Source organism: Meriones unguiculatus, chromosome 4 (assembly GCF_030254825.1).
Source record: "Meriones unguiculatus strain TT.TT164.6M chromosome 4, Bangor_MerUng_6.1, whole genome shotgun sequence".
Classification (NCBI taxonomy): Eukaryota; Metazoa; Chordata; class Mammalia; order Rodentia; family Muridae; genus Meriones; species Meriones unguiculatus.
Genome location: NC_083352.1, coordinates 31,002,849 through 31,147,027, shown reverse-complemented (window position 1 = coordinate 31,147,027; position 144,179 = coordinate 31,002,849). Strand labels below are relative to the sequence as shown.

General features: G+C 37.4%; 1 protein-coding gene and 1 long non-coding RNA gene across 5 annotated transcripts; one reads left to right on the top strand and one right to left on the bottom strand.

Annotated features, from left to right (window-relative positions):
• Positions 1 to 68,678: 68,678 nt before the first annotated feature.
• LOC132653491 (uncharacterized) lies at positions 68,679 to 76,868 on the bottom strand. Its single transcript, XR_009591220.1, has 4 exons — positions 76,844 to 76,868; positions 76,546 to 76,761; positions 73,299 to 73,433; positions 68,679 to 68,779 (listed from the first exon to the last, which is right to left on the bottom strand). It is a non-coding gene; the product is annotated as an uncharacterized LOC132653491 (long non-coding RNA).
• Positions 76,869 to 77,057: 189 nt separating this feature from the next.
• Positions 77,058 to 141,080, top strand: Msr1 (macrophage scavenger receptor 1). Of its 4 annotated transcripts, none has more exons than XM_021646993.2 (10): positions 77,058 to 77,214; positions 88,626 to 88,731; positions 90,402 to 90,515; positions 99,073 to 99,482; positions 104,065 to 104,251; positions 108,979 to 109,059; positions 113,226 to 113,315; positions 115,910 to 115,963; positions 132,555 to 132,743; positions 140,816 to 141,080. In XM_021646993.2, the coding sequence occupies exons 1-10, from the start codon at positions 77,116 to 77,118 to the stop codon at positions 140,947 to 140,949; spliced, it is 1,464 nt and encodes a 487-aa protein (XP_021502668.1). In that variant the 5' UTR covers positions 77,058 to 77,115; the 3' UTR covers positions 140,950 to 141,080. The 4 variants fall into 4 exon arrangements, with proteins under 4 accessions (XP_021502668.1, XP_021502671.1, XP_021502669.1 ...); XM_021646994.2 differs by having other exon boundaries at positions 77,100 to 77,214; positions 88,563 to 88,731; XM_021646995.2 differs by having other exon boundaries at positions 77,123 to 77,214; positions 88,598 to 88,731.
• Positions 141,081 to 144,179: the final 3,099 nt, after the last annotated feature.

Here is a 144,179-nt window from a genome sequence, read left to right as displayed (position 1 = left end):
TTAACTCAAGCTAGAGTCATCTGGGCTTAGAGAACCTCAATTGAGGAAATGCTCTCACAGGACTGGACTATCAGTAAGGTTGTAGGGCCTCCTACTTAATAAGGGTTTGATGCTATTGGAGGGTCCAGCCCATTGTGGGTGGTGTCACTCCTGGACTGGTGGTCTTGAGATATATACATGTATGTGTGTGTGTGTGTGTGTGTGTGTGTGTGTGAAAGCAGGCTGAGCAAGCCATAAAGGATACTGAGCAGTACACCTCCATGATCTCTGCATTAGCTCATGCCTCCAGATTCTTGTTCTGACTGCTGTACATGATGAACAGTGATAAGGACTAATATCTGAAATAAGTCCTTTCCTACCCAAGTTGCTTTAGGTCGTGATGTTTTAACAAAGCAAAAGAAACCCTATTTAAGACACTAATCAACTTGTATTACTGGTGCCACGACCACACATGCCTTAACAATACACTAAGGACTAATAGAAACTGATTCTTAAAATGACCACTGAAAATCAATATTTATAGGTGACTGTTTTCTGTCCCATCTTCTTCTGCAAGCTTCCAAACAAATTCTGGTTTGTCAGAACTAACATTTGACAGAATACTATGGTATCATCTTATAATTCACAAAAACTACATAATCTATGCAGAACGTGATGAGGTTATTGAACTTTATTTTGTATTCAAGTCAGGTTTGAAGGAGGCAAGAATGTGGAACAGTTTATACAATGCACTCATTTGGGAAACTTTAACTTAAATTTGCCATTAATTCCATTGATTTTATGTTCAATGATATACACACTCATTTTATTCTTTTGCATTTTTTTTTCCTTTTTAAGGCAATAAAATAAAGAAGCAGCATTTCAAAGATTATCTAAGAGTTAAAACAAGTATTTACAGGCCTCTGTAGAGATTTTTAAATCATCCATCCTCTTTTTAATTTTCCAAAGTTTTAAAGACTTTAGTTTTCCAATACACATCACATCTTGTTAAAAGAAACAGTTTAACACAAATACTATACCTCCTTCTCTAAGGAATGATAAAAAAGGAAATTCAGGTTAAGTGTATCTGAGAGTAAAATAAACAATTCAATCTCTCTCAGCAAAGGAAGGCAGTAGAAAAAAGAATACATTTTACACTTACTTGGAACACCATGTTAACAAAATGTTGAATATTCTTTAAATAAATATAATGTTAAAATTTCCACCCATGATAGAGCAATAGAGTATGAGCCATGGAGATTCTTTCTTTAGTATCTTTTCATTATTAAGCTGTACTGGGACACCTTTCTATATGTGCATTCGTATTTTCATTTTTCATAAATTCTTTTAACTCAACACACATTTCTGTGACTCTATCAGTGAGGCATAATTTAGAAAATTAACATTTTCCTCTAAAAACTTTCCAGCTCTATTGGCTATTCACCAGAAATAGATGTGAAAATATAAAACATCTTGGTTGCATTACTTAAAAAAAAAAAGAATGGAAATTACCTGGAAACACCTTCTTTGATGGCTAGTTTTCACAGTGCTAGAAGTTGATATACAGCATACTAAGGATGAAGAAAAAATTCATCAATGGTATTATCCAGATATTAACTCTATGAACTATAACACCAGTATCCTATACTGTACAAGATACTGTGTCCACATGTGTAACAGTGGCATGACTATCACATTAGTAACCAACCATGCTCTTTATCTGAGGCTCTTTCCACAGGGGAAGCCCATCCCTGGTACTGTAAACTTTCTCGAAAATTCATAGCAATAGGTCATAGGCCCTTAGAAAAACATTATTCTGTTGTTTAGTTGATGTGACATAGCATGAAACTGTCATATACGCGTGTGTGTGCATGCGTGATGTGTGTGTTCATATGATAAAAGGCAAGGATAAAGACTATGAAATATACTCTGTACAAATCACAGACATTGCAATTACAAACTTCCAATTTACAAACAACTCACTGTGTCTGTAATTGGCCATATCAACAGACAGGCAATTGAAGAAGAGCTCAGTGGTATCTGTCCCAGCTGGGATGTTTTGTGCAGATAGATTTGTGAAAAGGCAGAGTCATAGCTTTCAGCCCTATATCCACTGGGGACCCACCAGATTACCATAGATAAGACCAAATCCAATACTTACAGATATGGCCCTGGTTAAAATAAAGGAGTTGCACAAGAACACCAAAATTCCTGATTTTGACAATGTGAGACATAGCCAGAAAAGGATTTGGTATGGACAGGAGGGAGATAGGGGACAGTATGGGAAAAGATCAACCATGATAAATTATTTATGTTTATGAAATTATCAAGGAACTAAGTTAATTAAAATGTGATACATACACAATGTACATTTTAGCCATTAAGAATAAATTAATGCATCTGAAGATAATCATATCATTATGCAAATTATTAAGCAAATCAAGCAAGTATTAGAAAGGCTGATTTGTAATGTCTAGATTTTAAGTATCTACATAAAATAGGGAAATAATGACAGTGAATAAAAGAAATAGGAAGAATGTGAGAGAATGTACTCAACATACAACACATACTTATATAAAAATAACCTTAAACAATTAAGTGCATGTGGATATATAAGAATATTGTGATGCTAAACAAGCCTGGAAGTGCAATTCCAGGATCTGTGACGCCTTTACCTTGAGTGAGTGACAATCAGGTACATGCAAATTAAAACTATGTTGTTGTTTTTTTAAATTAAGTTAGTTGTTTTTCTTAAACTCATTAACATCACATCTTTACACACACCAAATAGAAAATTATATATATTTTTTACAAAAGTAAAAAAAAAAAAAAAAAAACCTGAAGGGTCAGAAGAGTAAATTTGTACCATTTTCCAAATGTGAAGATAAAATGATGATATCAGTGTTTATACACTGTAGAGAAATATTTGTACATTTCATAAGAAGACACATAAAATAATCATGGTAGATGCTTCTGAATGATGATATGAAATAATTCAAATGCTTGCTAAGAAGAGGATTGTAAGTAGACGGGAGCTAAATTTAGAGAATGAATAATAATTACCATAGTAGATTGAGTGAGTTAATGTGGTCATGGTTGCAATAGCTGTAATCTCAGCTTGTGAGGTACAGATAGAAAGATAGAGACTTTGAGATCAGGCTAAGAGCCATGAGTCATTACTTAAAAAAAAAAAAAAAGGAGAAGGGAAAAAGGGAAAGGAGGAATGAAGTATAGTTATATATAGTAATTGTAATCATTCATAGAAAGACAGTGTTAATATATTAAAATTCCCACAGAAGTCACAGAATAGCGTTTATTTGGATATTTTGAATAAGCTCAATGAAATAAATGACATAAAAATTAAGCTAAAATAATTATTGTACAATTATTGCTAAAGCAACTAAATTACTAACATGGCTTTGTCCCATCAAGACAAAAGAGAGGTTAATTCTACTCTTCAAAGTGAATAGTGGCCATGCATGTTTATTAAATCTGAACCTTACATGCTCTCCACATAAATGAAAAATATTAGCCTTACCCGGGAACCCACTTGGATACTGAGCTGCCATGAACTACGTCCGAGCAGGGGTTCTAGGTTATCTCCATACATGGTCCTTGGTTAAAGAATCAGTCTCAGAAAAGACACCTGTGCCCAGATATATTTGGTCCTTGTGGAGCTTCTGACCTCTCCAGGTCTTAGTAAGGGGAACAGGGACTGTCTTTGACATGAACTCAGTGGCTGGCTCTTTGACCTCCCCAATGGGAGGAACATCCTAGCTAGGCCACAAAGGAGGACATTACAGCCAGTCTTGATGAGACCTGATAAGGAAAGGTCAGATGGAAGGGGAGGAGGACCTCCCCTATCAGTGGATTTAGAGAGGGGCAGGGAGGAGATGAGGGAGGGAGGGTGGAATTGAGAGGGATTGAGGGAGCGGGTTACAGTTGGGATACAAAGTAAATAAACTGTAACTAATATAAAAAATAAAAATAAATTAGCCTTTCTCACATGCTGAGAGGTTCAGAGAACACTGAAGCCTGGTTGGCAACACATAGGCACTGGTAGGTAAGAGTGAGTTCCGTGATATGCTGCTCTCCAGACACAATACAGCTGCTGCTTACATGAACTCACAGCAGAAGTGATTACCTCTCCAAGAGCTGCACAAAATCAAGCCAGCCAACCAGGGGACACCATTCCTGGCTGAGAAACTATTCTTAGTTGATGGTTGATGGCAGAGGGAAGATCACTTTTCCTTGGCTAGGATGTGGCCACTGGTAGGTTACACAGATCCCAGTGGAGGGCGCCAAATCCTTGTGCATTTGAGGAACAATAATTTGACTATAGGTTCCAAATTTGAAGAGTAGAGAACAGAAAAGAAGAGAACAAAAGAGAAGATTGAGTTGCAAAGGAGATGTGAGAATTGAGCATGGATATGATAAAGATTTATTATATACATGCATGACATTTTCAAAGAATAAAACACAAACTATATTTAAAAATCACCTTCAGCTGGAGAGATGGCTCAGCAATTAAGAATATTTACTGCACAAGACTAAGGACTGGATTTTAGATTCTAGCAACTACATAAAATGATTATCATTTTCTCAAGCATGCCTGTGTTCCTAGCACTGGGTTAAAGAAACAGAAACAGGAAGTTTACTGAAACTCAAAGAAACCAGACTAGGAAAAAAGGAAACAAGACAAAACAAAGAACAAACAAACAAACAAAAAACCCTAGCTTTACATAGAATAAAGACCTTAACTCTCTCTCAGAGGAGAAGGAACAGTGTGAGAGATGAGGACACCCACTCCAGTTTGCTTTCTTTTGCTAAGGTAAAATACTGACCATAGCCAACTTGGATCAATGAAGGTTTTATTTGCCCTTCAAATGTCAATTATACTCCTTTATATGGGGGAAATCAAGGCAGAAACTCAAGGTAGAAAACTGAATGAATTCACCTCAATGGCTTATTAAATGGCTATTACATTAGCTTTCTTACACAACCCAGGACCACCTGGTAAGTGTGGGTAACATCTTCAGAGGCATAGGCTCTTCCATGTCAATCATTAATAATAATAATAATACCCCCAGAGGATCCCACAAGCCAATCTAATGGAAGCAGTTCCTCGGTTGACATGCCCTCTTCCCAGGTGAACTAGTTTGTATGAGGTTGACAAAGCCAGAAAACCTCATATGTGCTTCTGGACTCTGCACATGTGTATGGAAACACACACACAGCACATACAGACACTACAAACACATAAAAATACTAATTTGTGACTATCTGTTATTTCATACAATAGAAACAATCCTTTAGAAATCTGCCAAGTGTCATTAATAATAATGGATTTAATTCACGAATGGGTCAGTTTAATATAGCATGTAATCTCCATTTCACATAGCTCCTCGTTCTCACATTTGCTATTCTTTCAAGATTATTTTTATTTTGGGTGTATGTGTGTGTGCCTGCATGTATGTTTGTGTAACTGGACTTCAGGCCACCACGCAGATAAGAAGAAACAAACCCATGCCCTCTGCAAGAGCAGCTAGTGCTCTAAATCCTAGTTATCACTCTAGTTCCTTTTATATATTTATAAGAGTTGTGGCTTTATATTAATCCATTCAAATGCCTTATTCCTGCTTCTTCATTACACAGTCTACCTTACAAATTGTGAAGTGTGCTCGTCAAACATTCTTGTGTAACAAATGTCTAGCTAGCACCGCACTGATTATAATGACTATCATTGTTCTCCCGTGTACATAAATGAAGGAGTGAAAACACTGTGTAATACATTCATCTTATAATTTCTCACAGTTTGTGGTTCTGTGCAGAGTTTTTGGGCTCAGATGTTATAATATTTGATGCATTTTGTGTATTTCATCATTATAACCACACTGTACTTCAAGTGTGTAGTTTATATAAATCCTGCTGAGTAAAGCACCATATTATCCAGCCACACACTCATGTTCAGCAGTTCTCTGAGGAATAATCAGCTTGCTTTAAGCCTGTGATTCTGTAGCTAACCATACATACGGTGACTCTGCACTTATGAAAATAATTTTACCACAGAAGAAATTTAAACCTAAACAGTTGAATTAAGGTGGAAGTTTATTTAGCACAATGGGGAAAATAATCAATGAAACTTCAAAGAAAAATCACTTAAAGTAGGAAGACTTCTTTTAAATGGTTAGACATCTCAACACTATGGTCATCTGAAGGAGACTACCACAGTAACCTACTTTCTCCTGTTTTTGTCCTAAGCGCTGCAACCTTCCCTCACCTCTACCCACATCTCCTGTTCAGCCCACAGACCATCCTTTCCTAACTTCCCTGTCCCCACTCATCACTGTATACAAGCTCCCAACAGTAGCAGGCACTCTATACTCCACCACAGGCCACACCTACCAGAAAACCAGGTAGGGGGCCAATAGGCCTTCTTTCTCTTTGCTCCCCAGGACAAATCCCCTACAACATACCAGCTGCAGCTTTTTCTCAATTCTGCCCACATCTCCAGTGGATTCCACAGACCATCCTGTTGAGACCTTAATTCAACATCTTGTTGCTTTGTCCCTTACCCAACTCCAGCAGGCACCTCTGCCAACCCAAAAGCCACTTCTCCCAGAGCCACAAGTAGGCTAAAAGCAGACCTACACCTCTTCTACTGGTCCTGAGTTCAAATCCCCCAGTCTTATTCCCAGCTCTGTATCTGGAAACTTGCCATGGTCTCTCCTTTCTGACCCTACCTCCAAGGTATTATAAAATGTCCTCCAACCTTCCTTCCTCTAACTCATCCCAGTTACTCAGGCTCCAACAAAATTGGGAATTCCCTGCTGAACTGGCTGTGTCCGGAAAAACAGTCAACAAGCAGCCATCACACTCTCCAAAAATCCGGAGAGGAAACCAATGAACAAAACACCCATCCATCAAAGACAAGTCCAGAAATCAGCATCTAGGCCACTAATCATCTCAAAACCAGATGCTAAGATACCAGTGTAAAAACCCAATCAACAACAGCTAGGGAAATATATCCCCACTACTGCCCTTTTACCCCACCACAGCAGTCTCTGAATATTCCAACAAAGGTGAAGCAAAAATAAAAGACATTGAAAGATCCTGTACAAATATGACAGATATTGTTAAAGAGAAAATGAATGAATCCTTACTAGAGGAATCCAGGAAAATACAAATAAACAGTGTAAGGAAATAAATAAATCTGTTCAAAACTTGAAAATGGAAATAGAATTAAAAAAAACAATCTGAGGGAATTCTGGAAATGAAAAATTTAGGAATTTGAACAGGAACTGCAGACATAGCTTTACCAACAGAATATGAATGGTGGAAGAGAAAAACTCGGGCACTGAAGTCATGATTGAAAAAATAGATATATCAGTCAAATAAAAAATCAAATCTAAAAAAAAATCCTGAAACAATCATCCTGGAAATATGGAACACTATGAAAAGACCAAGCATAACAATAATAGGCATAGAAGAAGGAGAGGAACCCAATTAAAAGCCCCCAATTTTTTTTTTTTTACAAAGTAAACTTTCCTAACCTAAAGAAGGAGTTGCTTATAAAAGCATAAGAAGCATACAAAGCACAAAACAGATTGGAGCAGAAGAAAGTTTCCTTAGCAAATAATAATTAAAACATTCAATTTACAGAAAAAAATAATTTTAAACGTTACAAGGAAAAGAGACCAATTAACATATAAAGCCAGACCTAGTAAACTTACATCTAAACTCAGTGGAGACTCTAAGAGCCAGAAGAGCCTGGACAGAGATGCTGTGGACCTTAGGAGACCACAGATGCCTTCCCAGACTGTAATACTCAGCAAAACTTCCAATCATAGTAGATGGAAAAATAAGACATTCCACGATGAAGTCAAATTTTACCATTATCTATTTACAAATTCTCATCACCTATAAAAACAGAAGGTGATATAAAGAAACACCAACCTGAGTAGTAGAAATATGTGAAAACATAGAATAATAATCTCACACCAGCAAATCAAAAGAAAATAAGCACACACCATCACCACTACCACCACCACCACGACTGCCACCACCAACAACAACAAATAACAGTAACCAACAATCACTGTTCATTCATTTTTCAACATCAATGGTCTCAGTCTATAATAAAAACAACAGACTAACAAAATGGATGTGAAACACACCTCAACATCAAGGATAGATATTACCTCAGGGTAAAGAATTGGAAAGTGATATTCCAAGTAAATGGACCTAAAAATCAAGCTGGTGTAGCAATTTTAGTATATAACAAAATAACATCAAACCAAAAATAATCAGAAGAGATAGGGAAGGACACTGCATACTAATAAAGGAAAAAATCCACCACTATGACATTTCAATTCTTAACATCTGTGCCCTAGACACAAGGACACCTAAGCTTATAAAGGAAACACTACTGAAATTTAAATTATATATTGACTTTCACACACTGACAGTGGGAGATTTCAATATCTGACTCTCACCAATAGACAGGCTATCCAGAAAAAAAAATGTAGAGAAATCCTGGAGATAGCGAGGTTATAAATCAAATGTGCCTAACAGATATTTACAGAACATTTTATCTAAAGACAAATGAATACCTTCTACTCTGAACCTCCTGGTATTTTCTCCAAAACTGACCACTTACTCTGACACAGAACAAACCTCAGCAAATACAAGAATATTCAAGTAACTCACTGCATCTTTTAAGACCACCACAGATTAAAGCTTCATAGCAACAACAACAGAAAAAAAAAAGAAAAGAAAAGAAAAGAAAAGAAAAGAAAAGAAAAGAAAAGAAAAGAAAAGAAAAGAAAAGAAAAGAAAGCTTACAAACTCACAGACACTGAAAAAGTGTCTACTGGGTCGAGACAGAAATAAAGAAATTAAAGACTGAAGACGTTTCAGAATTGAATAAAAGCCAATATACAATATATCTAACTCAAGTGCCACAGCAGAAGCAATGCTAAAGGGAAAGTTCATAGTGTGAAATGTCTGCCTTTTTTTGGCTGTATCTTTTTATTATTTTTTTCCTCTTTTTAATTTTTTATTAATTACACTTTATTCACTGTGTATGCCCTCTGTGGTTCCCTCCCTCCTCCCATCCCAATCCCTCCCTTCCTCCACCCTCTTCATGCATGCCCTCCCCAAGTCCACTGATAGGGGAGGTCTTCTTTTCCTTCCTTCTGACCCTAGTCAATTAGGTCTCATCAGGAGTGGCTGCATTGTCTTCTTCTGTGGCCTGGTAATGCTGCTTCCCCCTCAGTGGGAGGTAATTAAAGAGTAGGCCAACCAGTTCATGTCAGAGACAGTCCCTGTTCCTATTACAATGGAACCCACTTGGATACTGAACTGTCATGGGCTACATCTGTGCAGGGGTCTTAGGTTATCTCCATGCATGGTCCTTGGGTGGAGTATCAGTGTCAGGAAAGATCCCTGTGCTCAGATTTTTTGGTTCTGTTGCTCTCCTTGTGGAGTTCCTGTCTTCTCCATATCTTACTGTTTCCCACTTCTTTCCTAAGAGTCCCTGCACTCTGCCCAAAGGTTGCCCATAATTCTCAGCATCTGCTTTGACAGTCTGCAGGGCAGAGCCTTTCTGTGTCCTCTTTGAGGTCCTCTGTGTCAGGCTCCTGACTTCTTCCCTCTTTTCTCCTTTTTCTGATATCAATCCTCTTTGCCTTTCTGGATGGGGATTGAGCATTTTAGCAAGAGACCTCCCTCTTGATAAGTTTCTTTAGGTGTACAGATTTTGGTAGGTTTATCCTATATTATATGCCTATATGAGTGAGTACATACCGTGTGTCTTTCTGCTTCTGGGATACCTCACTCAGGATGATCTTTTCCAGATCCCACCATTTACCTGCAAATTTCATGATTTCGTTTTTTTTTTTTTTTCATTGCTGAGTAATATTTTTTATAATGGATGAGATCGAATAACTTAGGAGCCTCAACAGCATACCTGAAAGCTTTAACACAAAAGAAGTAATCACACCCCTCCTCTTTGCATCTACAGATTGTAGCTTGGTTATCATTTACTTAACAGCTAATATCCCCCTAAAAGTGAATGCATACTATATGGATCCCTCTGTGTCTCTGTTATCTCACTTAGGAATGATTTTCTTTTTTTTTATCCAGTTGCATCCATTGTTCTGAAAATTTCATTACGTCACTTTTTTTTTCACAGCTGAGCAATACTCCAGTGGGTAAATGTGTGTGTGGAGGAGCACAGGGAACTCCCTGGGAGGGGAAAATAGATTTTAATATGCAGATTGGGGGCGGGTGGAGATGAGAGTGGAGATGGGAATAAGGTGGGGCAATAAGGCAGAGGAAAAGAGTGAAGGGAGGGACTGCTGGAATTGGAGTGCATTTTTCAAGGGAGGGGCTGATGTGTGAACCCTGTAGATACTTCCTGGAATCTACAAAGGTGACCCCAGGAATGGAGAAATCAGAGTCTCTACTGGCCATCTCTCCTAGCAGCCAGATGAGGCTTCCACTGTTAGGATACATTCCATAGAATTGTTGGTCGGAAGGTCCCAAGAAAATGCCCAAAGAACTCAAGCTATTTCTGAGATAAAGGCTGCTGTCTACAAACTGAAAGCTGTGCCCTATTGCTGAAAACAACACCCACACATCTCATTGAACATGCAGAAGTCAAACTGGTGCCTATACGGATCCCTCACACCTACATTCTCAGCTCCTTTGTGTGGGAAGGTACTTTGTAGATTAGGTAAAGAGACATGTGGGCAATAACAATTGACCTACGACCTGTCCTGCCTGTAAATTATGCTAGGGAAATGGTGGCACAGGACTTTTTGGAGTAGTCAACCAATATCAGATAACCTAAGGCCTACTCCGGGAGAAGGAACCCACATCCAACATTGTTTGAGTAAGGAAAACTCAGAGACTAGACAGCCCAGAGATCTAGGAAAACAAACAAACACACAAACAAACAAGCACACTAGTCTTAAAAAAAAAAAGAAAGAAAAAGAAAAAGAAAACGCAATAGAATGATTCCTAATGGTATTTGGCTATACCTAGTCAAATGGCTTATCCAGTCATCCTCAGAGAGACTACCTCCGAGACCAAATGGGAAACCTATGCAGAAACCCACAGCCAGACATTATGCCAAAAGAAAGAGAGAGTCTAAAGTGGAGGTTTCATCAAATCTCTCCCCACAGAGCCCAAGGACTCCAGCTGAAGAGCAGTTGCAAAGAGTGTAAGAGCTAGGTTCTCTTTGCAAACATTGTAGCTATTAGTTTAGTATTTTTATAGGATTCCTGATAGTTAGAACAACTGAGTCTCTGATTCTTGTGCCTACCATTGGGACTTTTTCTCTTCATCTTATTAAAGTTTATTTTGGCATGTTTGTTTTTATATCTTATAAACCAGTTATTTTCTAATGAGAGGTAGAAAGGGAGTGAATCTGGAGGATAGGGGAGGTGGGAAGTACTGGGTATAGTAGGGGGATGGGAAACTATAATAAGGATTTATTGTCTACAAAATAAATCTATCTTCAATAAAAGAAAAAAAGAATCAGAAAGAAGACTACCTTAAGGATAATACCAGTTTAGTGCAAACTTAGATAGAGAATACTTTACAAGGCTTACTTTACAAATGAAGTGTTACAAGTAATTAATGACTACAGAGAGCGAGAACTGGTCTTCAAGGAAGTGACTCTCTGACAGTAGTCAAGCCTTACACTCACATACCTGATACAAGCAACAGTAAATACACTTACTAAGTTACACACACACACACGCACACACACGGGGGAGGAAGTGAGAGAGAAGCCATAATAATTAAATAAAGAAGTCATTCTTTTGAAAAGGAGTCACGACATATGAGAAGCATGGGGAGATGTAGAAGAGGCTATGCATGGAGATAACCTAAGACCCCTGCACAGATGTTGCCATGGCAGTTCAGTATCCAAGTATGTTCCATTGTAATAGGAACAGGGACTGTCTCTGACATGAACTGATTGGCCTGCTCTTTAATTACCTCCCCCTGAGGGGGAAGCAGCATTACCAGGCCACAGAAGAAGACAATGCAGCCACTCCTGATGAGACCTAATTGACTAGGATCAGAAGGAAGGAAAAGAAGACCTCCCCTAGTAACTGATAAAAAAATATAAAAAATAAAAAATAAAAAAAAGAAAAAAAAAAAGAAGACCTCCCCTATCAGTGGACTTGGGGAGGGGCATGCATTGAGAGGATGGAGGAAGGGAGGGATTGGGAAGGAAGGAGGGAGGGAACCACAGGGGGGATATAAAGTGAATAAAGTGTAATTAATAAAGAATTAAAAAAATGTGCTTACAATCAATACTCATGCATGATGTCCTCAAAAGTTAAACTAAAATTAAAGTATATATCAGTACTATATTAGGTTTAATTCTAAAATAAAATAAGTATTTATCTATAAATAGTAAAATGGAAAAAATAAGTGAGAAATTAACAGCCATCCTCAGATCTTGAAGGATAGCAGTTTGCACAGAGAGAAGAGAAAGTTCTGTTATTATTAGATTGACAAATTCAAGGAATTGTGACATGTAGGCCTGACTAGAGCAGACTTGAGAGCAAGGTCTGAGTAAGGAAGGAACAAAAGGACTAGGCCATATAAGTTTATACGCATAATTACACGTAGATGTGCATTTCAGTTGCAACTGGGATGCTAGCATAGTTTCATTCTGAAATGTTCATCGAAGATCCATATATTAAAAATCTCCTCAAGAGCCCACAGCACCACTGGAAAATAATGAAACCCTTAAGACCTGACAGCCAGGAGAATGAAGTTATTGGAGGGATACCAGGACAAAGTGTTTCCTTCCTGCCTCTATGTTTCCCAACCACAAAGAGGAGATGCATTGCTCCACCTTGTATTCCCAAAATATACCCAGTGCAGGCACCTAAGCAATAAATTCAATTGACTAGGTATTGATGACTCTCAAACCACTAGTCAAAAGAAAGAAATTTTCTTTCTTTAAGTAGACTACATCTGTGAGGAAAGTTGACTAACATTGATACCGTTGAAGAATTTAAATAGGGAAATGTGTGCAGAAGACAATGGTGGGCTACGCAGGAGGAAAATACTATATTAATACAGCTTAAGGAAACAAATCAATGACAATTGCAACCCTTGTTTTGTGTCAGTTTTCTATCATTTTGCATGTTGCTCCCAAAATTGTTTTGTTATTGTTGTTATTGGATAATCAATTCTTTAGTGTTGTTTGTATTTATGTATTGGCAAAACATTCTAAAATATTTCTTGAAACACTGCATATCAAACATTTTCCTTTGATTGGATTCTGAAAAGGAGAGTGATTTTCATGAGAACGATTTAGGCATCTCTTCACCTGGAGCTAAAACCTGGAGCATTCTTTTTTTTTTTTTTTTAATTCCACACCAGTGTTAGGCGTATGTGAGTTATATTATTTCACATTAAGATGAGACTTATGAGACCATTCCCAGCCTGCTGCAAGAAATTATCCAAATGGATGATAAATCATCTTTTTATTATCCCCATAGTTGCTACTGAACTGTTTAGATAGGAACAAAGTATCTGACTCTTTTATTAGGTTGGACAAAAGTGGAAAAAAAATAAAATGCCCAGAAAATGTGTCACACAGGAACAATAATGTGGTGATAAAAGTGACTTGGGTTTTGTTATTCAATTTTGATGTTTGGCATTGTTGCTTAGAAAGCATGCAAGAGGGTCTTATGTAGTAGACAATAAATTATTCAAAGCTGTTGTGTTGTAGGAGTTAAGTATTGAAGTTTCTCTCTCTCCTTCTAAACTCTGTAATAAGGGCCTCTGTTAGAGTATTAAAACAAATGGAATTTGAGAAGAAAAAGCACAGCCTAAAGCAGCTTACAATAACCAGAGCAGTGAAACACAATGCAAATATAGGTACTAAAATTTAGAGCATTTAAAAATCCCGGAAACTCCGTCCAAATGAACATTTCCAGGAGCCAGGCTCTTATTTGCTCTGGCAATTTTAGATGTTGTGTTATTGTTCCGTTTACATATTTGTTGTAGCTACAGTAACATAACTTTTCTTCTTAGTGTTGAATATTTTATTACTGTTGTTGAGGAGAGTCTAAAATATTAAACTTGCTGATGTAGGGCCTAAGACAAAAGTTGTATGGAAATAAATAGGAAACTCTACTGTTTGCTCCATAATGCTTGGATTTTACTTGGATAGAATATTCTAGTTCCATTTCAACCCACCACCAGCACTGTGTTTTCCTCTGGGAGATGGCATTTATATCTTTCATTTAGCTTCCCTGTTGGCTTTATTGTAGTATAGATTAATGATGTTCATTTGGGAGAAGTCACTTGAGATGGGAATTATATTTCATAAAGAGCATTCCAGTTTGGTCATTTGTTCCATTTATTTTATAAAACACAAGCTCAACAAGCCAGACATGGCGGGAAACATCTTTCATTCCAGAACTCAGGAGACTAAGGGAGGAATAAGCAGTCTTCCAGGTCATTTTATCCTTCATAGGAATACCCTTTCCCTATCCCTAATTCACTAACACAATTCCCCACAAGTAAAAATTCAGTCTGTTTTAGAAATGCCATTTCAAGTCAAACAGGGTGGTTCACTTCTCTTCTCTCAGCCCTAGGAAAGCAGAGGCAGGTGAATTTCTGTGAGTTCCAAGCCAGAAATATGCATTGAGAGTATCTGCCTCTGTTTTAGTCTCTGTTTTTTTTTTTTTTTTTGGTCTCTGTCTCTTTCTCTCTGTCTCTCTGTCTCTCTCTCACACACAAATGATTTCACAGGCCACTTATATTCTAACTTCCTTCACCAAGCACAATCAATACAAAGTTCTGTCATGATCATTATTGTTTATATTTATTTTATTATTATTTTTTATGATTGTGCTAAGTGCCCTGATTTTTTTTGTTGTTGTTGTTGTTTTGTTTTGTTTTTTTTGAGACATCTGTGCCTTTGAAGCCCAAGGCAAAATAATTCTGTTGCCTGCAATTGACACACACATTAGGAAAGCAACACAAGATGCCGGGAGCTTGAGGTCTGTGCTGGTGGTGATGTTAACAGCTGGGGAATCTGATATTATTCTGTCACAAGAATAAAGCACTGTGCCTCAGAAATCTGTGAGTGCTCATGATGTTAAGCACAGGATGGAGATTCATCAGCTTCCATAAAACACCTCGACATTGTCAGATATTACTGCGGTTACTTTTCAAAATACCCAGATCTATTTCTCTGGGTCTTCTAATCACAAATAAAGTTTGACAAATATCCATCATCCAGCCTACCTTCAATCCAAGGTCCTGAGATAAGATCAGGTGGCATCATTCTTTTCGGTCCATGGCAAAACATGGACTGTGTGGAGTTCTATCACCCTTGGCTCCCCTTCAGTCAATAGATATTTTCTTCAGCAAGATATCCATTAGCCAAAGGGGCAGAAGCAGCAAAGGACAGAGCTGGGTCCTGAACTTTTCCCAAACTCTGATGATGTCGAAGGGCTGAGGGTTTTCATTCCTTAAAGACACACTTAGTATAAACCATCCATCTGAGTATCTACCCAAAATGCCCTCATCTAAGAAATAGGGGAGGTGTGATGATCTTATGATGGCTGATCATACCTTACAGGACATAATCAGAGATGGACTGCAAGAAAGACAAGGTGTAACCATTCTTTTTTTTTTTTTCAATGATAACTAGTCACAGGACAAAGCCTTATTTTTCTTACCTAATTCCTTATCCTTTGGTTTTCAGAAATGTTCTGCTCTCCCATTCTCTTAGTTCATTGGACGTACAACTTTCTCAGAGGATTTAATTAAAAAGGAAATGGGGGGGGGAAGAGAGGAGAAAAAGAAGGATTGCAAATAATAGAAATGGGAGTGGAGAGGGGAAAAAGAACACCCCAAAAGAGAATATAATGCTTTGTTGCATATAAATGCTGGTGAACCTTCTGAAGACTGAGGCACCAGAAGCTGGGCCTAGCCATGTCTGCAGAAGCCATTGCTCCAGCTACCTACTGGGACTGGGTTTTATTTACCTTTTCATAGTCACACAAAAAGCAGAGGCTGACTGGTTATCAAGTCAATGCTAATGATGTGGAACATGTTTTCTATGTTCATCATCACTACTGGAGAAATTTTATTATCCCCAGGGTCATATCCACTGTAAACGTATAATTTCAGAGAAGTATCAGAGTCAATTAAAATTTCACATGCTGTTATCTCTGGCTCCTAGCCCTTGTAAGTTAGTGGTGTGAATTGGTTCTATTTTCCCCCACACTCATTTTCCTTTTTATACCTTATCATTATGAACATAAATTCTCTTTGTTCAAATTGCCATCCTATAGCTCCAAAGAAATTCTTTTACTTACACAGGCCAGAGAGATATACAAGGCATATATGTTTTAAAAATGCTGTTTGTTTATAAACAAAAAAAAAAAAAAACCTCTCTAGCCCCTTAACACAGACAACTTGCAACCCAGGACCCCGTTTAGCATGCTGAGCACTACTTTATCCAAGTCTTGAACATGTGGCTCGATCTATGCTCTGTCATCGATACCATTTCCCCATACTTGTTCATGCTTCTAACATGCTGTTTTGAAGTCACAAACCAACATTTAAACTTTTTCCATGTTTAAATCCAGGCTCTTGGATTTGGATCTCTTCCTGGCTTGTGGTCCTTTGAAAGCTCTGTAGAAAGCATTTTTGCAGCTTCTTATTTTGAGATACCTGTTTTCACTGCTTTGGGTATACTACCTCACTCCTCCCCAAAGCTGATGCCACTGGCTATTCTTCCCAGGCTGACTGGGCCTCAATTCCAAAAACACCATCTTGCAGACATGGTATGTTTTGACATGAATTGTTCTCCCTGTATATCTTTGCTCCCCCACATTACTTGGTACTGTGTCTTATGTTCTGCACAAACTGTCAATGTGACAGTTTCTTCCTCATTTTTAAATGACTTTATGTAGTCACTGTCTCTGATTCCTAATTCTAGACAACAAAATCTGTGACAAAGATTGCATTTACTTGCTATTAAATAAATGTTGAGGTAAGGTTAAAACATTGTGATAAGATTAAGGCTAATTTTTGTAAAGATAATATTTCTGAAAAAATTACGGTATAGTTAAATGATTTCAACTCTAATTTTCCATTTATTTTATCTGAGCTTGAATTCCTTTTCTGCCATTTTCCCAGTAGTTTCAATTTTTTTTCATGTTTTTGTTCTTTTGGCTTGTGATTTAAACAATTAGTTATTAATTGAAGGTACATATACATATGTAAATTATTTTTTAAATGTTCTCTGCAACTCAATATAATTTTTAAAATATCATTACCTAAAAATTCAGTGCAATTCGCTGGCTGACCATCCTTCATATACATGAGATGTTTCTGTTATGGTTTATTAAGGAGATATATCCTGAGGAGAGGCAGTGAAAATATTCAAAGGCATATAATGTTCTATGATTGTAAGAGCTAAAATAGTTGCACTGCTTTCCTCAGGAGGATGCTCCATTTTGGATCATTGCCTTTGGTTACGTTCCTTTTTTCTTTATGTTTCTAATCATCACCTTAAGGAATGCTGTGCTTTTTCTAAAAGCAGTTTTTTTCCCTTTTGTAATGAACTTGCTATGAATAACCCATGTTTTCCTACTTAATGAAGCATAAGAATTCATTTTTGAAGAGTGGTCTTTGTATTTTGGCCAATTAAAATAAATGCTTCTTGACAATCTCTTTTAACAAACTATGCTATCTTGATGAATCAGCTCCAAAAATGTTTTATTGTTATGCATCTCAATATTAAGACTCCAAGCAGAAAGGGAGATTCTCACTCATTTACACCAAGGAATGTATGTGTTTCTTAGCCTGGGATAGGATGAGCCACTTCACTGAAGAATCCACCCAAGTTTGTTAGCAATAGGAAAGGAATTTTTTATCAATAGAAAATGGAGGTATTATTGTCCAATCCCCATCCGGAAAGGCAAAGAGGATGGACATCAGAAGAAGAAGAAAACAGGAAACAACCTAGGAACCTACCACAGAGGGCCTCTGAAAGCCTCTGCCCTTCAGACTATCAAAGCAGATGCTGAGCCTGATGGGCAACTGTTGGGCAGAGTGAATGGAATTTTAGGTAAGAACTGGGAAATAGTAAGAGCTGGAGAGGACAGGGTCTTCACAAGGAGAGCAACAGAACCAGAAAATTTGAACACAGGGAACTTCCCAGAGACTCATACTCCAACCAAGGACTATTCATGGAGATAACCCAGAACCCCTGCACAGATGTAGCCCAGGGCAGTTCAGAGTCCAATTGGGTTACATAGTAATGTGAAGAGGGACTGCCTCTGACATAATCTAATTGGCCTGCTCTTTGATCACCTCCCTCTGGGGGGGAGCAGCCTTACCAGGCCATAGTAGAGGACAATGCAGCCACTTTTGATGTGAACTGACAGACTAAGATCAGAAAGGAGAGGAGAACCTCCCCTATTAGTGGACTTGGGGAGTGGCATGCAAGCAGAGGGAGGAGGGAGGGTGGGATTGGGAGGGGAGGAGGGAGGGTGGGATTGGGAGGATGCAGAATGAATAAAGTGTAATTGATGAAAAATTAAAAAAAAGAAAATGGAGGTATTATTGTGAAAAGAGGAAGTGTAAATAAATGAATAAAATGCTTTGCAAATATTTAATTTCTGTTTTTCCATTTCTTTCCAATATGGGATTATTTTTCTTCAACTATCATCATCATCATTATGAGAAAATCCTGAATTCCAGTCTAACCTCACACTCCTTAAGTAGCCAAAGATGACTTTGAATTCCTAATATGTGTGCCTCAATCTTCAAGTGCTAGGACTGCAGTCTTTCATCCCGTACCTAGGATATATAATGCTGAGGATCAAACCCAGGACCTGTGCATGCTAAGAAAACTCTATCAACTGAGCCACTTCCCTAGAATTTTATTCCAACTTTGAACTCACAGTGACTTTGTCATGGATTTAAAATATAAAATGTCATATCTTTAAAAATCAAAATTTTGACAGTCTTTTACTATGAAAATAATTTATGCCTGAGAAGTGAAAATTTTTAACTGTATGCATTTCTTAATATTGGCTATATTAATTTTCTGTACCACTGCAACCAGAAGCTGGGCATGGCTTAAATATCTACCTTTTGGTTCTTTCTTAGAAATATGCAACAAGTGATTCTTTAAAACATTCAAAAGAACATATTAAATGTAATTATATCTAGTGAGGTGTTTGGGTGTAGAATACTAGGTCTTTTATTAATGGGTCACAGGTAAGTTTGGACTAGTTCAGACAAACATAAAATCCTCAAAAGTTAAAGAAAATCAGTGCTTGCTTAAAAGTCAATAGACCAATGACATTAGATTCTGTTACCTTAACTAACATCCTGAAGAAAATAGGATGTGTAAGGTGACATAGTTCCTGTTTGAGGTATTGTGGTTTTTAATTTATTATTCATCTTTTATAGATAGGACCAAATGCAACCAATGATAGACCAAATAAAAGCAGCATAATTAAGCACAGAATGAGCCATTTTCATTACAATATCATTCACAACTGGGCCAGTGAGAAAAATATAGAGAAGCCAGAAGAAGTTTTACTGTTTTTCGCTCTTACTGCAAGTAGAAATGTGGTCGTTCCTATTCTTTCTGTTCAAAACAGATCCAGTTGCCATTTTTCTTTGTTTCCATGCCTTTACTACTCTTTATTAGATGATACTGATTAATTATAGTACAATTGAGTCTTCTTGATTCATTGATTCCATTTTTATTTATTCTTGCTTCTTTCTTTTTCTTTATTATTATTATTTATTACATTTATTCACTTTTTATCCGGCTGTAGGCCCCTCCCTCATCTCCTTCCAGTCCCTCCTTCCCTCACAACAAGGACATTTCTTCAACCATGTTCATAACAGGTTTATTCATAATAGTCAGAATCTGGAAACAACCTAGATGTCTCTCAACTGAAGAATAGATACAGAAAGAGAGATACATTTACAAAATGGACTATTACACAACAATTTAAAATGAGGGAATCATGAAAAGAGGCAAATTAATTGAACTAGAAAAGATTATCCTCACTGAGGTAACACTGAAGCAGAAAGACACAAATGATATATACTCACTTATAAGTGGATATTAGCCATATAATGTAGGATAAACATAATAAAATCTATAGTCCTAAAGAAGCTAAACAACAAGGAGGACCATAGAAAAGATAATTAATCCTCATTCAGAAGGATAAACAGGGTAGACATCAGAAGTAGAAGATGGGGAACAAGACAGGAGCCTTCCACAGGGGGCCTCTGAAAGACTCTACCTAGCAGAGTATCAAAGCAGATGCTGAGACTCATAGACAAACTTTGGGCTGAGTGCAGGGAACCTGTTCTTGCTTCTTATAATTTCTCTTTTCTCAAGTCTCGTTTTTCACTCCCACATTGATGAGACATGTATTTACAGTTTATTTGGACATGTATATCTTGGTTTTTTTTTTTAAAGACACATCAAGATCTGACATGTGAACATGTAAAAGAGAGTCAGCCACAATATTGAATGTCCATTAGGATGAGGCATATCTTCACTGAAGTGGCCACTCTCTGGAGATACAAGAGTCCATGGCACAGCTGAATATGCACCTATAAATTCCATCCTCTATCAATGCCCATTCCTCAGATCATCCCAAATTATTTTGTCCTTTATCTCAACTTCTAGATCACTTCAGAAATTTACTGTCTTTACCTCTACTCACGTGTAACCTTACATTGCTGCTCATTAGGCCAGTAGTCCTGAGTCTCTGGCTGGGTAATCAGCTGATCGTTCCCCAAATCAGCAATGCGATGTGGTTATGTACATGTCTGGATCACACAGGTACACATGGCAAATTCTCCATCTTTATTTAGTTGCCATTATTCTTCCTCTTTCTGTGTCCCCTTGTCTCACACAGTAGTGACATATGTTTGCTTAGATTCATTCTCATCTTGGCTCTAGAATGAGAAAAGCACTATTAGGACAATTTGGTTTTTCTATCACTTTTAAATGCCCCTCAAGGAATTTCTGAAAATGTGGGCCTGAAGCAACTGACATTAACAAGAATATAGACGAGGTTCTGATCAGCTGAGACTTGAATTTAATATCTCAAATGCATTTCTCTGTGACTTTGCCAGCTGTTTGATACACAGGAAGGGAACTTTAATCTTTCATCGCATTTCACAAACAGGATGTGAATGCAAAGGAAGCTTATAAAAGTTCCCACAGCAGTTCAGAATCAGGAGATTTGCGAGATGTTTCTGGAGCCAAGTTTCCTGTTCTGCGAGCTGAGCTGTTGTCTATGAAGTGCATCTAGGACTATTGGGATTTACAATCGGGCAAAGGAAGATTGGCTCTGATAGAGCCTGCTGTACAATATCTTTGTCGTGAGTGCAAGAAAAAAAAAGTTCTGGGAGCCATCTCTCCAGGTCGGAAATAGGATGAAATAAACACACATTTCCTGTGGTAGCAAAACATATTGAATTTACTAGTGCTTGCTTTCTTTCCTGATTTTTATTACCCCAAAAGGTATGTATAAATGCTTGTTATACTCATGAAGTGTGTTAATACCAGCTTGAACAGAAGGCATGTCAAGGGACCATAGCCACAACTCACTAAATGCCTTCTGTACACATCTGCCAATTCCAGTATCACAGGACAAGAAAGATACTTCCACAATTTCCAAACCATTTTATAATTTCCTTTAGGCAGTTCCTCTTACTCTATTCTATAAGATCTTTCTACTTTTAAAAGTCTTTTATGCTCTATTTTGTCTTCTAATGTTTAATTTTTATTTGCATATTTCCATTATTTTATCATTTTTAATTTATAATTTTTATAAATTATTCATTGTATATACTGATTGTAGCCCCCTCCCTTATCTCCTCACAATCCCACCCTCCCTACATCTTCCCGCCCTATGCCCTCCCCTAGTCCACTGAAAGAGGGAGTCATCCTCTCTTGCCATCTGATCCTACCTTATCATGTCTCTTCAGGACTACTTGGATCCTCTTCTTCTGTGGCCTGACAAGGAAACATCACCACAGGGAAACAATCAAAGAGCAGACAACTGAGTTCATGTCAGAAACAGCCCTTGCTCCCCTTACTAGAGGACCCAAATGGAGACTGAATGTCTATGGGCTACATCTGAGTAGGGGGTTCTAGGTCCTCTTCATTCATGGTCCTTGGTTGGTGCATCAGTCTCTGCAGGACCCACTAGCCTCAGAGTTTTTGTCTTCTTAGGTCTCCTTGTGGAGCTACTATCTCCTCCAGGTCCTTCTATCCCCCACTTCGTCCATAAAAAAAATCCCTGCACTCTGTCCAAATTTTGGATATGAGTCTCAGGATTTGCTCAAACCTTGTTGGGAGAAGCCTTTCAGAAGATCTCTACTGTAGGCTCCAGTCCTATTCCCTCTTTTCCACCACTTCTGGTGTCTATTCTATTTGCTGTTCTGAACAATATTTAAGCATATTCCCTAGGGTCCCCTTTGTTGTTTAGTTTCATTAGGTCTGTAGATTTTAATATGATTATCCTTTCTCTTTTTGCTACATTTTTTCAGTTTAATTTAATTAACTAATCTATTTATTTATTTATTTATATTTATTCACTTTGTATCCCCTCTGCAGCCCTCTCCTTCATCTCCTCCCAGTCCCACCTACCCTTCCTTTTCTCCCCATATGCCCTTTCCTCAGTCCCCTGCTAAGGGAGGACATCATCCCCTCCTATCTGACTCTAGCTTACCAGGTCTCATCAAGGCTGACTGCATCATTTTTCACTGTGGCATGGCAAGGCTACATTCCCCAGGGGGAGATGATCAAAGAGCAGGCCACTTAGTTCATGTCAGAGACAGCCCTGTACTTCTTACTAGGGAACCCACTTGGAAACTGAGCAGCCAATGGGCTTTCTTTGAGCAGGAGGTCTAAGTCTTCTCCATGCGTGGTCCTTGGTTGAAGTATCTGTCTCTGCAGTACTCCCTTGGCCTGGGTATTTTGGCTCTGTTGTTCTGTTTGTGGAGTTCCTGTCCTCTCCAGGCCTTTCCATCTCCCTCTTCTTCCATAAGGGTTCCAGCACTCTGCCCAAAGTTTGGCTATGTGTCTCAGTATCTCCTTTGATTCCCTGGTGGATAGAGTCTTTCAAGGGTCCTCTGTGGAAGGCTCCTGTTCTGTTCCTTGTTTTTCCTACTTCTGATGTCTATCCTGCTTTCCCTGCTGTTTAGCTTCTTTAGGACTATAGACTTTAATATGTTTATCCTATATTATATGGCTAATATCCACTAATAAGTGAGTATATTCCATATATGTCTTTCTGCTTCTGGGTTACTTCACTATGGATAATCATTTCTAGTTCTCACTAATTACCTGCAGATTTCATGATTTTCTTGTTTTTAATTGCTGAATAGTGTTCCATTGTGTAAATGTACCACAATTTCTGTATCCATTTCTTAGTTGAGGGCCATCTAGGTTGTTTCCATATTCTAGCTATTATAAATAAAGCTGCCATGAACACAGTTGAGCAAATGTCCTTGTTGTATGGTTGAGCATCTTTTGGATACATGCCCAGGAGTGGTATAGCTGAATCTTGCAGTGCACTAGTCTTAACATTGTGAGAAAGTGCCAGATCCTGCTTTATTTTCAATCATACTTTTGCCTTAACCAACAATTAATTTACACTTTTAGACATTGTCTTTTGTAGATTTTTGCAGTCATTTTATCTTTTCTTTGTAATTTTCCTTTAAGAATTAAAATCACATATACTTTTAGACCTAGGTACCTTTTATGTATGATATCTTGGCCTCAGGACTCCAAGCTCATTGTCTCAGTGAAAAGGGTGTAATTTCTCTAATATGGGTGTTGCTCTCTTTAGCAGTTAAGGTTATTTTATATATATATATATAAAATATATATATATAAAATAACCATATATATATATATATATATATATATATATATATATATATATACAGCTACCATTTGCGATGGCCATGATTGTGAAGACTCATGTATCTTTCCTGTCTCACTTTTAATAATATCTTTCATGTGTGATTTTTTTCTTTGCATTCTCACTTTACAACTGGCTAAGAGGAAAGAGGAACAACAAAGTTTGGAGACAGATATTTGGCTCAGTAGTATAGAGAATATGTGCTCTTGAAGAAGTCAGCACATACCTGTTAGCTCACAACCATCTGAAACTTCATCCCCAGGGGTCCAAAACTACCATCTGACTTCCGCAGGCATCAGGCATGCACATGACTCAATACAGGTTAACATAAATTCTCATTATCCTAAGTAAATAAAAGAAAACCAAGTGTGAATGCTACAGCCTAAATGGTATGATCTCTTGGAATTTTTCTCCACAAGAAAATTAGTCTAATAATTATGAGTTTAGCAGCATTCAAACTTGTCAGAATTTATGGAGTTTATTTGCAAAATATAACACGAATGGCTTATCATTCACTGCATGTTCCTGTCTGGAACCTCATGGGCTTGGCCTCCACTTCTGTCATTTCTGTCTTTGTGCATGGTATTCTGACCTGCTACAATGCCCATTAATCTGTTTGAGACATCCTATGGGCATCGAGGCTGCAGTTCCAAACTGTTCCACAACCTTGTTGCAACTGAGTCCCAGATTCCTATGAACTACATGGTCAGGTTACAACCGCAAGCTTAGTAACAATTTTCTGCATTAATTGCTTTTTCCATTACCGTAGCAGAATATTTGGCACAGACAAGATTAAGGTAGATGTCCGTTTTAGTTCACAATTTAATAATAAGTAATGCAAGGCGGTTGTAGCAACCCAGAAAGCAGTGAGAGTCAGTGGCAGAGCTTACTCACATTTTGTTAGACAGAATTAGAAACAGAAGTTTTATTTACCTTAACTTTTCTTATGAATAGAAAAAAACATCAGTGAAAATGTAAATTTGTATTTCATTTGTATTGTGATCAAAACCTTGCAATGTGTGTTGTATCAGGAATCAGCTTAGGGATAAAATTCCAAATTTTCAGTTCAGGGGGTTGACAATGATATAATTTTTCTTCGGTATGACAAAATTAACCTGCGACCTCTAACGGATCAAATCAGGAGTTCAGTTTAACTACTTCAAAGAGGTCAGTGGTCTACAATTTTGCAAAGCAACCCACTTGTTAAATTATGTTCAGATAATTAAAGCGAGAGGAAAAAAAAGAAAATTGTTTAGCCTTCAGGTTAAGAAGACTGTGAATTGTTCATTAGCCACATTAAGGCAAACATAACATTGAAAAAAAATTGAATATGAGAGTGAAAAATCAATTTAAATTATTGAGTATTATGAGGTATAATTTTACATGAATGACTGTGAAAAAAACACATGGCATTAAAGTGATTCTGTTTTTGTGATAACAGCTAAAAAAGCATTGTAGCCTTTTCTAGATCCTACCATTTGCCTGCAAATTTCATGATTACCTTGTTTTTAATTGCTGAGTAGTATTCCATTGTGTAAATGTGCCACAATTTCTGTATCCATTCCTCAGTTGAGGGGCATCTGGATTGTTTCCAGGTTCTGGCTATTACAAACAAAGCTGCTACAAACATAGCTGTGCAAATGTCCTTGTTGTGTACTTGAGCGTATTTTGGATATATTCCCAGGAGCGTTATAGCTGGATCTTGAGGAAGCACTATTCCTAATTGTCTGAGAAAGCACCAGATTGATTTCCAAAGTGTTTGTATAAGTTTATATTCCCAACAGCAATGAAGGAGGGTTCTCCTTTCTCCACATCCTCTCCAGCATGTGTTGTCACTTGATTTTTTTTATCTTAGCCATTCTGATGGGTACAACATGAAATATCGTGTTCATTTTGGTTTGCATTTCCCTGATGACTAAGGACGCTGAGCATTTCTTTAAAAAGTGTTTCTCTGCCATTCAATATTCCTCTATTGAGAATTCTCTGTTGAGCGAGGTATCCCAGAAGCAGAAAGATACACATGGTATATACTCACTTGTAAGTGCATATTAGACTTATAATATAGGATAAACATACTAAAATCTGTACAACTAAAGAAGTTAAGCCAGAAGGAGGACCCTGGGTAAGATGATCAAACCTCATTCGGAAAGGCAAATTGGACTGACATTGGAAGAGAGAGAAAACAGGAAACAGGACGGGAGCCTACCACAGAGGGCCTCTGAAAGACTCTACCCAGCAGGGTATCAAAGCAGACGCTGAGGCTCATAGCCAAACTTTGGGCAGAGTAGAGGGAATATTGTCAAAGATGTGGGAGATAGAAAGACCTGGAGGGGACAGGTGCTCCACAAGGGGAGCAACAGAACCAAGAAATGCTGAGCCCAGTGGTCTTTTCTGAGACTTTTTCTCCAACCAAGGACCATGCATGGAGATAACCTAGTACCCCTGCTCAGATGTAACACATGGCAGCTCATTATCCAAGTGGGTTCCATAGTAAGGGGAACATGGACTGTCTCTGACATCAACTAAATTCTTGGCTCTTTGATCACCTCCCCCTGATGGGGGAACAGCCTTACTAGGTCACAAAGGAGACAATGCAGCCAGTCATGATGAGACCTGATAGGCTAGAAAGGGGAGGAAGACCTTCCCTATCAGTGGACTTGGAGAGGAGTGTAGGAGGAGATGATGGAGGAGGGGTGGGATTGGAAGGGAATGAAGAAGGGGGTTACAACTGGGTACAAAGTGAATGAACTATAATTAATATAAAAACTAAAATAAAGAAATACATTGGAACCATAATAAGTGAGATAATTTTATAACACAATTAAAAGACGAATATGATAGATTACATAGGAGGACACATAAGAAAATTAGCTATTTAATTTGTGACCCAACTCATATAAAATATAAGCTCATATATTTAAAGCTCGGTTATACAAAAACAAAGACATGTAAAATGGTCATAGGTTAATTAGTCATCATGAAAGTCTCATACACCACAGAATGGTTAAAATGAAAATAAAAATAAAATTTCAGATTTGTAGTAAGGAACATCTGTATGTGAATTAGTAGAAAAACCTTTGAAAGACATTACCTGCTAAGTTTGAACAAATCATATTCCCTATTACCCACAAATTCTTTACCCATAACGTTTGTTCTATTTGCCTAAAATGTGAACATTGGTAGATAATTTATATAATAGGAATATGCCAAACAAAACACCAGGAATATTCATTAGCTATGTATTTTAAGACCAAACACAAGCAGTTTAACATCAATTAAAAATATAATGACTAAACAAATTTACTACATTCATTGGAATTGTAATGAGAGAGCTGCAAGAGAAGGCCTACATTCTAAGACATGATATTGTGTGAAAGAAACGCAGTCCAATGTAAATTGTATGATTCTATTAATAATATATGATAATTATATCTTACAAAAAATGGCCTCAGAAGTCAAAGTTCTAAAATTATGTTCAGTCTGATAACTGCTAAATTTCTTATATAAAACTTAGATATTGATAATAAACAAATTCAAAAATTCTTCTTTAGATGCTGCATATATTCAAGTGATTAATGAACATTTTTGTAGAGATTTTAATTATACCATGACTGTATCATCAGTAAACTTCAGCATAAGACCACGTAAAACATCTATAGCTGAAATGAACAATACAAACCATTAACCTTAAATTCTGTGACCCAGCTGATTTCTTACTTTATTTTCTACATGGGCCTGTAAAAATGCTGAACCCAAGGTTCTGAATGTTTCAGAATAAATGAACATCAATGTACAACATGGGTAGAGGTCAGGTTTACATCAGCCCTCTAGATTCTTGTATGAACATTTTTTTGTCCCGTTTTCTGTTGGAAATACTAAGGATAAATGTAGTAGTCTCAACATTTATTCAGACTCAAGGGTCTTATTGATTATAACATAATTTATATTGCAGACACTGGTATGTGGCATGGGAGGAAGAGCATAGAATGGAAATTGAAGGCCTTGCATTTTGAACTTGAACCTGAAAACAACTTTCTTTATAAATGAAGAGTTAGAAATCTTTTCTTGGTTGTGGCCAAGCAAAAAAGGGCTACCACGCACAGGCATCAGGGCATGCTGATACTTAAAAGCGATTTTTGCTAGATGTAGTTATGAAACAAAATATTTTAAAAATAAGTAATTTTCTAAAGCTTTCTCTGATGATTTTATATATAAAAAATTAAGTGTCTAAGGACTGGAGAGATGGGTTGAAGTTAAAAATCTCTTGCTGGTCTTGAAGAGAACCCAAGCACCCACATCATTGCCTATAATTCTAGCTCTATGGCATCCAGCGTCCTCTTCTGGCCTCAGAAGACATGACATACCCATGCATATATGCACATGCAGACTCCACACATATACATGTAATTAAAAATAATATAGTCTTTAATTATTTATTTTAAAAAGATTTATTTATTAACTATGTATACAGTGTTCTGTCTGCATGTAAGCCTGCACAGCAGAAGAGGGAGGCAGATATCATTAAAGATGTTTGTTAGCACCCTGTGGCTGCTGGGAGTTGAACTCACAACCTTTGGCAGAGCAGCCAGTGCTCTTGACCTCTGAGCCATTGTATTTTTATTTTATACATATAGTTTCTTGCATGCATATGTATGTATGTATTTATGTATGTGTGTGTGTGTGTACCATGTGTCTGCCTAAACTGAAATTTTAAAATTAATTAGTTAATTAATACCATAAATAAATATCTGGTCCTTACTACCTACAAATGGTAGAAATAACAAGATTGGCATCAGAAGTACCTGAAGGGCTCTATCTACTACAGATGCTTGTACATCCGCTTGGTGGAGACTTATTTACAAATATACAAATATGGAATCAGCCCATCTTTCCACAGATGAATAGATCAAGGAATGTACTATGTACGCACTTTGGAGCTGTACTTAATTTTAAGGACAAAGAAGAACAAAACCATGATATTTTAAAGAAAATGGGTACAATTTGAGAAAAATAAATACCATATATTGTCTGTCATTTTGCATATTCTATATTTTATGTATAAATAAAATCATGTATGTATGCAAGACACACATGAAGTGGAAGTGGGAATTTCTGGGATAGTGAATAGAAATAATAAATGGAAGAAGATATTCTGAAGTGAGAGCAGGAGGGTATGTTATCTAGAAAAGATCATTCTGAGTGAAATATCCCAGAAGGAGAAAGACAAACATGGGATATACTCACTTATATAGACCTATCAGATATGATAAACATAATGAAATCTATACACCTAAAAAAGATAATCAATTGAGCGGACATGGGGTAAGATGATCAATCCTCATTTAGAAAGACAGATGGGATGTGCATTGAATGTATGACAGGAGTCTACTGAGAGCATCTGAAAGACTCTAACTAGCAGTGTTTTCAAAGCAAAGACTCATGACCAAACCTTTGGCAGAGTACAGGGAATCATAAGAAAGAAGGGGAGTTAGTCTGATGGGGAAAGATAGGAGCTCCACAAGGACCAAATATATCTGGGCACAGGGTCTTTTCTGAGACTGACATTCAACCAAGGACCATGTATGGATATAACCTAGAACCTCCACTCAGATGTAGCCTGTGGTAGCTCAGTAACCAATTGGTTTCCCAAAGTGAGGGGAACAAGGACTATTTCTAACAGGAACTCAATGACTGGCTCTTTGGTCTCCCCACCCCCGAAGGGAGGAGCAGTCCTGTTAGGCCACAGAGGAGGGCTTTGCAGCCAGTCCTGAAGATACCTGATAAAACAGGATCAGATGAATGGGGAGGAGGTCCCCCCTATCAGTGGACTTGGAAAGGGGCACGGTGGAGATGAGGGAGGGAGGGAGGGACTGGGAGGGAATGAGGGATCGGGACACGGCTGGGATACAGAGTTAATAAAATGTAACTGATAAAAAAAATAATAATAAAATAAAATTAAAAAAAGAAAAAAAGTACAGTATACAATTAGATGAAAACATCTTTAGGAAACTATACAATTACATAAAAGCATCATTAGGAAACTCATCATTAAGTACAATGTATACAGAACAATAAAAATTGTATTCAAATAAATGAGTGATCCAGAAGTACCTATATGTGCATATAGAAAACCCAACATTTATAAGCATTAGCATATGATTAGTAGTTTTTAAAAATTTTAAATTTTCTTTTAATAGGTCACTATATTTAAATTTTTCTTAAAATGATACCCAACAAAATTATTTTATTTTCTTCTATTCAGTAATATAGTATAAAAACTTTCATTGTATATTATAAGCTCTGTGCACATTTTCTGGTAAGTGAAGAGTTCAAACAAATTTAAGGAATAAAATCTTGGAAGAAATATGGAAATTTTACATAGTTCAAATAACTCAGACTGGGTGCCCTTTCATTTGCTTTAATTTTAAATTGACACATTGATGTGCTAAATAGCATTCCTGTACAGTTTCGACAATATTAAGCCAAATAAGAAACAAAAAGCCAGTCCTGATGGGACCTGATAAGCTAGGGTCAGAAAAAGGGGAGGAGGACCTCCCATATCAGTGGACTTAGAGAGTGGCAGGAAGGAGATGAAGGAGGGAAGATGGGATTGGGAAGGAATAAGGGAGGGGGCTACAACTGGGATACAAAGTAAATAAAGTGTAATTAATATAAAAAAATAAAAATTTAATTAAAAAAAAGAAACACAAAAAGTGACCAATTGTTTTACTGTAGAAGCATCTTCTAATTTGTTTTGAACTTAGAGGTATACATTTATACAAATCTATGTGTGTATATTTCTCAACATGATAAAGGAATGATTATAATTTTATGCAAACTGTGGCTTGAGTCATGACCCCATCTCTGAAAAGGGAAAGAAAGAATGTTCCAAATTGAAGAAAACCTCTTCACACAATGAATTCCAGGATAAGGAGAACTGCAGAGTGACCCCCTGTTTCCTCAAAATTACAAAACAAATCTAAGACCTTCACCGTAACTCTTCTTCACAATATAATTATTTTTACCAAAGTGTTTTTATTCCTATCTTGTAGTATCCATATATGATTTATTAGATTTAATACTAAATTTTATCTATCTGTGAATATTAAACATGTGGTTTTATTAATTATTTCTATAGGATATTGTTTTCATGTTCCCATGTTGAGGCTCTTGCATTGGCATGTCCAATTAAAAGTAGAGCCTATGAACCTCACACAACAAATAAAATAGAAATAACTAGAAGAAAAACAAATTCTGTGTTTTCTAATTTCCTTCCATCTGGCCAATCATTCAAGAGAAAGAGAAGTCAATTTACCTCCCAGCTGTATGGTGACTGTCTAAGATTGAGTATAATTATTTGTTCATTTATTTATCCAGTCTTTCAAACATTTGTCATTGGCACTTGCTCTGGAGCATGCCTTAAATAAAGGTGAACAATTAGCACATGAATGAGCAAAACATCTTTCTCTGCCTATGAAGGGCAAGTATGTGTGTGAAACCTAAGTTTTTCTCTGCTCCACAGGTGAAGGCCTAGTTAAAACATGCCAGAAAATGGCTTGCAGGGGATTTGAAATGGTGATTTTAGGGTGCAATGAATGGGAAATTCTTTTGTAAATGGCTTGTTATCATTTTTTTCTATTTTGTTTATTAAATATTTTTATTTTAATTTTTACACTTTATTCACTATGTATCCCCCTGTAGACCCCTCTCTTCTCCCCTCCCAATACCACCCTCCCTTCCCCTTCTCCACGCATGCCCCTCCCCAAGTCCCCTGAGAAGAGAGGTCTTCCTCTCCTTCCTTCTGATCCTAGTCTATCAGGTCTCATCAGGAGTGGCTGCATTGTCTTCATCTGTGGCCTGTTAAGGCTGCTCCCCCCTCAAGGGGAGGTGATCAAACAGCAGGCCAATCAGTTCATATCAGAGACAGTCCCTTTTCCCATTACTATGGAACCCAATTGAACACTGAATTGATTGAGCTACATCTGTGCAAGGGTTCTAGGTTATCTCCATGATGAACCTTGGTTGGAATATCAGTCTCAGAAAAGACCCCTGTGCCCAGATTTTTTGTTTTTGTTGCTCTCCTTGTGGAGTTCCTGTCCTCTCCAGGTCTTACTATTTCCAACTTTCACCAGAACAAAATGACTGCCTACAGATTGGGAAAGGATCTTCACCAACCTTATATCTGACAGAGGGCTGATATCCAGTATAAATAAAGAACTCAAGAAGTTAAACAGCAACAAATCAAGTAATCCAATTAAAAATTGGAGTACAGAGCTAAACAGAAAATTCTTAATAAAGGAATATCGAATGGCTGAAAAACACTTAAAGAAATGTTCAGTGTCCTTAGTCATCAGGGAAATGCAAATCAAAACGACCCTGAGATTTCATCTTACACCCATCAGAATGGCCAAGATCAAAAACTCAAGTGAGAACACATGCTGGAGAGGTTATGGAGAAAGGGGTACCATTCTTCACTGCTGGTGGGAATATAAACTTGTACAAACATTCTGGAAATCAATCTGGTGTTTTCTTAGACAATTAGTTATAGTGCTTCCTCAAGATCCAGCTATACCACTCCTGGGAATATATCCAAAAGATTCTCAAGTACACAATAAGGACATTTGTTATCATTCTTAATCAATCTCTAGTTTCAAATGTCTTCGAGTTACACGTCCAGATTACAAATCTGTCACTGAAGAAAGTCATGTCAGGAGCTCAAAGTTCTTCTATCTAGAAACTTGAAGGCAAGAATAATGGAGAAACCCTGCTTGCTTGATGTTTGAACAAACTCAGGCTTGTTCATTGGTTCATGCTCTTCTAATGTCCTTAATCTGCCTAGGATCATCTGCCTAGAGTGGTGGCACACATCCACCAAGATCAGTTAACAGTCATGACACTCCCTCACAGCTGTTCCCACAGTCCAGTTGCTTTCTAAGCTATTCCTGAGGCTTTTCCTCTTGACTCGGGCTCTTTTGGTTCCACTCGTTTCTTTTCTCATGAACATTTCTCTAACACATTTTTTAAAAATTGTCTTAGTTTCTGCTTCTTTTTTTTAAAGTATTTTTATGAGTATGTCTGTGCGTTACCTTGAATATATGTGCCATGCTTGTGAGGGTGAAATCAGAAGCTAAAAAAAGAAAAAAAAAAAAAAAAAAAACAAAAACAAAAAGAAAAAAAAGAAAAAAACTTGAATCCCCTGAATCTTGAATATTAGGAAATTTCAAGGTCTTCAGTGTGTGTGTAGGAAACCATGTTGAGCTTCTCTGCAAGAGTAAGAGATGCTCTTAACTGTTGCTCTGTCTCTCTCGTCTTTCAATGTGTTCTTTCTAAGGACATGGACTAACACAAAATAAATTATTATAAATATATAGTGACATATGTGTATATATTTACATAAACATTTATACAATGTTACATAGGTACATTTATATTCATATATATGCATAATCTGAGAGAAATCTAATGTGGGACTTAAAAGTCCATATGGCTCTGCTATCATAAATAGGTTGAATTTGATAAGCAGTAGTGAGTGATGTTCACAGACACAGTGGGTAAGAGAAACAGGCCTCTCTACTATATGACCCGAAGGCTGAGAAGTTACCTCTCCTGTCTGTCTGTCTGTCTGTCTGTTGTACTTTGTGGGGATGATCAAGTACAGGTGATAGAGAAGAGAAATGATGCTCATCAGACAACAGCTAGGCTCATTCTGGCTATACACATGGAACATTTTCCACTGCCTTACAGAACTCATGACTATAATCAATGGAACTAATTTTAGACTTAACAAATCTTGTTGATTTAGAAGCAAGCACAAGATTTCTAACCAAAAGGAAAAATGGAAAAAGGAGACGAATTGTGTTTTTTATCAATGGTAGTATTGATGTTAAAGTTACAAATCATGTGGGAAAAATCAGCACCAAGGAACAAACAAAATCAGCAGTGAGTCATTCTATTCAAAATGGGAAATGTTTAAGCTGTACTACCTAATAAATTTAAAATTAATATGTTCAAATTTCTCTTATAAGGGAATAGTAACCAAGTAAAAGTAAAAGAAAAACAGACTTGATCCACCATGACCAAGTAGGCTTCATCCCAGGTATGCAAGAGTGGTTCAATATATGGAAATCATCAATTTCATCCACCATATAAACAAACTGAAGAAGAAAAACCACATGATCATCACCTTAGATGCCAAAAAAGCATTTGACAGAATCCAACACCCATTCATGTTTAAAGTCTTGGAGAGATCAGGGATACACGGCATATACCTAAACATAGTAAAGGCAATATACAGTAAGCCTATAGCCAACATCAAACTGGAGAGAAACTTAACTCAATCTCACTGAAGTCAGGGACAATGCAAGGCTGCCCATTGTCTCCAAATCTCCTCAACATAGTACTTGAAGTCCTAGCTACAGCAATAAGACAACTAAAGGAGATCTAGTGAATACATATTGGAAAGGAAAAAGTCAAAATATCACTATTCATAGATGATATAATAGTATACATGAATGACCACAAATTTTACTAGAAAACACCTTCAGCTGATAGACACCTTCAGCAAAGTGGCTGGATACAAAATTAACTCCAAAAAATGAGTAGCCTTCCTGTATACAAAAGCCAAAGGGCTGAGAAAGAAATTAGGGAAACAACACCCTTCACAATGATACAAATGACATAAAGTACCTTGGTGGAACCCTAACCAAGCAAGTCAAAGACTTGTATGAAAAAAATTTCAAGTCTCTGAAGAAAGAATTAGAAGAAGATATCAGAAGATTGAAAGATCTCCCATGCTCATGGCTTGGCAGGATTAACATAGTAAAAATGGCCATTTTACCAAAAGCAATCTAAAAATTCAATGCAATTCCCATCAAATTACCAACACAATTCTTTACAGACCTGGAAAGAAAAATTCTCAACTTCATATGAAGAAACAAAAAACCCAGAATTTCCAAAACAATCCTGTACAACAACGGATCATCTGGAGGTATCTCCATCCCCGATCTCAAGGTATACTACAGAGAAATAGTAATAAAAACTGCATGTTATTGGCATAGAAACAGAAAGGAAGATCAATGGAACCAAATAGAAAACCCAGAAACAAATCCACACATCTATGAATACTTGATTTTTCATAAAGAAATCAAAACCATTCAATGGAAAAAAGACAGCATTTTCAACAAATGGTGCTGGTCCAACTGGTACTGTATAGGCAGAAAAATGAAAATAGATCAATATTTATCACCCTGCACAAAACTAAAGTCCAAGTGGATCAAAGACCTGAATATAAAACCAGACATACTAAACCACTTAGAAGAAAAAGTGAGGAAGACCCTAGAAGTCATTGGCACAGGAGACTACTTCCTGAACAGAACACCAACAGCACAGGCTTTAAGAGCAACAATCAACAAATGGGACTTCATGAAACTGAAAAGCTTCTGTAAAGAAAAAGACACTCTCATCAAAACAAAATGACAGCCTACAGACTGGGAAAGGATCTTCACCAACCCTACCTCTGACAGTGGGCTAATATCCAGTATATATATATCAAAGAACTCAAGAACTTAAAAAGCAACAAATCAAGTAATCCAATTAAAAAATGGGGCATGGAGTTAAACAGAGAACTCTCTGTAGAGGACTGTAGAATAGCAGAAAAACACTTAAAGAAATGCTCAATATTCTTAGCCATCAGAAAGATGCAAATCAAAATGACCCTGAGATTTCATCTGACACCCATCAGAATGGCTAAGATCAAAAACTCAAGAGACAACACATGCTGGAGAGGATGTGGAGAAAGGGGAACCCTCCTCCATTGCTGGTGGGAAAGCAAACTTATACAACTACTTTGGAAATCAATCTGGTGCTTTCTCAGACAAATCAGAATAGTGATTCTTTGAGGTCCAGCTCTACCACTCCTAGGCATATATCCTATATCCAAAAGATGCTCAAGTACACAACAAGGACATTTGCTCAACCATATTTATAGCAGCTTTATTCGTAATAGCCAGAACCTGGAAACAACCCAGATGTCCCTTTACGGAGGAAGGGATACAGAAATTGTGTTGCTTTTACACAATGGAATACTACTCAGCAATTAAAAATGAGATGAGGGAGGGAGGGTTTGGGAGGGAATGAGGGAATGGGATAGAGCTGGGATACAGAGTTAATAAAATGTAAATTAAAATAATAATAATAATAATAATAATAATAATAAAGAAATTTGCAGGCAAATGGTGGGACCTAAAAATAATCATCTTGAGTGAGATATCTCAAAATCAGAAAGACACACATGGTATATAATCATTTATATAGACCTATAAGATAAGATAAATATACTGAAATCTATACACCTAAAGAAGATAAACAAGAAAGAGGACTATGGGTAAGATGACCAATCCTTACTTAGAAAGACAAATGGGATGGATATTGGAAGTAGGAGAAAACAAGTAACAGGACTGGAGCCTACCACAGAGGGCCTCTGAAAGACTCTATCTAGCAGTGTATCAAAGTAGATATTAAGACTCATAACCAAACCTTTGGCAGAGTGCAGGGAATCATATGAAAGAAGGGAGAGTTAGTATGACCTGGAGACTACAGGAGCGCCACAAGGACCAAATATATCAGGGCACAGGGGACTTTCATGAGACTGTTTCTCCAATCAAGGACCATGTATGGATATAACCTAGAACCCCTGCTTGGATATAGCCCATGGTAGCTCAGTGTCCAAATGGGTTCTCTAATAAGGGGAGCAGGGACTATTTCTGACAAGAACTTAAGAGCAAGGTCTTTGACATCCCCCCCACCCACAGAGGGAGGAGCAGCTTTGCTAGGCCACAGAAGAGGACATTGCAACCAGTCCTAAAGAGACTTGATGAGTTAGTTTCAGATGGAATTGGAGGATGTCCTCCCTTATTAGTGGACTTGGAAAAGATGAGGGAAGGAGGGTGGAATTGGGAGGGAATGAGGGAGGGTGCTAAGGCTGGGATACAAAGTAAGTAACCTGTGATTAATATAAAAAACTAAATTTAAAAAAGAAAATTAAATATAATTAGGCATTATCAATTTTATAATTATTTAAGAAGATAGGTAATATAAAGAAATAGACTGTTATGTACAGGAGAGAATTAGTAGCCCAAATATAAACCCTAAATAATTCCAGTAATAGAAAATAGTATATGAAGAATTAACTTTAGATTCAACTAGAAAAAAAATATATAATTCCTGCTAGAATTAAGGTACAATTACTGAAGGATAAATAAAAACCGACAGCCATGTATTAACCATAGTCTAAAAATCATCAAGAAAAGAAAAGACTATAAAACGTTATAAAAGACAGATAAGTTTGGTTTTAGTTGTATTTGATATTATCAGAATTGTCTAGTATTAGCAATACTCAAAGCTAGAACATACTAATTAAAATTCCCTATGTATACTGAGTTAAAAATGACAAGAATCTTAGCTTATCCCACTAAACAAAACTGAAGTGTAGAATGTCTGGTTTTCACAAAGAAAATGTAAATATAGAGGTAAGGAGTAAAATACAAGGTACAAATGTGAAGAACAATACTATGTGAAAAATAAATCATATGGAAATATGGATAATATGGATAAAATTCACTAAATATATTTATTTAATTTACATTTTTACAGTAGAGTTTGATTTCAGATTTTACATGAACATTACAAAAATATAATGCTAAATAGGTAAATAATGTCAAAATTTTTTTTCTTTTATTAGAGTATATTAATGAAACTAACTTTTGAACATTTTCTAGAAAAATTAAGTCTTATGTTAATTTAAATATTAATGGCTACAAGTACAATAAAAACACATCATAAATATTTCAGATTAAGAAAGGATAGTAAAATAAACTAAGAAAAATTGTTCAGATTTCCTTTTGTTCCTTCACCAATTTCTGTAACCAAATCCTTTACTTCTCATCACTTGAGAACCCCAAACATGCAGAGATTGGCAGTGTGTAGGTTGATGTCCTCCCACATTTATACATCAAAATCTGAAAATCACATCAACATAACATGATTAGCACCTGGAGTCTTTGGAAAGGTGATTTGGTTATGGACTTTGAAAGCCTGAAGGCATTCATTGGCCCTGTCTACCATATTAAGACCCATGTAGAAACTACCATCTTTTATGAAGAGAGACCAACTAGATTTTTGGAGCCTTGGTCCAGTACTTCCCATACTTCAAAAAAAAAAAAAAAAAAAAAAAAAACCTGTGCATTATATTTGAATTATTTATAGATTGCCACCTAAGATAGTATAAGCTTCATTTATAGCAGTTTGGCTGTACTAAGGATAATGTTGCAAAGGCATAAGCCATCCTGCCGTTCGTATTTACACTTAGATCCACATTTCACAAAGCAGCCATGAGGGCTGTCAACACGGTTCACTAGACTAAGAAGCTTGCTTTGGAGACTCACAACCTAAGTTCGAACCCAGAGGACCACGTAGTAGCCCTCTAACCCTTCCAGATGAACACCATGATGTGTGTCTGTGTGTGCATACATACACACAAATAAATTAAAGTAAAATAAAGTAATTGTAGCAAAGAAAAGAAATGCCAAATTGATAATATGTGAATTCAGAGTCTGCTTTGAAGTTTCATAGAAAAATAAAACTTTTTTTTTTTAAAGGAAGAACTACAGGTGTGAATGATCCTCAAATAAAATAAGAGAAACCTGGAAAACATTAATCCCTGAACAGAATACCATGAAGCTTGACAATTCTATGATATAAAGGGTTGGCTGGGGACAAAGTGAGGCCAGAAGCCAGGAGATTAACTTCCAGCTCTTGACTCTTAATCCATGTGTACACATCTGCAAAACCGTGAGCAAATGCTAGAGCGGTGCCATGTGAAACTGTCAATATTGATAGTACGTACAGATAAAGGCTGAGACTCACAGCCAAACATTGGGAGATGCTTAGAGAGTCTTGCGGAGAAGTGCGAGGAAAGAGAAAAGGACCCGGAAGTGACAGGAGCTCCTCACGAAGAACAACAGGGCCAACTAACCAGGATCCAGAGGCTTTCAAAGTGAAGACCAGTTGGGCTGTGTCCAAGAATTCTGATTGTGGCCTTCTTTGAGAGCTGCTCTGTTCAGCATACGTTTCACTAAGTGCATCATTAAATCCGAGTCACTTTGATTTAATCATAATTTGTCTGGTATGAATACGATGTGCTGTCTTCTAGTTTCTCCAGTGTGCTCACATCATAACTTGTTCACTGATAACATCTTGCCGACAGAGTCCAATCAATCAGGAAACTGTGTTTAATTAGAGCTATCTGTCTACCAGTCTCTTAGATGACTTAAAAGGAAATTGTCTACAAACATTTTCACTCAAGTAGGAGTAGATTGTCACTGTTATAAGGCCACTGCTGCTGTGATTTTACAAAATGTCCAGGCTCCCAGTAGGATTTGTGGAAAATGCTCACTGTCTTATGGAACCCTCTGGGTATAGAAGTGGGGGACTTGAAACCAAACAGGCGTTATAAAATGATGACAAAGAAGCATATTAAATGCAGGATATTGAAATTATCCCATTAACTTTTAAATGTTCTGTACTAATTTTAAAAATATTTTACAGTCATGTCCAGAAAAAAGTAGTATTTTAAAATCTAGCATAATTTAGAATATTAGAAACATGGTTGCAATGATTTACTTCCTTCTAACTTCAGGCATGCCTTTTCTCGGGTGTAGAGAGGAAGCATGGAGTTTTCTTCAACAACTCACTCTAGTCCATTCTGTTTACCTTAAACATTTAATTCTTTAGCTTTCAAGTGATACAATAGTCTCCAGAGTTTCCTTGAAGTGAAATCATTTATAGTTTCAATTCCTCTAAAATTATTTTTATCACAACTATGATAATGCTCATAAATTTCCCTTTGTTCTGTTTCTGTTGCTGTATATAAACGTCCCCAGACAGTAGCTTGTTTCAGTGTCCCCAATTTAATTATCCCTTGTGCAACTTTGTATTCAATTGAAATTCACTTCTAGGACACTAACTTTTTGCTTCTTCACTTAACTTCCATTTTTCTGAACATTCCTTCTTTTTATATCCATTTCTCTTAAAACTGTCATGGGAAGTTTCAAAGAACAACAATAGCAACAACAAAGGGAAAAAAACACAAGATATCCATTTTTCTCTACACATGAAATTAGAGAATGTTCAATGAGCCATTAGTTAAACACTGAACACCCACCACTGAGTCAGCAAGAGGGATTATACATATAATCCCAACTGACAGAAGGTGAGGTAGAAGGACCACAAGGTAAGATTCATTTAAACTGTAAAAATCTTGTCTCAAAACAAAAACAAAACAAAGCCAACCAAGTGAAAGAGGTTGCAGTGACCACTCACATCTGATGTTCACTGTAGCAATTTATGAACCAAAGAACTGGGGAAGTCGAACATTTTCAAGGTAATCGCAATGGATGGTAACTAAGGAAGCAATAGCATTTAGTAATTTTGATTAAAATAATTCATGTGGACAATTGTCTATATAAGAACACTGATAGATAAGTAATTTTCTCTATTTGTTCCCCTCACTCACAGTGGCTGTATTAAAAACGAGGAAAGTGAAAATGTCAAAAAGTATAGGTATTTTTCATAACGTGATCATGATGAAATCATGACATAGAAACTATAAAGAATGTGAAGATCTAAAAGCAGACATAAATTTCATGAAAAAAACTCTTTCCAATTGAAGGAAGAAATAAATAGGAAATAGAGAAATTCAATAAGAAGGGAAGAGAAGCCAGTTTTGAATCAGTCAGATTGGAGAGTAGTATTGAGCCAAAACCAGCCATCCAGAGTTTAGAAAGAACTGGAAATGGTGAGTTTATTCAACAGTAAGTCTCAGAGGCTGAAAACACTTTAGGTCTAGGTTAGCAGAAAGAGGCTGCAAGCTGAAACCTTCAAGATCTGGGGTTGCAGAAGGTTAGATTGTTCAGAGGCTAGAAGCTTCCAGGCCTAGGCCTAGAGACTGTTAAAAATGTGAGGGCTCTAAAGGCCTGAATGATCATGGCTGCATCACACTGTTGTGAGACTCTAATCTTGCATATATACCACAGGCAAACCAAGGAGACCAACACCAGAAGGCCTGCTAACACTCCCATGCCCGCCCATTCCTTCAGATGATTCATGGCTGCAGCAATCCATGTTGATAATCCTGTGGCTAGTCCTGCGTCCACTCCGGTAGAATTTACTGTGACAATGGCCACTCTCAGCTGCTCCATCGTAGTATCGAATTCTCCAGTCCAATTACCTAAAATATAGCTCGACAATTGTTTAGACAGATTTGCAGCGCAGGAAAAATTCTCATGTTGTATGCTAGTGACACAAAGTCCAGCATACTTTCATTGACAGCCAGGTTGAGCGATTTGCCATAGGGTATCAATTTGCTCCTGCAAGAGGTCAATCCTCTGATTGAACACCATCAAGCTTCCTTTTAGTTGAGCATTAATTCCTTTATGTACAACTAAGGCATGAGCTACATTGGCTAAATAATTATTCAGGGTCTGAGCAGTCTGCCCAGTATGACTCATGGCTAATGCCCTGGTGGTAGCTCCAACAGCCGTCAATGAGATGGTAGTAACAATGGTGGCTGTAGTTCCAAGATCCCTTTTCTGTCTGAAGAGAGTCATAGCGTGAGGGGCATCAATGGGCATAGGCATCCAGTGAGGCATGCGAGTAACCAGGGCATACCTAACTTTACTAGCATTGGGGTTTAAAAAAAAGCGAGTATCATTACCACAATTACTTGGCTCTATCTGGCTAATAATGAATAAAAATGGGGGATATAGACAAACAGGTGTGGGCTTATAGGAAATATTATGAGAAGCCTTAACCCCTCGTTGGAACATCCTGCGTCAGTTCTAGAACTAGCAGTGGTGGTGTCCGAGGTCACAGCCATTGAAGCAAGACATTCTCCCCAAGCATGGTTGGATACCATAAAAAGCTAAAATGATACGCTCAGGATGCGAGGCTAAGCACTGCACTCAGGGTCAGCCGCTTTGGACCCAGAGAAGAGCATTTCTGATTGCATGCGGGTTGATGCCCCAGGTCCCGCCTCTGAGAAAAAGGTATCGGACGGGTCCGATGCTCTTTGGGTGGATGACACCTAAATGAACATCTGTACAAAGTCCCAATTTATTTCTAATATCAGAGATCAGACCTCTACTCTTGCCTGATGCGTCTAAAACAAAAAGGGGGAACTGTAGAGAGCTGCAGAATGCTATGCCTTAAAGATGGAGCTGGTTTCCGCCTTCCACCTTCCCGATGGTGAGTGCTCTCTGTCAGGAACAACTCCACATTTGGCTAAGGCCGAGGATCTGGCTTGCTTCCATGTATGTGGACCTATCTGCATTGCCCCCGTGGCATGCCTGGGTTGGCTACCCAGAGGCTATTTAAGCTGTGGGCTGGCTTTCCCCGGGGTCCGAGGATTGTTCAATGTTCCTGAATAAACTGCATTGAAAAAAAAAAAAAATGTGAGGGCTCAGCTCATGCCATGTCTTCGTAAATCTTGGGAATGGCTCTCATCTCATCCTTTCTTCTGAGGAAATAAAAGGAATATTTACATTTTTATCTTTTTATTTTATTATTAACCCTTAGAATCTTATTTGTTTACTAATAAAAGGCAGCGAGAAGGTGAATTCATATAGACCTGAGGTGGAGAAAGACTGAGAGAGAGGAGGGGGAACTTTAACCAATATATATATATATATATTCTCATATATATATACATATGTATATATGCATATTTATATATGTATATATACATATATATGTATATGAGAAAAATTTATTTTCAATAAAAGAAAAATATATAACAGATTCTGTCTTTGAAGTCTTTAGGATGTTATGAGTTTTTTTTTTCCTTTATCATTGGCAATATGTATCAGATACAGCTTTTTATTTTATGTTATTTCCTCCATAGTTTTTCTGCCTTTAATACCACTGCTTTCAGGGCCAGAATTTTAGGGGAGAGTTTGCTTTTGTCTAACGTACCTGAAGCCTAGAATTAAGTCCCCAGTTTGAAGGACCTTTACAAATTATTGGTTGTTGTTTCTCTACCTTTGCATAAAACACAAACTATTTTTTTAATTTTTTTCGGCTGCTTCTTTTGACTCATAAGTTAGGAAAAGGTGCTCACATTTAAGGATTTTAATCATTTATCCTAAGATTTGCTTGATTATATTATGATCGTGAAAAAATGACTTTAATAATTTCAGACTTATTGAAACTATTTTATGGATTCAAGTATAATCAGTCTTTATATTTTATTTGCATACTTTAAAAATGTTGTTTATATTTGTTGCTCTTCCTGTAGTCCTCTCTCCCTCCCCTCTGCACCTCTGTCTCTGTCTCCCTGCCTGTCTGTCCATCTGTCTGTCTGACTTTCTTTCTCTCTGAGTGTGTGTGTTTTTGTGTGTTTGTCACTGTGTGTGCATAAAGGCATAGTGTGTATTTGGGAGTGTGTGTTATGTCATGTACCTGGAGGGCAGAGAGCAATGGTCAGGCTTACATGACAAGTGCTTTATGTGCTAAGTCATCTTGCTGGCCCCTGTATGCTTTTTTTTCAAAGTTCAAAGTAGAATTATTAACTGTATTTAAATGAATAAATATTTGAAAATGCAAGAGATTAGATAACAGATTTATTTTTTATGACTTTTCAATTTTTTCTAACTTTTAAATTTATTTATTACCATTTATTCACTTTGTATCGCAGCTGTAGCCCCCTCCATCTCCTGCTACCCCCCACCCTCTCTCTTTCTTCTCCCCCTGTGCCCTTTCCCTAGTACTGTGATAGGGGTGGACCTTCTCTACTTCTATCTGATCCTAGCCTATCAGTTCCCATCATGGCTGGCTGCATCATTTTCTTCTGTCCCCTGGAAAGGCTGCACCATCCCCCAGGGGGAGGTGATCCAAGGGCTGGCCACTGAGTTCATGTCAGAGACAGCCCCTGCCCACTTGGAAGCTGAACACAGGGTCTAGGTTCTCTCCATACATGGCCTTTGTTTGGAGTATCGGTCTCTGCAGGGCCCCCTGGTCCCAGGTATTTTGTCTCTGTTGGTCTCCGTTGGATAGTTCCTGTCCCTTCCAGGTCTTTCTATCTCCCTTTTCTTCCATAAGGTTTCCTGTGTCCCTCAGCTGAAGAAGGGAAACAGAAATTGTGGTACATTTAAACAATGTAATACTATTCAGCAATTAAAAACAAGAAAATCATGAAACTTGCAGGCAAATGGTGGGAAATAGAAAAGATCATCCTGAGTGTGAAAGATCACCCAGAAGCAGAAAGACACATATAGTATATACTCACTTATTAGTGGATATTAGCCATATAACATAGAATAAACATACTAAAATCTATAGTCCTAAAGAAGCTAAACAAAGAGGACCCTACGGAAGAGGCTGAAACCTCATTTAGAAAGGCAAACAAGGTAGACATTGGAAGTAGAAGGAACAGGACAGGAGCCTTCCACAGGGGACTCTGAAATACTATACCCATTAGGGTATGGAAGGAGATACTGAGAATCATAACCAAACTTTGGGCATTTCGCTTTAAACATGTTATGTGTTTTTTATTTTTTAATATTAATTATAGTTTATTAACTTTGTATCTCAGCTGTATCCTGCTCCCTCATTCCCACAGAGGTTAAGAACACTGGCTGTTTTCCAAAGGACCTGAGTTCAATTCCCAGCAACCACATGGTGGCTCACAACCATCCAACGAGAGTGAGATCTGGTGCCCTCTTCTGGTGTGCAGGCACACATACAGGCAGAATACTGTATAAGTAATAAATAAATAATAATAAATAATAAGTAATAAACATCTTTAAAAAAGAAGGTCTGGAGAGGTGGCTCAGAGGTTAAGAGCGCTGGGTATGTGTTTTCTATAATGTGATGAGAAGCCATCTATTATCTCTTCCTGACTATCTGAAGCAAGTTGACTATTCAGCTACTTTATCTCCAACTGTCCTACATAATATGTATTATTTTACATAGATTAAATGAAGTATAGATTTTGGTCTCTTCAAGTTCATTCTCCTTAAAATTTTGATATTTGTGTAACTATTTTCTCTCTCATTTTTTTACTTCCTTTTTTTATTGTTTGTTATTATTAGTTACATTTTATTAACTCTGTATCCCAGCTGTATCCCACTCCCTTATTCCCTCCCAATGCCACCCTCACCCTCACTCAGCTTCTTCCTGCCCCTTTCCAAGTCCACAGATTTTTATTTTTATTAATTACAGTTTATTCACTTTGTATCCCCCCGTACCTCCCTCCTCCACTCCCAGTCCCACTATTTCTCCCTCTTTTCCAGCCACTGATAAGGGAAGTCCTCCCTTCCCTCTGATCCTCATCCATCAGGCCTAATCTAGAGTGGCCTCATTGTCTTCTTCTGTGGCCTGGTATGGCTGCTTCCCCCTCAGGGGGAGGTGATCAAAGAGCAGGCCAATCACTTCATGTCAGAGACAGTCCCTGTCCCCATTACTATGGAACCCACTTGGACACTGAACTGCCATAGGCTACATCTGTGCAGGGGTTTCAGGCCATCTCCATGAGTGGTCCTTGGCTGGAGTATCAGTCTTAGAAAAGACCCCTGTGCCCAGACATTTTGGATCTGTTGCTCTGCTTGTGGAGTTCCTGTCCTCTCCAGGTCTTACTCTTTCCCACTTCTTTCATAAGATTCCCTGCACTCTGCCCAAAGTTTGGCTATGAGTCTCAGCATCTGCCTTGATACCCTGTAGGGTAGAGTCTTTCAGAGGTCCACTGTAGTAAGCTCCTGTCCTGTTCCCTGTTTTCTCCCTCCTCCAATGTCCATCCTCTTTCTCAATGGGGATTGAGCATCTTAGCCCGAGTCCTTCTCCATTAGCTTCCTTAGGTGTACAGATTTTGGTATGTTTATCTTATATTATATGTCTAATAACCATTTATGAATGATTATATAACCTATGTGTCTTTCTGTTTCTGGGATACCTCACTCAGGACGATCCCTTCCAGTTCCCACCATTTACCTGAAAATTTCATGATTTCCTTGTTTTTTATCGGTGAGTAATATTCATTGTGTAGATGTACCACAATTTCTGTATCCATTCCTCAACTGAGGGGCATCTGGGTTGTTTCCAGCTTCTGGCTATTACAAATAAAGCTGCTACAAACATGGTTGAGCAGATGTCCTTGTTGTATACTTGAGCATCTTTTGGTTATATAACTAGGAATGGTATAGCTCAATCTTGAGGAAGCACTATTCCAAATTGTCTGAGAAAGGGACAGACTGATTTCCAAAGTGGTTGTACAAGTTTACATTCCCACCATCAGTGGAGGAGGGTTCCCCTTTCTCCACATCCTCTCCAGCAGGTATTGTCACTTGATTATTAATCTTAGCCATCCTGATTTATTTTTTTTCTCATTATTTCAGGGAGATGCTTTCTCAGTTGCAACAACAACAAAAAAGTAATGGCAAATTGCTCTTTAAAACACATGTCTTTTGCTGTTGAGTGGCATACTCAGTGGGTGGTAACTTGGCTAATCTCTGATAGAGCAGTCAAGCTACTTCCCATTTCTTTTTATATCGAATCCTTCATTTATAAAAACAACTTCTGAATTCCACAAACTTAACTGCAGGAAATGATCTGTACTCAACAAAACTTCGCCATACTGTAGTGAACTGTACTCTGGCACTTTTCTGTACTGTCTCCATGAACTCTCTTCTTCTATCTCAGCTGTTCTTAAGTACCTTCTAATTACTGTTTGTTCTCTTGAGAATTGGGTGTATCCTATCTCTGACTGATTCTGTCAAGTCTTTCTCTGATTCATCATTTTGTCTGATCCTCAATTAGACAGAGGAATTAAAAGCATATTTTAATGGTATGTATGCATCCCAGCCAGATCACACAGACTAAGGTTTTTGGATGTGAGCTCTTGCCAGAGCAGCCATGTTGCTGAATTAAAATTCTTCTATGTAGAACAAAAACTAAAACATCAGAATAGAACAAAACAAACAAATAGAAGTAAACAAACCCAAGCAAAGGTACAGATATAGTATCAGGAACCCAATCATTTGTATAGTTAGGAATCCCATGGTAACACTAAACTGAAAACAATATTATATGCACAAAAGACCTATAGAGTAAAATGAAAGAAAAAAATATGTACTTAGCAATCACATAAAGATGTTACTATTACTCTGGTACAAGACCCTAGGTAGGCTTAGATTAGATTCCAAGTTTACTTAGAGATCTCAAAAGTAATAATATACATTGTTGTTACTCGCTCTCTTTCTCTGGAACATACATATATTATGTATTATATATGTATATATACATATATATATATAATATGTGTGTGTATGTGTGTGTGCATGTGTGTGCGTGTGCGTGTGCGTGTATGTGTGTGTGGGGTGTATGAATAAATATACCAGTAGTACATACACTCTTCCAATTTACATAAAAAGAGAAAAAAGCACACTAGGATATCTACATTACTCTGATATAAAAACCTTGATAGGCTTGGACTAGATCCTGGGTTTATCTCAGAACTCTCAAATGTAAAAATGCATTGTCATTATTCTCTGAAATAAATTTAATGAATTATATTATTTATTATTATTATTATTACTATTATTATTATTAATTATTTTAAATTATGTGGATGTGGGTTATGTGCATGAGAGTACAAGTGCCTGTGGATACTACAGGTTGTCCAGGAACTAGAGTGAAAGTCAATTGTGAGCTGCCTGATGTGGGTGGTGGGAACTGAGCTCAGGCACTCTGTAAGAGCAGTACTGCTCATAATCTGTGGAACCATCTCAAGCCCCAAGCTTCCAAATTTTAATACTAAGACTTTTAAAAAAGGATTCAACACATGCTTTAAAAAGCTGTAACCCAAGAGTGATCTTTATTTTATCTTTAATACATATTTTGAATTTAAAACTAACTCAGATAACTATTGCACTATTATCTAAGTTTTTAATTTATGTCTCTTTTCCTTATCAGTACAAACTGATTACATTATTCCCAAGGTTCTCACTGATAAGTGCAGGGTGAATGCAGAAGTTTCATGTGTGTAAGTGAATAGTAAAATAACCCTGATAGTGTTACTTTGACAAAGCCTGGTGTTTCAGGAGTTTCTCTCATTAGTTTGGATGGCTCCTTCATATCAACCTCACAGCAATGTCATCTAAACTTTTTCCACAGCTTACCGGCAAATTACTGCATCTTCTGAACTTTTGAGATATTTCATGTCATAAAACAGATATGAAAATTTACTGTGCTATTTTTGAACTCTTCAGCTTCCTCTCCATCTTTGGGTTCTATGACTAGAAAAGGCATAAAGATAAATTGTTCATCAGAGATGAAAATTCTAGGGTGTATGAATTTGCGGGTTTCTATGCTTTATTTAGAAAAGATAAGAGGAACTCAAGTGGTGGTGGCTCATGCCTTTGGGAGCAGTTGGGAGGTAGAGGCAGGTAGTTCTCTGTGAGTTTGAGGCCAGCTTTGTCCACAGACTGAGTTCCAGGACAGCCAGGAATATAGAGAGAAACCTTGCCTCAAGAAGCCAAAAAAAGTATAAGAGGATAATAAATAACATATATATTAGGTAAAACACATTAATCAATAATTGCTCAAGAATATAAAATGAAGTTGTGTAATTTTAAGAAAATGATACCAAGTACTATCATGGCTATGTGCAAACATATAAAAGAGAATTAATATAAAATACATAAATTTATCCTTCTTGAATAACTTTCTAATTCAGGGGGAAAGAAAATAAGCATTGAATAATGGACAGTAGGGATATGGAGATATGACTGCTATTCAAGGAGAAAATTAGAGACTTTCATTACACTAGCAAAGGCTTAAGGTGAAATTGTAAAGAAGTTAGAAAAATATTAGTTCACTAATTTTGCAATTCTGATATATGATGCAAAAAGACAAATGAAAGTAATGTATAGTTTATTGACTTAGTAGAAAATGAATTCATTCCTTAAATCCTGAAGCTTCTCATCCCCATCCCCTTGAAGCCTGCAGCTGGATTCTCTTCTCAATCATATCTACCTTCCCAGCCCCACAAAGCTAACTATTACTATGACTAATAGTATTCTGTGATTAATAATCATAATTTTGCTACAAATATACTTCCCTACATAAGAATTCACTGTTGCCTGTTTTACACATTGATTAAAATCAGATAATATAATATATAGAGTGATTTTTTTTACTTCAAAATTGTACCTGGAAGATCAGGTTATTACTTCTGTAATTTACCACGTTCATATAATGTTTAAATGGAAACACTTGGTATCATTGTCTGAACAGCAATACGTTCTAAAAATCCCAGCTTATATCTAGACCCATTTACCTTTCTAGTAAATTAAATGAGAAATTATGTCCTGAACTAAATATGTGTCTGGGAGCCATGGATGGTGTCAGTCAGGGGTTTAAAAAAATTAAAAACTAATACCATGTTTAAAGCAATCCGAGCTGTACAAAAATATCTTGTTTCTAAAAGAGACAAAAAAAAATTAGGCTCTCCAGAGTTACCTTTATGATTCAGTCTGCCTGCAGGAGCCCCTCTGTCCATCTCAATTCTACCCCCTAGTGACTTTGTTCTTAAGGCTGACCCAGGGTCCCACTATCTTTTCCTGGTGACCCACTTCAGGATAACCTTCCAGCTCATATCCATTACTTTATGATTCCCCTCCTACCTGGAGAACAAATTTCTACCAGACACCTAACACCAGCACATCTGGCTGTCACCAATGAATGCTTCAGCCAACACATTGGCTAGGAACCAGAGTGGGCAACAGAGACTAAAATAACAGAGCACTCATCCAACAAAGAAAAGACAAGTTATCAAAACCAGGAAACACATCAAATATCCTAACTCCAGATGCTTAGATCCCAGTGCAAATTCAATACAAACAATCAATGAAAGGAACAGCTAACTATTTGAGAAATCCAACAAGACTAACAAACCTTTGGCTATATTATATAAAACAGGTAGAGAAGATCCAAATTAATAAAATCAGAGATGGAAAGAGAGACATGTCAACAGGCTCTATGGAAATTCAAAGCCTTATAAAACCTAAAAGAAATGGATGAGCTTTTTGACATATATGACCCACCAAAGTTAAATCTAGATCACATAAGCAGTTTAAACAGACTAATAACTCATGGTGAAATAGAATTAAAAACTAAAAATCTTCCAAACAAAAGAGTGTTTTGTTTTGTTTTGTTTTTTTTCCATGTGGGAGGTTTATTAAGGGAAGGGGAGAAGGGAAGACAAAAGGGAAGGGGGAAGGGAAAAAGAAGGGGGAAAAGGAAGGAGTCACAAAGACCATCTCTGTGCAAGGCAGGAGAGAAAGAGGGAGAGAGGAGGAGCTTCGAATTCTCTTATAAGGTGACACAAAGCATGCACAGGTGGTTCCGGGTGGTCCATAGGTGGCTTCACAGATGCCTGATATCTGGTTTGTCAGGTCCCTTGGGGCTGGCTGTAGAGATGCCTGCTTGCAGAGCCCAACAGTTGTAACAAAATTTTTAATGTCCTGGAACAGTTTTTAAATTCTTAAAATACAATGTTAGAAGCAGCTGGTAAATAAGGAAGCAAACCACAGAGAGTGGCTATGGCTGCTGGCACTTGTCCTCTGAGTCCAACAATGAGAAGAGGTTATCCCACCACTTACCACTTCAACACTCCCTCATTTTCTATCCTAAGATGGTTATGTGGAACTGGCCATTTCCTAGGGGACATCACAGTCCCACAAGCATGGAGATAACCTTTAACTGTGAGTACACACGTATTCCAAATGGCTGTCCTGTCCCATCTGAGATTATTCTGCTCGCTCAAAGCTGACTTTGAAATCTCTTCTGTGCTCTAGTAATCCTCTGCAGTTTCTTTGAGAAAGTCTCCTGGGAGGAGTGACAGAAAGTATACACTATCAGAAATTTTAATCAAACAAAAAAGTTTATGACCAGTTGGATTCAGAGAAAAATGCTACCAGACCTTCAAAGAAGAACTAGGAACAGGAGAGGCCATTGCCTAACTCATTTTACAAAGTGACTATTACTCTAACACCAAACCACAGAAAGACCCAACAAAAGGTTGTTATATACCAGTACATCTCACAAATATAAATAATAAATATTAAATAAAATATTTGCAAACAAAATTAAAGGAGATCTCAAAAAGAATACCTACCATAATCAAGTGGCTCTACCCCAGAGATGGAGGGATAGTTAATAGTTCATATATGTAAATAAGTGAAATAATCTACCACGTGAATAGACTAAAAGATAAAAGCCACATGATCATCTCAGTGGAAGCAGAAGAAGCATTTGATAAAATTCACCATGCCTTCATGATAAACATCCTGGTGAGACTCGGGATAAAAGGGACATGCCTCCATACAATAAAGTAACTTACAGCAAGCGAGTCCACACCTATTAAACATAGTAATTTAAGGCTTAACTAGAACAATCAGACATCTGTAGGAGATCAAGGAGACACAATTAGAAAAAGAAGAAATAAAAGTATCTTCATTTGCAGACAATATTCTTTTAAATGTAAAAGATCATAAAGATTTTACTTGGAAATTTCAGCTCATGAATACTTTCAGCAAAGTCACAGGACACAAAATTTACACTATATAATACAGACACATCAGTGTATAAATATACATATGTGGGTTTAATTAATTTTTCTCATTTAGGCTGATGGCACTCCCTGTAAGAGCCAAAGACCACCTAACAAAATCTCCTATACTAGGCATGAGAAACCCTCTATTGAATTATTGGCCAGGGCTGTCTAAGAGACTCCCAAAACAAACAACCTATTGCTTTTGCTCTTGGTTACCACCAGAAGTGGAAGGTAAGTTTCTTTTGGTGAAGAAGATATGAGCCTCTTGAGAAATAGAGCCCAGAGGCCCCTGAGCTGGAAGAGACATTAATTCCCTGTCCCTGAGAACTAACTTATATTATACTGGAAGGGACTATGTGCGCTTCCAAAGGAGAAGAAACCGACAGCCCCTTGTAGTTATGACACCTGTGAACCACATCAGTACCAGCACAGCAAAATAACCCCATGGATTCAGTAGCATTTGTGATAACTACCTGCTCTCTAATTGGCCTTAAGTCCTGTCTGCCTAGAGGGATACTGTGGGTATTCCTGGAAATGTAACTTTCTGGTGCTACTGAAATCAAGGTTATTGGAATATCTGCAACCACCATTGTACTAAAGTAGCATAATTATTAACAACAATCTATAAATAATTTTTAATATGCCCACAGATTAGTGCAATATTCATCTCTCATCAAAGAAACTTCTCTTTGTAACAGATGGCAACTATTACAGAAAACTACACACAATCAAAATGTGGAGTTGTGAAACCAATCTCAATGGATAAATCTACAAAAATACTCTTGCACCAGAGGCTCAGGCAACATTAGGGAAGAGGGGGTGAAATGACTGTTAAGCGCTGGAGCATTGGAGACTTTGTTATGAGACTGTGTCTTCTAGTAACTTCAAACAGAAGGTTTTGCAGTTCACGTACTGTCTATTATAAATACCTAAACTGATGTAGTGAAAGTAGCTATGGCAACATGCTAAAGATGTGGATGTATTTAAATAAAACTTTGTTAATGAAAACTAATCTAAATAAAAACTGATCTAAATAATCCAGATAACATAAATTAGGACTTTGTTGAATGTGTGAAGAAGGACAGGATGGTGTATACATGAGAACACAGATAAAGGCAAGAAGACAGCTTTGAGGGTCGCTCTTCAGGAGCTGTTCATGTTGGCTTTTGAAAGACAATCTCTATCTCAGTTTGCTGGTTGTCTATACAAGCTGGACAAAGATCCTGTTGCGTTACAAACATGCACCACTAGGCCCACATTTTTAAATGAGTGATGAAGATTGAACTGTCTGAGTAGCACTAAGTAATTAAATATTTTAAAAAGTTTTTTCACTTAAATGTTGAGAAACATTAAAATTATTTATTTTTTTACTTTTTCAAATTTAAATTTTATTAATTACACTTTATTCACTTTGTATCCCCCCATAGGTCCCGCCCTCCTCCCCCTCTCAGTCCCACTCTCCCCTCCCCCTTCTTCACCTATACCCCTCCCCAAGTCCACTGATAGGGGAGGTCCTCCTCTCTTTCCTTCTGATCTTAGTCTATCAGATAACATCAGGAGTGGCTGCATTGTCATCTTCTATGACCTGGGAAGGCTGCTCCCCCCTCAAGGGGAGGTGATCAAAGATCAGGCCAATCAGATAATGTCAGAGGCAGTCCCTCTTCCCATTACTATGTAACCCACTTGGACACTAAACTGCCATGGGTTACATCTGTGGTTCTAGGTTATCTCCACGCCTGGTACTTGGTAGGAGTATGAGTCTCTGGGAAGACCAATGTGTTAAAATTTTCTGGTTCTGTTGCTCTCCTTGTGGAGTTCCTGTCCACTCCAGATCTTACTATTTCCCACTTCTTACATAAGATTCCATGCACACTGCCCAACAATTGTCCATAAGTCTCAGCATCTGCCTTGATAGCCTGCAGGGCAGAGCCTTTCAGAGGCCCTCTGTGGCAGGTTCTCAGGTTGTTTCTAGTTTTCTTCTTCTTCTGATGTCCATCCTCTTTGCATTTCGGGATGGGGATTGAGCATTTTATTCAGGGTCTTCTCTCTCAATTAGTTTCTTTTGAAGTACAGATTTTAGTAGGTTTATCCTATGTGATAGATCTTTATGAGTGAGTATATACGGTGCGTGTCTTTCTGCTTCTGGGACAGCTCACTAAGGATGATCCTTTCCAGGTCCCACCATTTATCTGCAAATGTCATGATTTCCTTACTTTTCACTGCAGAGTAATACTCCATTGTGTTGATGTTTCTGCATCCATTCTTCAGTTGAGGGGCATCTGGGCTGTTTCCAGCTTCTGGCTATTACAAGCTGCTACAAATATGGTTGAGCAAATGTCCTTATTGTGTAACTTGGATATATGCCTAGGACTGGTATGGTTGGATCTTGAGGAAGCACTATTCCTAGTTGTCTGAGAAAGCACCAGATTGATTTCCAGAGTGGTTGAACAAGTTTGCATTCCCACCAGCAGTGGAGGAGGGTTTCCCCTTTCTCCACAACCTCTCCAGGATGTGTTGTCACTTGAGTTTTTCATCTTGGCCATTCAGATGGGTGTAAGGTGAAATCTCAGTGTCATTTTGATTTGCATTTCCCTAATGTCTAATGACATTGAGAATTTCTTTAAGTGTTTCTCTGTCATTTGACTGTCCCTATCCAGAATTCTCTGTTTCGTACTGTACCCCATTTTTTTAATTGGATTACTTGGTTTGTTGCTTTTCAGCTCCGTTAGTTCTTTATATATATTGGATATTTGCCCTCTTTGAGATAGAGGGTTGGTGAAATTCTTTCTCCTTCTGTAGGCATTTGTTTTGTTTTGATGGCAGTGTCCTTTGCTTTACAGAAGCTTTTCAGTTTCATGAGGTCCCATTTATTGATTGTTGCTCTTAGAGCCTGTGCTGTTGGTGTTCTGTTCAGGAAGTTTTCTACTGTACCAATGAGTTCTAGGGTATTCCCCACTTCTTCTAACAGATTTAATGTGTCTGGTTTTATGCTGAAGTCTTTGATCCACTTGGACTTTAGTTTTGTGCAGGGTGATAAGTACGGATCTATTTGCATTTTTCTACATGTAGACTTCCAGCTAGACCAGTACCATTTGTTGAAGATGCTATCTTTTTTCCATTGTATGGTTTTGGCATCTTTGTCAAAGATCAGGTGTCCCTAACTGTGTGGGATTTTTTTCCTGGGTCTTCTGTTTGGTTCCATTGATGCAACATTCTGTTTCTATGCCAGTACCATGCAGTTTTTATAACTGTTGCTCTATAGTACAGCTTTAGATCAGGGATGGAGATACCTCCAGAAAAATCTTTTATCATAGAGGATTGTTTTAGCAATTCTGGGTTCCTTGTTATTCCATATGAAGTTGAGAATTTTTCTTTCCAGGTCTGTAAAGAATTGTTTTGGTAATTTGATGGGAATTGCATTGAATCTGTAGATTGTGTTTGGCAAGATGGCCATTTTTACTCTGTTAAACCTGCCAAGCCATGAGCATGAGGATCTTTCCATCTTCTGATATCTGTTCTAATTCTTTCTTCTGAGACTGGAAATTTTTTCATAAAAGTCTTTGACTTGCTTGGTTAGGGTTACACCAAGGTACTTTATGTCATTTGTAGCTATTGTGAAGGGTGTTGTTTTCCTAATTTCTTTCTTGGCCCTTTTGTCTTTTGTATATAGGAGTGCTACTGATTTTTTTTTTTTTTAGTTAATTTTGTATCCAGCCACTTTGCTGAACATCTTTATCAGCTATAGGAGTTCCCTGGTAGAGTTTTTGGGGTCAATCATGTATACTATCATATCATCTGAAAATAGTGATAATTTGACTTCTTCCTTTCCAATCTGTATCCCCTTGATCTCCTTCAACTGTCTAATTGTTCTAGCAAGGACTTCCAGAACTATATTTAAGAGATATGGAGAGAGTGGGCAGCCTTGTCTTGTCCCTGATGTCAGTGGGATTTCTTTAAGTTTCTCTCCATTTAGTTTGATGTTGGCTATAGACTTGCTGTATATTGCCTTTACTATGTTTAGATATGTGCCTTGTATCCCTGATCTCTCCAAGACTTTAAACATGAAAGGATGTTGGATTTTGTCAAATGCTTTTTCAGCATCTAGGGAGATTATCATGTTTTTTTTTTCTTTCAGTTTGTTAATATGGTGGATCACATTGATGGATTTCTGTATATTGAACCACCGCTGCATACCTGGGATGAAGCCTACTTGGTTATAGTGGATGATATCTTTGATGTGTTCTTGTATTCGGTTTGCGAGTATTTTGTTGAGTATTTTTGAATCAATGTTCATGAGGGAGATTGGCCTCAAATTCTCTTTCTTTGTTGGGTCTTTGTGAGGTTTAGGTACCAAGGTGACCTTGGCTTCATAGAATGAGTTTGGTAGTGTTCCTTCAGTTTCTATTTTGTGGAATAATATGAAGAAAACTGGAGTTAGCTCTTCTTTTAAGGTCTGGTAGAATTCTGCACTGAAACATCTGGTCCTGGGCTTTTTTTTTTTTTTTTTTGGATGGGAGATTTCAATAACTGCTTCTATTTTCTTGGGGGATATAGGACTATTTAATTGATTTACCTGGTTCTGATTCAGCTTTGGTAAGTCAAATCGATCAAGAAAATTGTCCATTTCATTTAGATTTTCAAATTTTGTGGCATATAGACTTTGGAAGTAAGTCCTAATGATTGTTTGGATTTTCTCAGTGTCTGTAGTTATGTCCCCCTTTTCATTTCTGATTTTGTTGATTTGGGTGGTGTCTCTCTGCCTTTTAGTTAGCTTGGCTAAGGGTTTGTCTATCTTGTTGATTTTCTCTTGAAAATCAATGAAAATCAATGAAACCAGCTCTTGGTTTCATTGATTCTTTGAATTGTTTTATTTGTTTCTAATTGATTGATTTCAGCCCTGAGTTCGATTATTTCCAGCCATCTACTCCTTTTTGGTGTGTCTGCTTCTTCTTTTTCTGCCGGGAGTCAAAGCTATCTACTGAAGCCAAAGTCAAAGCTATCTAGTGGAACCAAAGCTATCTACTGAAGCCTAAGTCAATTAGTGAGTCAAAGCTATCTAGGGGAGACAAAAGGTGTTTACTAGGCCAAAGCCAAATAGTGAGCAAAGGTCATTTAGTGGAGACCTAAAGCTATTTAATGAAAGTTATCTAGGACCCTAACTCATGGGTGAGAGACTATGAGGACATCCGTTTGTTAGAGCATCCTTGAGAAAACATCCCTGTGGTATCTTGCAGGTACCCTATTTAACACATGAAAGCACTCTTCCTGTCTCCTGCAGCAGCTAATTACCTTCCCCCCTTTCCTGCCTTCTTGGGTAAAACTTTCTAATAAACAAAGCTTTGATCAGACAAAGACTTGGCTTCCTTCCTTGTGCTTCTCATCCCTTTTCCCCATTCCTTTCACTCTCCTCCCTTAGGAATCCACCTTGAAGCCCCGCTGGTTGGGGCATTTTTCTAGGGTTTTTAAGTGAGCCATTAAGTTGCTTGAATGAGCTGTCTCAAATTTCTTCTTGAAGGCACTTAGTGCTATGAACTTTCCTCTTAGCACTGCTTTCATTGTGTCCCACAAGTTTGGGTATGTTGTGTCTTCGTTTTCATTGAGTTCTGGGAAGACTTTAATTCCTTTCTTTATTTCTTCCCTGACCCAGCTGTCATTTAGTAGCAAGTTGTTCATTTTCCATGTGTGTATAGGCTTTTTGCTATTTCTGTTGTTGTTGAGGTCCAGCTTTATTCCATGGTGATCAAACAGGATACAAGGGATTATTTCACTCATCTTGTATCTGTTGAGGCTTGCTTTGTGACCAACTATATGGTCTATTTTGGAAAAGGTTCCATGAGGTGCTGAGAAGAAGGTAAATTCTTTTGTGTTTGGGTGTAATTTTCTGTAAATGTCTGTTAGGTCCTTTTGATTCATGACCTCTGTTAGAGTTATTGTTTCTTTGTTTAATTTCTGTTTTGTTGATCTGTACTTTGTTGAGAGTAGGGTGTTGAAGTCTCCCACTATTAATGTGTGGGGATCTATATGTGCTTTAAATTTTATCAATGTTTCTTTCACAAATGTGGGTGCCCTTGTATTTGGGGCATAGATGTTCAGGATTGTGATGTCTTCCTGGTGGAATTTTCCTTTGATGAGTATGAATTGTCCTTCCCCATCTCTTTTGATTAATTTTGGTTAAAAGTCTATTTTATCAGATATTAGAATGGCTACTCCTGCTTGCTTCTTGGGTCCATTTGCTTGGAAAGCAGTCTTCCAACCCTTTATCCTCAGGTAATGTCTATCTTTGTGACTTAGGTGTGTTTTTTGTATGCAGCAGATTGCTGGGTTTTGTTCATGCATCCAGTCTGTTAGTCTGTGTCTTTTTATTGGAGAATTTTTATTGGAGTCCATTGTTGAGAGAGATTAATGACCAGTGGCTGTTAGATCCTTTGAATTTGATGTAGGCTGTGGTCATATGTTTGTGTGCTTGGTTGCTTTTTGTTTTACTGTAGTCAGGCTAATTATTTCCTATGCTTAATTGAAAGTAGCTAGTTTTTTTGGGTTGTATTTTCCCTTCCAGTGTCTTCTGTAATGCTGGATTTGTTTGTAGGTATTGTTGAAATTTGTTTTTGTCATTGAATATCTTGTTTTCTTCTTCTATGAGGACTGAGAGATTTGCTGGGTATAGTAGCCTGGGCTGACATCTGTGTTTTCTTAGGGTCTGCATGATATCTGTCCAGGCCCTTCTGGCTTTCATACTCTCTGTTGAAAAGTCAGGTGTGATTCTAATGGGTTTGCCATTATATGTTACTTGGCCTTTTTCCCTTGCAGCTTTTAGTATTTCTTTCTTTGTTTTGTATACTTACTATTTTGATTATTACGTGGCGGGAAATTTTCTTTTCTGGTCTAATTTATTGGGTGTTCTGTATGCCTCTTGTATTCTTACTGGCTTCTTTAAGTTGGGGAAATTTTCTTCAATTATTTTGTTGAAAATATTTTATGGGTCTTGGAGCAGGGCATCTTCTTTTTCCTCTATTCCTATTATTCTTAGGTTCTGTCTTTTTATGTTGTCTTGAATTTCTTGGTCGGTCTGTGTCAGGAATTTTTTAGATTTAACATTTTCTTTGACAGATACATCTATTTCTTCTATTGTATCTTCCACACCTGAGATTTTTTCTTTCATCTTTTGTAGATACTAACTTCTGTAGTTCCTATTTTTTTCCCTAAGTTCTTTCTCTCCACAATTTCCTCCATTTGTGTTTTCTTTAATTTTTCCAATTCTGTCTTCAGATCTTGAGCTGTTTTGTTGATTTCCTTCACCTGTCTGACTATATTTTCCTGTTTTTCCTTCAATTCCTTCAGCTGTTTGTTTGAACAATCCTCTATTTCTTTTATTTCTTTCAGTGATTTAAGTATTTCCTCTGTAAATGCCACAAACTGCTTGGCTGCAACTTCCTGTATTTCTTTGCAGATAGCCATAACGTCTTTGTTTTTATCTTCCTCTATTTCTTTATGGATGGCCTTAATCTGTTTGAGTTTATCTTCCTCTAGGTCTTTATGTATTTTATTTGTTTCCTCTGTTATCCTCTTCATGAGTATAGATATTAGGTCATCTTCTTGAATTTCAATTATGCTGGGGTGTCCAGGGCTTCTTGCCCCTGGATAATTGGGTTCTGGAAATGCCATATTGCTCTGTCTTTTGTTGCTTGAGCTTTTACGCTGGCCTCTACCCATTGGGCTATCTTAGGTGATTGGAGTTAGTTTCTGGTTGTTCCTGGAATCCTGTGGTGGAAGAATCCCCTTGGCAGGAAGATGGTTTTTCCTGAAGGAAGCCTTCTCAGCTTTGTGGGTATAGTCACTGGATGGCCAGTGTTTTTCAGGAATTGCCACTGCTCACTTCAGGCATAGAGACCTGAGTGGTAATTGTGGTCCTTGTTAGTTGAGAGGGCTCTCCTCTCACCCGGAGAAGTCCTGAAGGCAGCTGCCCTGCTTCTGGGTTTCTTGCTGTAAATTTATTGATCTGCTGCTGTAATCTGTGTGTCCCGTGGTTTGGCCAGTTTTGTTAGGGATAACTGTTTGTCCCTTAGAACAGTATCTGGGGGTTGATCTTGGGGATTCCAGGCTTTTGTAGGTCTGAGGTTGGGGCTCTGTACCCCAGTACCCAAGTGGTACTCTGTGTCAGGTGGGTACCACTCTCCTGGTAACAGCAGGCTCTCTGGTGCACAGCAGGTCCCTGGGCTGGGACCTTTTCCAGGGATATACTGAGTGGCCTAAGTCTGTCCCTTTTGCTTCATTCGCTGTGAGGATTTCTCCCTACAGTGACTCCCAGTCTCTGGTGCCCTGGGGTACACAGCTTTGTCTGTGCTGGAGAGCTAGGTGTGCAGCAACTGTCTGTGCCCACGGCTGGATTCCAGTTCAGTGATGGCGGCTGGTACCCTCTAGTCTGCGAGACTTTTTCCAGGTACAGGTGGGTGACCCAAGTCAGTACCGTTTACTCCCTTCCCTGTGGGGTTTTCACATGACTGGGACTTCCAGTCTCTGGTGTTTTTGTGCCCACCTATCAGCCTGGGAAGCTGATCAGGACACGCAGATGTGTGGCTCTGGTCTGGGGACCTAGTGCCTGTGCAACCTGGGATCTTTTCCGGGTTCTGGCTGGGTGGCCTGAGAGTAGACTGGACTGATTCCCACGCTGTGGGGGTTTCCTCTCACCTGGGAAACAGGATCGCTGTTGTTTTAGGGCCCAGAGTTCAGCCTCTTGGTTGCTGTATGGAAAATATTGTCCTGCTCCTCAGATTCAGTGTTCTCCTGGTGCCACCATCTTGTCTCCCCCCCCCATATTTATTTATTTATCCTGATCATAGCCCTCTCCCTCCTTCAGGCAAGTCCCACCCTTCCTCCACACTATCAGGTCTCACCCTCCTTCCCTCTTCCTCTTATCTCCCCTCCCCTACTCTCCAGAAAAGGGGAGGCCTTCCCCCACCAACCCACCAAAACATACCAGGTTTCATCAGGACTGAGCAAATCCTCTTCTTCGGTGACCTGGCAAGGCAGCAACACCAAAAACTTAAATGTATAAAGTATGATTAATTTCATTAATTACATTCACAATAGCAAATATGTTTCCATTTTCTTTTGGTAAGTGGCAGAAAGTATGATCAAGTATATGTGATTTCTACAGTGATGACTATACAATTACTTCTGTGTTTAAAGTATTTATAAAAATTTTGCCAAGTTTCACAGGACACATATTTTTTTTATTCTTGTTAACCCAACACCTTTTAAAATAATTAATTAAATTTAGTTTTGAAAATTTCACAAATGTGCATAACACAATGACCACTTTCACCTCCACCCTCACCCCCCCTCCCGCTATCCCTGCCCTCCCTGTCTTGCATAAAAGTCTCTCTTTTGTTTCCATGGTTACTTCTGTTGTTTTGTGACATTGAGTTTAACCAGAGCCATCAGTGTGAGCATGGGCTTGAAGGTTTCTGTTGGAGCTGAGTTGGCTTAGCGGTACAGAGGACACATTTTATTTGGCAATTTAGAAACTACTATGAATGTTATCACGTTAAATGCTCTAACAGTTGATGATATTTTCTTTTATTTGAACTGAAGCGAAATCATAACTTGAAGAAATACCGTATTAAATAAAATTTTAGATAATTTTGTGCATGTTCTCACTTTTTATATCAGGTTCTTTTTGTTGCAATATATACTATAATGTTAAATAAAATTTACAGTTGTAACACTGTAGTCTTTCTTTTTGTCCTTACTAATACTTCGTGTTTGCTAAGTACAAGAATGACTCATTACTTATATTCACACATTGCTGTTCATCAGAGGCACAGGGAGGCTTGAAAACCTAAAATGTCAAGTCTTCACGTAAGACAGAAGGCCCTACCACCAGTGAGCACAACAGTGGCACGTTTACACATGTCTAAGCACATAAACACTATATTTTTGTATTTTCTCATTCATTTGTCTATCAGGGTCATGAGCTATTAACTAAGCTATAGTATTTTGTTGTCATCAATAAGTAGATTTCTTTTATTTTTACAATTTTTACAATTTACTCTTTCATTGATTACAAATTATTCACTTTGTATCCCAGATGAAGCCCCCTCCCTCATCCTCTCCCAATCCCACCCCCCTTCATCCTCCTCCCATGCCCCTCTCCAACCACTGATAGGGGAAGTCCTCTTTCCATTACATCTGACCCTAGCCTATCAGGTCTCATCGGGACTGGTTGCATTATATTCTTCTGTGGCCTGGTAAGGCTGCTTCCCCTTAGGGGGAGGTGATCAAAGAGCCAGCCACTGAGTTTACGTCAGAGACAGTCCCTGTTCCCATTACTAGGAAACCCACTTGGAGACTCAGCTGCCATGGGCTACATCTGTGCAGGGGTTCTAGGTTCTCTCCATTCATAGTCCTTGGTTGGAGTATCAGTCTCAGGAAAGACACCCGTGCCCTGATATTTTTGGTTCTGTTGCTCTCTTTGTGGAGCTTTTGTCCTCTCCATGTCTTACTATCTCCCCCTTCTTTCCTAAGATTCCCTGCACTCACTTCTAATAAGTGGATATTAGAGATGTAATATAGGATAAACATACCAAAATCTGTACACCTAAAGAAGCTAAGCAAAAAGGAGGATCCTAAGCAAGATGTTCAATCCTCATTCAGAAACGCATTGGAAGAGGGAGAAAACAGGGAACAGGACAGGAGCCTAGACAGAGGGTCTCCAAAAGACTTACCCAGCAGGGTATCCAAGCACATGCTGAGACTCATAGCCAAACTTTGGGCAGAGTGCAGGGCACCTCTTAATTACCTTTTAACTGATACTTAGGCTCAGTAACTTTCTTATCTGATGTTACACAATTTGTTATAAGCAGCCTTGTAATAACTTGATACTATATCACTACTAGTGTGCTTTATACTATTAAAGTAAGAATCTTATTTACTTGATTTACTGAGGCAGGAAGATTATATATCCTAGTTAGCCTGGTCTACATAGTAACTTCCTGTATTACATAGTGAAATCCCAGTTTATCAGAACATAGTAATCTTGTAATAATAATTAAATTGTCACAAATGATAAAAGTGTTTGGTTTCTGGCTGACACTAAAGACATTGTTTCTTAAGTAATACAGGTACATTTCTTTATTGCAATAGATTTTGTACTAGCTGATCTGTACTTTGTCATTAAACTTCCTATATGGCTCCTTTTTTCATAATGTATGAATGAAGGAAATGACTTGGATGTAAGGAGTTTATTTCAAAATATAATATAGTAACATTAACACCAATTTTCAAGCAATTCCTTTTAATCTTCCTTTGTTGTGTAGATATAATTAAATATAAGAAGTATACTTCTTTTGTCCTAAGTTTTAAGATGGGATATTTCATATGCCAGTCCTTACCCCAGTAAACCAAAATAAAATACACAAACAAAAATCTTTTCTATATAATGAAGAACCAGCCATAGAAGACTGTTCCCTTGGGTTATGGTAATGTCGTGTGAAGTGCTGTGTAAATTTGTTGTAAGTATTATAACAGATGGAGGTGAACTCATTTGCATTTCAAAAGCTTTTGCACAGTAAAAGAATATTCTTAAGATAATTTGTATTCATATCTAAATAAGAGAGAGCTCATCATCATTCATATTATTAAAAATGCAATCCTGAGCAACATATTATGGTTGCAGCTTTTTCATTTTAGAAATCATCCTCTTCTTCAAAGTATTACTCTAAACATGCAGCTGTCCTTTCGTCCTTTGTGAAGTCTCCTACACTTTGGCTAATGACAAAACGTGGCTATTTTCTTTAATCCTCACCACTATGCCCATTGTTCTTAGTCAGATACATTTTGAAAAACCACGTCCAGAAAAAAAGATGTAGGGATTAATTGTATCACCAGAGCCTCTTTAATGAAGCTCTAACTATACTTTTGACCCAGTCAATGAGGATGTTTGTGTCTAAATCTCTAAGCTTGAAAGAATGCTATAAGATGGATAATCTCTAAGAATAATAAAGTATACCCCATATCCATGACATGTCTGGGAGGAGGAACAAATGTGGCTTTTTATCTTTTTCTTGAAAGGATCTTTAGGATCATACCTTCCAGGATTTTAGTAAACCATTTATAAATGTAATAGAAAATTTTAATATATTAAACCTTGTGTTATAAAATCTGAATCGAGAGAGAAAATTGGAAAAAAACTAGAGAGTGAAAAAAATGGAGATACAGAGCAGAAGGAGAAGGAGAGGTGGAGGAGGGGGAGGGACAAGAGATAGAAGCATGGAGAGGAAAGATAGTTTTGGATAGTAGCCAAGAACATATAATAAGTGTTCTTGACATCTCATCAGCTATTTTATGTTTATATCTAGTATCTTTGTAGTATAATAGTAAGAATTTTGATTAATTAAGCAATGAAATATTAACTGGGGACAGCAAAACCTCACAGAATCTCTAAGAATGATAAGAATAAAGTTTCAATGAAAAATAAAACAGGAATGAGATATTTTTAAATTGCTTTTTATTGAAATTTGGGGTTGAGTTTACTTCCATAATATTGTGCCACTATTATACTAGACTACCTTGTAAGCAGGTCACTGCTGTAGATTCCAGAGTTTGTAGCTGAGTGATATTGATGGTTACTTTCTCCTCTGGTAATTTGCAAAAGTACCTTCTAGCACTATGAAAGAAATTTGGAACTAGCTCAATTCAACTAGCTCCATGTTCAATGATAAGTGAGTTGTGTCTTCAACAATAGGAAATTACCATCAAGTTATGGATAGTAACCAAAGCCTTGGCAATAGCTGGTGATGCTTGGACCTAGCCTATGGGGCCATTTATGCTAACAAATCAATAAGTTGTTTCTGGCACTGGAGTTTTCACTTGGGGGCATGAGTGTCTAATTGCAGCATTGTCTCCCCTGTCACATGGTGACTCATTTATACCCTGTCACATGGTGACCCAGTTATGCCCTGCCCTCCTATCCCCATCCTCATTTAATCCTCTGACTCCAGTTTCTCATTGATGTCCGTATAACACTATATTCTTTTCCTCCTTCCTTGGAAAATTGCTTCCTTCTCCTCTGTCTTTACTAGCTACCAAGGCTTGGTGATTATGCGGATTGAAACACATGCATGTAAAACCTAAAATCTAGCATCTACAGTTAAGATGAAACATACAATATTTGTCTCTTGGGGTCTTGGTTATTTCACTCAGGATGATTATTTCTAGATTCATTCATTTACCTTTAGATTTCGATTTTTCTTAAATGTGTACTTATAATTTTTCCTTAAGTGTGCTTTGTGTAATTGTATCAAATTTTCATTATCCATTCAGTCAGTGTTATAGCACTACTAGCAAGCAGAAAGCTCTGAGGTTTTGCCAGAGCACACAAGAAATTAAATATTTAAGAGCACACTTTATAAAATACATGGCAATAACAATGGTCTTAGGTTATCTCCATGCATGGTCCTTGGTTGGAGTATCAGTCTCAGGAAAGACCCCTGTGCTCAGATTTTTTGGTTCTGTTTCGTATAATATATATAATTATACGAATAATATAGGATAATATAGGATAATTATACGTATAATATAGGATAAACAACTAAGAATATATATAAATATGAAAACATATTAGGGATATGTATATCCTTAGTTTTCATCCCATTTCAAAACTTGGACCAAGAAATAGTATAAATAACAAGAAATTTAAAAGAGGAAAAATATTAATGGTGTTCTATTCCTCTGCTACTTCTTTCTTATTACATTTCTTCATAAAAGCTACTCATAAAAGAAAGTTTATCTAATGATAAGCCCATAAATTAACTTTAATCAATTATAATTCCTTAAAATAAAAATAAAAAAAAATGAATTAACTTCTAAAACCTTTAATCTTCACTCCTCTATAGTGCACACCTTACCAGAATAGTGTTGGCGTGCATCCTTGTTGCATAGGGCAGTCTTTGTTGCTGTGTTACCACGTGAAGTTCTGAAAACTAGAGAGTCAGGCTGACATCTTCAAGTGTTGGCTCTTGTTTTGTTGTCCAATAAGAATTCCTCATACCTCCTGGGAAGAAGTCAGAGGTAATCGGTGTACCCCTATATGAAGGGGAAGGCCATGTAAGGAAGCATCAGGGCATGGTCTGTTGTTGATATATTAGAAACTCAGCGTGGGGCTGGACCAGATCAGTTCTGTTTCGGGAAAATGTTCATCTTTCTTTGTCGGCCATGCATCACTTCTTTCTCTGTCGAATGGCTGCCCCGTGTGTATGATGGTGGAAGAAGTTCATTCCCAGGAAGAGCATAGCGTGAGACACACAATCAAGTATTTCTTGTGAGTATGGTAGAATGCTTGATTATAAAACTCTAAATGGGCAATAGCATAAAATATTTATTTTCTTTTTTTAATTCCTTTTTAATTACACTTTATTAACTTTGTATCCTCCCTGTGGCTCCCTCCATCCCTTTCCAGTCCCTACTACCTTCCTCCACCCTCTGCATGCATGCCCCTCCCCAAGTCCACTGATAGGGAAGGTCTTCTTTTCCTACCTTCTGATCCTAGTCAATTAGGTCTCATCAGGAGTGGCTGCATTGTCTTCTTCTGTGTCCTGGTAATGCTGCTTCCCCCTCAGGGGGAGGCAATTAAAGAGCAGGCCAATCAGTTCATGTCAGAGACAGTCCCTGTTCCTCTTACTAGGGTACCCACTTGGACACTGAGCTGCCATGGACTACATCTGTGCAGGGGTCTTAGGTTATCTCCATGCATGGTCCCTGGTTGGAGTATCGGTCTCAGGAAAGATCCCTGTGCTCAGATTTTTTGGTTCTGTTGCATATAGAAATATAATATAGGATAAACCTACTCAAATCTGTACACCTAAAGAAGCTAATCAAGAGGGAGGACTCTTGCTAAAATTCTCAATCCCTATCCAGAAAGGCAAAGAGGATGGACATCAGAAGAAGAGGAAAAGAGGGAACAAGTCAGGAGCCTCCCACAGAGGGCCTCTGAAAAGCTCTGCCCTGCAGACCATCAATGCAGATGCTGAGACTTATGGGCAACTTTTGGTCAGAGTGCAGGGAATCTTATGAAAGAAGTGGGAAACAGTAAGATCTAGAGAGGACAGGAGGTCCACAAAATATTTATTTTCTATGTACATGTCCACTAGAGGACACTCACCTGTAGCCCATTGACACAGTTAACAGTCTCAGGACAAGAAACCCTTCATTTTGCACCTTGCATCACTTACCTTTCCGTGAAAGCAGCACAGAGTGATCACTATCTTCTGTCCTGAAGTCCTCTCTTTACAGGACGAGTTTCTGTGATTTCCACTTGGCTCTACCATCAGAAGGATTACCACAATCACATACCTCAGAAAACAAATGTGTATCCTTCAAATTAAAAAAAAAAAAATAGATCTTCCACTTTCCCCTGTTGAAGCTACCTCACCTGTCCACAGGAAAGAGGATTCGCCCAGCCCTGATGAGACTTAATATACTGAGGTAGGTGGGTATGGGGACTCCCCTTCTCTGAGGATGGAACTGGGGGAACAGGGAGGGGAGATAGGACAAGGAGGAAAGAAAGGAGGGGGCTATGACTGGGATGTAACATAAATAAATAAATAAAAGCAAAAACTAAAACAAAGTTCTGAGATTCTTTTTTATTTAATTCTTTATTTTTATTAAATTTACATTAATTTTAGTTTATTCACTTTGTATCCCAGCTGTAGCCCAGTCTCTCATTCCCTTCCAATCCCACCCTCCCTTTCTCATGTTCTCCCATACCCCTGGTAGGGGAGTTCTGAGGTTCTAATGAATTGCTAACTTTTAAAATATACTTATTTGAGAAGATATTTTGCTTACATTCCCCTCAAAACTCTGCCCAGATCTAACCTCATCTTTCATCACTCACATCCTTATGTTCATGTTTTCTAAATTTAATTTTGTTTACATATTTATTTATTATTATAATTTATTCACTTTGTATCCCCTCTGCAGCTCCCTCCCTCTTCTCCCCCTATGCCCTTTTCCTAGTCCCCTCATAGGGGTGGATCTCCTCCCCTTCTCAATGACTCTAGCTTATCAGGTCTCATCAAGGCTGGGTACATCATCTTTCTCTGTGGCCTGGAAAAGCTGCAGGCAGAAGTGATCAAAGAGCTGTCCACTGAGTTCATGTCACATACAGCTTAGGCCACCAACTTAGAAACTGAGCAGGCAATGGGCTTCTTTTTTCCCCTCTTTTTATGGGTTATTATTTTATTTTTTATTAATTACAATTTATTCACTTTATATTCCCCCATACCTCCCTCCCTCCATCCCTCCCAATCCGTCCATTTCTCCCTCTTCTCCACATGTGCCCCTCCCCAAGTCCACTAGTAGGGGAGGTCTTCTTTTCCTTCTTTCTGATCCTAATCAATTAGGTTTCATCAGGAGTGGCTGCATTGTCTTCCTCTGTGGCCTAGTAAGGGGGAGGTGATCAAAGAGCAGGCCAATCAGTTCATGTCAGAGAAAATCCCTGTTCCTATTACTATGGAGCCTACTTGGAGACTGAACTGCCATAGGCTATCTCCATGCAGGGGTTCTAGGTTATCTCCATGCATGGTCCTTGGTTGGAGTATCAGTCTCAGGGAAGACCCCCTGTGCTCAGATTTTTTGGTTTTTTTGCTCTCCTTGTGGAGTTCCTGTCCTCTCCAGATCTTACTGTTTCCCACTTCTTTCCTAAGATTCCCTGCATTCTGTCCAAAGGTTGGCCATTAGTCTCAGCATCTGCTTTGATATTCTACAGGGCAGAGCCTTTCAGAGGCCCTCTATGGCAGGGTCCTAACTTGTTTCCTGTTTTCCCCTTCTTTTGATGTCCATTCTCTTTGCCTTTCTGGATGGGGATTGAATATTTTAGCCAGAGTCCTCTCTATTGATTAGTTTCTTCCGGTGTACAGATTTTAGTAGGTTTATCCTATGTTATATGTCTATATGAGTGAGTATATATCGTGTGTGTCTTTCTGCTTCAGGAAGAGCTCACTCAGAATTATCTTTTCCAGTTCCCACCATTTACCTGCAAATTTCATGATTTCCTTGATTTTTATTGCTGAGTAGTATTCCATTGTGTAGATATACCATCCTTTTTGTATCCATTCCTCAGTTGATCGTCAACTTGGTTGTCAGCTTCTGGCTATTACAAATAAAGCTGCACATGGTTGAGCAAGTGTCCTTATTGTGTACTTGAGCCTTTTTTGGATATATGCCTAGAAGTGGTATAGCTGGATCTTGGGAAGTGCTATTCCGAGTTGTCTGAGAAAGCACCAGATTGATTCCCAAAGTGGTTGTACAACTTTACATTCACACCATCAGTGGAGGAGGGTTCCCCTTTCTCCAAAACCTCTCCAGCATGTGTTGTCACTTAAGTTTTTTATCTTAGCCATTCTGATGGGTGTAAGGTGAAATCTCAGGGTCGTTTTGATTTGCATTTCCCTGATGACTAATGACATTGAGCATTTTAAGCCAGCCAGCCTTGTATTTTGTTATTACACTCAAGTAAACTAGAAAAATTCTTTGTTGCTTTTATACTGTTCTCGTGCCATGTCATCCCTCAAGACATAGTAGAAATTAATGTTTGAATCCTAACAACATTGGCAGGTATTAAGGACTATGTAAATATGAGATATCATTATCAAAAATTTACCCAACAGACCTAGGCATCTTCTTGTTTGTTAGATTATAAAGTCAAGTAATTCCACAAAACACCATAAGCATTCTAAGACTATATTCATGTGATTCATTTTTGGGACTTTAAGTGGAAGTTCATATGGAGATTAACTTTTCTTCCTTCCTGAAATCTGCTCAACTTCTCTTTGACCTAGTGTGGCCAACAGCAGAAGGTCAGACAACCACTTGACTCTGACTAATGTGTCAGCATTGTGGAGCATCAGAAGGCTGGGACAAGACGGAGAGTACATCTGAAGTACACATGGAGAAAACTTCTGTTTTCACTGAGTACATGAAGCAACATCCTTCCTGAATACAACTCTTGAATGAAACAGCTTTTAAGTCCTCAGAAAGTAGTTTTTTTTAAATCTGTCTTATATTTAATGTATGCTTTACCAAATTCATATGAACTGAAACTGTGAAAATGAACTATGATCCCAGTACTTATAAGATATGAAATAACATTTTATGTAACATATGTACTTTTTTTAATTGTTTTATCCCATTTAATCATTTAACAGCTAGTAATTTGCCAGTGATTGGCTAGGCTGTTTTTCAAATACACAAAAAGGTACAGATAAGAGATGCAAAATTTTAACTCCCTTGTAGTGAGTAAATGTAGAAAGAAAAGAAAAAGAAAAAAGAGAGAAATAGCAATGCTTATTGTTAGGTGTGAGGTAGAAAGTATTAAAAAATCAACTAAATCTAGATGTCATCCTTTAGTTTCTAGAAAGAAACTTGAAAAGGTTGCATGGTCTTTTTTAGGAGCAAGGCCTTAGTCAGCTCAGAGCCAGGCAAGGATTTGACAGTCTTATTTCAGGAGCCTGGGTGTCAAGTAATAGTGTCTGTGATTCTCCTTTCCTTCCACATATGCTTCCTCTTCAGAACTTGCCATTGAATCGTGCTAAGAGATGTGGGAAACATGAAAATTAACCTTTAATCTTCAGCTGTAGGCAGATCAAAGCCCAGAAGAAGGACTGTTCCTTTAAAGACACTACAGAAAGAGAATAATTAATAACTTCTGGAGAAATTAAGGTGGGGAGAAATTAAGATGTGTAGAATATGCCACTGTGTGTGATTATGGGCAATCTAGGTAACCCTAGTGATTCAATGGGAAAAACTTCAAGGAATATACATTCTGATAACATGCTCTGTCCTTGCCTAGGTAACCCCGCAGAATATATGAACTAGCTGAACTTTTCTAATTTCAAAATAGAGACAAATAAAATGGCAGGCATGACATGTTATAAAATAAATAGTATTTACTTTACCATGACCTACTTGCCAGAGGTATAGATTGCCATTGCCTATTCTCTTTCTGTGTCATGGACTCTCTCTCTCTCCCTCTCTCTCTCTCCCTCTCTCTCTCTCTCCTTCTCTCTCTCTCTCTCTCTCTCTCTCTCTCTCTCTCTCTCTCTCTCTCTCTCTCTGTGTGCGTGTGACTGGGGATATGTGTTTACATGTGTGATTGTGCATCTGTATTTAAGCTAGAGGTCAGCGTCAGTATCATCTTTAATTTTTCTCCGCATTGCTGCTGTTGGCTTGTTTGGAGGACAGGGCATCTCACCAATTTAACCCAACATGGCTAGACTTGCTGGCCAGTGAGCTCCAGGGATTCATCTGTCTCTGGCTTTTCAGCGCTTACAGGCCCTCACTGCTGTGGTCAGCTTTAAGTGTGCTCTGTGTGCCAAACCTAAATCCTTAGATCCTTTACAAAGTGAAAAGTCTCCACAGTCCCCGACTCACTTGGTGACACCTCTAGATTGATGGCCCATGATTTCAGAGATTCTTGATAAACATTTTCTTGGTGTTGTTTGTTTATTTTACTTAGTTGACATTTCTAGAACTCTCAAACTCAAACTGTGTCTTGTCATCATTAGAATTCTGAGGCTATACTTGCCTAAATTCAGTACAATGTATATTCATGTTTCGAAAATAGTATCCCAAATGGATTAATGTTCACTTTCTTTCTTACATTTCTGGTTCTTTTTAGTCAGACATGATCCTGAAGAATTGGTGAATTGTGGATGGCTGTAGATAGCCGACTTCGAAAGGAAATTATTCACTATCACTTTCTAAATGCTTGTTTTACTTCCCTAATTGCTCAAGAACTGTGTGACCCGTGACATTCGGGATACCCTTACATGAGTTTTTATATTACTTTACTGATGTGTTGGCGTTTTTAAATGTTTCCTATAGAAACAGCCCTCAGAATCTAGAACTTCCTCTAGTGTACCCTGGTTTCATCTTCTCTATTGGCTTGGGGTTTCCGTAATACTTTCTTTTTAAAAAAAAAATAATTACTCAAATATACTTACAAGTAATATTATATGGACTTGATATGTTACATTAAGAAATATATATGTTTATGCTAGCATGTATGCAAACAAAATTTAATGAATAAGCAGGTCATGAATTTGAAGGAGGGAGGAAATATATGGGAGGTCTTGGTGGGAAGAAATGGAAAGGGAAGTATTACTATTAAACTCCAATCTCAAAAACAAACAACAAGATGACCAGCTCTTTCTGCTGCAGTCCTCTGGTCTTCTCCTGCAGCTTTGTTCACTGAATGGTAGGGCACAGGGTCGGGAGAGCATTCTATAATTTATGAGTATGCCCTTTGCATGGCTCGTTGTTTTTGGATGGTGCGCTTCATGAGTATTTCATAGCTGAATATTTTCCCTCTATTAACTTGAACTAAAATCAAGTAGTGGTCCTTTATTTGCAAGGGTAGTATGAGACCCTGCTAGGGTCTCCTTGATAAAGGGTGGGTGATCATTGTGGAGAATATCTGGGGCATATGAGTGGTTGACCTCCACTCTCCATTTTGAGATATTTTAGGTGGTATTTTATGCCTTTGCAGTCTGAAAAACTTAATAGAATTTTTATTTTTTAATGTATGGGTATTTTGGCTGCATGTATATCTGTTAAATGCTTGCAATTCTGATTCAGCAATGACCATAAGATGGTGTTGGATCCACTAGCACTGGTTTCGTAGGGTTGTAAGCTGGCATATTGAGCCTTGCTTCTCTGAAACATTAGCCTATGCTCATAACCATTGAGCCATCATAAGAAACTTTTTCACACAACACATAAGGGTTTTTTTTTTTTAAGGCAAAAGCTGGAATGTTTAAGATCTACAAAGAGCCATAGGTCCTAAGAATATCTTACTTCACTTGTCTTAGTTTTCTGGTGTTTGCCAAAGTTAATATTTAAGTGTATTTGTTAGAGTAAAAATGCGGAGCGCACCATCCTCAACAGGCTAGGATTCACCAGACACCCAAAGTGAGCCACATTTTTGTACTGGTGATGTTTCTTATTTATGTGACAACAGAGCTGACCAAAAGCAAGGGAGGATTCATTTGTGCTGTGATTTCAGAAGAATGAAGTCAGTGGTGGGGAGGAAGGTGTGGCAATGGGAGCATGACACATCTGATCCCAGTGAGGCGGCCTTAGTCAGGACCCAAGACACAGAGTGCTGCTAGGCCTCACATGCATCCTCCTTTTGATTCAGTTCTGATTCAGTTCATCATATGACGGCTCCCAAAGTCAGGATGGCTATTCCCTCCTCAGTTAGACCTCTCTGAGAACACTATTAAAGACATACTCAAAGGCATTTTTGTAGGTTTACAGTGAAGATTAGCCTTGGCACCAAACTAATAATATGCCAGTTAAATAGACAAGGAATATAGTAGTTTAAATCAGAGAAGATATATTAATGGGGCCTGGCAGCAAAAAACAAAAGAATCCAGTGATCCCAATATTGTCATTGAAGAACTAACATTAGCTTTAGACTTATATATAAGAAAATTAAAGTTAAGGAGTAAGAACCATTTTTTTAGGAGTCCTGGTCAAGGTTTGGTCTAGATGATCATCTACTTCAGAAAGTTGGCTCTCAGAGGTCATTTTTGCCTGAGAGTAGCTCTCTTATTTTCCTAAGGTGATTATTCCTACTCTGGTATAACACGTTGCCTTCAATATTTGCCTTTGTAGATATTTACCTGGATTGGAGGGGTGGTCTGTTCTGTGACACAGTTCCTTGGGGATTGATTTCATTCTTTTTCATTAAATATAGTTATGAATTTGTATTGTTCCTGGACTCCTGTGCAAACTCAGGATTAGGCTTCTTTTGTGGTCTGAAAGAGAACATTGTAAAAGTTAACATTAAAATGTCTAAAGGAGACAAACGAAAAATGTGGGCTTTGGGGTTTCAAGTGAGGAGTCTATACTTTCAAAAAAAAAAAAAAAAAAAAAAAAAAACCAAAACAAAACAAGAAGCAGTTTCTAAGAGTCTATTATAGTGCCACAAATTTGAGCCTCCTGTAGATTTGCCTGAGGTAAAGCAATCTCTACTCTACTTCTCTGTATTTGTCTATGTTTTCATTGTTTTGATAATACTATAGAGGTATAGTATTCACTTAGAAGTATATGCCCATTTCAGCATTTTTTAAGGCAGGGTTTCTCCATGTATTCTTGGTTGCCTTGGACTGTCTTTCTAGACCAGGCTGGCTTTGAACTCACAGAGATTCACCTGCCTCTGTCTTTCTGAGTGCTGGGATTACAGGTGTGCACCACTGTGCCTGACTCATTTCAGCATTCTTAAACTCTGTATTAAAGTTAGAGCTCACTAGTTTAATTTCAGAATATACAAAGATTGACTAAAAAACACATATTTATGTTATAACTTAAAATATTTCATTTTAGTATTTCTGATTGTTTGTGTTTGGGTGTATTATGTTTACGGGTTTGTGCATGTGAGTGCAGTGTCTTTGGAAACAAGGAAAAAAGCGTAGGAGTCCAGGAGCTAGAATCTTACATGGATTTGTGGCAGTTACGTGGGTGCTAGGAATCAAACTTGGCTCCACTAGGAAAACAGCATATACTCATAATTAACGAGCTATCTCTCCAGACCCTGTATGTCATACTTTACCTTTTATGACTAATGACTGGTTGCAATTTTAGACATAAAAGTAAGCCCTAAAGAGTATAAGATATGTAACATAAGCTTTAAGAAGATGTGTGGGATGTCTTTCCCACACATGCTGAGCTCAGAGGCAGCTTGAAGAAGTCAGTTTTCTCCTTCCACCATGCAGGTCCTGGGAATCAAACTTAGGTTATTAAGTGTGGTGGCAAGCAGCATTATACTCTAAGCCATCTACTGAGCCCCACAGCACTTTCTTAATAAGAAGTTATAGAGTGGCCAGAATTAAATGAAACGATAAAGTCGTCTTCTTTAGACAGTCCCCATTCTCTCCATGTCTTCATTTAACCTTTGCTTGGAGTTTAGTCTTTTCCCCCTAGCTTCATGGAAAAGAATATTTATATACTATATAATATAATATCTAATAGATAATATACCATACTATATCATAAAATGTAGAGATAAATATAATTATTTAGGAACAAAATGTGTGGCTAGTGAATATTTTGGCAGATGGAAAAGATTTTTTTTTTACACGAAAAATTAGATTAAGCAGAGAATGAGGAAATAATGAAGAAGGGAAGTGGTTAGCATTGGGATGTTCAAATATCTCTTTAAAAATGTTGCACATAGACTGAAAATGCAGCTGACTCTAGTCTAAAAAAATCTTCATAAAAATAGAAAGTTGGAAAGTCATCACAATTTGCAACTTCTTAAGTGTGACTCCTATTATCTTATATCATCAGGTTATCTACTTTTAAACATATATTAAATAAACATGTATGCATACATACATGTTGCTTCAGAATATATATATATATATTTATTATATAATAAGATGCCTGCTGGATATTAAACTCCACAGTCTCCTGAGTGCTAGGTTCACAAGCCTGTACACTAAGATGCCTAGGTAAGACACGATTCTTGTACTCCTGACACCACATGTCCTACAATCAAATTTTTTAACAAATAACAAGGGAAAATTAGAGAAATCTCATGTCAGTTTCAAATTGCTCTTCCTCTAAAATTTTATGAGAAACGTAAGCCGTGTGTCTATGCGATAGTGCAATAGCCTTTGTACGAGTACAGCACGGATAGGTTTGTGGTTCTACTTTTTCTTTACAGCCTCACGGCTAGAATTACATGTTCCATTTAAATGCTTCTTTTACTAATTTAATACCTTTTAATTAGAAAATGGGTTGCTAGGGATCGAGCCAAGGGCCCTTGGGTTTGCTGCACAAGTGCTGTACCACTGAGCTGTCCTTACCTACTCACAACCTCTTACTACTTAGGAAAGGGTAAACCATACTGTTACTACAAACAGTATTACGTTATCACTTGAGCCTCTCAAATGCTCTATTGTTCTTCTGTTCTTTCTATCATGCATTGTCTTCTCTCAGTTGGTATTTGGGAGCTTAATCATTTTAGCTACCATTTTTTAAAAAAACATGATTCCTATAATTCCCCCTGCCCCTGTTCCTTAGGGTTTCCCAAACTGATGGGAGGGACCCAATGAAGAGCTCTGATTCAGACTCTCTCTCTCTCTCTCTCTCTCTCTCTCTCTCTCTCTCTCTCTCTCTCTCTCTGCTTAATGTTTGGCTGTGGGTCTCTGCATCTGCTCCCATCAGCTACCAGAGGAAGCCTTTCTGATGACGATTTGGTTAGGCACCAGTCCAAGAGTACAGAAGAATATTACTATGGTTGAGGACACCAGGAAAATACGGCCCACAGAACCAACAAAGCGGGCTCATAGGATCTCTCAGAGACTGAATCAGCAATCATAGAACCTGTATGGGTCGGCATGGGTCCATAGTGTATGTTATGGTTGTACTTGGTGTAGCTTGGTGTTTTTGTGGGACCCCTAAAGTGTTAGTGGGGCGTCTCTCACTGTTTTGCCTGCTATAAGGACCGTTTTCCTCCTGCTGGTTACCTCATTCGGCCTCGATATGAAGGCTTGTACCTAGTCTTATTGTAAGTTACTATATTCTGTTTGGTTGGTATCCCGGGGAGGCCTGCTCTTTTCTTAAGGGAAATGGAGGCATGCATCCTGGGGAGTGAAGGTATGTATAGGAGAACTGAGAAGAGCGGAGGGAGTGGAAACTGCCTTTAAGGTGTATTGTATGAGATAATCATCATCATCATCATCATCATAATCATCATCATCATCCTTCTGTTTGGAGCACCAAGAATTGCCTGTAGAAAATAATCTACATCTTTCATTCAGGAATATTAGTTGTAAAAGCTTAATAATGCAATACTGAATTTTTAAGTGTTTTATACTTGAAATTGTGAAATATAAGTGAATGGATAAAACAAAACGTACAAACCTCTGCTGACATGGGGGAAGGCAATGGGTTTCTCCTTTGTTTGAGATGATACTTCAGCCTTCTTTAGTCCAGTAAGATCTGGGAGAATGAAGAAATCAATAGTACCAACAGTATTACGGAGAGAGCTGAACTGAGCATCAACACTGTTGCTTCTCTTTGAGAGGATCCATACCCTTTTCTTAGGTTTCGCACTTCAGACTTTTGTTTTCCTCCTTCCTATAAAGACAGGGGGAAAGAATGAGAGAAAAACAGAACACGGTATCTTCTCTCAGCACCGTATGACTGCAAGAAGACATACTGGGGAATAGTGGATGCTGTAGAAGGCATACATAACCTATTAACCAGGAGAGACTGATGGGAGGTTAATTTTGTACACTGCTCCAAAATTCTTGATTTTTTTTTTACTTCTCTTTTTCTCTTTACAATGTCCTGTAAAAAAGGGGGGGGAGGAGGATGTGTTGTCTGACAAATTTAGATTTTGCAAACTTGTGCCTTGATGAGATGGCTATTGTAACACATTTCAAAGATTTTCAACACACGACTGTGTCATTTCCTTTCCTTGTGGGTCAGATGCTGAAATACTATGTGATAAAGATTTTAGGTTTCAATTGTAAAGAGAGGGAAGTGGACAAATCAGTGCTGCGTATTCGACCAACAATGACAGAGGAGGTATACTTTATTTTATTTTCTAAGAATATTTGTACTGGTGGTGTGAGTCTACTCTGTGTACATGTGAGTGTGTAGTGGAGAGAGAGAGAGAGAGAGAGAGAGAGAGAGAGAGAGAGAGAGAGAGAGAGAGAGGCTGTATAGTATCTGATCAGCACTTTCTATTAGAACTCTTATTCTACTACCAATAGTTTGGTTTTGATGTGTAACGGGTAAAATGGTAGTAAAAATTCCTGCCAAGGATTTCATTAATGAAAATATAATAAATATGAGCAAAATAAACTACTTCAAGCAACTTTGTCACATAACTATATGTGTTTAGTTAAGATGCTGGCTTTCTTCAAACTATGTTTAATAGAATAGTTTTTTGCCTTACCTCTCTTTTCATATGACATTTTTTTTTGCTTTAACATGATGGTTTTATGAATCTTTCCTTGTTCAGAGAAGGAATATTGGCTGAGTATCTTCTGCTGCAACATTTTAAATTGCATATATAGTGAATGGATACAAAGGAAAAATATATTTAATTTTGTCAGAAGTTCTCAATATAAAGCATATATTCAAGCAGAATGAATATAGTTTGAATATAGAATAAAATTGCTGTGGGTAAGTTCTGTGTGAGTAGGAGTGGCTATAACTTTAACGGGAGAAAAAAAAAACTGTAAAGGTATCTTCATGGAGATGTTACAATTTAGGGTGATCTAGATGGATTAGTACGAGTTACACAGCATAAAATTGGGCTGGTATTATCATTGGCCATGTGGAACTGGGGCAGAGTAGTCACAGAGCTGAAATGATGAATGTTTTGAGCAACAGCAAGGAGCTAACATCTCATGAGTACACTGTCTGCTTGCTTTCAAACCACATCGTCCTCTCTCCCATCTACATGAAACTGAGTAAACACCTAAACCACTTATGTCTTAGTTTCCTAAAGGCAAGATAGAGAAAAATCTGACTATATTATTAACGAAGCTGCCTTGAAGCTAAAAAAAAAAAAAAATGTAAAGCTCATGAAATGATACAGAGGTAAAACAATGCTGGTTTATTTACCGGCAGATTTCCGTGTTTCAGGCAAGCTTAAAGATTTTTTTTTTTAGTCTTCATAGTATTCCTTTAAATTAATAGCATATTAATATTTTACAAATACAAGAATTATTTAAAGTCCTCAAAATAATCCCTGCTTTCTTAAAAACCATATATCTACAAGAACAACACATTCATCTTTCCATTTAGGACAAGTTTGTTAATTTTTTATGATTTATTTTTCTGTTTTTATTTTTGAGACTTACAGAATATATTGTGATCATATTATTTTTATTGCTAATATGTATTATTATTATTACAATTTATTCATTTTTTAATTTTTATTTTTTAAATATTAGTTACAGTTTGTTAACTTTGTATCCCTGCTGTATCCCACTCCCTCTTTCCCTCCCAATCCCACCCTCCCACCCTCATCTCTTCCTTGCCCCTTTCCAAGTCCACTGATAAGGGAGAACCTCCTCCTCTTCCATCTGATACTGGTTTATCAGGTGTCTTCAGGACTGGCTGCAAAGTCCTGCTCTGCGGCCTAGCAAGGCTGCTGCTCCCTGGGGGGGAGGGGGTGTCAAAGAGCCTGCCATCGAGTTCATGTCAGAAACAGTCCCTGTTCCCCTTACTAGGGTACCCACTTGGATACTGAGCTACCAAAGGCTACATCTGAGCAGGGGCTCTAGGTTGCATCCATACATGGTCCTTGTTTGGAGAAACAGTCTCATAAAAGACCCCTGTGCCCAGATATATTTGGTTCTTGTGGAACTCCTGTCCTCTCCAGGTCGTATTAACTCCCCCCCCCCCCCTTTCTTTTTTTTTTGATTCCCTGCATTCTGCTGGAGGTTTGGTTATGAGTCTTAATGTCTGCTTTGATACACTGCTAGGTAGAGTCTTTCAGAGGCCCTCTGTGGTAGGCTCCTGTCCTGTTACTTGTTTGCTCCTACATCCAATATCCATCCCATTTGTCTTTCTAAGTGAGGATTGCTCATCGTACACTAGGTCCTCTTTCTTGTTTATCATCTTTAGGTGTATAGATTTCAGTATATTTATCCTATCTTATAGGTCTATATAAGTGAGTATATACCATGAGTATCTTTCTGCTTTTGGGATACCTCACTCAGCATGATCATTTCTAGGTCCCACCATTTGCCTGCAAATTTCATGATTTCCTTGTTTTTAATTGCTGAGTAGTATTCCATCGTGTAAAAGTACCACAATTTCTGTATCCATTTCTAACTGAGGGATATCTGGGTTGTTTCCAGGTCCTGGCTATTACGAATAAACCTGCTACAAACATGGTTGAGCAAATGTCCTTGTTGTGTACTTGAGCCTCTTTTGGATATGTGCCTAAGAGTGGTATAGCTGGATCTTGAGGAAGCACTATTCCGAGTTGTCTGAGAAAGTGCCAGATTGATTTCCAAAGTGGTTGTACAAGTTTGCATTCCCACCAGCAATGGAGGAGGGTTCCCTTTTCTCCACAACCTCTCCAGCATGTGTTGTCACTTGAGTTTTTGATCTTAGCCATTCTGATGGGTGTCAGGTGAAATCTCAGGGTCATTTTGATTTGCATCTCTATGATGGCTAAGAACGTTGAGCATTTCTTTACGTGTTTCTCTGCCATTCTGTATTCCTCTACTGAGAATTCTGTTTAGCTCTGTACCTCATTTTTTCATTTTTTTTATCCCAGTTTCAGCCCTCTCCCTCATCTCCTCCAAGTCCCACCCTCCCTCTTCCTCCTCTATCCCTCTCCCCTAGTCCACTGATAGGGAAGTCCTTCTCCCCCTACTGTCTCACCCTAGCCTATCAGGTTCCAACAAGACTGCCTGGATCCTCTTCCTCTGTATGTGTTGGTTAGGTCTTCCCATCAAGGGGAAGTGATCAAGGAGCAGGCAACCAAGTTCATGTCAGAAACTGTCTCTTCTCTCCTTACTAGAGAACCCACATGGAGACTGAGTTGTCTGTGGGCTACATCTGAGCAGGTGGTCTATGTCCTCTCTATGCATGGTCTTTGATTGATGTTCTTGATCATATTCTTTTCTGTCACTTTTGGTTTTAGATTCAAATGTTGATGCTCTTTCTACTTTACTACCAATGATGATTGTCACTGTCATGAGGCACAATTCAGTTCAGTCTCTAATAAGAATCCTCATACATTCATTATCACCATGGAGACATTGCTTGCAAAAATACGCTAATTTAAAAAAAAAAAAGATATGTTTTAATCTACCTTTGTTAAAAAAAACAAAAAAACAAGGTTTTAATTTTAAAAGAATAAGGAAGAATACATTACAGTAATTTACCCTACTGTTAAGAAGAAATTGACTATAAGATCACTGCAAATGTAAGTAGAGATTTATCTTAGAAAACAATGATATATAGTAAATATGAAAAGACAAATATCTCAACACATGGTCACAGGTCTGTTATCCAGCTTCTTGGAATTCCAACTTAGTTAGACAACAAGCCAAGACATTGCTGAGCTATAGGGTGAGTTCAAGTTCAGCCGGAGAAATTTAAATAAGATCATTTTTTCAAAATGAAAAGTAAAAGAGTGCTAGGGTAGGGGTGGGGGTAGTTTACTTGTAGTACTTTTGCTGAGCAGGCATCTATTTCTAAGTAATGCTAGTACCATGGCAACAATAAAAATTCAACACAAATTGTGAATACATGCTAGACACACAATTCTTGCTTAGATACATGCAGGTATAAGAAAGTTTCTCTGGAGTGTAAAAGCATAAGGATAAGAAAGGGCAACAGCTGAGCACAACAGAAAATAACAAATTGTGCAGAAATATCTCTTCCACACTATTAGAAACATGAAAGCAAAGATGTTTTACATCACAGCTCTTGTTAATGTCTATATAATTCTATGGTGATGAAATTGGATTAAAATTTCCACACTCATATATTACTCATATATATAATGTGTGTGTGTGTGTGTGTGTGTATAATACAATTTTTCTAAACAACAGTTGATATCAGGAACTTCAAAATGGTTTTCATTTAGTCTAGTAGTTCAGCAGTGGGGCAAAATCAAACAGAAGCATATCAAGAGAATGAGGTTAACTGACTGCAGTAGTTTTGACATCATTATTTACATAAGTAAAACTGTGAGCCTCAGGAAAGGGGTGGTTGTAAAATAAATGGCTATAGAAATAAGTTACTTGTGTTTGATTAAATATCATATAGTTCATTACTTTGAATTTGAAAACAAAATCAAAGGAGAAAAACATGACTTTTGAGGGAATTGTGATACAGCAATCAATACGCACATTGCAATACCCACTGTGTAAATCCAGATGTGTGCACAAAGAATAGTGTCCTGTGATAGACGGTGACATTTTATTGTATTAACGTGACAGGATGGTGTAGTTGAATTTTGCATTAGCTTTCAAGCCACTACGTTGTTTTAATGATAAAATGGTTGGAAATGAAGACCTTGGTCAGTGTTAACCTCAAAGTTCTTTCATATGGCTTTCCTGTTGCTGCTTCCTTGAACTTTCGACCCTTCATAAAAAGCTGATATGGCAGAGACATGTTTTGCTTCTCATGAGAACACATTGTTAATAGATTATACAGGCTCAAAGGATTTCACAATCCTTTATCAGTGCACTGGCCTGTGGTGGGAAAAGTCTCTATACGAAGCTGTTTGGTTCTTAAATTGGAAATTACATTTAAGGTCACAGGAAAGTGCTGTAAAACTGTCCACACACTGCTAACAAGGACCGTGTATGCATTCTTACATTTCCAAAATTTTAATAATAATGAGATGAAAACTGAAATAATCTGAAAATTTAATAGTAAATTGCTTTAAGGCACAGTGGGATGATATCTTTTGTGTATGCTAACTAAATTCATGCAAGTCAGAGAGAAACATTTTAAATTCTACGTTTATGAAATATAAACTTTTGTTGTGGGAGAAGCAGATCTGTAAAACACAGTCATCCTGAAATATATTTTGTCTTTTCCATCTTTGTAACTTTTTATTTTTATTTTTTGTTCTGTCTGTTTTTTATGGCCCTGGAGATTAAACCCAGAGCCTTGCACCAGATCCATAAGCAATGAGATCACCTGGGGAGTAAGTAGAGAGAGACAAAAGATCAAGGGCCGGGCCCTGGCACATTCACTGTCAAGGTATGGGGAGGGCACAGCAGCATGCCTGTAATCCCAGAATTTAGGAGTCTGAGGGAGGAAGACTGCATGTCAAGGTCAGACTGTTTCATCTCGTGACACACTGTCTCAAAACAAAATCAAACTCAAGCAGAAAATAACCAAAGGTTTCCCTGTCTTTACATGCTAAATTGTTCTCCTTTACTCAACCTTTCTTCAAGCTTGTTCTCAAGTTTAGGTTACTCGTTTCTTTTCCTGATATAATCCCCTTTATATATAACTAGATAGATAGATACATACATACATACATAGAGATAAAAAGATAGATGGATGGATAGATAGATAGATAGATAGATAGATTCATTTTATAAGTTCTGTTCCCCTAGAGGACCCTGACTAACACACACACACACAAACACACACACACACACACACACACACACACACACATCTATACATTTTAAAGGGCTAAAACTATAGGGAATAAATTGAGAGAAATCTCCCCAATACTTGACTAATTTGGAGCTGTTGTTCCTGAAACTCATGAAGATGTTTTATTTTTCTCGTCATGAATTAGAATGTTGATTAGAAGCATCCCGGTAGTCAGATCGCTGAAAGCAGATGTTGCCCACAGTGATTAAAATCCTATGTCCACAGTCAGCATGGACATTCATGATGGACACAGAACAGTGCCTCCCAATGAGAACATTGTGTTTGGAAAAACACGAGGATGAGGTTTAGGAGTGTTATAAGGAGCTGTACTCCCAGCCACACTGCTGCCATCGTTATGAAATCCACTGAGCCTTCTTGTGGGACTCTAGTAGCATTGATTGAGCCTCCAAAGTGTGAGTGATGGAGCGGGATCACTGGACGCTTTCTAAAGTATCTGACCTCTCCTTCCAGACATTTGTATATTGTTAGGTCCTAATTGCTAGTGGCCTCATGAACTCTGGGGGTGAGGGTGGGGTGCTCAAGATTATAGGCTGGGAATCAGTAGGGGAAGGAGGCTTCATTAACGTGAATATGGGGAAGCCATCATCCAGGCCAGGTAAACATTTTGGGGGTGGGTAGTTTGTACGGAGGTTAGGCATGTTTCTATCAATAACTCCTCAGCCATGCTCCTTAAGTAAGCCTACTGTGCTATTGTTTCCCAGGGTGAAACTGTACTGGTGCCATTGTGAAATCACACTTTGGTTTATCGTTGGGATCTAAAAAAACGGGAGTAGGCATTGTTCCTATACACCTAAGGAGAAAATTTAGTGGAGATATCACTACAAGATCAGTATTTTAAGAGCTATTATTGAAATTTAAAAGGTGAAAACTCTTTGATCCCCCCCTCGAGGGGAGAGCAGCCTTACCGGGCCACAAAGGTAAACAATGCAGCCACTCCTGATGAGACCAGAAGGAATCAGAAGGATCAGAAGGAAGGAGAGGAGGACCTCCCCTATCAGTGGACTTGGGGAGGGACATGGGTGGAAAGGGGGAGGGAGGGCGGGACTGGGAGGAGAGCAGGGAGGGAGCTAGAGGGGGGATATGAAGTGAATAAAATGTAATCAATAAAAATAAAAAAATGAAAAAAAGGTGAAAACTAGGTTATATAAACATCCTACAAACCAAACAACAGCTCCCATATCACCCTAGTAATGAGTCCCTGAAAAATACTAGTAGGATGTCAAAGCCAGTTGCCAACTGAGACCAGTAAAGTTCAAAGTAATGCAGAGAAGGAGAAAGAGGAGGTGGCTGTGTTTCTAAGCTTTAATGGGCAAGCCTGGCTCTGTCTGCAAAAGAAACCAGCAAAAAATGTATAGTAAGAGGAGAATGAACTCACAGATTCAGGCAATCCATTGCAATCTGGCTCTATCTTCCTCAGATCAATGTTCTAAGCTTATGGAAAGGCTGAGGCAAAAGCTAGGAAGTATGCAGCTTGCTTTTGCTGGAAGCTCAGGCTGTCAACTAGAAGATAACCCTTGTCCCAGTGATCAAATACTGTGAAGATCACAGTCCCCGGACTGAGCAACACAAGATTTGTGGAAACCAATTCTCAGAAATGATCAACGCGCAAAGGTTGTCAGTGTGATCGGCCAAATGAATAACCTCCTTGGCCATATTTTCAGAAGTCTATTGACAGGGGTTTAGTCACGTCCTTACTAGTCTATGAATCTCCCACAGCAGCGGGTGCCTTCAGAAAGGATTGATGGTCCTCCATTGCCAGACCAGGCCGGAGTTTTGTTTCCTGATGCTGCCCCGATTCAGTTAAAACTGCAGTGCTAAACACGCCTCTCAGCATTGGGGAGGGACAAACAAAAATCAGAGGCTTTTGGATTCTTGCTAAATTAATCAACCTACATAAACTGTGACCAACAAAAGTTATTCCATATATCGTCGAGGTTAGTATTCTGAAAATACAGATCATTCGATCATAATAGGCACCACTTCTTGGAAATGTATTAGAACTTCAAATTGTTTTATTAGTTTATTTTATCCTATTATGTTTATTTTCAAGTAGAGTTTCAAGAGCCTAGGATTTAGTTTAATGGTAAAACCTACAGTATGAATGTTTGAGAAGACCTAGGTTTTAATGCCTCCTATCACAAAAAGAAATAGAAGAAAATAAAAAGAAAGGGAACTTTGTGTTTTAATTAAATGTACTTATTTTAATGTAAAAATCTTAAATTAGATGAGATTTATTTATTTTTTTGCATAGCTGAAACTAAGCATGAGAACTGGTGCACACTTGGTAAGCGATCCTCCACTGAGCTAATCTTGGTCATAATTAAATTTATAAAATATAAAAGTGTATACACATAAGTGAGTGCTATGTGATATTTTGATGTATCATATACATTGTATCATATTAAAGTAATGTTTAATATTTTCTTTTGGCATAGACTTACTTACAGGATTTTTTTGTTTTTTTTTTGCTACCTTTTGAATGTGCAAAGCAATGCTGTCAAGTGGAGTCACCTGATTGTACAATACCAGACCAGGCAGAGATTGCTTAGTAGAATACTGATTGAATTTAATGACAAAGGAACAGATTTGTGTCGTGTAATACAGAAGTCTGAAGAGACAGAAAGAGTTGTGGGGAAAGAAGAGAGATAGAGAAAAAAGAGGAGGAAAGGAAAGGAGACAGAGAGAGGACTGAATGGAAGAGAAGGAAAGAAAAGTTACTTTTCCCTGCTTTGGGACCCTTTCTTCAAACTGGATTGCTTCATCCAGCCTTGATATGAAGCTTTGTGCCTAGTCTTCTTCATGCAAGTTGTTGTGCCATGTTTGGTTGATATCCTGGGTAGGCCTGTTCTTTTCTGAAGGGAAAAGAGTTGATCCTGGTGAGAGGGGAGGTGTGTCAGGGGGAGGAATGACTGGAAGGAGAGGAGGGAGAAGAAACTGAGGTAGGGATGTAATATATGAGACAATAATAAATAATTAATATATTTAAAACTCAGAAAAAGAGAAAAGAAGAAAATTTACTTTTTCCTGTGCATTTAAATCTAGAGACTTAACAGTATCTTTTAAATTGATAAAATGATGCCTTGGCAAGGAAGTCTGGCTCACTAAGCTAGTTTAATAAGTTCAGTCTAGAAGGTCACAGGAAATATTTGTTTCAAATGTGTATAACTATTTGTTTTAAGGGAAATCATTTGTTTTCTCCTCATTTTATGCCATTTATTTTTTTTGGGGGGGGTTGTTTTTGTTTTGATTTTTTGCTTCTGTTTTGTGTCTAGTTAGAAAAGTAAGGCTCCTCCTTCTTACACCTACAGGACACATTTCTACAGAGAACAACACAACAATGAATGCTCATGATTAGGGCCTCTTTTATTTTAATTATTTTTATTTTTATTAATTACAGTTTATTCACTTTGTATCCCCCCTGTACATCCCTCCCTCCTCCCTCCCAATCCTGCCCTCCTTCTTCTCCACCCTTGTCCCTTTCCTAGTCCACTGAAAAGGGAGGTCCTCCTCCCCTTCCCTATGACCCTAGTCTATCAGGTCTTATCAGGAGTGGCTGTTTTCTCTTCTTTTATGGCCTAGTAAGGCTGGTTCTCTCTCAGATGGAGGTGATTAAAGAGCAGGCCAATCAGTTCATGTCAGAGACAGTCCCTGTCCCCATTACTTTGGAGGCCACCTGGATACTGATCTGCCATAGACTACCTCTGTGCAGGGGTTCCAGGCCATCTCCATGAGTGATCCTTAGCTGGAGTATCAGTTTCAGAAAAGAGCCCTGTGCCCAGACTTTTAGGATATGTCTCTTTCCTTGTAGAACTCCTGTTCTCTCCAGGTCTTACTATCTCCCACTTCTTTCATAAGATTCGTTGCTGTACTCTGCCCAAAGTTTGGCTATGAATCTCAACATCTGCCTCAATACCCTGCAGGTTAGAGCCTTTCAGAGGCCCTCTATGGTAAGCTCCTGTCCTGTTCCCTGTTTTCTCCCTCCTCCGATGTCCCTCCTCTTTGCCTTTCCTAATGGGGATTGAGCATCTTAGCCAGAGTCCTCACTCCTGATTAGCTTCCTTAGGTGTACAGATTTTAGTATGTTTATACTATATTATATGTTTAGTATCCACTTATGAGTGAGTATATGCCCTGTGTGTCTTTCTGCTTCTGGGATACCTCACTCAGGATGATCTTTCCAGTTCCCACCATTTACCTGCGAATTTCATGATTTCCTTGGTTTTTATCACTGAGTAATTGTCCATTGTGTAGATGTACCACAATTTCTGTATCCATTCCTCATCTGAGGACCATCTGGGCTGTTTCTAGCTTCCAACTATTACAAATAAAGCTGCTATAAACATGGTTGAGCAGATGGTCTTGTTGAATACTTGAGTGTCTTTTGGATATATGCCTAGCAGTGGTATGGCTGGATCTTGAGGAAGTGCTATTCTTAATTGTCTGAGAAAGTGCCAGATTGATTTACAAAGTGGTTGTATAAGTTTACATTCCCACGATCAGTGGAGGAGGGTTCCCCTTTCTCCACAAACTCTCCAGCAGGTGTTGTCATTTGAGTTTTTGATCTTAGCCATTCTGATGGGTGTAAGGTGAAATCTCAGGGTTGTTTTTATTTGCATCTCCCTGATGATTAAGGACATTGAATACTTCTTTAAGTTTTTCTCTGTAGTTCTATATTCCTCTAACAGAGAATTCTCTGTTTAGCTCTGTACTCCATTTTTTAATTGGATTACTTGATTTGTTGCTGTCTAACTTCTTGAGTTCTTTATATATACTGGATATTAGTCCTCTGTCAGATATAAGGTTGGTGAAACATGGAACTGGCACAGAAACAGAATGGTGGATCAATGGAACCGAATAGAAGACCCTGACATAAATCCACACACTTATAGACACCTGATCTTTGACAAAGATACCAAAACCATACAATGGAAAAAAGATTGCATCTTCAACAAATGGTGCTGGTCTAACTGGATGTCTATATGTAGAAAAATGCAAATAGATCCATACTTATCGCCCTGCACAAAACTAAAGTCCAAGTGGATTAAAGACCACAGCATAAAACCAGACACATTAAATTGATTAGAAGAAAAAGTGGAGAAGAGCCTAGAACTCATTGACACAGGAGACAACTTCCTGAACAGAACACCAACAGCACAGGCTCTAAGAGCAACAATCAATAAATGGGACCTCATGAAACTGAAAAGCTTCTGTAAAGCAGAGGACACTGTCATCAAAATAAAACGACAGCCTCCAGATTGGGAAAGACTAGGGCGTCTTAAATCTGTTTTTTTATGTCTTTGTAGTGTATGTCTGAGTGCATGTGAATGCATGTCTGGAGGAGTTGCAACTGATCACATATGTAGTTGTTTCTGTAGACCAGAAATTAATGGTAAATATTGTCTTCTGTTTCTTTGCATCATCTCTTTTGAGACAGGATCTCTCATTGTGCTCAAGAGTCACCAGTTGGCTACATTGACTTACTGGCACAGGGCTGGGGAGTCTCCTGTCTCCCCTTCCAAGCACCAGGATTTGCACAACTTGTAGCTTTTCAGGGGTGCGTGGCATCCAAATTCAGGTATCCAAGCCTGACTAGCAGGCACTTTATTGGCAGCTACCTCTTCAGTTCCATAAATCTGACATTGTGATTCTAAGTAGAAAGTCAAGAGAAAGATTAATACAGTGGTCTATAATGTGGGTATTCAATTAAACACTTTGGTTGCTAAAACTGAAACCTAATTATAAATGTTAACTTGCAGCAGCATAAATACTAACCTCAGCAATTTCATACGAGGTCCGTGTACTCTGCATATGTTTGATAGATGATAGAGAAACAGTGGCTCTGCTCTGATGAACGAGAGGATGCAGACGGCTACTCAGAATCAGTGAAATTTGATGCACGCTCAATGACAGCATCACTTCCTCCCAGTAAGTAGAAAGTGACAGGGTGACAGGGGTGGTGGGTTGGGGGTCTTAAATCAGTAGAGATTTGTTTGTTTGTTTTCTTACAGTTCTCTGTCCCAGAAGTCTTAAATCAAGGTGTCCAAAGGGACACAGGGCATTTAAAGGCTGTGTTTCTTTCCAGCTTCTTTCTAGTAGTTTCTGACAACTCTTGATGGCCCTGGCATTTAGCTGCGTCACTGCCATCTCTGCTTCCTACTTCAAAAAGATTGGTTATTTTCCTATGAATTGGGTGTTACTTCTCTTCTTATAAAGATGCAATCATTATATTAAAATCTACCTCGCATCTCAAGACACCAATTACACTTGGCTACATCTGCAGTGACCCAGTTCCAATTAAAATCACCTTCATGGGTATCTAGGGCTAACACTTATTCATATCTTGTTGGGAGATAAAATCCCAGTTGAAATAGATGAATCAGATTGTGATAAGAACACAAGAGGAACAATGTCCAGCAGCATCTGGGATTCAGGTGACAGGACATAATTGCTTTTCCTTCTACTTACATTTGATGCCCAGATCTGAGGAGATGGGTAGCGAGGGAAGAGTTAGAGAGGCATTTCAGATGCGGAAAACAGGATACAAAACCTATAGAGATCATACATGAGTTTACACATATCAGTTCAAATCCCAGCCCTTAGACAAATTTGGATATGACAGTTCACATCTGTAATTCCAGTGTTGGGGAGACAGAGATAGGAAGATCCCTGGGGCTTATTGGGCAGCCAGTGTAATTGAATCTGTGATTTCTGGGTCCAGAAAAAACTTGTCTCAAAAATGAAGTGTAAGGGACAAAGTAATTGCTCCATGTCTAAGAAAACTTGCCCTTTCAGAGGACCTGGGTTTGGTTCCCAGCCTGCCCATGTCAACTCATAACCAACTGCGACTCCAGCTTCATATAAGCTGACCCCTGACCTCCCTTGACCAGAAACATGCATGGAGCACAAATAGGGTTCTTCACATTTAGTCAGCTGAAATACAGACAATTTCAGCTTGTTTATATCATGGATTTTTCATGATTAACTGTCTCTCAAAAGTGAAGAGCAACAGAAGAAGACATTGAAGCGCTGACCATGAGCCTTAGCAGAAACCCACATGAGAAGACATACACAGTCACACACACACAGACCAACAACAGCAGACGCACACAGAGAGACACACATACACAGAGACACACAGAAACACACACACACAGACACAAAGAGACACATGTAGACACACACACACACACACACAATTTCCACAAAATAAATACATAATCTACCATTTTCCATGTGTGTCCGCATAGTCCCACTGGAGTCCACATCCCGTTATAGAAATGTCTGTTTTCTGTAAATGCATGTCAAAGAGAAAAGTATAGTTATTACATCTTGATCTAGCCAAAGGATGGGTTTCATCAATGCATTCCCAGGATTTGTCAAAATGTAAGTCAACTTTGCTCCATTAAGATAATTGTATGCTACACTCAAATCATGTGAGATATAAAAATGTAGAATCATATATAATCATGATATATTATTTGTTCAACAAGCACCTTAAGCCCCGAACCTTAGTCCCAGAATGAATTACAAAGCTTAAATCATGGATTTTAATAAGAGGCTCACATTTTGTTCTGTTTGCTTTTACTTTGTTTTAGATCCTAAAAATGGCTCCTCCCTTCACGAGAAACTGAAGTCCTTCAAAGCTGCCCTCGTTGCTCTCTACCTTATTGTGTTTGCCATTCTCATACCTGTCATTGGGATAGTGGCAGGTACTGTATCCCAGGGTTCTGAAACTTTGTTTATTTGCTTATTATAAACCAGAACTATGGAAGCTTTTATATGGAAGATTCATAGAGAAACTGTACATGCAGAACTTTCCTCAGTTTCAACAAAGCCAATCAAAACAGATTCTGTAATGTTAAGTAAAAACAATCTTTCAGTTTTTCAAATAGAATGTAAAAAAGTAAATAAAAATATTGACATAAAGAAAGTTGGCTACATTAACATCTCTTCCTCCCTCTCTCTCTTTCTCCTCTCTCTAACTCTTTCCTTCTCCCCTCTCCACTTCTTCTCATAACCATTATATATTATTCTTCAGTGTTTATTTTATTGTTTTTGTACGTCTATTGATTAGATAGATGAGAGATAGATAATGTAAATTTATAAAGAAAACCACTGGGTTCATTTAGTGCTGCTCAAATATGTATGTATTTAGGTCTGACCCCTTGAGATTGGATAACATGTCTGGGAACTCATCCCTGAAGATGATTGTTTTTTCACCAGAAGCCATTATTTGCATGTCTCTCGCTCATCTTCCAGTGGTAGGGCCTTGTGAGATTTTTCCATCTATACTGAAATGTCAACTGGTGTGTCATTTGTCAGGTCTACTTTAGGTGATCCCATTGTTGACATTTCATTTGTGCAATTCCAAGACACGCATAGAAGACACACTATCTCAGTAGACTCTTTGGTCCTCTAACCCTCACAGTCTTTCTGCCATGCCTTCTATGATGTGAACTGAATCTTAGATGTACAAATTGTGTTGTCAGGGTATCAATTTGGGATAGGGAGACCATAGCTAGTTGTTCTCTACATTTGGCCTGGTTGTGAATTTCAGTCCTCCTGGGAAAAATCACGGATAATGGTAGAGAATTACATAGGTAAGTATTCAGAATGCAGTTAGAAATTGTACTGGTGTAGAAAATGTAGTAGGTTCTCTGATATAGGTTTGTATTACTAGGAATCATGAACAGGAGAGAATATTATCACCTCAAGAGGGAAAATTTTATTTCAATTGTGTGTGGCTATGTGTGTATGCATGCCTGTAATATTAAAAAGCACATAAAGTAATAATAATAATAATAATAAAGTAAAAACAAGCACATAAAGTAATGCATGGGTTGCATATTCATTTAGATCATTTTTAATTTCTTTCAAAATTTTACATATAACTTTGTACATGCACTGTTAGACATGGCTGAGATAAGAGTCTCTTCTTTTGTAAATGCTAATGCACTGGAATTTTACACTGCAGCTGCTTATTGCTGTTACATGTAAATGTAATTGAATTCTTTTTTAACATTTTTATTATTATCATTTATTACAATTTATTCAATTTGTATCCCGGCTGTGGCCCCCTCCCTCATCTCCTAACAATCCTAGCCTCCCTCCTTCTTCTCCTCTTATGCCCTTTCCCTAGGCCACTGATAGAAGAGGTCCTCCTCCCCTTCTACCTGACCCTCGCCTATCAGGTCTCATCAGGACTGGCTGCATTGTCTTTCTCTGTGACCTGGCAAGGCTGCTCCCCACAGAGAAAGGTAATCAGAGACCCTGCCACTGAGTTCATGTCTGAGTTCATGTTCAGGCCTGCTTCTCTTCCTAGAGACCCCATTTGGAGACTGAGTCCATGGGCTACATCTGAGCTGGCATTTTAGGTCCTCTCCATGTATTGTCCTTGGTTGGGGTATCAGTCTCTGCAGGGCCTCCAGGACTACTCAATACTCAGGGTTTTTTGTTTGTTTGTTTGTTTTTGTTTTTGTTTTGTTTTGTTTGTGGGCTCTGTTAGTCTCCTTTTGGAGCTCCTGTCCCCTCCAGGTATTTCTATCTCCCCTTTCTTTCATAAGATTCCCTGCACTCTGCCCAAAGTTTGGCTATGAGTCTCAGCCTCTGCTTCCACACCTCAATCAGTAGAGTCTTTCAGAGGCTGGCTGTGGTAGGCTCCTGTCTTCTACTGCTTCCAATGTCTATCATGTTGTCTTTCTGAATGAGAATTGAGCATCTTCCCATTGGTCTTCCTTGCTGTTTAGCTTCTTTAGGAGTGTAGATTTTAGTACGGTTATCCTATATTTATATGGCAATATCCACTTATGAATAAGTACATACCTTTTGTGTCTTTCTGCTTCTGGGCTACTTCACTCAATATGATGTAACTGAATGTTTATATTAGACTTTCTAAAATCTGTTTTAAAAATAAGAAGAAAGTGCTGATAAAATTCAGACTATTTTAAAGTATATTTTACTCAAAGTTTTGTACTCTTCTATTGATGGACAACAGCACTCCTAAAATTCCAGTTATTAAATGATAAAAATGTCCCCTAAAACAGAGTGAAGATAACTATGGTTCTTCAGCATATCTTCAGTGCCTTCTAAATTTTGTGGAGAAAAACTAATATTGTGTTCCTGAAGTACTTGCCAACGTGGAAACAATTATGGTCATTTATACTAACAATGTCTATTACAGAACAACATGCCTCTTTTTCAGACAGCTTTATATTTCAAGTACAGAAAGCAGATAGTAATATCACATTTTTAAATCATGATTATATCTAGTTAATATGTTTCATGTGCTATAATCTAATCATATCTTAACAGTACATAGAGAAATTTGTTGGGATTTTTTTAAAAAAATGATAGGATATGGTTCTTGGGTTCTATGTGATGTCCTACAGAAAATATTTCTCCAAGAAGTCTGCTTGAACTGGGAATAATGGTTTCAAAAGAATTTTTTCCTGAATATATGGTATCCCTTTTCCCACAATAGCTTTAAATTTGCTTGTAGCTAAAAATGACCTTGAATATCTGATCTCCCTGCCTCTCTCTGAGTGCTGAGGTTAGGGCACCAACACATTTAGTTCACCCGGTACCAGAATTGAACCCGGTGCAACCTACATCCTAGGAAAGTACTCTACCAACTGAGATATCGTGGATTTTAATCGATATGCAGATTAATTACTCTTGCCATTCTCCCTTGTTCTATGCTTACCCCCAAATATATTTGCTGTATGTTTCATCAAGAGAAAGGTTTAGGAAAACTTCATTCGAATGTGCAGTGTTCACAGTAATCTACCTAAGAAAATGATCCTGAATAGAAAAGCTAAGAAAATCAACAACATTGTAAATGTAGCTATCCTTCTAACATTTTGCATCATTTACATTTTATCATGTTACATCCTTTACTATGCCCAAACCCTGAACTATAAACTTTCAACATATTATCTTAATACATCTTTACAATTACCCTTTCAGCAGACACTATAATTATCTTCATTATCCACATCAGGAAACTGAAACTCCTTGGTAATGGAGCATGTGTTTCCGTCTATGTCTTTTGTATCCTAACCTTGTATCTCTTGTCTGTTGTTTACCAGTGTAATTTGGTTATTATAATAAAATATGAGTGCCTAGAAAAAAAAACATGAAAATAGAATTATCATAGTGTAAGCCGAGAGAATATTTCTTTTTTTTTTCAAAAGCTCCTGTTTTAGCCATTAAAACAGTGAAAACAAAAATCCAAACATAATAATCAGAGTAAACAATGAACAAATGACAGCTATTGAGTAAAGGGAATGGACGTTTCTAACAACGGAGAAAACGCATACTTGAATTATGTGTTCTTGCATGGTGTCATCAACTATACACCATTTAGAATTTAGGGACATTTAATCTCTTTTATGTAAACCATAGTCTACAGAATCTATCTCAAGTACCATGGGCTCAGATAGGCCCTGATCAAGAGAGACAAAATCCTGAAAAATATCCAGGTTTGTAGTCAAGTTCAAAGCTTTTAGGATATTAGGAAATATTATCAAGTCAAACATTTGCTCTGGGATTGGCAGTAATTGATCTGTGGCTGTTTCCTAAAATTACAGTAAGTACCTATTTAGACAAACAGGATACGGAATGTTCCAAACTTAGAAATTAATTCCAGTTCCAAATTTACCAGAATTTTTAGCAGAACTCATTGTCACTGGCATGTACTCATAAGACATAATTGTTAGTGCATTTATAACCATTAGTACCAGATTACAATGCCTTTCAAAGAAGAACTAAAACTGATTGTGTATACAGGCATGGTATCAAAATAGTACAAATGTAGATTGCTGAAAATTAAGGCACAACATGTGAGTTTATAGCTGAAGAAGAATGAACATAAAGCATTTCAAATTTAAAATAGCTATATGTGAAAAGTTGTTTTATTATTTTTGTGGCATACTTTATATTATGTCTTTCTTAAAGAATGTGAAGTATTACTGACAAAAAAATATCATAAGACTGAAGGAGGACAAGAATACACATTATAGAAATGGTGTGTATAAATTGCTACATTTAAATATAAGAAATCTCTTCTCAAAATAATATAAATGTTGGCTAGACATTACTAAGAGGAAAGAGTAAACCTGATTTGTAGAATCAAATATCATTAGCTCCCTAGATATTTTCATATACCATAAAAGTTTGCTTTCTTTCAATATAAAATAGAGACCTTGCAGAATGTCATCTCTCCTGAAAGAAAAAAAAAAAGAAAAAGAAAAAGAAACGAACTACTGAAAATATAAATGGTGACATTATTTTTTTTATTTATTTTTAATTGTACTTTTGATAATATAAAATCATTGGACAGTTAACATTTTCCTTTCCTTTTACATCCTCCAAACGCTCTCCTATTTCTCCTTCAAATGAACAGTCTCCTTGTCATTATTGTTATATGCACATGTATTTATATATATTCATGTATATTCTCAAACTATAACGAATATATTTCTAAAATATGGCCTGCTTAATCTGTATGTTACTTGTATGCATGTGTTTGGCATTGGCTGTTTGACCCTGGAAGAATAATTGGTGTACTCACCCTTGGGGAAGACCATCTCTTCAGCTCCCAGGTGTCTCGTTTTTTAGTTGCCAATAGCTCTTTGTGTAAGGTTTAGGCCCTGTGGGCTTTCTTCCCTCCACTTTGATAGGTCTGTTGGTGGTGCCCTTGTGGCTTTCTTTTTTTTTTTTTTAATTTTTCATCAATTACACTTTATTCATTCTGCATCCCCCCATAAGCCCTCCTCCCCTCCCAATCCCACCCTCCCAATCCCACCCTCCCTCCTCCCTCTGCTTGCATGCCACTCCCCAAGTCCACTAATAGGGGAGGTTCTCCTCTCCTTTCTGATCTTAGTCTGTCAGTTCACATCAAAAGTGGCTGTATTGTCCTCTACTATGGCCTGGTAAGGCTGCTCCCCCCCAGAGGGAGGTGATCAAAGAGCAGGCCAATCAGATTATGTCAGAGGCAATCCCTCTTCACATTACTATGTAACCCAATTGGACTCTGAACTGCCCTGGGCTACATCTGTGCAGGGGTTCTGGGTTATCTCCATGAATAGTCCTTGGTTGGAGTATGAGTCTCTTGGAAGTTCCCTGTGTTCAAATTTTCTTGTTCTGTTGCTCTCCTTGTGGAGACCCTGTCCTCTCCAGCTCTTACTATTTCCCAGTTCTTACCTAAAATTCCGTTCACCTGCCCAACAGTTGCCCATCCGGCTCAGCATCTGCTTTGATAATCTGAAGGGCAGAGGCTTTCAGAGGCCCTCTGTGGTAGGTTCCTAGGTTGTTTCCTGTTTTCTTCTTCTTCTGATGTCCATCCTCATTGCCTTTCCGGATGGGGATTGGACATTTTAGTTAGGGTCCTCTCTCTTGCTTAGTTTCTTTAGATGCACAGGTTTTAGTGGGTTTGTCCTATGTTGTATGTCTATATGAGTGAGTATATACCATATGTGTCTTTTTGCTTCTGGGACAACTCACTCAGGATGATCCTTTCCAGATCCCACCATTTACCTGCAAATTTCATGATTTCCTTATTTTTCATTGCTGAGTAATATTCCATTGTGTAGATGTACCACAATTTCTGCATCCATTCTTCAGTTGAGGGGCATCTGGGTTGTTTCCAGCTTCTGGCTATTACAAATAAAGCTGCTACAAACATGGTTGAGCAAATGTCCTTTTTGTGTACTTGAGCCTCTTTTGGATATATGCCCCGTAGTGGTATGGCTGGATCTTGAGGAAGCGCTATTCCTAGTTGTCTGAGAAAGAGCCAGATTGGCTTTCTTTATCTAACTATATTGTAAGGTGGTAATCTCTACTTTTAAACTTTTACTTATCTACTTAATTTGCTTAGATAATTTGGTCAGTGCTTTACTTTCCTATTGCTGTGATAAGACACAATAACTAAGGTAAATTATGAAAGAAAGCATTAATTTGAAGACTGTAGTTTCAGAGGAGTCCATGACCATGGCGGAGAAAAGCATGGGAGGAAGAAGGCAGACATGGCTCTGAGAACTCACATCTTGAAACACAATTATGATTGTGCTTCCCAGCAAGCACAATATAGCTAAGTGCTCCAGCACTCAAATTATATATTTCTAAATAAAGCTGAAGTTATTTTCATTTATGATTTTTTAAAAATAAAATCAAACTTTTAATAGCCATTTTAATATAGGCGAATTTGGAAAGGAATACGTTAATGAGAGCAAGAAAGAGAATGCCTTGAACAATTTGTATGTTAGTATTCCTATGAGTTACTTTTCTGCAAAGTCCCATTAGATGTGTCTGTTGACATGAAAATCAACTGTCCAGAGGATAGAGGGTACTACTGAGTGGAGAGGCTTCTTTCCAGAGAAGGTTTAGGTTACATAGGTTTATAGATTTATCAAAGATTTTGTTGATAATAGGACATCAAATATAAAGCTAGTGAAAAATCCATGTGTCTGGCATTTATGATTAAGAAAACAAGGAATAGTTGTGTTTTTAAAATTAGTACAACCTTTATTCTCAACTCATGTCTACCTTGTCAAATTAAAATCATAGTTTACATTACCTTTTTCAAAATCAAATCTCTTTTATCTGTGATGATGAACATTTGTTTAACTATATGAAATAAAGCTTGTTTTCAAGTAAAATTCTATGGTGAAGCAAGAAAGGCATAGGTCTAATAAAATAAAGTAGAAACTGCTATGTTTATGGACACAACCCACCCCAAGAATGGTTTTATATTATATAATATATTAATTGGTTTAGTATATTTTATTAAACAATGTTAAATAATATGTTTATAATATGTGTAGTTAATAGATAATAATTTATAATGGTAATGCAATTTATCATTATCATGTATGTTTTCATGTCTGGCCATTTGGCAATGGAAAAACAATTATTGTGTTGTTGTTGTTTTTTTCATGGAAAGGGGCATTTGTCCTAATCCCAATTTTCCTCAGTTGCCTGTAGTTTTTTGTGTAGGACTGGAGCCTTGTGGGATTTTTGCTGTGCAGTTGGTATGTTCTTTGGTGTTGTCCTTGTGGCATTCTTTATCTAGCTATATTATCAGAAAGTCTTCTTTTTTTTTTAATTTTAGTTATCTAATTTACTTATTTAGTTAATGTCATCTTTGTTCAGCGCATGGTTGAGAAGTCACGTGGGTGGGACTTTACAGGTGTATTGTCTATCTGATGCTACTAGGAGACCCAGGTAGGCAAAAGTCCCTAATTTTCTGGTTCTTATTAATTTCACACTTCCTTTTCTGCAATGTTCCTTAAGCTTTAAGTGCGAGAGCGTTTTGTAAAAATGTCCATTGGCACTGAGGTTATCTACTTATGAATAATAATTGTGTTTTCTTGAAATGGTCTCTGTTTCTTCCAAAGAGATGATTCCTTGATGAGGGATGAATTTCTCTTCCTAACTGTTCCCATGACGTTTCACATCTTAGGTGCTCAATAAACAAAACATTAAATTGATGACTGCATAAAGCCTTGGTTCTCATTCTGAATTTAGTAAATATGATGATTTGTGGCAAGTAAACATACTTATAAACCCAGTTTATTGATGGATTAAGGAGTATATAATTACTGACATACAATAATTGTGGTCCCTGTCGTAGATAATATCAAAATCTTGTCATTGATACATTACTAAATTCAATAAGCTAACATCACAGAAGAATAAACACAGAGATATAACTTATTTTTTCATTGAAGAACCTATAACACTTATTGTTAATATAAATAATAATTACCAGACATTTCTTTCCCTGAAGGTGGTGACTGCAAGGATTCTCCAAGATATTCTTTCATGTATAATTCACTTTGTAATTAGTAGAATTTTCATTGATGCCAGCTGTCTGTGCTGAGATCTAAATTTTTATTCCACTTAGCCTAAGCCTCTATTGAAACAGATAGCACTTTTACATGGTCCAAGGAGTAGAGTCCAATATATTTCACTAGTTAGAATTATCTCTAAGTATCAAAGAAAATGCAATGGCCAAGAAGACTAATAAGAACCAAATCAAAAGAAATAATATATACCAGGATAAATACCAACATAAAAAAGGTTAAAAGAGACTGTGATTTGTAATAATATACTGAGTCTGATCAATGTAAAATAAATTCTTAATTTAGGCTGGCATTAAACAGACTTTAATAGAATGGAGTGTAGAGACAAAAAAAAAAGAAAAAGGAGTGATGAGCACAAAAAGATATAGGCTATGATTTGATTTATTTTTATTTAAATATTCAGCTCACCTTATGAATTGGGAAATGAAGAACTGCCTAGTTGGATCAATTAACACAAGTGATACATCTCAAAGTCCAATTGGAAAAGAAAACACCAGTAAAGTTGAAATGAGATTTACAGTTGTCATGGAACACATGAAGGACATGGAAGAGAAAATCCAAAGCATTTCAGAGTCAAGAGACAGCCTTGTAGATGCGGAACGCTTCCAGAATTTCAGCATGACAACCAACCAAAGACTTGATGATGTTCTTATGCAGTTAAATTCCTTGATTTCATCAGTCCAGGAACATGGGAACTCACTAGATGAAATCTCCAAGTCCTTGCAGACTCTCAATACCACACTGCTTGAAGTCCAGCTCCGTACAGAAACACTTAATCTCAAAGTCATTGAATTTACAGTCAAGCAACAGGAGGTAAGCATCTCAGAACACAGCAGCATGGTGGTATTCTGTAACTAAAATAATCCAAATTCTATTTTCTTAGGCAGTTCAGCAAAGCAGAATGCATAAACCTTTTTCTACCTCGTCTACTTACCCCTCCTCTTCTGGCACTTCAGTAAAAGGTCTCTATAGAGTTAACTAGTGCTCTTACCAGTCTGCCAGAGGAAGTAAATTATTTTCCACTGGATCTAGAATATTAAGGTGGTTCTACACTATAAATAATATTTATTGCCTTTTACACTGCGTCAATTATAAGATTTAGATTACCGAGCATATGTGGAGAGGTGAATCCCTGTGTGTGAATTTTATGATCAATTTAATATTCCTTCACCATCAAAGTAATATAAACTTTATTTACATGTATATATTACAAAGTAGAATTTTAAGATAATTTATTTTGCAATTTCTAGAAGTTGTACACAAATTTTATCCCACTGACAGCTACAATCAAAATTGGAATTATATAAACATATTTTTAGCATGAGTTCTTTGTAGGATATCAATGTACACCTATAATCATCCTAAGACTGATTATGTATTAAGTGTTCCACTTCTGTTCAAGCTATGGCATGCTTTAGCCATCAAAACACACAGCCACACAAAAAGCAGTACCTTAATCAGATTACATATCCATCCCTTGTACGACTGTCAAGAGAAATATATTTTAGAAAAATTGTCAGTAAAGATCTCTTGTAGGTGAGATGAAAAAAATTTAGACCAAAGAGACTATGTGAAGTGTGAAATGACTAAGTACAGAAGCAACTACTTGAGGCACACAGACATATGAACAAAGATTAAGATATGATAAATATTTATTTATGAAACTATTTTGTGGATTAAACTGGCCCGTGTACTATAATTTATGACCTCCATTCTAGATTATTTTGTAGTTAATCTTTAATAAGATCAGGATTAATTTTTCCTCCTGAAAAAGAAATTAAGAACAAAAAGAAAATAAAAAAACTTAAAAAACCCAAACATTTGTTTTATAATTTTATATTTTGAGTAATTCCATTTGTTTCTTTTCATAAGAACTAAGTATTTGGCTAAAACTTCACTACCCATGTTAAAAAAATCTACATGTTATAAAATATCTAAGGCATGGGATCTTTATATGAAAACTTTCTCATCAAACAATATCAGAATTATTGGAGTAGATTTTCCTTGTACAAGTTCATTCTTCAAAATCATAGATGGCCTCTTTTTTTCAGTAATTGTTGACTTTAAAGGAGAGCAGGGAGGGTTTGTATGTAATACAGGGAAGGGCAAAATTAATTACAATCTCAAAAATAAAAGATGAACAAAATTTACTCTTAATGAAGTTATTTTCCAGATTAGATATTGTTTGTTTGGAGACCTAGCTTGGTGGTACAGTTCTAGGAGAGCAGACGTGAGATTCTGGGTTCAGTCCTGGGTTCAACCCAGCAATACAAAACAAGCAAGCAAGTAAGCAAACAGAACATTATTACAACAGTAAGTATTTTTAGTTAAATTTTTATTTTTATATTAATTACATTTTCTTTACTTTGTATCTCAGCTGTAGCCCCCTCTCTCATTCCCTCCCAATCCCACCCTCCCTCCCTCATCTCCTCCCTGCTATTGTGTAAGTCCACTGAGAGGGGAGGTCCTCCTCCCTTTCCATCTGACCCTATCTTATCAGGTCTCATCAGGTCTGTCTGCAATGTCCTCCTCTGTGGCCTAACAAGGTTGTTCCTCCCCTGGTGGGGGGGTGGGTGCCAAAGAGCCAGCCACTGAGTTCATGTCATAGACAGTCCCTGTTCCCATTACTAGGGAACACTTGGATACTGAGCTGCCATGTGCTACGTCTGTGCAGGGGTTCTAGGTTATCTCCATGTATGGTCCTTGGTTGGAGAATCAATCTCAGAAAAGACCCCTGTACCCAGGTATAATTTAATTTTATTTTGAGATCAAAGTTTAATTACTAGATTTCTCCTTTACTTTCTTCTCTTCAAGCCATTTATATCCTTACCCCCTCAGTTTCAAATCCATGCCCCTCTTTTCACTAATTTTGTTGCATGCATATATGTTTATTCATATAGATTCCTAAACATAACCTGTTCAGTCTTTATAATGTTACCTGTAATTATGTTTTCAGACTAACTATTTGTCTTGCTCAACCAATTGGAGTACTTTTCCTGGGGAAGACCATCTCTTTTGCTCCCAGCTATCCTCAGTTGAAGACTACACTTCTCAGTGGGCATAAAGACCTCATAAATCATAAGGAAAGTTATAGTTCATATGAGGACTCTATAAACCATATAAGCACTTTGTAGATTGTTGTTCGTGATTTTTGCTTGTTTGATAGGTTAGTGTTTGTAGATCTTCCTCCGATAACCATGATTTCTTTAGCATTGAGTTGTTAAGTAGGTTTCCTGACCGGGCATGGTCTTTTAAAAGTTGAGAGATGGCTCAGTGAATCAACATTGACGGATAAGTGTGAGACTGGAGACTGCATGTATTTCCAGAACCCCCACAAGGTCAGATAAGACAGCAGACATCAATTATTCCCACACGCCTACGGGTGTGATGGGAGACAGACACATGAGAGTCTCCACAAACTCACAAGCCAGCTATCTTCAAGAGTATCTTTATCAACCAAGATGGAAGGCAAGGAATTATACAAAAGTTTGTCTACTCTCCTCCACATATGCAATGTGGCAGGTGTACACCACCGCATAGAGCATGTAAACACACATACACACCATATGTACATTCATGCACATATATCACGCACACACAATTCTTAAACATCATAAGTGGATGTCCATTGTAGAACAAATATTAAATGACTCTACTCGATTAAAGCTATTAAATTATTGACTAAGCATAGACTTATTACAAAAGAAAGATTTGCATATTTATAATTTGTAAGTTTTAGTTGTTCCAAAGTTTTTAACTTTAGCATGTTACTCCTTTAATGGCACAGCGGTTTCACCATGGGCAACCTCATTGTAAGTAGTCTGGAGATTCTGCTTCACTTACATTTGACATCCGAAATTATGAATTTCAATGTTTTCCACATTATTGATTAGTCGCTAAGCATATCACATATGATCAGCTTATCAAGTATTCAGACGAATGGTAGGATTGTAAAAAAAAATGGTACTCAAACATCCAACTATAGGTGTAAGGAACATAAACGGGAAAAATACAGGGATAAGGTATCAGTTGTAAGAGTAGACTTGATTAAGTTGGAGGGAGAGATGGAGAAAAAGGAGTCTTACTTTGTGTCTGACAGAATCTTATTTGGAATCTGACAGAACAAGAGGTTCATGGGGGTATGTTGAGGGGCAAAGAATAAAATGGAGGAACAAGACTCACTTGTTTTAGTAATGTGCTAGTTCCAGGGACCAGGCTGTAAGGTGAATAAATGAATAAATGAATTGAAAGGGGGGGGAGAGCAAAAACAACAGTAGTATCCAGCTATTATAAATTGTCATGATGAAATTAAAAATATATATACTAACTTATCACCATTTTAGCCAATGACATTATAACAGCCAAAATATTTCTTAACCTTTGCTTTTTTCTTTACTAAATACTGGATATAATAAAATTTCACAAAGAGAAAAAAAAATGATAGAATGTCACATGGGTAAAGTATTAGAGCCAGTAGAAATGGGGTCTATGTTTCTTGCAATCTTAAAATCTTTATCCCAATGAGAAAATTAAGCAAATTTAATGCATGGACAAATCAGAAAAGGCTTTCTAAGAAAAAAGGACATATTAAGGAGCACCACCATACCGCCTGTCAAGGATAGGCCACACATTGATTTGAAAGAGAAACAGTCTTCTCTCTTGTTTACATACTTTCTCTCTATGAATAATGAGCGGTAGGACATGTCTGCAGTCTCAGCACTGTGAAGGTAGGAAAGAGAATCAGCAGTTGAAGATCAACCTTAAATAAATAACAGATTGAAAGCCAAGACATGTACGAGATCGTATCCCAAAGAAATATGAAAAAAAGAAAAAAGCAATACACACTGTGTATGTGTATGTATGCATATATCGATATATAGTGTCTTCATAACTAATAAAAATAAATAAGAAAGCATCAAAAGCACAGGCAGTAAAATTTGAGAGTAAAATATGATGAAAATGCAACTTGGACATCTTACTGAACCTGAAACCTTCCTTACCAAAATTATCACTAAGAATGGCCTTAAAATTCATTTGTTACTTTAAAACAGTTTCAGAAAATACAAATGCTTTACCCCAAATACACAGTAAAAAAAAAAGACACTTTAAATAAATTAAACCCCCATGACATAATTTCTTTTTTTGTTTTCAGTATGTGACATGTGTGTATTTGAGAGAAGAAGCACTCTTAGATATTTTGCCAACTGATTTTGTTTCGAGTAGGGGTCTGAACAAATGCATTGCAGACAAAGAACTTTGAGCACTCATTTTCTTATTCTCTATCACTCTCCCAAGGCTATTTGTGTTTAAAAAACCCATATTTCAAAAACTCTATACAATTACATATTTTTCCAATTGTGTGTAACAAAGTTGAGATGCTTACTATGTTTTCTAGGATATCAGTAAGTTAGAGGAACGAGTCAGCAAAGTATCAGCAGATATTCAGTCTGTGAAAGAAGAACAAGAGCACGTGGAACAGGAAATAAAACAGGAAGTGAAAGCACTGAATAACATCACCAATGACCTCAGACTGAAGGACTGGGAACACTCACAGACACTGAAAAATATCACCTCAATTCAAGGTAAAACCTCTCATCCTGAAAAATTAGATGTGAAAATGTGTCCTTATGTGCAGAAATTTAGTATTTAAAATTTTATTATTTAAAGTAAATGTTTATTTAAAGTGAATTTTTTTATTTTTTAATTATTATTATTAATTACACTTTATTCATTTTTTATCCCCCATAAGCCCCTCCCTCCTCCCCTCCCGATCCCACCCTTCCTCCCTTTTCTGCATGGACCTCCCCTATTAGTGGACATGGGGAGGAGCATGCATGCAGAAAAGTAAATGGTTTTTGAGGCTTCAGTTACTACAGATCCACAGAAGACAGTTTAACACGGGGTTAGGTGGGGCAAGGCCACCCAAGCCCTAAAATTTCTTTTTTATTTTGATTTATTTTATTTTTTAAAAATTAGTTACATTTATTAATTCTGTATCCCAGCTGTATCCCACTCCCTCATTCCTTCCCAAACCCTCCCTCCCTCATCTCCTCCCTGCTCCTTTCCAAGTCCACTGATTGGGGAGGACCTCTTCCCCTTTCATCTGACCCTCTTTTATCAGGTATCTTCAGGACTGGCTGCAAAGTCATCCTCTGTGGCCTTCAGGGCTGCTCCTCCCTCGGGTGAGGGGTAGTGCAAAGAACCAGCCACTGAGTTCATGTCAGAAATAGTCCCTGTTCCCTTACTAAGAAAACCCACTTGGAGACTGAGCTACCATGGGCTACATCCGAGCGAGCAGGGGTTCTAGGTTATATCCATGCATGGTCCTTGGTTGAGTATCAGTCTCATAGAAAACTCCTGTGCCCAGATATATTTGGTCCTTGTGGAGCTGATGTCCATGTCATACTAACTCCCCTTTCTTTCATATGATTCCCTGTACTCTGCCGTAGGTTTGGTTATGAGTGTCAGTATCTGCTAAAATTTCTTTCTTTCTTTTTCTTTTTTTTTAACTCAGAAGGTTGTTTTAGGTATTTATACATATATGGATACATGTTTAGCAATAATAATTAGTGAACAATAAGACATGAATTTGAGAGGGAACAGAGAGGGAAACCACACAGGAGGGACTGGATGGAGGAAGGAGGCAGTAATGTAAACACAGCACACATGTAGGAAATTTTAAAAGCAATTTTTAAAAAACAAGTCTCAGTGGATAAAAGCACTTGTCTCCTACCTGATGACCCGAGTTCAATCCCTGGGACCCCCATGGTAGAAAAAGAGAACCAGCTCTCACAAATCATTTTCTGACACCACACATGAGTCATGGCATATCTGGACACATGAACACACATATGAATAAATAAATGTAATACAAAATTTTAATCCCTTTACTTCTTTATTTTGTCCTGATATTGGGCCCAGCGAGGTGCTTTTGATGTCACTGAAATAAAATTTATTAAAGAGAAGCTAAAAGCCAGAGAAGGTCACTCAGCAATAGGAGGTTGAGGAAGGAGGTTACGACAAGTTTGAGGTCAGACTAGGCTTCATAATGACAGCCTGCCTCAAAACAAAACAAACAAAACAGAGAAGACCATATGAGCATGATATGGCTGTTCACTTCTTACTTGACAATACGTTAAATAAAAACACCTCTTGAACTCTTCAAAGTAATCATAGATACATCAATATCTTCTTCAGTTCCAATGAATCTTACTGATTTTCTTTTTAACAAGAATAAGTCATTTACAGCATCAATATATTAGAACATAGTTCTTTTCACTTTGTGGATCTTTTCTACAGTTTTAACTTTCTGGTGCACATTTTGAAAGCTTATCTCCTGAAAAAAAAAGTTTATTTTTAAAAACACAATCTGACAACTTCTTTTCCAGTATCTACTTCTGCTACTTAATTTTGCATTGTCATTTTTTTCCATCATGATTTATATCTCTTGCTTTCTTGCTCTGTCTCTTCTGTAGTTAATATTGACTGTTTTTATTGAATTTATCTCTTCTTTAAAGTTACCAAAGAAAGTTTGGAGAAAACAAGTAACAGGAAACAGGAGCCTACCACAGAGGGCCTCTGAAAGACTCCGCCTAGAAGTGTATCAAAGCAGATGCTGAGACTCATAACCAAACCTTGGGCAGAGTACAAGGAATCATATGAAAGAAGTGGGAATTCATATGACCTGGGGAGGACAGGAGCTCCACAAGGACCTAATATATCTGGGAACAGGGATCTTTTATGAGACTGTTTCTCCAACCAAGGTCCATGTATGGATATAACCTAGAACTCCTGCTCTGACATAGCCCATGGCAGATCAGCATCCAAGTGGTTTCCCTAGTAAGGGGAGTAGGGACTATTTCTGACCTGAACTCAATGGCTGGCTCTTTGTCCTCCCCATCCCCCAAGGGAGGAACAACCTTGTTAGGCCACAGAGGAGAACATTGCAGCCAGGCCTGAAGATACTTGACAAACCAGGGTCAGATGAAAGGGGAGAAGGTCCTCCCTTATCAGTGGACTTGGAAAGGGGCAGGGAGGAGATGAGAGAGGGAGGGTGGGATTGGGAGAGAATGAGGGAACAGACTACAGCTGGGCTACAAAGTTAATAAACTATAACTAATATTAAAAAATAAAAATTTAATTAAAAAATAAAACAGAATTTAAAATGTAAAAAAAATTAAGAAAGTTTGGAAACTTTATGGAATACTACTAATGTCAACATTGCTGTTGAAATGTGTGGTAATATATGTCAATACCAGTCAGAATCCTAAAAGATAACTGAGTTGTATAGGGAACTGAAAGTGTTTTGTCTTGCAACATACTTCCTGGTCCCCTCTGTTTGAGGGTACAGTCCATTTCTATGTTGTGAACCTTTAAAACAAGAGTTTAGCCTACATTATTCATTTTACTTTTTATTAAGGAACTTATTCATATAGCCAATTAATCCTTTAAAATCTATATCACTCTTCTCTTCTGGGTCGTTTTCTTCTACATAAAATAAATCTTTTGGAAGTTCATTTAGCCAAAATCAATGGTCTGATCTTGATATCATTTTCTTTGTTTGTTCTTAGTTTCTCTGGATGTGTTACTTCCTACACATGTTTTATGTCCACAATTATTGTTTATTTTATGAGAAGAATAATTGATGGATATTTGGCTTCTGAATACCCAACATCTGTGGATGCCCATCTGTCTTATTAAATGGCCCAGTATTTACTCTTTATGTGTACACTTTGAATGACTGATGAGTTAGTTAGTATAACTAAGAAAAAATGCAGTGTGATAGTTGCTGTTCAGTGTCACTAAAGGAATGAAGAGAAGAATGTAACAAGCATGTTTACCCAGAAGCCATTTTCTCCCCTTCTGTGTAGCGATCAAGCCGGGGGCTCCTTTACAGACTGGGATGGCTCTTTATCACTGAACTCCAGTTAGCTCTCTGGTTTTGTTTGCATTTTTTAATATTATTTCAGGAATATTGCTTAAAGCTGTAGGTGTAGAATGTGACAAAAAGGGGTCATGGTGTCTTTTGGAGAAAGTATTCCTATGGATTTTGGTTATCCTTACTCTCAATCTTCTTGTCTCTGTAATGTCTCTGATCTGACTAACTGGGACTTCAAGTGGAGAATTTTTGGATTAGACATTTGTTGTACTTCCAAGAAATTTAATTTAAGACTATGATCACTTCCTTGACATTTTCCATTCTCATACTCTCTCTCCTTCTTTCCTCCCTCCCTTTTTCACCCACTCCTTTCCTCCCTTCCTTCTTTTCTTCTTTCTGAAAATTAAACTCAAGTTTCTAAGTGTCAATATAGTTCCTAATTTCATTCTCTTTACATATGAATTTTTCACAGTTCTCTCTTTTTTCTCTGTAACTGTAACCAAAGGAAAATTGGACTGACTCATTTTATCCCCACGTCCATTAAGCTCTAATTCATTTTTTTTGCCTTTTGTTGTTTTTCTAGTTTTTTTGCAAATTGTGTTGTTCTTCAACTAGTTTCTTCTTCCAAGTTATTTTTCACTTGTTTCTTGTTCTCTTTGCTATGTGAAGAACATCCACAAATCTTCCTAATATTTCTTGCACATATTTTTAATAAGATATATTAATATCTCTCTTAAAACTCCTAATATAAAACATCATTTCCCAGTTTTGTATGTTGCATCACACTTGCAATTGGTCTACATGATTACATGATCTTTCTACATTTTACTCATTCTACCAAGAAAGAGAATGTCTTAGTTTTATCAACACATAGTTTATTGTTTTAAAGATGTTTTATTTAAAATTTAATTGCATTAATTTTCCCATTCCATTTTCTCCCTCTAGCTGTTTCCTTATGCCCTACTTGCTGTCTTACAAATTTATGTTATCCATTAATTTCTTCTGATACACCCATTCTCTCTCTCTCTCATATATATATATATATACATATATATATATGTATATATATATACATATATATATATATTTCAAACATAAGTTTTTAGTATGGGCACAACATTGATGACATTTTGTGCCATTACAGTATCTCTTTCTCTGCTACCAGTTCTGAGAACCTAGTGAAGTGTTAACCCCACACAATATTTAACACATGTTTAAGTGATTTAATTTAAGGGGGTGACATCTTTCTTAGATGAAGCTCTTATAATTCTCAACAACAGAGTACTCAGGCATTTAGAAATATCAGAGTTATTCATTTTGTGTTAATGCACAGCAAACAGAAATCTTTGGATTTTCATATAACTGTCTTGATAAATAAAAAAAACTTATGAATTCTTTATAATTATACTCAGTAATTGTAATTTTTTAAAGGGCCTCCTGGACCCCGAGGTGAAAAAGGAGACAGAGGACTCAGAGGAGAAGTTGGTCCACCTGGTAGTCCAGGTTTAAGAGGTAAAGATATAGTGATCATTTCATCATATGCTATGAAGTTGAGTGACGTGTATTCATGTTTGTACTTAGGGAAGAATAGCTATTTCATCTTTTCTGTGTGTGTGTGTGTGTGTTTATAAATCTTTACACTGAATGGAAAGCACTAGTTCATTTTAAAGTATGTATTATTTTATGTTTATGGATTTTTTGCCACACATATATCTATGCATCATGTGTATGCCTGGTATCCTCAGAGACATGAAGAGTGTACCTGATCTGGAAGAACAATTTAAGTTCCGTTGTAGTCCCAGGAATTAAACATGGGTCCTCTGGAAGAGCAGTCATTGTTCTTAACTATCGAGTCATCTCTCTAGCCCAAACACTAATTACTGTTTTTGTAGACTATTTAATGTTTTAGCCAGAGTTATTACATGAGACTTGATGAGCCTGAAGGGTTCTGGGAGATATTACATACATTAAATAATACAAATAAGGTGATGTGTAAAAAAGAACAACAAAAAATTCACCTCCATATTTGTTTGATTTTCAAGCTATAAATTTTCAAGATATAGGGATATATTAACAAATCACAAAATATAGAATATAGTTCTTACATATTTGTTGACTACACTATTCTTCCTTAAACTCACTGAATGAGAAAGTAAATAAAGTCAAGACTGAGTAACCCCCCCTCCCGGGGCTTTCAGCCACTTTCTGTATCATATTTTACTTAGAGAAAAATTGTTCCAAATTATTTTTTTCTGAGTATGTTGTAGTCTTAAAAACAGTGTTTTGGAAGAAGATAATGGAAGCCACAAAAAGAAAGAAAGCATGTACTATCTTTGTTCAAAACTATGGAACCAACAGCAACAATAATGTGATTATCATGCTATCCAAATATCATACTTTGAAAACAAATTCCATGCACACTGTTTGAAAGTAGACTAAATGGTCAAAATATAATTAGAATGGCTAACTGACCCAACATTTACCTCAATACTTTGGACTCCATCTTAGTTTCTCTCTTAGATGAAATAAAATGTTCTTTTCATAAATATTTTGACTAACTGAAGTTACATGAGGAAAAATACCTAAAGATAAATAACACCTACCTAAAAAGTACTTAATTTTTTAAAATATGTCAAAATCTTTATCTATCATTTATCTTATAAAACCTATATCTGTAAATAGTGTGTGTTAATCTTTCTGTAAGGCAGTGAGTGTGTCCTTTTGACATTAGTGGCAGATAAGTGTTTTTATTCAGCAAGGTCCTTCTAATTTTTTGAAGGCTCTACTCATCTTGAGAAAAAATGCATTCATATTTTAAGCAGGAGAAGCAGCCAACATTATTGTATTTGTCAAAGTTGCCGTGATAAAGATCTGTAAGAAACTACCCCCCCCCCACCATGAAGCATAATTGCTAGAGCCATCTAGTACAAGCATAGAAAGTCGGTGAATCCCATGACTTGCTCTACGAACTATCACCTTGAAAGCATTATTTCAGCTGTTTCTGCACTGTGCATATGTGAGATAGATTGGGATTTGAGACTTTCAGCTTTTGTTACCAGTATAAACAGATACCATGTCAAACTAATGCACTGTGTCTCCTACAAAATTAATTAGAGTTATCCAGAGGAACAGAAACATGAATATTATAAAAAGAGAATTATTAGGTTGGCTTATACAATAGGGACTGATAATCCAACAACTTTGTTTTCACACTGGGTAGGCAGAGAACTGGTTGGTTACCGAGTTCATAATGCTGACTGCTTCAGCTGACCTAATTTGGTGTTAAAAGCTTGGGATATTCTTGCAGAGTAGCTGTTCTTCAATTTATGGTAGAGACTCAAGAAGCTGGAGTCCGCTGTCAACAAAGAATGCTAGCCACAGCAGCAGCAGCAACAGCAGCAGAGCAGTAGCCATAACAGCAGGATAAACACTTGCCAGCAAGAGGCAAAGTCATGAAGCGTGCAGAACTGTTTAATCCTCAATGCTATTTTATGACTGTGCTGTTGCTGGAATGAAACCCCATTCTAGGAGAGGGGTTTCCCCTCAGTTAATTCTTGTTAGACCTGCCCTCACAGGACCCTGTGCCCCAAACACACACAAAGGGGCTTCTCATTTAGTCAAATTTCAGATCCAATCAAGTTGGCAGTCAAGATAAATGATAAAACAAGGGTTTGGTTGGTTTCCAATGACTGGTCATTTACATAAATAGACACTATGCAGTTCCCTCATATAAAAGTTAATTATAGTTTTTGGTAGATAACCCTTTCAAGTAGAATGTTGCTCTCTAATTTGATCCACGACAACAAAAACTATGCAAACTGCAAGACAAGGTAAGATTTATCATTTAATTTCTATATTCTGTTCATTTTTCTGTCTTGTTGCTTCAAATGTTGTAGCAAAATTGGAAACTAAAATATAGATGGAGATCAATCATAATGCTTCCACTTTCATAAGCCCATATATACTGCCATTTAACTCATTAAATTCAGCTTAACAGACACCTACTCCCACAGCCATGATATAAATATTTTATAAACTTTAGTGGTTACCCTAGGGTCCCTGAATAGTCAATGCATTATAATTATTACATATTCTCTGGAGTACCTAATAGATTAAAATGTGCTTTTTCCTAAGACAATATAATAGAAGTCATTTTGTAGTACCAGTCCCATGAAAATATATTGAGAGAATTTCTACTGCTATTGCTACTGCTGTTTACTCTAAAAATACACACTGGGCATTTGCTGCATGTGATACTGAATGGAGAACAAGGAAGAAGGTATAGTGGGCTTTCATGAAGCTTACACAGTGATAAGTTATGTCCTATTAGTCTTGCTCTAATAGTATAGTCTTGCTCTGATAGGTGATGAATCCATGGATGAGATCTGTGCCCTTTGAGATCCCCTTTACCTCTCAAGAACACCACCAAACCTTTGCTATCACAGCCTAAAATATTCTCTTAGCTATGAACCACATTTCTCAATAACTTAAGTTTAGATGTCTGGCTGCATGATGTAAGAAGGTGTAAATATTAGTTTACTCTGGTTGAATAACTTAAGCCATTTCAACTCACATACCTTAAAAATCCAGTGAACAGATACTACAGAACATGAACATTTGGTATCCATAATATAGTCTATATAAAGTAGTACATATAAAAGTTTTATTAGTTGCATAAGGATGTTGATTTATAATGGCTCACCTTTACTATATAACACCACTTATTTAGATCATATGCTTGATTTCTGTTGGAATCACAGTTTTGTAATGAGTTGAATAATAGCTCTTATCTATTTGTCATCATATATTTCTTAACCTTAACATTTCTTGGAAGACAACTTATCTGGTGGCATGTATGCCTATAAATTCACAGAAAATATTTTTTGGTAGATTAGATACATGTAAATTCTGCTTCGTGGATCTTGTAAACAAAGACAATATTTGTAAAGTTTGACAGGGAAGAAAGAAGTATGATCAATTTCTCCTAATGTGCCTCCAAGGACCATCCAAATGAACATTGCATTAGTGGAGTCTCAGTGAACTGATAATAATACTGGAAACAATGCAAAACAGGACACATACTGTTTTATGTTAGCTTATGTTAACTTGCTTAGCTCAACAATAAATGTTTATTCCATAGTAGTAGGTTTTTTTTTTCTTTTGTGTGGAGTTTTCATAGTTACCTTAGAGACATGAGGCAAAATAACATAATTTTTAGATTTCATTTTAAAAATCTAAAGATATATATGTGTATTTCATAGCCATTAGTAATTCAAGTATATTGTTATAAAAACACTAATGGACACTTCTTTTGGCATGTAATTTTTACTAATGTGAAAATTAAAAATTCAAGTTTCAAAATTTCATCATCCTGGCTATAGAAATACCTGCCATTCAAAATTTTCTAGTTGATTATAGTAACTTTCTGTTTAAAGCTAAAAAATAGTGTTTTAAAAAAGCTAAAAAATACTGACAATCTGCATTTTATTAATTATCTATAACATACTCAATGAAATATGTTTAAGCCATTTTAAAAATATTATCTTTCAATTGAACGCATGAATGCTAAGAAAGATGTCATAATCTCCTTAGAGATCCACTTACTTCACTTACTGGGTGCTCAAATGTGTTCAAAAATAAATTGTCAGACATTGTTGTTTTCTTTATTAACCACACAGGTATTCCAGGTCTTAAAGGTGATCGGGGACTAACTGGCCTCCAGGGAAGTCGGGGATACCCCGGGGCACCAGGAAAGGCTGGGAGATCAGGTATTATAATGCTATGCATGTTGTTATAATACAAAAAGCAAACAAACACTGGATTATCAATGGTTATTCTAAATATTTGCATAACTAATAATTTCCTCAGTATAAATAGCAGTATAAATAACTCCCATAGTTAACTGTATAGTCTAAAATCATTTAAAATCAAGTTTTGCACATCACACACACACACAAAAATGTATGCCTGAAAGGAAAATAGTTCTATACAAGCATCATATGAATACAAACCCACACACAGGATCTACACATTTTGCTTAGTCATAGCTCCATATGAAGGATACTGTCTACACTGCAGTAAGGAGAGTAGAAAGACTACTAAGAAAAAGTGGCAGTATAAATAGATTTTTAAACACAACTGGCCAAGGAAGTCCCAGCTGAAAAAAATATTCATAACAAAAGAAGTGAGTTCCTCTTATTTCTTAGTTAATAAGCACCAACACTGGTCAGCATTTCAGCTTCTGCACAGATAGTAATTGTTATTGCCACTGGTTACACGAACAGAAGATATTGAATTGTGCTCTTCATACGGGAACATTAGTAGAGAATAAGCTTTTTTTCCCCCATGCTTAAATGGGAGTAACACCAGGAGAGCACAGTCCATACTGTTAAGGTAGGTTTAATAGATACAACTCTGAGAGTAGTCCTGGGCTCATAGGAACATATCAGAGCAAGCAGATTGCTCCCACACACCTCTCAGCAAGTGCACAGCTGTCTCAAAGTGCAACGCCTTGCCCTGAGGGGACATTTGACACAAGTATTAAACTAACAGTGGCTCATCATTGTTAACAAGTCTATTGAGTACATTAGGAAACGTACTCTTTCTGTCCCATATTGTGTGGGGCCTGACGAGTGTACAATATTATATCTTCGTCAGCATTAAAGAACAGTGTCTCAGTCCCCAGGCTATCCAGCGATCCACCTAAACACATTGAGCTCTCCATCCTACCTCCCACCAACCTACACTATGTTGAATACATAAACAAACTGTGAAGAAGGGAGAAAACAGAATCATAATCAGCGACAAAGGGAAATAAACAACCAGGCCACAAAATGATATGGAGAAATTTTAAATGAAGATTGCCAACTCAAGGAAGCTAATCTGAAAATACTATCAACTTGATGATTTCAACTGTGTATTCACCTCTGGAAAAGGGAAAGCGATGGAGACAGGAAATATACCCATAGATGGCAGGAAGCTGGAGGAGAGGCTGCGACGGCCGGGCAGATCACAGGGTGTCCTTAGGGCTCGGGTCCTCTTCTGTATGGCACACGTGGGAAGGTATTGCTCTACAGAAACACTCAGCGGTTGTGCATTTCTTCTTTCCTTCTCAACACCAAATTCAAGCAGAATTTCTGAAATCGAGTTTTATAATGTGACTCCTCTGTGAAGAATAAAATCGATCCATCACAAATGTCTTTAACCCTTCCCATTCCCTTCACATTTTAGATTTTAAACCTTTGTTTATTGAAAAGTAATCTTTACAAATTAAAATGTTAGGATATTTTGTGTTACTTAATTATTTTGCCAATTTAGTGGTACTTGAAATAATTCACTTAGAACTAAAAAGCACATGAAATGAAAAAAAAGTATTAGAAACTTGAAAATTAGTTTTCTTCATAGGTATCTGATATGTAATATTTAGCATTTCATTAATCCTAATGAATTTAACATTTAAAACCCAAAACTAACTCATTTCAAAAGTGTAATTTATACAGTTTAAGTGCTTCAAGTCTCAATGTATTTCATACATTGTATTACAATTATTATTATTATTATTATTATTATTTTTTTTTTTTTTTTTTTTTTTTTTTAGTTTGGTGAATTAGGGGCCAGAAACTTCTTTAGAAGGTTTTGAAAGTTTGAGTCGCTGACTCTCATACAACACTTGAGCTTCATGCCTGTGTAAATGGGTGGGGTTCTCATAGCCAAATGTGACTAGACAAGAGTTTTGAGAAACAATGAACCTTTTAAAAAGGAGTCAGTACAGTCATTAGACGTTTCTGTTACAAAGGCATAAACACGGAGACAGAAAAAATAAAGGTGCAATGGGAAAAAAAGTACAAGATTTAGGATAAATTGAAAGATGCTGGGCTCTTGAAGGTGGCGACAGGCAGCCAGTGCAGAAAAAGAAGAAAAAAAATGGGGATGAACATGCAAAAATCATACTACGTTTCAGTTTTGTCTGTTTGGGGAGCATTTCACACATCCTTGTAAATAATTTTAAATGGCATAATACCAAACTCAAAATGGTGTTTCAAATTGGATCATCGTTATTACCAGCATGATTTGATTATCATATTTCACTAACTGTAAGGTGCTCTAAAGTGTTATCCTATTTTGCAGTTTCCTAGCTCCATTTAAAGCAAGTTTGGAGTGCTTAGAGCCATGGATCAGTGGTACAACAAATGCTACGTAGACCTTGGGTACAGTCTCCAGAACCCACAACATAAAAAAAAAAAAAAAAAAAAAAAATAGAGAAAAAGAGTGGCGAGAAAGAGCATGAGATGTCAGCATTTTGGGTTGAACTGATTTTTTTCTTTGTTTGTTTTTGCTGTTTCCCCCCCCCCCCCAAATCAAGGATATCCTGGACCTAAAGGCCAAAAGGGAGAAAAGGGGAGTGCAGGAACCTCAAGTAAGTTTATTACTTCTTGTTTCTTGTGTCGGTTTCTGTAATAAACTAAGACTGTGATGTTAGTGGTGTAGGCTTGAAACAAATTTTGAGGAAGTTAGCATTGATCTGCAGAGCTTCTGTAGAAGCCTCAGTTTTCTCCAAATAAACATGCTAATTGGAGTAAAAGAAATAGATTAGATTATACAACTCTTTCAAACTCATTACCCCATTTGTAGTCTGTGATGTTTTGTTTTGTTTTTTTTTTGTTTTTTGTTTTTATTTATTTTTTTGTGATGAGCACTATTTTCTAAAGAAAAAAAACATCACATAGAAAATGGTCCAATTTTCAAGTCAATTTCTATCCACTCAAGAAAAATCAAGCCTATGAATAGAAACAATCACGGGCTCCTTAAATACTAAGTGAGCTCACCCAAAGCTCATATAGAGATATTTGGACAACCATAGCCAAGACTTCCCAACCTTCAAAGGAATAGATTTCACATCATTAATGAAATGCAGACTTTTCATTGAAATGCACGAAACTCTGATATCAAACATTACATGTTGAATAGCAGCTGACATGGCAAATGTTTGCTAGGCCATAAGTAAAGTTTTATGTTTATAGAATGAATATACATTAATGTAATCATTGTGAAGAGGAATGAAAATTCCCCACTTCGGGTCATAAAACCAAAGAGTGATTCCCCTGTCTTCTCAGGAGAATCTATGTGTGAAATGCATGTTATGAGATTTTTGTTTGTTTGTTTGTTTTGTTTTGTTTGTGAACCATTGCCACACTCTCCTCAATCATGCCTCTCATTTGGACAGATCGTGGTAATACCTTTATTTAAAAAATGAAAACAAAATCTTGCTGGTGTGGTCATCATTTTAATGATGGAACCAGCATTATTTTGTTATCAGAAAATAACTACTTTAACTTAATACCATCTCCATATGGCACAGTTAGGCAGCATAAGGTTATCATTGTGAGGAGCCATTGGAGTCTAATTCACCCATGATGCTTTCAAAGTTGGAAAACATATAGGAGTGACAGATGTTCAGTAATCTAGTGCTTTCTTCACCACTTTTAACATATTATGTCAACATAAACACATTTCCTTTGCCCGAGTTTTCTTTCAGGTGGCCACTTCTCTGTTGGACGCTTGTTAGCCTCCTTTATCTCTTTTCTCTTTCGTCCCATTTAATTGCAGTTGATCTGTTATAGTCCTCTAGCCCATACAATTCTATGTTTCTTTGTCTCTGACTTTATTTTCTCATACTTTCATACAAACCATCTTGACCTCATCCTTTTTCCTGAGACTTTCTTGGAGCCTTGAAACATTGATCATAGTTGAGTTTGGCACCTAAGAAACTTCTCTAATTTTAGTATTTATATTAAAAAGCCTCAGTGCTTTCTGTTTCCCACAGTTACCAAGTGCTTGTGGTACATTTTCAACTATATCTAGAAATTTACTTTACAAATTTGAATGATTATTTTGGTATTGGTACTTTCTTTGAGAAAGGGATAAGAGCTATGTTTATGAATACAGCCTCTGAATTCTTCTACGTGTATCCCCAAGAAGAATGTAAAGCAGTTCCAAAATACTCCAAAAAAAGAAATAATAATATGTCTATACATTTAACATAATAGGTTCTGGTTTTCTGTGTTTAGTATGTAACCACGTATGGTTTGATCACTTTTATCTCAGTGAGTAGACATTAGTCTAATTACAGAGACACCACAATTACCACAAATTAGTTGTTTATTTCCCTACTCTTGAATGGTCAATAACTTTTGCATGCTTTGGTTTGGCTTTAGTAATGCAATGCAACATTCAACACGTCCACATGCCATTTTATGAGAATATTGTTAAATAGAGGATTTATTTGAAGTAGAAACAATAGGTCAAAGGTTGTATGCACTTTGCATTGAAGTCTTGCAAGTGCCTTCAAAATGGTTCTAGAGATTATCGTGTATGAATTATCTAATTCTCCACATTTTAATTATGACCTTTGAAATTTGTATTGAATTAGTTCAGTATATATTTTTGAGTACTTTGGACAAAATTTAAGTATAATAAAGTAATCATGATCTCCTCTTTTACATGTATGTCAGGATCAGTATAACTCCCTGATCATCTTGGGGCAGGACCCTTTTAAGATCAGGTGGGCTGGGCAGAGCAATCTGCTATCATCTTCTTAAAAGACCCTTCACCTCTGGACAACTCATCAACACAAGTGACTTCTGGGATCCTTTCGCAACTCCTCCAAATGACGTTGGTTCCTGTGCCATGTCATGCCTGGCTTCTCCATGACTTCCTCTCCTGACCCTGAGTACTGTTTGGGCCTCCAGTGCCATGAGTGCCATTATGTTCTCTGCTACAATGACCCCCATCCTCTGTCACCCTTCACCTAGATGCCCCCATGTGCTGACTGGTGGGACGTTCCTGCCTCCTTCAAACCTTCTGCTGTTCACTCCCCTAATCTTGCAGAATCCCACTGCGTTCTAGGAAAAAGCTTAATGGATTTTTGTTAAATATGGTTTCTTTAGGCATAAGCCCTTTTTATTAAATAAAAATAGGGAAGAAAATGGAAAAATATCTGTCCATCCATCCATCCATCCATCCATCCATCTATCCATCCATTCATTCATTCATTATTTAGCATAAGTTTATCATGCACTATTTGGAGCCAGTCTTAACAGCTATGAATATATATTTTCTAACTTTATAGAACTAATTACTCCTAAGAGACATAAATATACCAGTTACAAACAAAAAAGAAAAGAATGGAGCTGTATAGATATTGAGAGGAGGAAAATAATCTTAATACCTTAGTATATTAAAAATAGCTTTATTTTTATTGTTTGTTTCACTTTCCTACATTCTTATTCTCCAAATCAAAGCAGCACACACAGACACACACACATATATATCTGTATTGGAGAGAGAGATACAGTTGAACTTGGATAATTTCACATTTGAATGAGAGCCAAACATTACTTCAATAGTTGCCTATCCAATTCAAACAAAAAATTTTGATCATGAAAAAAAATCAATGTTTATTTTTATTCTAGAAAGTTTTTTAAATTTATTTTTATTTTATGTTATATATATATATATATATACTAGATAATCAATATTTCAGTAGGAATGGAGATATTTTCTGTAAGTTAAAATGGGGAAGAAATAATAAAGATATAAGATGACACATTGATTCCATGTGTTGCTTCTCTGAGTTAAAAGAGAGTATTTTTCAGGATTTTCCCTTTTTCTTTTTAATGCTTTAACACTAAATTCTAACGCCCACAGCATTAAGATAGCAGCAGAATCCTAATTGTAAGCCTTTGTATATCTCACTTTTCCCATTTTCTGCTCTGCCAAATGATCATGTCAATTCCTACCTCACAGGGTTGTTGTGAGGACCAAATTATGTGTGAAGATATTCTGTAAAATCATGAAGACCTTTAAAATCATAAGAATAGTTCACAGCATTCATTTGCTGTTTTTTTTTAATGCAGACATATTAAATCTGTAATCATATCAGGACTGAAAGCAAAATGGAAATGCCAGAAGCCCAATATATTTTTTGGGGGGCAAAAAAAGGATGTTATAGAATAAGACAAGATTTCTGTGTTATATGGAACAATGCCAGAATGCCCAGATCACACATCAATGAGTTTGTCTCCCCAAAGCAGAGGAGTGTTAGCTGTAAGAAGGAGAAGCTGTAAGAGGCCAGAGCTGTTGACAGAGGTCAGAACAAAATGTCAAACTAATAAAACAAAAGTCTGGGTTGTGTAGGACAGAACCTGAGCCAAAGACATTTCTGTTGAGGAAGTCCTGAAAAGGACAGCAACAAATTGGCATTGTCACTGGTACTAAGTTAGGTCTCTGCCTTCATGCCACCATGATATGATCAAATCTTGTCCTGAGGAAAAAGAAAAAGGGAATTACCCAGCGATTCTGGTTGTCTGCAGTATTAACAGACTAGTTATTCTGTGAAAACATCTAGAGAAAATTGGATTTGTGCCTGTGGCTTAATTGGCCTGTGCTGTGAAGTGTGGGTGACTGTTTTCTTGTGCCAGAAGGCATAGCTGTGGACAATTTTGGCTCCATACAGAATGGCCCTGATCCCAGATGTGCTGGCAGACAAATTGTGAGAATTCAGTTCTCAAGTAATTTCACATCCAAAAGTACACATCAATGGTTAAGTGTGGAGTCTGAACTTTCCAAATAAGTGAAAGCAGCTCTGCTTTTCTCTTTAGATAAAAATAGATGCTGAATGCCCTGTTCAAAGGCATCAATTATCCCATCTTTTATAATGCATAATGAAAAGTGACAGATGGTATGTTCTGTTGCCAGGCTAAGTAGAAAGGGTGTTTTAGTCAAGCAGGGGAACTATATAAGTAAACACTGTGAGGCACCACCCTGAAGAGGCTTATTGCTTATCTGTGATATGTCAGCATGCTTTGCTCACGATCAAGGAGAGAGATAGGATTTGAATTTTCAGTATCTTCTTTTGAAACTCATACAATGATATGGAAAGGAATGTATTTGCTTTGATTTACACTAAGAACTCAACTCAACCTTAAATAAACTCCTGGTCTTTCTCAAAGCATTCAGTTGATGAAAGTTTAAACCCTCTTCTTCCATCATTAACTAATTATAATGATGAACATTAAAAGGATTCTTGCTGGGTAACAGGTGCTTTGATGCATTTTCAAATCTAATACTCAGAAAGCCGCTGGGGTAAGTGCTATTAGTATCAGCATTTAGTGGACGGGAACCCAAGGTTAACTGCTAATAATGGAAAGCAGCACAAATTCAAAGCCAAGCCGGGCAGTTTCCAAATCCTCCTGAAATGCTGGGAAATGCTTCCACACTGGTCAAATATTTTATGTATATGTATACTACAAATATTCAATATCAAAGTGGGGAAAGAGAGACCAGATTTGTAATTAGCGTTTTTAATTTTCCAGAATGAGCCTTATAATGGGAAGATTCCAAGGAGATTTAAAAAAAAATGTATAGAGGAGGTCAAATTCCAAAAGTATACTATTGAGTCATCTTTGTTTATGTTTCCACCATCGTAACTACTGCACATATTGCCTGCATCCTTTCCCTCAAGTCTTTTACTCAGACACACCGTCTTCCTGGAAGTGCTCTCAAGACTTCCATTATCACTAATGTGTGTTACTTACATGTGCCTTGGGAACAGCTCCCTGCTAATAGTCTATCTTTATTTCAGTAACTGGCTCAGTTTTCACATTTTCCAGTATCACTGGCTGCTTTGATGCTTCTTTGCACTTACAGTGTCTTCTTTTTTTCCAAGTCCAGAGTGTGCTTTTCACAGTAGCAGTAGCTGTGAGCCAGCAAAACAGGGTACAGTATATCTGAGCAGGAAGGGCTCTTGATAAATTAGACAAATGTTACCCAATTACAACAATGCGTTTTGTCTAAAGCTTCCTGTGGTTATCCAAATTGTTAACAAATCCAGGTAGCATTTTTCTAACACAATGAATGCAGTCCTTAGTAGCATTGCTGATACTTCTTTTAAGCAGGAACAGAGATTTAAATCATTAGTGGATATGCAGTTGGCTTGTCCTGTTCAGTCCCTCACCCCAATGACTGTCGGAGCCTCAACTGCATCAGATACAATTAGAAGCAGAAAACTCAAAATTCATCCAGTAAGTAAAGGGATTTGGACAAAGAAAAGAGACAAAGAATGCTGCTTCATGTCCTCCCACAACCTCTGAGCAACCGAATATCTGCCCACACCCCATCTCTAGGTATGAGCCGCTGTATTCTATACTACAGTGAGAAATTCTGTTTTATAAGAATACAAGATTATCTGTTGTGTTCACATTAAAACACCTGACAAGTGCAGGCTGGCAGCCCATTTGCTCTCCTCAACCTGTTTTGTCTGGAAGTGTGCTACCTTTCGGGACTGAATCTTAACATTGGTTTCCTGGGACAACAGTTAGCTTTGACTACGTAAGACATGCCCAAGGCATTTCTGCAACACTTGCACTGGGGCTTTAGCTGTGCACTCTTCAGCACTACCTAGAATGCTAAAGTTACTCTTACTGCATTTCTCCTGAAATTCTTCACATGCTGAATAATACATTTCAGAGTAAAATATGTGAATTCCAGGAAATTTACAGAGCAATTTAAATGTCTCTAATATGAATTGTGTAGCAAAATGGTGGCATTTTCTAATGATGTTTTGTGGGAGTCTGAATTTCCACTTCTTTGGAAGGCTGACAAGTGTAACTGAACACAAATATTCAGTTTTCTATGCACAATATTTTCATAAAAATCCATATGGTTTATATCATGATTCATTAGTCTCCAGTAAAATGGTTAAATGTTCTAGTACAAACTATCATCTAAATAAAACTCTCTCCTGTGACATTCACATTTATCTTCTAATCTTAATTTTTAAAATGTTTTATTAATTCTTTAAAAATTTTCATACAATGTTTTTGGATAGCATTTGCCCTCCTTCTCCCAACTTTTCTCAGATCTACCCTTGCTTCCATACCCACCCCAACTTGGTGTCTTTAAAAATGAATTAAGACTTATTTGTGTTGTGTTACCCATATGTTCTTGTGTATGACCTCTGGAACATGATCAACTTTAAGGAGAGAGATATCGATTCTCCTCTCTCTCTCTCTCTCTCTCTCTCTCTCTCTCTCTCTCTCTCTCTCTCCTGGAAGCCATCAATTTTCAGTAACTTCTTGGCTAGGGATAAGACTTCTTGCCCAATTTTCCTTCTTCATGGTATAATTTGGTCAGACTTGAACATGAGCAAGTATTGTGTATGCTCTCAAAACCACTGTGACAAGTGCAGCTGCCCTGCTATATCCAGAAGCCCCCACTTCCTTGTGGTCCTCCACCACCATTACCTAAATCTACACCTCTTCTTCCACAGTGATCCCTGAACCCTCTATTTCTGATAACCACAGCATCACCTACAGGAATACAATCCATGCATCAATAGGACATAGATGTTCCAAATACAATAACATAACTAGGGCAATGCAGTTCATTAATGTTTACTAAGAAATCTAATAGATTCTTAACGAATAATTTGAAAATTTTAAATCTATCTTTTTTTCGGATGGCAATAAACCTGAGGCTTTGTACAGTAATGTAAATGCTGTGTCACCGAGTTGTGGCATCTATTAGTTTTCTCATTGTTCTGACAAAAGCACCTTATGGAAGGGTTTGGTTTCAGAGTTTGAGGGTGTCTTATACTGGTGTTGGGAAGTTCTGGAGTTAGGAGTGTTAGATAGCTAGATGGCCACTTTTTGTCCATTGTTAGGAAGCAGAGAGAGAAACAGTGTTGCTCATCTCACTCTATCCTTTGTATTCACTCCTGGAACCCCAGAACATGTGTAGATGTCTCCCTGTTACGGCTTGTCTTCCCACCTCTTCTAATGCACTACAGAGACCCTCTTATATATATTTCCAAAGTTTCTCTGCCAAATGATTGTAGTTTCTGTCAGGTTGACAATATTAACCATTATCTCAAACCCTTAAATAAGAAAAATAATAGATTCATCTTTCTATCTTTCCATCTATCTATCCATCTATCTATCTATCTATCTATCTATCTATCTATCTATCTATCTATCTATCTATCTTTGCGCTTAGTCTCATTAGGTAGCCCAAGTCTAGCCTCAAAATTGTGATACTCCTGTCTCGGCTTCCTGGGATTTCAGGTATTCTGTGCCCAGCTACAAAGTAATACTTTTGGAAGTTTTTTTATCTGTTCCACAGGTCTGGTTAACCTACCCTTATTTTTCAATTAACAATTACAGAAAAGCTTGTTCTTTCAGGTTCCTGTCCTCTGGATTATTTCCATTTGTTCTCTTAATTTTGGATACCCAAACACAAAACCTAGGTGAAAGGGTGGAAAAGAAGATCATCCTGGTGTTCTCATACTGTAGGAATATACTGGTTGGTCTTATTCACAGTTCTGCAGTTTAGAATTTAAAAACTGAAGTGCCAGCAGGGTCATTTTCTCAGGAGACCTCTCTGAGTAGTGTTGGTGTTAAAAGTTACAAGAACAATTTCGTTTGTATTTGCTTTTTACTGATTTTGTAACTTTAAATTTCAGTAATGTTCTTTAACAGTATGCCATTTCATGAAATAATAAGAACTAATACCCAGGAAGTTTCACCTGAATATACAATGACTAATTTTTAAAAGATGAATGTCAAACAGAATGACCTTGACTATCACTTATATTCTTCCTCAAATAATTATCACCAATATATTTGTGAGAGCAGCTAAGTAGGACTGAGGCTGTGGTACAATGTAATGTCGACATTTAGGAGGCTGGGGCAGGAGAACTACAAATTTGAGGACAGGTTATTCTATATAGTGAGATTTTTGTTTAAAAACAAAATGGAGTAAACATCAAAAACAAGTAGAAAACTGAGATGAAAAGAAAAAAAAACAACTTGCTCATTAAAGGAAAAAATTCTATTGACTCATGCAAGAATTCTACAAGATGAATTTCATTTCATGAATGGCAGGGTATAGGATGAATTAAGCTTCTCTATAAACCATACATATATGATATATATATATATATATATATCCATATAATATATACCTATATCCTTCCTACACACACACACACACACACACACAGAGAAGCATTAAAATAAAAATAGCACCATGAATTCCATCAGCGAGCTGAGAACCTGGTAGTCACCGTGACCTCCAACATTTGGAACAGTCTCACAATAACTGCCCCTCTCCGGGGAAGAAGAGATAACCAGTAGTTGCTCATTCTCTAAGGCTGGGCACCTTCATTGTTCCAATCTGGCACTGGAAGTTTGTGTGGCCCCTAGTTCAGGACAAATACTTGGAAAATCTGGTCCTGCTCTCAGTGAAGAAAGCAGCAGTGGCAACAAGGCAGATTAAATGCAGCACAATGGAGGCCAAGAGAGCAAAGGGCAAGATGAACTTTCTGTTGCCAAATCCGTTGATTCCATGCTGGTACCAGATGGCACTGCTCAAATCCAGGGTGAGATATTTCTTCAGGTAAAGCTCTTACTCGGGCAATTCTAATTTGTGGCAAGTCCTCATCAAAACCAAATATAATACAGAAGCTCAAGCTAAATCGTCTTGAATCACTCTGCCTCTGCTTGTCTCTTAGATTTCATACTTGTCACCTTTGTTGACAACAGCTACAAGCCGAAGCATATTATCTTTACATCTTACTACTTTTTTCCTTTGAACATCCTCTGATTCATGTCTGCTGGTGGGCTGAGCTTACTCTTGGCTACAGTGTTTGGGGATGGATGTACACATTCCTTAATAATTCTCTAAGTGTCTAGTAATTAGGAAGCATGATTTCCTTTGCAGAATCTCAAGGGTGCAAGGACACAACAGGGCACTGAACACCACATTGTGTGCATCAGTAACATTTAGGAATAATCTTGCTGATTGTTCATTGGACAGCTATTTTAGCAGCTCAGTCCCTTAACTGTGGGAATGAGTTATAACCAAATAAGCACATTGCATCCTAGTAGGCGCTGGTCTAGGAGTTACTAGTAGCCTGTGGGATGTACAGGAATAACCTCTGGGGATTCTGTTTCATGCATGCATGTAGCAGACTTGACATAGATAATCCCTTTCATGAAGTTTGTGCCAAAAGCTGAGGTAGATGCTTCATGAAAGCCGTTTGGGAAATGAGGAAGGAAAAAGTGGTTAAATTGCTTTTTGTTACGTAACACACTGCTATTGCCATCAACATTTTCTAAGCATTAAGCCAAGTATCAGAATTTTAAAGAAGAAATGTAATGAATAATTTCCCACTGTGCCTGGCATTCTGCAATGTACTTCTATTTTTAATTGAAAATAGATTTCTCTCCTATACAATATGTTCCAACCAGTTTCTCCTTCTTCCACTTCTTCTATCTCTGTCATCTTCCCTCTTCCCCAGATACATCCACACCCTCCATTTCCCTCCAGAAAAAAGGTCAGGTTTCCAAGAGACAACAACCAAACATGACAAAACAAGATACAGTAAGACAAGGCAAAAATCCTCCTATCAAGACTAGACAAGGCAACCCAATAAGAGAAAAAGAATCATTGGAAAAGAGTCAGAGATACCTGATCCCATTGTTAGGAGTCCCTCAAAACTCCAAACTAATAGCCATATCTTATACATAGAAGACATGGTACAGAGCTTGTGCCTGCCGATTCAGTCTCTGTGAGCCCATCTGAGTTCTAGTTAGGCGATCCAATCTATATAAATAAGAGCACATCCAGAGAAGATCTGAATTACTCAAGCTATAGCCCAAACCACCAAAAGTTGGTAGGAGACACCAGAAGATAGGAAGAACCCACAGAGCTTTGAATAAACGATAGGCCGGTCAGCTGCTTCCTTTTAGTCTTATGGCCTTCTAAGCTGTGAATTACTATTTTAAGTTACACAGCCATAGTCATTTGTTATGACAATCCTTGGAAAGACATCTTTGAACCCACCTTTTCTGGAACTTCATTCTAATAATCACAACAGATCACTTTTCATTTGAGGGCATGCACCAGCCAATCTTAGGCATGTAACAGAATGATATTACTATCTCTACATCATGAAGAAGTGTAAGCACAAGCCTCATATAACTTCCTTTCCCCTGTATTCAAGGCTGGCTGGGGGCTGTCTCCTGTTTCTGCTCTTCTGCATTGCTAGAGGGTACAAGATTTCATATCACTGCCACCAAAGGGGGGAAAAAACACTCAAAGGTCACACATCCGAGATCAGTTTCTATTTGAGCATGTCTCAGTTTTGTAGAATTGTAAAGTTAAAGATCATTAAGCCAAACCGCTGTAAGCTGGGAACTGTCTGCAACTATCAGTAGTAATTCCTCATTGCTCATTTATAACTTCAAAGAAAGATTTGTACATGAAAACGTTTTATCATTTAGGGTTCTTATGTGGCTCTTCCAACATTGTTATGAATGCATTGTTTACTTCTTTAAGTGAAATATATTTCAACCATAAAGAAAACAAGGAAGACAATGAAAACAAAACAAAAGAAAAAAGAAAAAACGAGTGCTAAGCAGCCATAGATGCTCCACCACCTGGATTTGTAAAATGTCAACATTTACCATATTGACTGCCTAACCTAATTGAATACAGTGACATACACAAGATCTAATATGAGGCATTTTTCAAAGGCAACAATATCAGTGGCTCTTATTAATTAATTAATAAGCAATTTTGATTTAGCTTTACTTAGAGTTTTTCCATGAGAAAACAGTGTCCTTGTCTTGCATGTTCAAATCTCCTTGGGTTTGAGGTGGCTTAGCCAACATCTAGTCAGAAGATATTTTGTCTCCCATGAGTCAGCTAAGCTCCGAGCTGAAGAGAATCAGGTATTAGAATGTGTGAAGCTTCTGATCATGGCCTTCCACCAGCCTTCATGCCCTGCCAAGCTTGTCAATGCTTGTCAATTACTTGTCAATGCTTGTCACTTACTACTGTAATAGGACTCTAAACTTTGTGAATTAAACCAACTCTTTCTTCATGGTTTACCTTACTTTTCTTGCACATGAAAACTACTTCCCCTAGAGGGTTGAAAATAACACAGTACATTCTCTTATTGTTTCTTATCCTAAAAATTTAACAATTTGTTTCACTCATCTTCTGAAATCTTTCATTCAAGAGGATCTCATTACTTATCCACATATATGACCTTTCTCATACTGTTTGTCATATTAGCCTGAGGTCACCAAAAGCACTCCGATGTGTGCTATGAAGTTAACCAGGGTCTCAGTAAAGTAGGGAAACTGAGTTGATAATGCTTCCACATGGTCCAGAAATGACAGCAGAGGGTGGAAAACCCTTGTGTGCCTGGAACTGAGGTTAGAGAATTGACAGGGAAGGCCACAGAGGGAAGCAAGAAACATTTCAGATGAGGATCCAGAAATAAAGGTTATGGAGGCTCATTTGGAATATTGTGGATTTACATGCCTGTTGAAAAAGAAGGAGGAAAGAAAGAATGAGGAGCAGAAGACAAAAAAAAGAAGAAGATGATGAAATAAAAAGAAGGAAGAAGAAGGAGAACGAAGAAGAGGAGTAGGAGAAGAAGGAAGATGATGACTACTACAGGATAATTTCTGTGGCCAGGCTTTAAACGACAACCTCAGTTATTCTAGAAATCACTTAATAGATGTTTCCCTAACGGAACCCTCCATTTTCTTACAGGATTGTATTTATAGCTACTAAAGATACCAAAATGCCTCTGTGAACAGGTAACACTCATTTTCTTTGCATGCTCTGTGGTGACTGTTGCTCTTTGTTTATGCTGTTGGACACTGAAGGTCCCCGCAGACATATAATAAATAAACTAATAATTGTGGATACATTCTAATAAAATTTGATTGAAAGATCAGATAGCAGGGTGGAAATATCCACAGCCCATCAATATTCCTCACCTGTTTAGAAGATCATCAGCAAAGTAGGAGAAGATTACTGGTGAAAACAGTATAAGCTAGCTAAACTCTTATCTGAAACTATCCAGAAGGTCTTTTTGTCTGCAGAAACCCACCAGAGTAATATTCCCTGCTTGACAAGAACAAATGTTACATGCAAAGATGCCAAAATATACATATGTACATCCATGATCATGGATAAAAAAAAGTTTATTAATAATAGATTATGTGTTATTTCTGTTGATTTCACCTCAAAATAAGACATTTAAACCCTGGAAAAATGAAAACTTTATGCTTTCACATAATTTTAAGTAATGTATTGTTTATTTTAAACTTCATAAAAATCTTACTAACTTTGAGGGCATGATATGTGTTTTGTTAAAATTTTTCACAGAGTCCAGAAAAGCGCCTTATATGAAGAATTGTGTTTATTTGGATGTATTGATTAATGTTGGGTAACATTTTCTTCTCTAACAGTTGAAACATTTGGACCCTAAAGAGTTCAAAACATTTGACAGTGTCCCATTCCCTTTGTTTAAGTCAGATCCAAAATTCAGATCACCTCCTGAATATGTGACTTTGGTTATACTATGCAGCCTCAGGAGTGAAAAAAAATTCTGAGTAATTTTCTAGTTATAATACTGAAGAAAAGTGGCAAAGTTATTAAAACATCTTCATGGAATGAACATGAAATTTTGTCACCTTGAAACTCTGCCTTCGATAAGGAGATGGCTCACCACCCTCGCTCTACACTCGCCTTGCTCATCACGTGATCTTGTTTATGGGCCAGGCTGTTTAAGCCACAGTCAGATGTCTACCCTGCACCACGTTTTTGGAGGACTTGGCTGCATAGTTTAGAAGTGTTCTTACGAAGACCACTGAAGGAAGGCATTAGCGATGCTACGCTGTGTTGCTGAGCGCAGCATCCAGCTTGGAGTTGGGAACAACCGCAGAGAGAATCCAGGTGACAAGAACCCCACTCACCTTTGTCTCCACCTACCTCTCCACATCCCTCACTAAAATCTATGACAGAGTTCCCCAGGACATCTCATAATCTGTAAAATACATTACCTCTTAATTTGGTTTAACATACTTTGGTTTCTGTTTCTTTAGCCAGTTTTAAAGATATAATTAATATAATAAATCATTCAGTAAGTGAAAGTCCTGACCTCGGTTTATCTGAGTAGGCTCTGTAAAACATCTATATTGATAATATTAGAGAGAAATGTATAATATATGGCTCAAAGTCTGAAGGGAAGACTCTCCTTGCTAAGCATGTTAGCACATGTGCCAAGAAAGACATATGTGTTGTTTTCATTCATGTAACTAGCAGTTAGCTAAATCCAAAAGAATCTCTGATCTTCAGCCTTTCTGTCAAATATTACGGAAGTGGGGGGATATGAAATGCTATGGCTTTGGTCTATCATGAAAACAGCAGCTAGGGCACCTGGAAAATAAAGCTTGGATTCCCTACGAGAAAGCATTTCCCAACACTGACCTATATCCTTAGCCCCACTTTGCATTTTTCATTTCAAGACAGGATCTCACTAAGTTGCCCAGCCTGACCTTGAACCCACTCTCAGAGCAAAGGCAAGCCTTGAGTTTGACTTCATCCTCACAAGCAGATGAAATCACATCTCTGTAGCACTGGACCTGGATCAGAGCAGCTGAATGAACATGAAATGCCAGTTCTCTATTGAGCCTGTTTCCTAACTCAGATATAATGCTGGGTTAGCAGAGATGGTCTCCTGTCAATATATACAGTATAATTGAAAAAAATTCCAGATGATAGACATGCATTGGCACATTACCAGTTTTCTCATTGTAATCAATAAATTCTGTAAGCACTGAGAGTTTTTTCTTTTCTTTTAAAATTAGTTTTTAAATCTTTGACAGTCCCTTCGTGGTATGCAATGTATAGATACAGTCTTTCTAGCACTGCTAGCTTCTCCTCTCTCCTTCCCATTTTTTTGTCACTACTTTCTCCTTCCAGCTAGACTCTTCCAATTTCTGATTGTGTGTGTGTGTGTGTGTGTGTGTGTGTGTCTGTGTGCCAGTATAGTGCAGATAGTCACTGATTCTGTGTTCATAATTACCTTGGCCATATCATATCCAGAAGCCAGAGTTAGGGTACTCCTTCCCAATCCTCCGTCTCCTCCACCCCTGCTACCTGATCTTCTGAGATGTCTCCACGAAATGTCCCACTAAAGGTTGTTTCCACTCCTACATGCTTCCTTTCTTAAGTATGCAGTGTAATCTTCTAGTTGATGTTTCTCAAAATGTGGTTTCTGGTTCAGCAACATCAACATCCCCGGGAACTTGTCACATGTGGAAATTATAGGTTTCAATCAAGCCCTACCCAATGGAAGGCCTTCAATTTGGAATTTTGCTGCTTATTAAAAACTTAGGGCCATTGGCCTCAGGTAAGCAAGGCTCATCAAGGACATGTATGGAGAAGGAAGACACTGACAATCAAATGTTTGAATATGTCCCTTTGTCCCTAGAATGAACGATAACTATTATATCATGCCTGTATATACGCAACTTTGTAAAAATAAATACCGAGCCCTGACACTACTGAGAACAATGTGACTCTAATACAGAGAGCTTTACACAATCATTCTTAGAATATTTTCTTAGGTGTTTGCTGTAAATGACTGTGTCACTTGTTAATTCTCAATAGTTGAGAGTTTGGATCCTGTCATAGCATGTTATTTATATTTCAGAAATATTTAGTTTTTCTCTTGAATGAGGAATATTTTTGCCCTTTGACGTGATTTCATTAATTCTGTGGAACCAAGAACACAATTATAATAATGTCCATCTACATACCACACTGTTATGCTTCTGTGTGGCTCACTAAGTTAGTCACATTATAGAACATTTCAACTTCCTTGACACGTTGTTGAATAACTATTTATACAAAACTTACTTAAATTAGGAAAAAAATGCCACTTATATTTTTTTTAAGTTTAATAAACTCTAAAACATAAAACCATGAAACTCTGTTTGGACACTAGAGAATTGTTATTTTTATTTTACAAGTTTTGCTTGCATGTATGTCTATGCAACACATGAGTGCCTTGTTCCCACCGAGGCCAGAAAGAGGCATCAGATCCTCTGGAACTGGAGGGATAGACGGTTTTAAGTCACAGTGTGGCTGTTGAGAATGGATCATGGATCACTCACTGGTCATCGGGAAGAGAAACAAGTGATCTTAGGCAGAGCCATCTCTCCAGCAAACTCTGGCTTGATTTATAATTTTGTATTGCTCAGACTTTTAATTGAAAGGATACATTTAAATAGACATACTCACTGGCTATTATGATTATGAGAGATGATGATGTCATTGTTTAGCATAAGTATTTTTAACTGTTTCATTCCTTGACAGTTTATCCATATAGTGAGTAGTGCTCAGGTTTCACACCTCCATTACCTCCTCTCTCCATCCACCTTCCCAGTCAGACCCTCTCTTACTTTCCACTCTATGTTTGTGTACATACAACTCACGGAGTTTATTTGGGATTGCTTGCCTAGACATATATGGAAGGTCATCTCATGATACATGGACAACAAATCAGAGGCTACAGCACTGATAAAAGTGACACCTGGGGGATGAGGAACTCTAAATATTTTGGGGAAAATATATATGAGTCACATAGCAAGGAATGTTCTTGTCAGTTCTAAATTAAACTACTTGCTGTTCTTCACACAAGACACAAAGTCTGGCAATCCACTTCTTGCTTATGGTATGTGATATCCATCTGTTCTTGATGCCCAAAACTGCCGTTGGATTGCCCATTAATGAATCAGGAAAATGATGACGTTCTATGACACATTTTCCAACTAACATGAAAAATCTATAAAATTGCAATGAGCTGGTATGTCTCAAACATCGTAGTCACTGGAACAATTTTTGTAAGGTTCTAATATTTTTCAATTCAACTTTGCAGGCAAGAGATGCTTACAGTTAAACTCTTTGCCAATAGGTGGCGTAAAAAGTTTAATATTTATTCCAATTGTTTAACTTATTGAAACGATGTATCAAAACACTTTATTAAACATAAATAAAAGTACCCAGGTTCTACCACAACCACTGCAAAAAATAATAATCAATGAAACAATGTGAATATAACTCTGTTACCTATTTTACAGCTCCTCTTAAGACAGTTCGGCTGGTTGCTGGTAGTGGACCTCATGAGGGCAGAGTGGAGGTCTTCCACCACGGCCAGTGGGGCACAGTGTGTGATGATCGATGGGATATACGAGCTGGACAAGTAGTCTGCAGGAGCCTAGGATACCGTGACGTTCAAGCCGTGCACAAGAGAGCTCACTTTGGAGAAGGTAATTTGAAATCTTTAAAAATCGAAGTAGACATTTTTTGTAAACGTTTTTTGAGAGTTTCAGACATGAGCACTGCGTGAACATCATCCTCTCTCCTCCCTCATCCCTCCAACTCCTTCAATCCATCACTTGAATTCTTGAAAACAGGCTGTTTTTAACCATTTGGAAATCAAGTAGGTACAGAAGCACATAGGGCAAAGGAAAAGAATTATGCATAAAAGTTTTTGAATTATCTTATCCCAGAAAGTAGATATAAAAAGAAAAAGGGATTATAAATACATGGCATGCTTCCTGACAACCTAATATTCAAATTTTATTTGAGCTTAGTTGGTTGACAAGACAAGTGGTGCCATTGACTAGGAAGGGTGAGTGAGCTATTGATAAAACATGGTTCATCCTCAGAGGCTGTTTGCAGAGCTGTTTCTGGGGACATCTGGTCAACATCTGTGTTTGCTTACAACCTGTCCTTGATGGGCTAAGATGAAGTCTCAGCCTCTGTTTGAGTCCCATTCTAGTGAGGCTTGCTAATCCCCTCATTTAGGTTTGAAAACATGAGATAACTCCTTGTCTACCTATCATTAATGTATCTCACCTAGATAGCAGTAAGCAGTTCTATGACTCTGTGGCCTGGTAAGGCTGCTCCTCCCCCTCAGGTGGAGGTGATCAAAGTACTGCCCTGAATTTAGAGGTCTGTGCTCACAAGTAATACACACTCCATCATTAGAAGTGCATTTGCCTGGTAAGGCTGCAGAGGAAGACCATGCTGACAGTCCTGATAAGACTTGATAGGCTAGGATCAGAGACAAGGAGAGGACCTCCCCTATCAGTGGACTTGGAGAGGGGAATGGGAGGAGATGAGGGAGGGCGGGTGAGATTGGGAGGGAAAGAGGAAGGAAGCTACAGGGGGGGGATACAAAGTAAATAAACTATAACTAATATAAAAATTTTTTTAAAGAAAAATTTAAATAAATACAAAAAATGCATTTGTCACTCTGCTGGAAATCATAGTCACGTGACATTATGCCACACAATGACATCAATGGTACTCTAGAAGTCAGGGAGGTAAATGTGATTTTGTTGTTGTTGTTGTTGTTGTTGTGAGAATGTGTGAAAATAGGTCTCAGACAACACTGCTCACTGTTAGCCCAATTCTCCCTTCAGTTCTCTAGAGCTCACTACCAACCCACTGAAGAATGATTAGGAAACGCTTAAATAATCAAGCAAGGTGATTTGGGATACAAAGAGAAATAGGACCAAGATGATTAGCTTTGAAGAGAAAACAGGTTAAAATTTAAGTGTCATGGTCTGCCTATCATGAAATATTATATGAGGCAGGTTTACCCTGTAGATGCTCTCTGGTTAGACACAGTAAACAAACTATTTTGTAAGATATTTGAACTCTTTGTTCTATTTTAAAGTTGGAACACCTTCCACATTTCATTTACAGTTCCACCCAGGATATGGGGAAAAGGCTACTCTGATATGGGGAAAAGGCAGAATAGACAGAAAAGGAAACTTAGAGATAGGAATGAATGGTAGGGAGCAAAAGACAAACATGCATGTGAATTTCAATTATTTATTATTTCCTTGGGAACACAGGAAGAACCCAGTTGAATTTATATTGTCTACAATGACCAAAATTTTAAATAGAAGAAAAAAAGTTTAAATTCATTCACTTTGCATAATTCCCCCATTTTAGAGAATATAGTTTTCTGGACACAATTTCCTCCGACACACATACTTTTTTTTTTCTTTTTTTTGGTTTCAAAATAGCAAACCTGGCTTACCAGTGATAATCCTTGTTAGCTTAAAGAACAATTAGTTTTGCAGCTGCAAGCAAAATGATTTATTGGAATAAAGCTTAATACATGCTCTTTTAAATAGGTTCCTTTGTTTGTACGTGCTGTTTGCATAAAGTGGAAAGTTCTTTCTTTTCCTGAGAAGACAAAACTTGTGAGTTTCAGGCAGTGCAAAGAGTCATCTGGTGTTTCTCACTGTAGGAGGGAGAATGTGTTCCCGGTTGAGGTTCTTGCACCCTGGTTTCAGTGTCCACTCTGTAGTAAACAAGGATAGGCTTTATTAGACAATGGTGTCATTGCTAGAAATCTTCTCAGGAAAGGAAGAGACAAAACAAAAGGATCTGTTTACCTTTTCCCAAGTTAATGGTGTTGAGCTCTAAACTTTAGAACAGATGGGGGAAAAAAACTGTCCTCATAGTACTGTCTCTTGTTCATTCTTAGCAGACTATAATATAACTGTGCTGTTACATTAACCACTACCACTTTCCAGATTTAATTTTCCAGTGAAATTAGAAAAAAAAAATAAGTTCTAGGTTATATCCATAGATGGTCCTTGGTTGAGTGTCAGTCTCAGAAAAGACCCTGTGCCCAGATATTTGGTCCTTGTAGAGCTCCTATCCTTTCCATATCATACTAACTCCCCTTCTTTCATATGATTCCCTGCACTCTGCTGAGGGTTTGGTTATGAGTCTTAGTGTCTGCTTTGAAACACTACTAGGTAGAGTCTTTCAGATGCCTTCTGCAGTAGACTCCTGTCATACATTCAATGCACTCTTTCACCGCCCCCCCAGGGGAGGAGCAGTCCTGTTAGGCCACAGAGGACTTTGCAGCCAGCCCTGAAGATACCAGGGTCAAATGAAAGGGGAGGAGGTCCTCCCCTATCAGTGGACTTAGAAAGGGGCAGGTAGGAGACCAGGGAGGGAGTGAGGGGTTGGGGAGGGAATGAGGGAGCGGGATACAGCTGGGACACAGAGTTAACAAAATGTAACTAATAAGAAAAATAAAATTAAAAAAAAGTAAAACCTCAGAGTAATAAGACAATAAAAAAAATAAATATTGAAAAGGAGAGGGGGTAGTAACCAAAATTTAACTCTGCATTTTTGACCTTTCATTTAGTGAATGGTTATAAAAGTAATCCCGAAGGTAAATGAAAAGTAACTCGATTGTTAAAATATTGTTCCTCTACATTAATGGTTTGCCAATGTAGGGGCTGGCAATATGACCATGTTGGTACAGCACTTGCCCAGTAATCATGAAGACCTGAGTCCATATTCCAGTATCTACATGAAAAGCCAAATAATGGCAGCAAGCGTCTGTAACACTAGTACTGGGAAACACTGGTACTGGGAGTAATCAAGGCAAGCATATCTCTAGACTCATTGCTCATCCACTTTTGCTGAACCAATGAGCTCCAGGTTCCGAGAGAGAGACCCTGAAAGATAAGTAAAGGGTGACCAAGGATGATCCCTGACTTGACAGCTGGCCTCTGCACACACGCGCACATACATACACATGTACATACACTGGCATCCAAACATGCACAAACCTATTTCCTACGCCTCCAAGCATAAATACCTTTTATTAAAGTTCTGAAATGTAAATGTTTGAAAGTTGAGTATTATGGAAGAGATCATGAAGTCTACCTTGTCTGTTATTTTTATCTACAGTAGTAAGGAACCAAGTGTGTTTTCCATCAGTTAGCTTACCAAATGATCCCCTTGAAGGATTACAGGTAGGTACCTTTGAAAAATAAACACAACAGACAAAACTACTTTTTCATAGTGTAAATAAGACTAAAAGAGATCACACATTTTGCCTAAATTTTCAGCCATCAAGGCAGGACAATTTGGCAAGTTAATCTTTTAATCCAGCACCTGAGAATCTGTCTAAACTTTCTGTCAATGAGATCTTTTCCCTAAATAGCTTTCTCATTCAGAACCTTAATGTCATAGAAGAACAAAACCAAATGGAATCTCAGATTCATGTTAGCTCTGTTTTTTGAGTCAATAAATGACAAAAATTATGGGAAATATGTAACCTTTCAGAACCATAAAACAAGACTCTGAATAACAGGCCAACATCTTATATATTATTTTGATACCATAGGTGATTCAGTTTTAATAAAAAAGACACTGTTTTCTCTCAAAGCAAAATCTTTACACAATGCACTTCAAAGTCACAAGTATAAAAGTGAGACAAATTTATACCACCAGTTTACAACTAGATACAATTAAACCGCATTCAGATATTTTTAGAAAACAGGAATCTTTTCTCTAACCAGCTTATCTACTCAGCAGCTGCCTGAAAATCTTATCACTTTACCATGTATCAGTTATATATGAAATCTGCTGATTATTCTACTTTTAAGGATGGGATTAATCTAAAGATTAAAGATACTCAAGTCACTCAAAGAAATATTAATATCATTCTTTTTGTAAGGTTAAGAGAAAATGCAACTGCTAAGCAATATAAACCAGGATCATAAAACTCCAGAAACTGTAGATAACAGTTTCATTTTTGCTTGCTTTTAGAAACACAAAAGAAAGCTATTTTTTTTCTCCAAAAGCTATCAAATTACAAGCGAAATAAATGTATAAAAGCATACATAGATAGATAGACAATTGGTAGATGACTGTAGCTAGGTCACCTGAGAAATGATTTGATTCCACACAATTTATGTATGTTCCAAATAAGTACAAAAAATAGAACAGAGACCAGCAACCAGCAATGACCACAACAATGGCAGAATTCCTTGAAAAACTTTATTATCTAAAGAAACAAAAACAAAGTTACTTTTTCATCTTTTAGGTTTACATAAAGATAAAATTTTATGAATCTTATGCTACTTTTGCATTAATTTTTAAAGACAGAAAACAATTTGCAATAAGTTGGAAGATATGTATTAAGTAAAATTTTCCCTTAGGCTAAATAGTTCTGAGTACATCGATACAAAAATGAAACAAACATTTATAAATCACTTTTCTATCTCTAGCTTCTGTGTAGAGAGAAAATACTGCTGGCTTTGGTGTCTTTATACTCTCACTTGGCTTTGCTCTCTAATATTTTGTAGTAGCTATCTGTTCTCTGAATCTCAGTATATGTAGCTCTGAAAAGGAGGTATTGCCTTTATTTTTAAAGTCAGAGCAGCGGTTCTCAACCTTCCTAATGCTGTGACCCTTTAACACAGTTCCCCATGTTGTGTGAATCCCAACCATAAAATTATTTCTGTTCCTATTTCATAACTGTAATTTTGCTACTGTTGTGGATCCTAATGCAAATACCTGTGTTTTCCGCTGTTCTTAGGTGACCCCTGAGAAGGGGTCATTTTACAGCCCCCAAGAGGGTTGTGTGCCAAAGGTTGCATTAGAGAGTAAACAGAATTATATGGAGAAATACCTAGGATATCATCTTCAAGCACTCAAAACATGTCCACCGTTGCTGAATTCTTTACAACTAAAAAAAGATAGTCGTTGAAGGTGCCTTAAATTTTATCAATTGTATCTGTCCTCAGTATAAGGTCTGGAATAATAATCAGAAGTTATGAATGCAAATATAAGCTCTGCTAATACATTGGTGACATGGAATGTTTTATCTACCTAGAACATAAGCCTCCAGGTGGAAGTCATTTCAAGAGTATGGATTTGGATTCTTTTCACTCAAAACAGATTCATCGTATGATTAAATCTAATAATGCAGGGAAAGGCAGTGAATATTGATTGGCCCTAGGCATAACCTAGGGATTCTGTGTGTCTTTGGGCTAAGTTCCTAGTCTCTGCATGATTTTCTGTTCTGTCAGTAGAAAAAAACATAACAAAAATGAAATTTAAGTTTTCAAATGTTAGTGGACTGTGCAATGAGACACTGAATCAAACAAATTAGGACTATGACCTCTCACATAAGAACTCCTTGTAGAATAAGGCTACATTTTTATTGTCATCATCACAGCCTCAGTAAGCCAGCACCTAGTTCCTAGGCTCACATATCAGCACACTGACTAGCTCATTTCTTTTTTTCCCTGAAATAGATTCAACCAGTGGTATTCTTCCCACTCACAAGTATTTTTCCCTGAGTGGAAAAAAAAAAAAAAAAAACCTTTAACACCAAGATCTGGAGCTAATGAACAGAGCTACAAAATAATTCAGAGCAAACCTATCACAGTAGCCTGGGAACAGAGGCCACCATCTCAATCCTCCTGTTCCCAGAATGATAACAAGATCGTGGTTTCTCCACATTTTCACCTCTGTTTATCTATATTTACATGTAATGAGTAGCATTGGTAAATTTTCCTCTGCTTTGTCTTAACTCTATGACAGCATGGGGATGACCATTACAGTGCTATTATTTGCCTTCATTTTTAAATTTTTATTTATTTACTTACTTACTTATTATGTATTCACTTCACATCCCTATCTTAGCCTCCTCCATCCTCTCCTCCCAGTCCCACCCATCTTCCCTCTTCCCCCTATCTCCACTCCCCTACTCCTCAGAAAAGGGGGGCCTCTTGCCCACCCACTGCGCACATCAAGTCGCATCAGGACTGAGTGCCTGGCCTGTTGAACTAGCCCTGCCAGGGGGAAGTGATCAAAAGGCAGGCAAAAGAGTCCAGGTCAGAGACAACCCCTGCTTCGCTCAAATGAAGCCCAAGCTGCCCATCTGTGTAGGGTGCCAAGGGTCAGTCTGTGCATGGTCCTTGGTTGGTGTTTCTGTTTCCACAAGCTCCTTTTGGCTCTGGTTAGTTGGATCTGATGGTCTTCTTGTATAAATAAACCCACATTGTGTCACATGTTTAGCTTTTTCTAGCAGAGACAAACATTACTTAAATCTTAAATGAACAAGCCAATTTATGTTATATATGGGGGGAAAACTGTTCTGTTCTTGGAAAAAATAAAAAGGAAATTTCCATAAATAAATCTTATGAAGTTTCTTTCTCCCTTGTAATTTTTTCCATTAAACTTCCACTCTGACATACAACCCTAAAATATAGATTTGATAATGTCTGTATTTTGGAGGCTTACATTGTATAATTAAAGAGTTTTGATAAAACAGTCCAACTATCAATTTTAACCTGCCAAGTATGTCTTCCTTTAGTTGTTAATATTGATTGCATGTTAGATGCTCAGAGGTGATTCTAAAGTATCAAGGATTTCCATGTTAGCTTTGCCAAATGGAATAAGCATTTTTGTTTATATTTTCTTTATGTTTTAGATCACGTGTTCTTTACACTATTGATTATAACATTACAAGTAGCTGCTCTTTACTGGGAGCACACATTCCTATACAATTATGTCAATGTTTCACCATCTACACATTATTTTTTAAAACTCATCTGGAGGTTTGCAATTTGATACATCCGACAAAACCTGTTGTAAGCTCATGTTTATAACTTTCCTAAAGCTTCTGTTCTCAAATAACTTAGGGTAAAAGCAAGGAGAATTTTCACAGTGATACATCGACATAATTCTTCAGGGAATATCAGAGAAAATACTTCTAAGTACTTTTTTTTAAATTATATCTTTATAATCCAGCTTCCAAAATAATTGTTTTCTTATTGATAAAATACAGTCTTCTGTTAACACTTTAGACTGTTTGTTTATTAAATTAAATATTTGTTAGGTAGTCTAGCAGTGAGGAAATGTTCATTAGAATGAACCTGCAAATGACCTCAGAAGAAGAAAATCTGTTTTAGCCTTGCCATTGTCTTATTTACTTGCTTAAAATTAACACTATTTTCAATCCAGGGTTTCTTTATAATATAGTTTTACAAGAGCTTTGCTAAATCAATAATGGTAGTTTCTTTTTTAAAAAGATAGGATATATGGAAAGCTAAGTAATGTTCTCACTAGGAATAAAATTAAGTTGCTGCCATACAGTCCTTTTTCTGTCAATATTTTTAACTCCAGATGTGCATCAAAATTCCAACATCTAGACCCACTTCAATCATCATGTCATTATGCAGATTCACTATTATCAAGGCCTCCTTATTTTTGAATTAACAGTGAAAGCCAATATATCCTTAGGAAAACAATCAATTATCCTTTAATCTGGGATTTCATAATACTATGCAAGAACATTTATAACCAATATTATTATGCAGTGCACTAGTTTACAAGACTGCAAAATATGAAGCTTTCTGAGGCAAAAGAGCTAATTTTACATTATGTAAAGAGTAAACAATACTTCATATTGAATTAGTGAGTGACTTAATTGCTTTGTCTCATTCAACAGTAAACACTTAGCCATACTTACTAATGAGGATGTATCTGATTATTGCAGGTACTGGTCCAATTTGGCTGAATGAAGTGATGTGTTTTGGGAGAGAATCGTCTATTGAAAACTGCAAAATCAGGCAATGGGGAGTGTACCACTGTTCACATGCAGAAGATGCTGGAGTCACTTGTTCTACATAGTGTGTCTTACTTTCATGCATATTTACGAAATTGATGTTGTAAAATTACTTTTGTTGACCTGCTCCACTAAGCTCATTTCAATGGGTAGTAAAAGGATGCACAATGTGATAAAAGAAATGAGAATATCTAAAGTGAGTGGAGTAAGTTCTTTTTTGTTGTTGTTAATGAACATTAATTTTTTTATTTTATTTTTTTCTTATCAGTTACATTTTATTAACTCTCTATCCCAGCTGTATCCCGCTCCCTCATTCCCTCCCAAACCCACCCTCCATCCCTCATCTCCTCCCTGCCCCTTTCCAAGTCCACTGATGGGGGCGACCTCCTCCCTATTCATCTGATCCTGTTTTATCAGGTATCTTCAGGACTGGCTGCAAAGTCCTCCTCTGTGGCCTAACAGGACTGCTCTGGAATAAGTTCTTAAACACATCAGATACATTCTAACTTCTTGCAATAGTTAATTTTGATTTTCAGCTTGACAGAAGTAATAAAGACGAAGGGAGACAATAATATGGTCATTTATAAGAGGGCATTTCCACAGAGGATTAACAGAGGCAGAACTGTTGGCAGCACTCTCCCGTGGGCATGGGATGAAGACTGAAGTGAAAGGAGAAAGTGATGAGGGCACCACCATTCACCTCTCTCTGCTTCCTGACTATGAACACAATGTGACTATCTACATCACGCTTTTGTCTACTTGAAAGGACTACTTGAAACACTTCTCCCCCAAGCTTCATTTATGTCAATGAGAGGAAAAAAGCTAGTAGAGATTTTGTTGTTGTTGTTCTGTTTTGTTTAACCTGAAGTGGGGGTGTAACTGTTATTAACCTGGCTAGACTTTGGCAAAGTGTTGAATTCATTCGCTGGAAAAAATGGTGGAAAGTTTGCTGCTGTAGGCTATAAGTGATCTAGAATTCCATAAGCAGAGCTTAATGGGCTATTCTGGTAGGAATTTGAAAGTTCATAATGGAAAAAAAAAAGAAAAGGAAAGAAAAGACTAAAGGCCAGTTTCTAGAGGTTTCAGAAGGAAACCAGGATTATACCAAGAACTCAAAAGGGACATACATGTTACATGTTGGCAACTACTCTGACTTTGTTCTATCTGTATTTTAGAACTTGGAGTAAGACTAAATAAAATCCAGTAGACTAGTTTCTTTAATGAATAAAATTCCAAGCTATAGTATGCTCATGCTGTAGCATTGTTACAAGTCTCTGTTCTTACCCATACCTACAGTGGGAAAAAAAAAACGGAGCGGGGAAAATACATAAAATCTGCAGTTTTAGTAAGAAACGAGCATAAGCTGCTCTAAAGTTGCTGACAAAGAAGTTAAATGAAAGAAATTGTGATTATTGAAGAGGTTAGAAAAATTAACAAACTTCACATTTTGCAGTAGAAAAAAATGAGGTGCATTAATGGCAAAACCATTAAAAGTTTCCAACTAATAAAAAATGAAAATTCATATGAAAGGACAAAAGTAAAATGGAAAATTCTGCTCAAGGGATTCTGTGCTAGAAAAAAAAATGGCAAGAGAAGTTTTGACCTCGAATCAGCCAACAATGTACACAGAGAGCTTAAAGGCTGTGCTAGAAAGGGGTCAGACTATATTCCAAAATAGCAGAACGTAGAAGCCTCACCGTCATGGTGTGAAATAAGTGAGTGAGGGATGTGCAAAGCTGTACGCTGATGCCAGAAAGATACTGAGGCCAAGAAATATTTATTACAGTCAGTTTCCCCAGAAAATATTCCCTGGAGGACCTTGTGGGAAGCTATGAAGGTGAAATCTAAGTTGAAGTTGGGCTCAAGAACTGAGAGACACCCATTGAGAAAAGTGTCAGGTATCACAAGGAACATACACATGAGAAAGTTGTAGTGTGCTGAGATAGCAAAAACAGAGTTGCTAGGAGACCCAGTACTGCAGGAACTCAGAAGATTTCTGCAGGAACACATCAGTGTGCCCAACATTAAATTATGTGAGTTGATTTCACCCTGTTGGATATCAGTATTTCTTTGACTGTCCTTTCTATACTATGCTTCAATTTGTCCTTTCTGAATTGGAAATGTTCATTCTATGGTACTAGATGCTGGAAGTATGTAACTTGTACTTTTTCAAAATGAACAATCACAGATAAGAGAAGACCTGATTCTCAGAAGAGATTCTGAACTTTTATTTTGAACAGTTTTGAAACTCTTAGGTGTTTGGGGATCATTTAAAAACAAATTAAATGTAGGTTGCATCAAGAGATTAAAGTGAGTCTTTAGGAACCAGGAGTGGAATATTATCCTTTAAAAGCAATGTTTTTGGATGTCAGCTTGACAAGACAGGATAAGAAATGATTGACATTACTGGTAAATTTATTGGGTTTTAGAATAATGTATGAGATATGCTTCTAGCCATCTCCTTGAGAGCATCTCTAAAGGATTTTAACTATTCCTCAGTTGAGGGACATCTGGGTTGTGTCCAGATTCTGGCTATTACAAATAAATTTGCTATGAACATGGTTGAGCAAATGTCCTTGCTGTACACTTGAGTATCTTTTGTATATATGCCTAGGAGTGGTATAGCTGGATCTTGAGGAAGCGCTATTCCTAATTGTCTGAGAAGACGCCAGATTGGTTTCCAAAGTGGTTGTATATATTTACATTCCCACCAGCAATGGAGGAGGGTTCCCCTTTCTCCACAACCTTTCCAGCATGTGTTAACACTTAATTTTTTTGATCTTAGCCATTCTGATGGGTGCAAGGTGAAATCTCAGAGTCTTTTTGGTTTGTTTTCCCCTGGTGGCTAAGGATGTTGAGCATTTCTTTAAGTGTTTTTCTGCCATTCGATATTCCTCTATTGGGGATTCTCTGTTTAACTTTGTATTCCACTTTTTAATTGGATTACTTGATTTGAAAAAAAAAAAGAGTTTTAACGAAGAAGACAAGACCTGAATTTGGTGGCTCACCTTATTGTTTGGTGTTAGGGCACTGAATGGAAATGGAAATGTAGGTATAGTACAGATGTTCATTTATTTCTGTTTCCTGATGTGACCAGTTGTCTCCTGCATCTGCCATTTTGCTTTCCCTGCAGTGATGGACTATAACTCAAAGCAAGTGACAAAAGAAACCCACCATTAGAGAAGTTGTTTTTATCCATTGTCTTGTACAGACAGCAATGAGAACACTAAGAAACACACTTTCACTGGGCTTTTAATGAAATTTTTAAAAATAATGATGTATATAACTATACACT

Bases quoted from the DNA above. Each gene is read 5' to 3' on its own strand.
- Msr1 (XM_021646993.2), top strand. From the start codon at position 77,116: ATGCTGAAATACTATGTGATAAAGATTTTAGGTTTCAATTGTAAAGAG. The intron at 88,732-90,401 runs GTAAGTAGAAAG...ACTTTGTTTTAG, and splicing joins GACAGCATCACTTCCTCCCA to ATCCTAAAAATGGCTCCTCC. The intron at 99,483-104,064 runs GTAAGCATCTCA...TATGTTTTCTAG, and splicing joins TTACAGTCAAGCAACAGGAG to GATATCAGTAAGTTAGAGGA.